Source organism: Coenobita brevimanus, chromosome 111 (genome assembly GCF_032717465.1).
Source record: "Coenobita brevimanus isolate Jiangsu-jjx chromosome 111, ASM3271746v2, whole genome shotgun sequence".
Taxonomy (NCBI): Eukaryota; Metazoa; Arthropoda; class Malacostraca; order Decapoda; family Coenobitidae; genus Coenobita; species Coenobita brevimanus.
In genome coordinates this window covers 1,696,068-1,801,067 of record NC_137064.1, presented here as the reverse complement: position 1 = coordinate 1,801,067, position 105,000 = coordinate 1,696,068, and the positions used below count along the sequence as shown (strand labels likewise).

Sequence of the window (105,000 nt, the reverse complement as noted above, 5' to 3'; positions counted from 1 at the left end):
AGAGATTAGAGAAACACTTCCCTCTCACTTGCCTTTTACAACAAGTAAGGATACTGGGGAAGTATACTGTACATTCCTCCTCTTCCCAGGGAAAGTCACTGGCAGAAGGAAACCATTATTTACAGTCACTAGTAAAAGTAAACACAGGAGAAGCAGCAGCAGAAGAAACCGCCACAGGCAGAAGGAGAAACTACCAGTCACATGCAGAAGGAGAAACTAATCAGTCACAGGCAGAAGGAGAAACTATCAGTCACAAGCAGGAGGAGGAACAGTCACAGGCATAAGTAAAAATAGGCAGGGATAAATTCAAACAGGTATTCTAATGCCTTAATTTTCCTAGCACCTCTTCCTTATTGATTTATATTTCGTTTTATTCTTACAACTACCAGACAAATTTACAACTCAGAGGACCTATGGTTCTGAGGGACTTGTATACTCTTGTGGAGGCTCCCCTTGTATCTCTTCCTTACTGAATTTTATTTGGCTTTCTTCTTGCTACCACCAAGCATTTTACAACTTAGGGATGGCCTATGGCTCTGATGCCTGGAGAATTTAAAGAAGCAGGGCAGTAAGGTTTGAAAAGCATAATAATTTGCTTGGGAAAAAGTGTTGTGTTAATGAAGGCTTTACCTTCCAGTTCAAAATATGATGAATATAATCTGAAAATTTTAAAGTACCAATGGAAATTATAAAACCATTAGTTTGCATAAAAGACAGGGATTTACTGTCAAAACTGCTGTCCCTAGAAAAAATAGCTAAGGAAGAGGTACGAGGGAGCTTCTTGCCATTTGTTATAATTCACTCCTGCCACCACCCTATGGTTTTATCCAGCTTTGGGGATCTCTTAGTGAAGGGGTAATAATGGCTATATCTGACTTCAGTTCCAAGTCTCCACAGCTAAAAACTACATGAAAAAGTAAAGAATGAAACCTGCAAAAGGAGGAAGGGGTGAAAATTTCCAGAGATACAGTTGCTATCCTTCTCATTTAGCTATTACAAACCAACTGTAGGTGTTCCCACTTAAGTTTGAGTTTATAACAAATTTAAGCAATACTTTTGCAAATATACCTTCCTAAGCTATTTACCTATATATATGCTTTACTGCATTCTAACTTCCCAACATTGAGCCAAATTTTGCAACCAACTGGCAATTAGCAAGAGTTAGTATCATGGCAAGATTTAAAGAAAATTAAAGCTGATGTATAGTAAAGTCCACTAGGTCCATCAATGGTTATTTCTACAGACTGGCATCTAAATGATTAAGTATAGCATTTTTAGAGGTACTTATCTTTTTAATATCCAACCGCATTGCTCCCCTATATCGAAGGAGGTGGTGGTGGTGGAGGTGGTAGCAGGGATGGCTTCCCCCTGCTAACACGCTGCCCCTCCCCTCCAACTGCCCTAAAGTACAAATATGCTTTAGAACTCATTAACCTTTTAACTACAATGGCAGTGCTACCTCAACACTAATTTTTATGGTGAAGGACATAACTGAAGGCTATATCTAACCCACCTATCTCAAGGTATACCACACTCTTCCTATCCCTCAAAAGGAGGATGGTGGACTGCAGAAGGGTAATTTAAGTCAGAAGCCTCCCAGATTCACATACAGATAAGCATGAACCCACAAGTGAGTTAAGGGCTCTAGTGAATAAGTTGCTCAGTGAAGTATGTTAACATACAAATCTAGCTGGTATCCAATGAATTTATTCCTTTAACAGTATAATGCTACTTCCCAAGTCAAGCTAATGCAAATAGTGAACTATCTACAAGCAATCTCAATTTTCCTTCATCCCAATCTTTCCCACCTAATGATGGGGTGGGGCAGGATGCAGAATCAAGGACAGGGAAGAAACTATAGAGGAAACAAATGGTTTATAACTTCACATCTTTACATACCTAAGGGTTCAGAAAAAGAGAACTAATCAACATTTCCTTCATTCATTCATTTATAAAAACTCCACCATGCTCACATACATCTGTTCTCATCACCTAACGTCCGTTCTCCACGCTGCTTGATCTCCAGCAGTTTCTCTATTCAGCCCCTTTTCCCTGAGGTCACAATGACCATCTCAGGTCTTTCTGTCTGCCTCTCAACTTTACCCTCAACATTCACACCTCTCACCCTCCAAACCCACCTGTCATCCCCATCTTCTCTACATTCCCAAACCATCTCATCTTACCCCTTTCTCTCAACCATTCAATGTTCACACACCTCACCCTCTGCACTCAGTTGTCATCCTCCATTTTCTCCACATGCTCATTGAAATGGACCTCAGTAAATTTCTGTGAATGCAACTACACAGATATCATACTTTATCTGTTTTCTCCCACACTGGATAAAACTGTCTCAAGGTTTCAAGCAACAATCCTCTAATATTTCTTGCATGGTCTACTGTGTACTCTGTTAACCTGCTCTACCATCAGTATCTAAATGACCAACTATTAGGCTATTCGAAGAAGCTATATGCAATGTCATTCTGGCACTAAGGTAAACTACAAAAGGACAAAAAGTAGACCAACTTAAGGTGAAAAAACTGTACCTCCATCTCATTTCAAATTCTTTACCATGAGAAAAATTATCTTACCACTTAGCTATACTGTAGTCTGTTCTTCATCTGATGGAACTGGCACATTCTCGCAACTTTAGTACGTAAGTGACTACATAAAACTTCATTAACTGCTATATTATGAAGGTAGGAGTGAGTGTCCTTGGTTACTGTGTCTTCACTGGACATAACACTATCAATATTGTATGGTTGCTTGAAATTCAGTTCTGTCTTATCTATCTCTTGCCAGATGCCTTAATCCTGTAAGATGTGGCCACAAACTGCCTCCACACTGCTCTGTCCTCTGATAGGCCTATTTGGCTGACCTCCCTCCAACTGACAACCCCCCTCTCTCGTATCTCCACTCCATTTCTCAAACTCGCATCTTTCTCCCAAACCTATCTACACTCCATCCATCCAACACACTCATATCCTGTCCAATCACTCCACTCCATCCCTCCATCTCATCTTTGGTTATATGTTGGACTGAGTGTCCTTGGTCAATTCAACCTACCATAATTATCTTACTACACTAACAGTGACTGTCACAGACAGCAGACAGGAGAGGCACAGTGACAGACAAAGATACGAAGACAAAGAAACAAAGACAGGAGAAAGCAGAGAGACAGGAGACACAGACAGTACTATACTTATCCGAATAGACCTGTACCACTCTTCCAAGCAATCAAGGCCCCTCACTACTTGAGTTCTCCAGAGTGTCTCCCATTGCTCCTCTTGAACCAGAAACAGGTTGCCCTCTCTCTGGAACCAACCTATCTTGATCTTGTACTTCATTCACACTCACAGGAAACCAAGGCCACCATGGAATCACCTCTGCAATGATTGTAGAAACACAATATAATACAAATTATTTACATTTAGGGTACACAGCTATACAGTACATCACACTACTACTACTACCACCACCTTCTAACTGCCCTAGATTCACGTTTCACAACGTACAGTGGCAGAACAAGATAATGCTATGGCTTGTTATCCTTTTCACAGAGCACTTCATGACTAGCACCATATTCTTTCATGTATTGTTACAACTCAAACTTCAAATGCTAAGATATTTTAAACCACAAAAAGAAGAGCACAGAATCATATTTTAATAAATTTTTGTTACAGTTAAGTATTCAAAGTTGAGAGTTGTTGCTTTTAGATCTATAGGCAGTTTTTCTGACAACTGGTCACTCCTACAAAAAAATACAAAATGCTGCATTTGAACCATAGTCATAAGTTAGGAGTGTCTCCTTGGTTACTGTTAAGACTAAAAATTACTAAAACTTCAAGGTAATCATGAAATGCTATGAATGAGTCTCCTTTAATATTACACTGCTTTTACTCTAACCTGGCCTAAAATTGCTATTTCCATCTTGAATGATGATTTGTACTACTTTATTAATACTAGAATATGAGGCCAGTCACGAAAAAGTGCTATGGTATGAATGTACAGGCATACCATTGTCTTCCTACCAATGACCTATGTGAAAATTTACAAAATGAAAATCTGAAACAAGTTACTATGAATGTTTCCCTGGTTACAAGTCAAAATTACCCTCCTTGTCTGACTACACTTTCCTATAAGTTAACTGAAAATGAGTCGGGGATCTTTACAAAGATTCTGGTCATCAGTAAGGAATGACTCTCCATGGTTACTAGTCAAAATTACCCTCCCAGTCTGACTACACTTGGCCAACTGAAAAGGGGTTAGGGATCTTTATATAGTTGTTGCATGGTATCTGAGCCTTAGTCAAACGAGTCTCCTTCGTTACTAGGCCTAGCCAAAAATCATCATCTCAATCTGACTACTCTTGGCCATCAAGCAACTGGAAAGGGGCCAGCGATCTTTATGAAGGGCCTTGGTTATGAGTAAGGAATGAATCCCCTTGGTTACTAGCCAAGATTAGCATCTCAGTGACTACAACCGGCCATTAACTTACTGAAAAGGGGTTAGGGATCTATACATAGTTGTTGCATGGAATTTGAGCCTTACTTAAGGAATGAGTCTCCTTGATTACTGGTCAAAATTACCCTCCCAATCTGAATACATTTGGCCATAATTTAAGTGAAGGCTAAGTATCTCATTAAAAACTCGCAATAAATGATTTTTAGAATTTAGCTGGGGAAAATGATATACGTAACCCATCCAGAAAAGCCAGACAGAAGCAGCAAGCATAAATAATAGCAATAATACTAATACTAATAATAAAATAATAAATCATAATAATAATGATAATATAATAAGTAATAAAATAAATAATAATAATAATAATAATAATAACAATAATAATAATCATTCATCATCTAATCCAGTGTTGCCCCATGAGGACCATAGGAGCCCAGGGCTAGGCAAGTTGATCCTGACATATAAGGTGAGAGCGACCAGACTCACTCGTCCACGAGTGGTTATTACATGAGCAATTAACCCCAACCATCCCTTGGATATAAACATTATCTATCTATCTTGCCAGACGCCTTAATCCTGTACGGGGTGGCCACAAACAAATCGCCTCCATGTTGCTCTGTCCCCCTCCATTTCACTGCCCTGCTCCCAACTCACACCCCGCTCTCATATACCTCTCCACTCCATCCCTCCATCTCATCCTTTGCCTCACCCTCCCTCTCGCCCCCCCTCCACCTCGCTCACATACACCTTCCTCGTCAGTCTCTCACTCTCCATCCTCTCCACATAGCCAAACATGCACCGGATTAATTACCCACTAAACCACCAGGCGCCATAATTTGGTTATATGGTTACCACTGAGCGTAGTAAATGGTTTCCTGGTGTAACCTACTGAAAACTATTTGGCTTGTCACTCATTGTAGTCACCCGTTGATAAAAGGAAGAGGAATGAATGAAGGAAAGAAAGAGGGGGAAAGAAGCACGAGAGGAATGGGCTGTCACCCAAGAACTGCACTTCATAGAGTGAGTGGATGGTGAGCGCTCCCACCTACCACAATTATAAAAATACCAAATGATAAGGCTTTCGCATGCTCACCAAATTTGTATCCAATTAAATGTCCCCTCCAAAGTGATGGTCGTTGCTGTGGTAGTTGTGGTAGTGGCCGGAAAATGTGCCCACAAATAACTTAGGCTATGTCCTTATCTTCGCTATCTGACTGCCCTTTCCCCAGCTCACAGCCCTGAAAGATAAAATCCTTATAAGCCATCACACAAAAAACTCCATAAAAAAAACAAAATATCCATAAATCGAAATCCAAAATTCCACACACACTCCATCCCAAAGTCCACACACAACTCTGTTATCCTTTTTTATTACGATTTCAATTATCTGAGTAAGCTTTAGAAATACTCAGCAGTGTTTACAATGCAAATTAATATAATCACAGAAGCAGTTAATGGAGAGATAAAGGAAAAATGTCTTACCAAAATCGTACACCATCACTCGTCACTGCTCCAGCCAGACTGACCACCAAAAGCCGGCGAAATCCACCACCGACCCCCACATACTTTCCCTCCCTCACCCCACTAGTTCACACCCCCCTCCACCACCTCCCTCTATTCACTGCCCATCTTTTCTCCACCTCTCTCTCTCTCCCTTCCTTTTCTTCCTTTCCCCTCTTTGTCTTTCTATTTCTTGTCATCCTTCTTCCTTCCATCTCTTCCTCTTCCCTGAAAAGCACGCTTCCTCCATCACCCCCCTCCCTCTTTACGTCTTCCCTTCCCTGCACCCCCACTAGTTCTCCCCTCCTTCCACCACCTCTGCATATAAAGGAAAAAATGTAAAAAAAAAGGTCATCAACTACTGATATCAAAATAATACTGTACCAACTTCAAACCCAGGCATTTATATATGGACTTGACACAGCAATACAGGTGTTGACGATGAGCCTACATGTGATGGCACTGTGTACCCAGGGTGGACTAAAGCAGTTGCAGCATCCACACAGAAACCAAACCTTCTCATATTTCCCTGCATCTCGCCATGGGGAAGGAACCTAGTTCAACCATGGTGAGGCACTGTTTACCATAACGGGGTGCCAGTTCCCTACACTTTGTATGTACTGTACTATACTTGTAGAACTGCCCCACAGAAGCAGCTGCTTAGGGTACCTATGGTTGATGAGTCTGCTCAGCCAGACAGACTGAGATTAAGTAACAACTGCAGCAGCAATATAAATATAAACCAGAAAGCACTCGGCTGCAAACCTCTGCCGAACCCAGTGAAATTTATTAATTATTCCTGCATCCAAATCCACTTCAAAACCTAATCAACTTTTCTTTGACTCATCACTCGCCTATGCACCATATTTCATTGAAATCTAATAATTTTTTGAGATCTTGCACACAGTGAGACAGACACATAACCTCCTCCAACTTTGCTGGCAGAGGTAACCAGTTAACTTGGAAGATCTTTATCAACAGACACTATAATCCAGTAAGGGGACGCCAAAACTGAATAATTTCAGTGACATCTTCCTTCAACTTGAACCCTTCCTCCCTCATTCACCTCTGCCCCATCCCTCCATGTCATTTTCATTTTAATCCTCCTACCATCACCTCAGACACACCGAAGTAATTCTCGGTATCCAAACAAATTTAAAACTTAGAACACTAATTAAAACAAAACTAATGATTTCAGAGAGGTTCTGAATACTAAGAAAGCAGCCAAGAATACATTAATTTCACTTACGAAGGTGAGTTGTAGAATGGAATAGTGGACGTCGAGTTCCTTTTCTCCCAGGCAGTCTCTTCAGCATTGCCATCCCATTTCCCAGTTAAGCCACATTGTCCTGTATTTTCGATTATGAAGAAGATGTGGAGAATGGGATGATGGATGTAGAGTCCCCTCTCTTCAGGGCAGTCTCATCAGCATCAACATCAGGTCTTCCACCTCAACAACAATGTCCTTTGACCAAGTACAAGTCTTCCACAGCTGTCGACTCTCCCTGAAAAGAACCCTCATGCTCCACTCCCCCTAAGCCTCTAACTATGTCCCTCCACCTCTCCGCAGTGCCTCTCACCTCATTCTCCACTGTCCCTCCATCCTTCACTCTTCACAGTACCTCCACCTCTCCACCATCCCTCCGCCCCTCGTTCTCCTTCCCTCCACCCCTCGCTCTCCACCGTCCCTCCATCCCCTCACTCTCTAGTCTTTCTGCTCCTCGCTCTCCGTCATCCTTGCGCCACTTGCTCTCCATCGTCCCTTCGCTCCTCACTTTCCACTTTCCCTCCGTTCCTTGCTCTTCACCACTCCTCCACTCCCCTCCTTACCAAAGCCTCTCCATTCCCTTCCTTACCAAAGCCTCTCCACTCCCCTCCTTACCAAAGCCTCTCCACTCCCCTCCTTACCAAAGCCTCTCCATTCCCTTCCTTACCAAAGCCTCTCCACTCCCCTCCTTACCAAAGCCTCTCCATTCCCTTCCTTACCAAAGCCTCTCCATTCCCTTCCTCACCAAAGCCTTTCCATTCCACTCCTCACCACTGCCCCTCCACTCCACTCATGACCACTGCCCTTCCACTCCAATCCTCATCACTGCCCTTCCATTCCCCTCCTCACCACTGCCCTTCCATTCCCCTCCTCACCACTGCCCTTCCATTCCCCTCCTCACCACTGCCCTTCCATTCCCCTCCTCACCACTGCCCTTCCATTCCCCTCCTCACCACTGCCCTTCCATTCCCCTCCTCACCACTGCCCCTCCACTCCACTCCTCACCACTGCCCCTCCACTCCACCCCTCACCACAGCCCCTCCACTCCATTCCTCACCAAGGCCTCTCCACTCCACTCCTCACCACTGCCCTTCCACTCCACTTTTCACCACCGCCCCTCCACTCCACTCCTCATCACTGCCTCTCCACTCTACTCCTCACCACTGCCCCTCCACTCCACTCCCCACCACCGCCTCTCCACTCCACTCCTCACCAATGCCCTTCCATTCCACTTCTTACCACTGCCCTTCCACTCCACTCCTCACCACTGTCCCTCCACCCCACTCTCACCATCACCACTACACAACTTCAATTTCATCACCGCCACTATATTCAACTCCTCTCCTGATTTATATGAACAGATGGCATTATCTCCGCCTCCCAAGCCCACTCAAACACCATCCCTCCACTGTTTTGTCTTGTCATGAGCACCCACATCCCATCCCTGCAGAGTCCCAGCTAGCCATGTGCACCTTGCCCACACCTGTGCTTGCACTATCTCCTTTTGTCTTCAGCACACAAAATTAACTCTTGCACATCTCAGTTTGCCATGTGCACCAGCACCACCCCCGTCATACTATCCAAGCTTGCCATGAACACCCAGATTCCAGCCCACTATCTGGCCTGTATGCCCTGACGTAACCCGTGCACAGCCTCTTTCTGCCGAGCCAATGTTCTTCATTAAAATTTCCCGAGTTATTTACTGTGCTAAATTCACACAGAAAAGTACATGGCTTGCATTTAAGGAACTGTACACCATGTACAGGGTCGTTCACACCCTCAAAACAGCTTCCTAAGTGCACATCATTCTCCCTACCTCCATTCCACTCCCCTGTCCTATCTCTTGTGTTCCCGGATCCCTTTACTATGCACAGGGCTCCCATATCAATCAGCTACATGGCAAGCAACATAAACATTAGTCCTAACCCCATGACAAGTTGTGGAATTCCTCATCTCAGTCCCTAAACTGTTTCACAGAAGAGCAGATTGGCTTTGCCATTCTGCAGAATGAACTGGTTAAACCAATCAGTACAGGAGCACACTAACGTAGCTAGTTTTATGTTAAGTACTCACATTTACCCCCTCCTTTGTGGGTCTGTGCCTTGCCTGCTACCATGAGTCACCACATCTGGACCATGCTTCTGTCCTGTGGGAGAGAAGCTACAAAAAACATGTTATTTATGTTCATATAAATGCCTTCATAACCCAGCATGCCCTAACACCCTAGCCAAATAAACAAATTCCAACACTCACCACCGGCGAGCTTGACTTAAGAGATGCTCCAGCGGAGGGAGGTGGAGGGGAGCTCCCGGGGAGATTTTTTATTTTTACCTGAAAATAAAGAAAATATATAAATATTAGTAATCACAAAGACAAGTGCTGGATGCAAGAATGTGGAGAGGGTGGGGGAATGGAGTCTCGGACCATCACTTAGTGATGGCCAAGGTAGAGCTGCAAAGAAAGTGGTTGAGGAGACGAAGGGGAAGACAGGAGGAAGCAGCTCCTGTGAGAAGAGTGTAGAAACTGCAAGATAGTGAGAAAATGACAGAGTACTCGTATAAGAGCATAGTGGAAGAAAGATTGGGAAGGTATGAGCTAGAGCAGATGGAAGGGGTGAAAGACGTATGTAAGATATTCATGGAAGAGATAGGCGCAGCGTGTGAGGCGGTTTGTGGAGTGAGGAGGAGATGCAAGGGTGTGCAAGGGACAGCATGGTGGAATGATGAGGTGAAACAAGCTGTGGAACAAAAGAAGAAGGCATATAGTGAATGGTTAGCGAGTAGAGGTAGGGGAGAAGATGAGAGAGAGAAGAGAGAGGTATATGTGAGCAGGAGAAGGGAGGTTAAGAGACTGGTGAAAGAGAGTAAGAAGAAAGTGGATGAAGAGTTTGGGAGGAATCTGAGTGTGAAATGAAGGGAGAGTAAGAAATTGTTTTGGAAGGACGTAAAGAAAGTAAGGTAGTGTAAAAGGGAAAATAGTAGGGGAGTGAAAGATAGGAATAATAGATTGTTGGTGGAGAAGAGAGAGAAATTGAGGAGATGGAAGGAGCACTTTGAGGATTTGTTGAATGTAGAGAGTGAGAGCAGTTCGAGTATAAGTGGTTGGGGAATGGCTGGGAGAAGAAGAGATGAGAGGAGGGAGGACGATATCAGTAGGACGGAAGTAGTGGAAGCGATGAAGAAGATTAAGTTGGGAAAGGCCCCAGGAATTGATGGAGTGTTTGGTGAAATGCTTAGGTATGGGGGTGAGATTGTTGTGGAGTGGATATGGAAGTTGTGTAGATTGGCTTGGGAAGAGGGAAGGGTTCCAGAGGACTGGAAATCAGGAATAACTGTTCCTTTATACAAAGGAAAAGGGGAGAGAGAAGTATGTGGTAACCATAGGGGTATTTGCCTTCTTAGTGTGACTGGTAAAATATATGGTAGAATACTCATTGATAGGGTTAGGCATATGACAGAGGAGCTAGTTGGAGAAGAACAAGGGGGATTTAGGAAGGGAAAAGGGTGTGTAGATCAGATATTTGTTCTAAGATGTTTAGTGGAGAAGTATCTAGAGAAGGGAAGGAAAGTGTATGCTGCCTTCATGGACTTGGAGAAAGCTTATGACAGAATAGATAGGCAAGGTATGTGGAAGGTACTAAGAATATATGGAGTGGAAGGGAAATTACTGAGTGCTGTGAAGAGTATGTAAGAGGGAGCTAGGGCTACGGTGCGAGTGGATGGTGAGCTGAGTGAGTTCTTCGATCTCAATGTGGAACTGAAACAGGGTTGTGTCATGTCTCCATGGCTGTTTAATATATATATGGATGAGGTTGTAAAGGAGGTGCAGGGTAGGGCGGTGGATGTGGGGGTGGCTCTAATGAATGAGGGTGAGATTTGGAAGCTTCCAGTGTTGCTGTTTGCTGATGATACAGTACTGTTGAGTGAAGATGAATGGGAGTTGCAAGGTTTGGTGAATGAATTTGGGACAGTGTGTACAAGGAGGAATCTGAAAGTTAATGTAAACAAAAGTAAAGTTATGGTGTTTGAGAGGAATGAAGTCACAGAGTGTGCAGTGAGGTTAGATGGTGAGGATATGGAGAATGTGAGTGCATTCAAGTACTTGGGTAGTGTGATGAGTAAGGATGGAACTTTGGGGGATGAAGTGCGTGAAAGGGTACAGCAGGGAAGGAAGGTTGTTGGTACACTGAAAGCAGTGATGAGAAACAGGGAGGTGAGTATGGAAGTTAAGAAGATACTGCATGACAGTATTGTGATCCCTGCCCTGACGTATGGAAGTGAGGCATGGACCTTGCAATAGGGGAACAAGTCAAGAGTGAGAGCAGTGGAAATGAGTTACTTGAGAGGAGCATGTGGAGTGACGTGGAGGGACCAGTTGACGATTGAAGAAGTGAAGGAACGCTGTGGGGTGGATGTGGATGTGGTTGAGAAGATTAGGAGAAATACACTGAGGTGGTTTGGACATGTGAAGAGAATGGAGAATGAAAGACTGACTAAGAGGGTGTATGTAGGTGAGGTGGAGGGAGGGAGAAGGAGAGGTAGACCAAGGATGAGGTGGAGGGATGGAGTTGAGAGGTATATGAGGGAGGGGGGGTGAGTTGGGGGGAGGGTAGTTAAATGGTGGGTGACAGAGCAACTTGGAGGCGATTTGTCTGCAGCCACCCTTTGCGGGATTAGGGCGTCGGGCTATAGATAGATAGATAGATAGACAAAGTATAAACAAAACTCTGGATAAATTAACTAACAACAATGGAAGAGCTCTCATCAGGCAATTTTATGCATGTTATGGTCTTTATGCAGCTGAACAAATGTTCCTACAAGAAGACATAACCAACCAGAGAAAGATACTGAACAGCTGGTGCCTTAACAAGCAATTTTCCCCCCATTTTTTGTCCTTGTACAGCACACTGGTGTGACTACAGTACAGTGTGTTCTAGAATTGCTTGCACCATATGAATGAATGAATGAATGCATAACCAAGATAAGTTAATCACAACAAAGATACTTATTAAAAGCCTAGAAGTACTATACACAGCCAAGAAATGTTATGCAAAGATGTTCACTTGCAGCCTAAAAATCCAAGAAAAGAAATGTTATACAACACAAAGATGCTCACAAGCAGCCTATAATTACACAGCCAAGGGATTGTATAAGAAACAGATGTTCATCTGCAACCTACATATAAGCTTCTGATATCTATCAGAAGCAGCCACTACTGAAAATATAGATCTGAGGCAAGCACCAACACAAGGACCTAATGTATTCCTTCTTCCTATCTTCATGTTCATAACTGAAATCACAAAGACTTTAAAAACCATTTCTGGGATCTGAAAACAGCATATCACAAATATATACTGAAGTACTGTATAAAAATTGTAAAAACAAATAAGTTTTTAATGGGTATGGTTATAAGAAGTTAGGGTAAAGTATGCAGCTGGTGACTCCCAGAAAAATTCAAAAATATGCGAACATCGATCCCCGTGAATATGGGGGGAGACCTGTTTATATACAGTATATATATATATATATGTATTCCCTCAACTATTCGACGTAACAAAACCAAAGGCATGTCTGGGTAGTGACAAAAGTCCGGATAATGAACAGTATACCCCCTGCTAAACTCAGACCCTACCTATACCCAGCCTCCAACCTATACCTGAACCTGTTTGTATAGTAATAACTCCGCTTACTTTGGCAGTGTTTTCTGGTCATTCAAGCATATAGTAAAAGCTCGATTAACTGGAATGCATGGGGATTCTTCCATTCCGGATATGGAATTTTCAGGAAAACCGAATGTTACTCTTAGAAATTTTCTGGGGGGTCAAACAAATGAAACAGGATCAAACCTGGGTCTTTATTTCACCAAGTACCTTATTCAGTAGTAGATACATTACAGGTATGATACTGTACAGGTACAATACAATACACAAAAAAAGACAGCAAGAGAAACTGTAAGGGACCGAATAAAAACCAGCAAACATTACCAAAAATTATTTAAAGAAAAATTTAGCATATGTTACAGGTCAAAATAATTTTGAAAACATTGCTGCATACACTACTTTATCCTGTACTGCACAGAACTAATCAAGAACTATAGGGGGATCATCAGGATCATGAGATGAGGATTCAGACAGTGGAGAAGGAGAAGTGGAAGGAACAGGATCAGGAGCTGCAAAAGTGGAAGGAACTGGGTCAGGAGCTGAAGAAGTGGAAGGGACTGGGTCAGGAGCTGAAGAAGTGGAAGGAACAGGATCAGGAGATGAAGAAGTAGAAGGAACAGGGTCAGAAGCTGAAGCAGAGGGATTAATTTTCTGTCCTTGCTTTACCATAATTTTTTTTAAACAAATCTTTTTCCGACTCCATGCTGGATCGAATTTGCGTTCTGGTTACACAGATGTGCTGATGCATCCGATGCCGGTTAATCGAGTTTTTACTGTATTCAGACATCAAAACACACACAGAATATTGAAAACAATTTTTAACACCAAGAAAACCATGAAAAAAAAAGAAAAACAAAGGAAAACAAAAAACACCCTACCTACAGTACACACTACTGCACGTACGGTACCATTTTGGCAGTGTTTTCTCGTCATTCTGCCATATTTAGACATCAAAACACACATAGGAATATCCAAAATAATTTTAAACATCAAGCAAACCATGCAAAGAAAACACTGAAAACCAAAACACACCCTACCTATACACTACTGTATGTACAAAATCCGTCCTAATTTTGGCACTGTTTTCAGGTCAATCTGCCGTATTTAGACATCAAAACACACATGGAAATATCAAAAGTAATGCTAAACACCAAGAAAACCATACCAAAAAAATAAAATAAATAAAATATATATATATATATATATATATATATATATACAGTATATATATATATATATATCCATCATCCAATTCTACGTTGCCCCACGAGAAGCATAGAAACCCGGGGCTAGGCAATTTGGACCTGACATTAAAGATGAGAGTGACCAGCCTCACTCATCCCTGAGTGGCAATACATGAGCATGTATATATACTGTATATATATATGTACAGTACCCCTCCAAATTTTGGCAGTGTTTTCCGGTCATTATGCCATATTGAGACATCAAAACACACATAGGAATATCCTTATTAATGCTGAACACCAAGAAAACAATGTATAACAACAAATATCCACAATAAACCTGAAGACTGTTGGAAAATAAGTTATCAGTGGTAGCTGCTGTAGGGGCACAAAAAAAAGAAAAAAAAAAAAAAAAAATCCACAATCAAATTTGCCACCGGAAATTGGTTATATTGGTATAAATGGCATACCAGCACACCATTATCTTCGCTGGTGTTTATACTATAAGCTAATAACAACACAGAAAACTAATGAGTAAAATAACACAACTGCAGTGAGGATAAAAGGTGTTCAAGAATAAAACTTATCTTCATATAACTTCCCACCATCCTAGTGTAAACTTCTGCCTGCACCTTGCAGAGTTAAGCATATGTCTACGTGCAGAATTTCATGAGCTGCTACTGTATATTATATACATATCTTTAAGCACTATGATACACCTTCCCAAGAACTGTCTGCCTAATAAACAATAAAAATCCCTCAGATTCCTACACTCTTCTCAACTACCTTTCCCTAGTGCTGTACAAAGAACTAACTGCCTTCTGGGACTTTCCTCGTTTTCCTGTATCCCATGTCAGTATGTAGTCTTCACACACTGCATTATGCCAAATGTTTTATGACCATCAAACCTCAGCACCATTCTACTGTCATTCTCTCCTGCTTTCTGCAACTTCATTTTATTTACTGCTCTAAGTATATCCCCTCCCACCTGTGTATTTGGGTACTTTATGGGAATAGTCTTTTGCATGCATGGAGATCAAGGGTGGGCTTCAAGTTGGTCTCTGTTTTAATGCACACCACTGCCCTTCTACACTTCTGTAAATCCCTGGTGGTCTGGCCAGTTAAGGTTTTCCAAATATATGCAACTCATGTGTCTGCTTCTGAGGAGTGACTGGGGTTTACTGCTTAAAATTTACTTAGAGATGAATGACCAGTCCCTCTCAAATGCCTGGACTGGATAGCCATGCCCTGAGCACCAGTGCTCCTGATGGGAAAATACTGTGCTGGATAATGTTTGGGTGGCTTGTCCCACCTACAAATCCTTCTTATACCACTGATCTACCTCCACCATTATGCCCCTACAAGTAACAATTGTATTCCTCTTCTTTACTTCTGCCTGTTCTCTCCAACTGCCAACTACACATCTTCACCCTTTATCACACTACCAACCAAACCTCAAACTTTACTCCCCATCATTTCCTTCGCATTCATCCTCTGGCATCCTTCACTTTCTTGTACAATCTATTTCTGTCATTCCTATATTATTCATTATTTACCATTTTTCCAAATTCCTCATCCATCCTCTTTCTGGATTTTAATTATTCGTTTTCCTGTTTCGTGTTCTGTGTTGCAGTTTATCTCCCTCCTTTTTCTAAATGCATCATTTTAAGCATTTTTCATGCCTCCTTTTTTTCCCTTCAGAGCAACACAGGTAACTATTAACCTATGCATTATCTCTCTTACCTCTTCATTAAATTCTCATAACATACTACTTATTTGCTTCTATTACAAGGGGAAAAAAAATCTAAAATGATGGTTAAGATGTAGGGATGGAAAAAAAAAAAAAAAGTGCAGAGACATGAGATGAATAAAGCACAAAAAGAAGAGAGCTCTATACCCAATGCTAAATTCCACACTACTAACAAATGTTTGTAAGTTGCAGAATGTAGTAATGGGCATACAACTCTGAATCTCCTCCCACCTAAAATTATCTCTTTCTCTGCTTTATTTAACCCTTGAATCTGCGTATTTTCTATCCTTACATTTTGACAATCATTTTAAGAGTAAAATTTGCTTTCCAGTTTATGATCTTTCTATAGAAGCTAGCTACCAAATACATGTTAGCGATACCACAAATCTACTTAACTGTATGATGCTTGCTACTGTGACACATACAATACAGTATATAAAATGTTTATATGGATTGGGGCAACACGAATCAATGAGCTTTTTATAATCTGAGAATAGGTCTTGAGTGCTAGAGAATGTTTTTTGGCTGAAGCTCACATACTGAAGTCTGAATGTTGCTCTCAGAATGAAAAACACCCCAGTTGTTAAGAAGCAATTTGGTGCATAACATGCTCATGTATGCCTTTTTCTTTTGGAATTATGGCTCATGATGAAACAAAACTGATATTTTTGAGAACTGATTTCACTGCTCCTTGATGCATTGGCAGGGCATTGCAATTAGCTTTGCATATAAACAGCAAGGTCTTTTAATCCATATGCTTAAACCTGGGCTTCGCGAGTGTTTTGGTGTGTGCCCCTGTACTGTACCTTGTGTATGGGATGCCATTTAGAACCTGTGCCACCCCTACACGGTACTGTAACTAACTGCTACCGCAGTTATACTGATTTTTTTTTTTTTTTTTACATCACCATATTTTCTCTACAGTACATCCTAGTCATTTACTTTCACACATATTTTATTCACCTCAACTTCAACCTATAACTTTCAATAGTTATATTCTTCCTAAAATTCTCTAACTTGTATTTTTCATTCTGGCTACTCATTTTGAACCTTATTTCATACTGGCAAATTATTTTTAAATTATTATTATTTTTTAATTCAATTCTTTGTTAATATTGTATAATGCAGTACAGTACTGTACTACAATATTATCAGGATCTGTTACTCTGTAACTGTACATTTATAGCAGTTCAAACTCTTCACCCATTACATAATCTAAAATTGCCTTCTCTTCATTATCATCATCTCATCTCTGCCAAGTTTACTTATGAATTATGATCAAAAAATTTTATACTATGAATACTTCCTGCTTCGCAAAATCAATTTAGTACCTTCTATTCCTGTTCCTTCTACACTCCACATTCCCACATTATTCTGTCACCATTCCCCAATCTGCATTTCATAACTCTCAGCAAAACCACCTTCTTTATTCATGTCTTTTAAAACATTCAACAGTTTCCCAGAACAGAACCGTGCTACTGTATTTTTTACATTCCTTGTCCTGCTTCCCTAATCAATGATGTATATACACAAAAAGGTATACCTTGGCCTAATTAAGACAATTTGTACACCAACCCAACAATTTACATCACTAGAACTTAGTAGATCTACCCTGTAAGGCCAAATCCAACAAACTTACCCTACTGTACACTAAATAAATGTGCAACCTAACCAAACCTTACTTCAAAGATTAAATCTACCTGTACTCTCACAAGTTAACTGCCAAGAAAAATAAGAAGACAAATAGGGAAAAGCTTTAAAAGTACAAAGTATGTAGATGGTGGCTCTCATTCATTCAGTTCCTTAAACCTGAGGTCATTATTTTGTAGAACCTCACTGTGTGTTCTTGGGTCAACTTTTGCACTATCCCTCCCCTCTACATTCACACTCCTACATCATTTAGCCCAAATTTTCATTGTCCAATGTCTCCACATGTCAAAATCACTTCAATCATTCCCTATGTATTACATCATAAATGCCTTCAATTCCCATCCAGCCTCTCACCTACTCATTTGCAGCTGTCATTGCAAGAAGCAGTAAACATCTCTCTGGCCATCCACATTTCTGCAAGCCAAATTTATACACATCCTCCTCTTTTACTACCAAAGTTTCACTACCATAAACACAACATCACTTTTCAAATGCAACACTCAATTTTCTCTAAGTTTTCTCCATGTCAAGAGAGGTGACAGTTCTCTAAGTTCTTTTGTCTACTCCCAACCCTCACAATGAAGTTAGCTTCAATTATCTCTTTTATCCAAAAACATTTCCTAGAATCGCCTAACATTAAAAAGCTGGTGCATCAAGTGGTACCTAACATTAAAAAAACTGCATCAAGTACTGTAGTACCTAATATTAAAAAGGTACAGTACTGCATCAATTGGTACCTAACATTAAAAAGCTACTGCATCAAGTACTGTAGTATCATCATCATCATCTAATCCTACATTGCCCCATGAGAAGCACAAGAGCCCTGGGCTAGGCAGGTGGTCCCGACATTTAAGATGAGAGTGACAAGTACTGTAGTACCTAACAATAAAAAGGAGCTGCATCAAGTGGTGCCTAACATTAATAACAATACCCTCCTCTGATTTCATCAGGTGGAAGGTAAAAAGCTACTGCATCAAGTGGAAGGTGTGTAGATTGGCTTGGGAAGAGGGAAGGGTTCCAGAGGACTGGAAATCAGGAATAACTGTTCCTTTATACCAAGGAAGAGGGGAGAGAGAAATATGTGGTAACCATAAGAGTATTTGCCTTCTTAGTGTGACTGGAAACATATATGGAAGAATACTTATTGATAGGGTTAGGCATATAACAGAGGAGCTAGCTGGAGAAGAACAAGGGGGATTTAGGAAGGGAAAAGGGTGTGTAGATCATATATCTGTTCTAAGATGTTTAGTGGAGAAGTATCTAGACAATGGAAAAAAAAGTGTATGCTGCCTTCATAGACTTGGAGCATGCATATGACAGAGTAGGTGGGCAATGTATGTGGAAGGTTTTAAGAATATATGGAGTTGATGGGAAATTGCTGAGTGCTGTGAAGAGTATGTACGAGGGAGTTAGGGCTACAGCATGAGTGGATGGTGAGCTGAGTGAGTTCTTTGATCTAAATGTGGGACTGAAACAGGGATGTGTGATGTCTCCATGGCTGTTTAATATATTCATGGATGAGGTTGTAAAGGAGATGCAAGGTAGGGCAGTGGAGGTAGGGGTGGCTCTAATGAATGAGGGTGAGGCGTGGAAGATTCCGGTGTTGCTGTTTGCTGATGATACAGTATTGTTGAGTGAAGAAAAATGGGAGTTGCAAGGTTTGGTGAATGAATTTGGGACAGTGTGTAAGAAGAGGAATCTGAAAGTTAATGTAAAAAAGAGTAAAGTTATGGTGTTTGAGAGGAATGAAGTCATAGAATGCACAGTGAGGTTGGATGGTGAGGATATGGAGAATGTGAGTGAATTCAAGTACTTAGGTAATGTGATGAGTAAGGATGGAAGTTTTGGGGATGAAGTACTTGAAAGAGTACAGCAGGGAAGGAAGGTTGTTGGTTCACTGAAAGCGGTGATGAGAAATATGGAGGTGAGTATGGAAGCCAAGAAGTCACTGCATGACAGTATTGTGATCCCTACCCTGATGTATGGAAGTGAGGTGTGGACCTTGTTGGAGGGGAGTAAGTCAAGAGTGAGAGCAGTGGAAATGAGTTACCTGACAGGAGCATGTGGAGTGACATGGAGGGACAGGTTGACAAATGAAGAAGTGAAAGAATGTTGTGGGGTAGATGTGGATGTGATTGGGAGAATTGGGAGAAATAAACCGAGGTGGTTTGGACATGTGGAGAGAATGGAGAGTGAAACACTGACTAAGAGGGTGTATGCAGGTGAAGTGGATGGAGGGAGAGGGAGGGGGAGACCAAGGATGAGGTGAAGGGATGGAGTTGAGAAGTATATGAAGGAGGGGGGGAGTGAGTTGGGGGGAGGGGAGTCAAATGGTGGGTGACAGAATGACTTGGAGGCGTTTTGTCAGACTTTCATGCATTCCAATGCAGATCTAGGTTAAAATGCTTGATACCGTATGAATATACATGGTATGATGTATGATGTGCTGGTAGTGCAGTGTCAGGACTTTAAGTGGGTTGCATCCAAGCGCCTTCATACATAACAATTAACTGGAAATATTCTTTTAGAAGGAGGGAAAGGGCACCGGACGTTATTTGAAAAAAAAAAAAAAAAAAAAATGCAGTGTAGAACTACTCGTTTTTGAAGGGCACTAATACTGTACACAGAGTACTCCCTGATGTGTCATGACATACAATGAATCCTAAATGAAAATTCCAGATAACTGAAGTCTACCTTCATCCACCTCCCACGACAGCATATGCAAGGCAAATTTTAACTATAATGTTTGCTTTTAACTGGCCGTGAAATTCCCATCATCCCAGCTTTAATACTGAGCTACAATATTAAGTATAGTACCAGCCAAGAAGTGCATAGGCAAGGAAGTAGAGCCGTAGCTTTGTTCTCCCACCGAGCTCAGTAAAATAACCTGCAAACTGGAAATAACTTCCAAGTCAAAGTTAACCCCTTCAGTCCGATGTCGTACTTTCATATTACTCCTGCTACCTTCGGACTATTTATTCCATGGAAGATCTGTAACTAAACGGTTGCTGAAGCCTGTGAGTAACCCTCCAATTCGTAAAAAAAAAAAAAAAAGTTTGATTACACGACCATAACGCAAAATACTGTATGTCATCGGACTGAAGTAAATTGCTAAACCATAAGCCAGCATCACGTGACGTCGACGCACTGGATGCATTGATTACTATTTTACTGAAAAAATAGCATATAAAAAAACAGATCGTCCTGTACAGATGAAATTATCAGCAGGGTATGATGATATACCTTGTACGATGCGATGACCAGCGAGGTGTTGAATCGATGGACGGTGATCTCGTTGATCCCGTCAACGGCAGCAACACCAGTAACTCTTGACACTGGTCCGTGCCGGTTAGGACAGCTGCAACAAACCATTTAGCATTCAGACCAAAATAAAACGCCTTCATACCTAGCTATGCATACATCTACAAACTGAAGACAATAATCTAACCAATTAAGCTAAAAATAAAGAACTTACCAGGCAAACGCGCGGAAGAGTGGACGCATCCTACTCGTGCGGAAGCTGCGGGAGGTGTGAACAGGTGGTCACGTGCCCCTCTGCAGGCCTGGGGTAGAGGAGTCGTGTAAGAGATGGGAGAAAGTTCAATCGAGCATATGCAGAGGAAACAACAGACTCTAACACACTTTTTAGAAAACCCATATACATGGAAGTGTTTGTAGATGATACCGTGTTCATAAGTTTATTAACCAAACATATTTTGCCAACAAAACTAAAATTATTTAATCACACACATGTTCGGACGCAGACCTGGCTGGGTGAGGGGGGGGGAAATAGGTAGTAAGGAGAGATGGGGAGGGGGAAGGAAGGGATGTCGGGGGAGGCGGCAGGGGAAGGGGGGATAGCCAAAGGCGTGAGAACCCCGTAGGAACAGACATGTCGTGGTCGGTTCTTACGACTGTTCTTGAAGCTACAATACAAGGCTTTTTCCATTGATATTTTCTTCTTTGATTAATCCTTTGACTGCCAGAATTTCTTTCGTTTAAGAAAAATCGTTTGGTACAAACGTAAATAAAGTCGCGCATCTGAGTTACCCTCATCTGACAAACTGCTCTCTCCATACCGTGCGCTGAAGTTGAACTGTTACAGATGGGTGGTAAAATATCATGTTTAGGAAATGATCTAGAGATGCTGTATTATCGTATTCCGCCATGAGGCAGTAGGTAATCGGCTAAAATGGGACGCAAACTTGCCAAGCGCGACTGACTACAAAGGCGGCATCTTTTCTCCACTAAAGTGTTTGCAATTTTGTTTTCTCGTCGGTTATGGATGCTCCCTGACATTTTCCTAATCGTTTTTTTTTTTTTTTCATTTATTACACCTTACACCTTCTGTTACGTAAATCCTTCCAAAATCGTCATACTCTGCATAAATAACGTACAAAACAATAATAACCAGCCATATCCAAAAATAAATACCTAAGAATGAGGTGTTAGGGAGCTCCCTTAACGTACGAGAATATGATCCCTGGGCCAGAATTTTCTGACTTAATTACAAGTGATTCCCTGTTATAACTTACACTCTTAAAGGAAGATTTACATACACGGGTGTTAAGAAATCTGCATACCACCTAAAAAAAAAACGACCCACGGGAATATTCTTAACTCTCTTAAATCAGTCCTTCCTTCTACTTTTCTACAGCACACAAAGGTCTAAATACAAACCCGCGATAATCTTCCCCTCACCAAGAATAGGTGGATACTGAAGATCTGCTTAAACTTAAAGGAATGCCATGAGCAAGATACTGGGGGTAATGAATATGGGCGGCAGGAAAATGAAAGAAGGGCGCGGTGGGGGAGCAGGCAACTAAAACCTATGGGAGAAATCTAATAATCTTTCCCACTATAATTATCTTCCTCTAATCATCTTTCCCACTAAATTATCTTCCTCTAATCATCTTTCCCACTATAATTATCCTCCTCTAATCATCTTTCCCACTATAAATATCTTCCTCTGCTCATCTTTCCCACTAAATTATCTTCCTCTGCTCATCTTTCCCACTAAATTATCTTCCTCTGCTCATCTTTCCCACTATAATTATCTTTGTTCATCTTTCCCACTATAATTATCTTTGCTCATCTTTCCCACTATAATTATCTTCCTCTAATCATCTTTCCCACTATAATTATCTTCCTCTATTCATCTTTCCCACTATAATTATCTTCCTCTAATCATCTTTCCCACTAAATTATCTTCCTCTAATCATCTTTCCCACTATAATTATCTTCCTCTGATCATCTTTCCCACTATAATTTTCCTCTAATCATCTTTCCCACTATAATTATCTTCCTCTGATCATCTTTCCCACTATAATTTTCCTCTAATCATCTTTCCCACTATAATTTTCCTCTAATCATCTTTCCCATTATAATCATCTTCCCCTAATCATCTTTCCCACTATAATTATCTTCCCCTAATCATCTTTCCCACTATAATTATCATCTTTCCTACTATAAATGAAGGTAAGCCCACTCACTCTTCCTGCTAAAAGAAACATAACTACGCAAATCTTCCTCTCGTAACTTCTTTTTTCTTTTTTTGCAATAGAAACAGGGGATAGGTGAAGACTTTACCATTTTCTTGTCTTATTGCTCATAGGAAAACAAATAACGGCGACTCCCAGCTCCACCTTTGTAGCCAGGACATGTAATGCTCTAGCTTGGCCTAAAACTGCCATCTCTCCATCCTGTATGCTGAGTCCTAACAATAAATCAGCACGAGAGTATGATGCTGGTCACGAAGAAGTGCCACAGAAATTACGTAAACCAAAGCACTATCTTTTGCCTAAAACCGTCATTTCTTCATCTTGAATGCTGGGATGTAACAATAAATTAGCACGAGAATATGAGGCTAGTCACGAAGAAATGCTATGAAAATGATGTAAGAGTTATAGCACTGACTTTCGGCCAATGAGTTACGTGAAAGATGCCACAAAAGGATGGAAATCTGGGTCAAGTTAAGATTAATGAAATGCAGTGTACTTGGCTGAAAGAGGACGTTTCTCGTGGCCCCTATACTGAAGAGCCTATAGTCGTCGAAAGAGAGAGAGAGAGAGAGAGAGAGAGAGAGAGAGAGAGAGAGAGAGAGAGAACCTTGTAGTGCACCGAATTGAAGGGAGTTTCTAATACCTTCACAATTTCCCAGCTGAATATAATCGCCTAGTGGTGGTATGAATGAAAGAAAAATGAGCATGTAAACCTGCATTAACGTTATGTATGATGGCATCGATAAATATACTGTTATCCACATCCAGGGAGAGGCCCTATTTACGGGACGCCCTGTATTAACCCCTTCACTCTGATGACGTACTTTCTCTCTCTCCCTCTCTCTCTCTCCGGTCTGTTGGTAAGGCCACTAATTAACTCCTTCAAGATAATAAATTTACCGATAAGCTGAATAAAATCGTAGGGAAGCAGCAAAAATAAATCAGTAAATCAATAAATCACACCATCGTACTGAAGGGATGAACCTATGAACGAAATCAAATGCATTCTAGCAGCCTCGACACGCCGCTCAGTAACCACATCACCGGGCCAGGCACAGCACTGAAAGGATGTGTCATAATAAAGGCAAGAAGGTGAAATACTGCAGGCAACACGTGCTGACTCCATCGCTGACTTCACCACACGGTTATAGTCTGGGAAATTACCCTCACACTCTACCCCTCCACGTCCCACCCTCCCTATACCTTCTCCCTCCCTTCCTCCCTCCTTCCCTCCCCCCCTCCCTATCCCCGCTACCTCTTTCCCTCCCTATTCCCTACCCTTCCCGAGAGAAAGAGAGAGAGAGAGAGAGAGAGAGAGAGAGAGTTTAAATATCTCAGTCAGGGATAAAATGACATGCTTACCTACATTTCAGACGTCTGGCATCACGAGAGAGAGAGAGAGAGAGAGAGAGAGAGAGAGAGAGAGAGAGAGAGAGTTTAAATAGCTGTCAGAGATAAAATGACAAGCTTACCTACATTTCAGACGTCTGGCATCACGAGAGAGAGAGACTGTATGCAAATAAATCGCTTAGGAAGAGGTGTTACTTCTCCAAAACCACAAAGAAAACGAGCCCAACACCTAACAGTAAAGGGATGCAAGGGGGGACTCGCCACAAACTATATAAATCAACACCATGGCAACACCTAGATTTCAGCCTCACCTCGATGACACCACACCTCCGCCTACTACCTCTCGTGCGGTGTGGTGTGGGTGTGGTATGGGTGTGGTGTGTGGTATGGGTGTTGTGTGGTATGGGTGTGAGGTGGGGTATGAGCTTGGGGTGTGGTATGGGTGCAGGGTGTAGTATGAATGTGGTGTGTGGTATGGGTGAGGAGTGTGGTATAGGTGTGGTGTGTGGTGTGGTGTGTGGAATGGGTGAGGAGTGTGGTATAGGTGTGGTGTGTGGTGTGGGTGTGGTATGGGTGAACCGTGCGGCATGGGTGTGGCATATCTATGGCGCAGGTGTGGAATGGGTGTGGTATACGTGAGGGGAGAAGAACACTATCAAAACACACACACACACACACACACACACACACACACACACACACACACAGCTCCCCCGAGTTCTGGCTAGCAGTTCTCAACCCTCTCTCACTCCAGTCGCTTCCCCTCTCCTCAGCACAAGATTTCCTGTGTTTTTCTAGCTACATGTGATTATTCCCTGTTGTGTACGATCAGAAGCTGTTAAAATGTGTTGTTTTCTCGTTATAAGTGACTGGTAAATGGTGTTTTTTTGCTTGGAAGTGACAATTAAGTGATTTTTTCTGGTTTTAATGATTGTAAGTGACGTTTCTTGGTCGTAAATGAATAATGAGTAGCGTATTTCGTTATAAATGATAAATAAGTCGTATTCTCTGATTATAAGTTGTCAGTAAGTAAGGTTTTGTGACTTTGTGGTTTGTAGGTGTGTTTTCTGGTCTTACGTGGTTTAAAAAAAAGTACCAAATCGTTGCCATGTGTTTTTCCTCATATACTCCGTCTCACTAACTCAGGCATAATAAGCTGTGCAAACTTGAGCCCGTATTCTCGTCGGTTAAGGAAGCTTCCTAACACTTTTTCTTAAACGACTTATTTTGCTGATTACACTTACTGTCCTACTGTGTTGCATGAATCCTTCCAATATCGCCATATTTTGCATGAATAACGTACAAAAGGATATTAGTCAGTCATATCCAAAAATAAATCGCTAAGGAAGAGGTGTTAGGGAGCCTCCTTATCGGACCAGAATATGGGCCACACTCTAAAGAGAATGCGAAAGTTTTAAATATAACAGCATCAAGGAAATCAGCAAAAAAAAAAAAGTTTAAAAAAAAAATAATAACATTACAATTTCTCTTGAAAAGGAGGTAGTGATGTAAGCTCTTATGGAATGAACTGACAGTGGAATGAGTTGTTAAGGACGCAGATTAAAGAGTCACTTATGAGGGCAAGATCAGAAACCAAAGTAATATATTAGGTTAGAAAAGAAGGAGAAAATACTGGAGGTGCGAAGGCAGCAGCAAAAACAGAATATATACTTCTGAAAGCAGGACCTATAAAGATTAATGCCGGTAACAGATATATAAACAGAAGGCAACAGGTGAGAGTGGAGTGGGTGATGAACGTAACAACAGATATAAATAAAAGATATCTGGAAGTGTCAGCAGAAAGAGGGCGTGAATCCTGAAAGTAGGAGTAGACAATGTAAAAAAAAAAAAAAAAAAAAGAAAGTGGAATGACCACTAAGATCACGAGCTTAAATAAGAAAAGAAAAAAGTCTGAATGCAACAGTAGTAAAATGAACTCCATCCTGAGACATTAAGACAGAAAAAAAAAAAGCTCTGAAGCAGCAATAGAAAGAATAACATCAGAAGTAAACACACACAAAAAAAGTAGTTCTCGCAGCAAGTGTACAGCAAGCGAGTGACGCAAGAAAAGAAAGAAAATCAAAAAGAATAACTCAATATCGAAAAACGGAAACACGAAAAAAGGGTCTGAAAGCATTAATAGGAAGTGCAATGAACAGCAAAATTAGCAACAGAAACAGGAAAAGCTCTGAAACCAGCAACAGAAAATAACGTGAATATTAACATCAGCAACAGATACAGGAAAAGAAGCCCTGAAATCAGCAATAAAGTTAGGGTGAATAATAGAATCAGCAAAAGAAAAGTGAAAGAAGGTTCTGAAGTCAGTAATACAAAGTGGAATTAGTAACAAGATCGGGAGGAAACAGAAGAGGAGGAGGAGGAAGCAGAGAAGGACGAGGAAGAAGAGGAGGAGGAGGAGGAAGTAGAAGAGGAGAAGGAGGAGGAAGAGGTAATTTGAGTGAGGAGGATGGTGAGGCCACGGCTGAGGGTGGGAGGCAGCGAATCACCCAGTCATGATATTACAGGTAGGGCACGCTAGGCCAGGCAAGGTTAACTGCATTCTCTCTATCTATCTATGTCTATCTATCCATCCATCTGTCTATCTATCTATTTTTCTTCCTTTCTGTTTGTTTACCTGTCTGTCAATCTATCATCTGTCTGTCTGTCTGTTTATCTATTAATCTGATTCCCTGCTTATCTATTTGTCGATGTCAGAGATCACAGGTCCGACTGGGACTCTAGGTAGTGCAGAGTTATTAGCATCACCCCCCCTCTCTCTCTCTCGTGTGTGTGTGTGTGTGAAATACCCACTGCCTCAGATAAACACGAACAAAACTCATTAATTCCCACCTCATACCTGCCTGTGAGCCCTAATTGCTTCTTCCATCTTCACCTGAGACGCCTAAATAACCTCAAAATAGACTGTCTTGCAGGTAAACACTTCCCAAGACATAAACACACCACTTCACACATTCCCATGTTCTGTGGGTGGAGCGAGAATAGGGCAGTAATGTTTATTGATGTAAGTATATTTATTGAGTCACAGGTAGAAATGTCTTCACACACACACACACACACACACACACACACAGGGAAAATCTCTCTCTCTCTCTCTCTCTCTCTCACACACACACACACACACACACACACACACACACAGAGGGAAAATCTCTCTCTCTCTCTCTCTCTCTCTCACACACACACACACACACACACACACACACACACACACACACAGGGAAAATCTCTCTCTCTCTCTCTCTCTCTCTCTCTCTCTCTCACACCACACACACACACACACACACACACACACACACACACACACACACACACACACAGAGCGGATGTTGTGATAACCCAATGAGTGTGTTCCCTGGGAGGCCACATGATGACACACAGGATGGGCGGGGATTTTAGCGGATATGCTCTAACTCTATAACGTTTAATCTGACCCAGCCCAACTATCAACAACTGCTTCTGTCTCTAATTCAAATTACATCAACTTAATTGGGTCTCTGATCTACCCTAGTTTAGCTTAACTTGGCCCAACCTAACCTAACTTGGCCTGTCTCTAACGCACCCTAACATAATCTAATCTACCTACATATAAAGTACTCCTCACTCATCTGTCCCTGCCTCTAACTTAACCTAACCATAACTACCATAAAATAACCTAACCTAACCTACCCTGACCTAACCTAACGCAACCTAAGCTGACCTAACCCAACTTACCCTGACCTAACAACCTAACTCTAATCTAAGTTAACCTAACGCATCCAAACTTAACCTAACCTGGTCTAATCTTTGGGAAACCCTCTTGTCGTGGTGGTGTTATTAAAGACTATATTCGACAAGTTTTCCCTAAGCTGAATAAAATCGTCTATGTCGTCCTACTTAAATAAGAGGCAAGCTGGTATGTCGTGGAGGAAGGGTTCGTTGCTGAGTAGGGATAGAAACTCCTGCAGTATCTACCCCTCACAGGTTACGGTGTTAGGCAATAAATATATAGAATAGGGCTGAGTTCTAAATAATGGACGCTTAGGATCAATGCCTGTTGAATACGCGAGAGTTATAAAGACAATCAGTTTTTGCTAAGTCATAATCTTCTCCTAGAATACAACCCGGAACGATCGATGTTACAGCCCGGTCCCTAATTGTACGGGTGGGTGTATAGAGGTAAGAAGAAAAGGGCGGTAGGTTGTGGGTGGGACGTGGTAGGGGGTGGGAACGAGAATTTAGGGTGGATGGAGGGGTGATGGGTGAAGTATGTTAGGTCACTAGGTTATAATTATGATGATGATGAGGTAGTGTTGATCTTCATGTGAGAGAGAGAGAGAGAGAGAGAGAGAGAGAGAGAGAGAGAGAGAGAGAGAGAGCACCTTTGTTTGTATGTACAGGCAATGCGTGTGTGCCTGTGCGTGTGTTTGGGTTAGTGATGGAGTGTAGAGAGTGAAAGAATCTGGTTCACTGCCCTCTGATGGTAACATACTGAATGGAATGTGCGATTATTACCAAACCATAAATATCCTACTTTATTCAGCACTACCCTACCTTGCACACCCCTACCTTGTTTTACCCTACCCTACCCTACCCTACCCTATCCTACCCAGCCCTACATAACCCTATCCTATATCTTGCTTTATCCTCCCATGGTGTTGGAGAGGGGCGCCTTCGTGAGGTGGCACTGACGTAGCTGCATGACTCCTCTACCTGACTATGCGAACACCCCTAAACTTCCTCCCTATCCGTGAAAAAGGGACAGACTGTAGGAAGTGGAAATTTAAGCCTGCAGTCTGCTGAGTTCACATTCAGATGAGCCTGGGGTTACAACTCTTACAACTACCCTACCTTACCTAATACTTACCCTACCTCACCTTACCTCCTTTCTCTACCTTATGCTACCCAACCCTTCCCTACCTTACCATACCGTACCCTAGCGCACCCTACCGAACCCTACCGTACAGTACCCTACCCTTGCATATCACGCCCGACTCAGACTTACTCTCTCCTTGCCCACTCTACCCTATCGTTTCATCGATATCATACACGATGCTACCTCGTGCACTGAACCCATTTGTGGAAGGCGGAATCTGTCTGTGCATATTCTATTCTGGCTACAACTGAACGATATTTTTTTTTTTTTTTTTTTTTTTTTACTGAAGTAAACCCAACCTCCCTAAAATATTGAACTACCTTAAAATACTCTTAGTCTACGTACCCTAATATACACAGAAGTATCTTACTCTAGCCCTCCCTATATCACAAACTGCCTTAATCAAACTGTCCGCAACTAACTTCATCAATCTTAAACCAACAACATTAGATAAATAAAAAATACAAAAATTATTCTGAACTAGATTCGGTGTCTTTTCCCACTGTCAAATGCCCTTGTGTTCCTTGGTGGTAATTTTACTGCATAAAGTATCATACTGAAATGTGAATAGGTTAGCAAGGTCTTTACCATAGGGATATAGTGTATATGAAGTTGCACAACCAAAGAAGGCCCGGTTACTGACATTATAGGCTCGTACTCTTAGTGACTATGGAAATTTCGTAACACCGCTTCCTTGGTGATTTATTTTCCACATAACACCTCAATATCTTCTTATAAGTTATTAATGTACAATGTGCAAAATAAACCGCTAAGGAAGTGATGCAACGAATTACCCTATGTCACCCAGAATACGGCCCATAGCTTCCAAAAGCTATGATGCGTATGTGGGGGAGGGGGAGTGCTGTGGAAGAATGGGACTTGCAGAACCTTATAAATTACTAAGCTTAGCAGTTATCCATTAACCTACTCTGGTAGGATGGTGCATGTGGTGAGAGTATTGTGTTATGAGGAGGATGTGCATTTCTGAGTTGTATTTTGTACTGGTATAGCAACAACGAAGGGTGCGTGCCACATCACAGTCTGACTAGGTGCATTTGTGTCACTCTGGGTAATATAGTTTTTGTGGGGTTGATGTCTGGTGGATGTTCGTGAAGAAGTCTCTTTGGTTGGTTCTGGATGGTTCTGGTAGCTATGTTTATGTCTGCGTTTGTGGTGTGTGGTGTTGGGTTGAGGAGGAGGGCTGTTGCTGAGATAACTTAATGTGATGTTGGTAGCTTCGTCTTTTTCTTTGAGGGGAGTGATGCAACATGAAGTTACACAGGTGGGGTGGGTCTTTAGGTGAAGCGATAAATTGTGTGCCTCTCTCGTTCATACCATCCTTCAATGAAACTATTTTTGTTTCTTGAAGGTGATCTGTATTTGTGGTCTTAGTGCATCCGCTGTCTTTCTTTCGTTTATTTTAAGTTTATCCATGTCTGCACTCGTTAAGGCTGAGATTGTGGGCTTCAGCGTATGTACAAAGACGCCCCTGGAGATTAGCTCATGGCGAAGGGGATAAAGAAGGCGTTAGCTGTAAAATGCAGGCTAACGAGTGTGGGGTAACGGAGACCATGTTAGCTTCTTCCTGTTTACTCCACTATCAACACCACCTCGCTACCTGCCCTCACCTCCACACACCCAACTCCACCTATCCACATCCACACCCACCCAGCTCCCTCTCTCCCTTCCACATAAATTCTTTCTTAACAAAATACTTCCCCACATTCCATTTTCCCAGATTTCCTTTGATCTCCTTCAGCCTCGCCATCACATCTCTCTGCACATCTTTCTCTCAAATACACTATCCTTTCACACAGCCTCCCTACACACACACACACACACACACACACACACACACGCACACACACACACACACACACACACACACACACACACACACACACACACACACACACACACACATTTCACATACTTTCATTCACTTTCTATCCACGCTCTTTCTTTACTCTCCGCACAGTCTTATTCCCCACACTCCCTTTTCACTCGCCCTCTCCTTCTCTTCGCCTCCTCCCTCCACACTCTCCCTCCACACACTTTCATCCATTTACACACTCTCACCGCCTCCTCCCTCCATATGCTATCCTTCCATAGGCTATCCCTCCATTACACACACACACACACACACACACACACACACACACACACACACTATTTCTCAGCTCAAATCCCTCCCTCGTCGAGATTTGCGCAGTTTCCGGGCGATGATAGGCACAGCGACGGGCGTTTCCTGGCTAGCAGAAGACGACAGAGAAGCGAATAGGAGAGCATGTCTATTTTAACCGCCAAGTTTGTTTACCCTGGATACCTTCTTGGTCGTCGAGATTCTGAGAAAGACCGGGTAGTGTATCTTGGAGGAAAGTAGGTAAAATGGGCCTATAATGGTCTTAGTAAGTGGGTTAGAGTGACCAGGCTGTGTGTATATTCGAAGTGTAAGCAGATTTAGTACCGCCTGACAGATTCTCTTCCCAGGATCAACGAGTTTACGTTTGTTTAATCCAACCTCACCTAACACTAGCGTGCTAAATAAACCTAACCAAACCTAACCCAACTCAACTCAACCCAACCCAACCCAGCCTAGCCTAGCCTACAGGGCCCATTTTGTAGTAGAGTTGGGAGAGCAGCATTCAGGCTTCAGATACTTTACCTAACCCTTTCAGGCCGATGACGTCTTAAATGGTTTAGTCTTGCCACCTCCAGACGACTGTATTAATTCTATGGAAGACCTCTTTTAGTATGTTAACGAAGGCGACAGTCAGACCTCTCCAGTTAGAAAAAGCATCTTCTAAGCTGAGTAAAATCGTCTGGAGGCAGCAAGAATAAAATTAATACGTCCTGGTACTGAAAGGCTTAATGGTAGAAATAATTGAATCAGTAGGCCAGTTTGACCCCTTCAGCACGAGAAATCTCCCAGAAGCTTAAAAAGAAAAAAAAAAAACTTACGACGCCAAAAATATACATAAAAACCGTCATCTTCATAGAACTTATTGGATCTCTCTCTCTCTCTCTCTCTCTCTCTCTCTCTCTCTTTCTGATCCATTTAGTACGAGGGGTGTTTCCTTTGACGGATTAAATTCCTCTGGCAATAACAAGGATGCAACACAGATAAAGGTAGTCGTACGGAATGGGTCAGAGTGGGTCAGCTGGCGTAGATTAGTTTGATATCAGATAACAGGACAGGATAGGGTTCACCATCATCATCATCATCATCATCATCATCATCATCACCATCATTACCACCACCACTGCTACCACCACCATCATCACTACTACCATCACCAGCATCATCACCACCACCACCACCAATCAACCACCACCGCTACCACTACCACCATCATCATCATCATCACTATCACCATCAACATCTTCATCACCACCACCACCATTATCATCATCATCATCATCACTATCACCATCAACATCTTCATCACCACCACCACCATTATCATCATCATCATCATCACTACCACCACTACTATCATCCTGTCAGTCAAACACCAGACCAACCTTAACCCTTTCAATACGAGAATTTGTTCTAAACTGAAAAGAAAAAAAAAATCGTGTGAACGTACTGCAGCAAGAAAAAATCACTAGACGTGAGAGAGAGAGAGAGAGAGAGAGAGAGAGAGAGAGAGAGAGAGAGAGAGGGTAAAAACACTAAGCGGAAAAAAAGGACATCATGACGAAAGCTTGATGGGAAAGCCACTGAATCCACACGTGTCACAAGCTACGTAGGGAAGCTTCGTAACACCCATTCCTTAGCGATTTATTCTTCACATAACACCTCAATATCCTCCTCTGTTAGTGATGCAAACTAGACCAAGTATTTCTCCCAAAAATGAATCAGTTCCCTATTCTTAAAATTTTCCATTAACATCCTTATCCTAAGAACGTACATTTCACTACATTCCCTAAGAACGTACGTACATTCCCTAAAAAACATACATTCCCTAACAACGTACATTTCAGTTCATTCCCTAAGAACGTACGTACATTCCCTGAAAACGTACATTACATTCCCTAAAAAAAATCGTCCCCTAAGAACGTACATTTTAGTTCATTCCCTAAAACGGTGAGTACATTCCCTAAGAACGTACATTACATTCCTTAAAAACGTACAATTCAGTTCATTCCCTAAGAACGTACATTACATTCCATAAAAACGTACAATTCAGTTCATTCCCTAAGAACGTACATTTCATTTTATTCCCGCTGACTGCAAGACGATTTTATTAAGCTGAGGGGAAAAAACTCAAGTTCAAGAGTCAGAGGTTCCACACCAAGATCTACAGAGGCTAATAAATCTAACCTTGGAACCCAAAAGGTGATGATATGGGACGGTCCTGCACCTGTTACCGTGTGGGTTACCAAGTCCGATTTGGTCTGATTAGGATAAGTTAGGAGGGTTTGGTATGACTGGGTAAGTTAGGAGGGTATGTGTGGCGCCCTCAGAACCACATCCCTTGCCAAGACGCCGCGCTGCCTGAGCCTGAGGGGTATCATGGGGAAGCAACACGACCACTTCCACAAACTGTTTACCTTCTCCCACCCCACCAGCCTTAACACAGCCCCCTCCCGCCTCTTCTGCCCCCTTCTCGGCCCCCCACTGCCCCCCTCCCTTCATCCCTTTTTCTTTTTTATTATAGTTTTCTTATGCTGGCGTGTCATCCTAGTTGCCATAGTTTGTGATGAGAAATGACTAACACACTTTCCTATGTTTACACGGGTGATGGGCTGGAGAGGATTCTGCGTTGTTCAAAAGTGTGTTACATGATTCGATGTTTTCGCTGGAGACTTCGTAATGCCTGTTCCTCAGCGATTTGTTCAGTCTATTACATCAAATATGTCAATATTAGAGAGATACAGACAGAAAGAAAAAGAGGAGGATATTAAGGTGCAATTATTATACCGTAACAAATAGCAGAGGAACAAATGCTACGAAATCTCCAGAGTTAACAAGTATGGCCCACTGTTGGCACACGTGTCATCCAGGAATCAATCCACCTTATCGTTTATCTGTTATCCACTCTTATCTACCTCAGTATCTCCCTCCGTCTTCATTGACTCCTGTTTACACTGGCTTCGTTACTCCTCCTCCTAATTGATTCATTTTGCGTCGTACACTTTAAGAATTATTTAGTAACCTATGGTATTATTGCAAGCTATGTCGAAATTAAAAATACAAGTAACATACCTACGAGAGATTTTGAAGGTATAATATTATGCAAAATAAATCGCTCAAGAGGAAGTGTTAAGACGTCATCTATGCCAAAGAATATCCACTACTTACCCCCTGAGATCCTTAACCCCTTCAGTACCACGACGTCCTCTTCGTTTCTTTCTTGTAACTGCCAGACGATTTTACTCAGGAAGACCCCCTGTAGGAGCAAGAAACAATCGCCATTAACCCTTTTGTTTTTTTGGTTCATTCTAGCTACTACCAGACGATTTGATTCAGCTTAGGAAAGTCCACTCATTTTTTTTTTTTTTAGGGATACGTCTAACACCTTCCCCCCAGTTTGAAAAATCTAACCCCCAAAATGAATGAAGTAGTTCTGAGGATGACAGATACTCTTTGGTGGTAGTAGTAGTAGTAGTAGCAGTAGTAGTAGTAGTAGTAGTAGTAGTAGTAGTAGTAGTAGTAGTAGCAGTAGTAGTAGTAGTAGTAGCAGTAGTAGAAGTAGTAGTAGTAGTAGTAGTAGTAGTAGTAGTAGCAGTAGTAGAGGTAGTAGTAGTAGTAGTAGTAGTAGTAGTAGCAGTAGTAGAGGTAGTAGTAGTAGTAGTAGTAGTAGTAGTAGTAGCCCTAGGTTCATCTGTATCCCTGTTCACTGCAGGATGAAGCTGCTTTTCTCCGGCACTCCACCATCCTCCTCCCGGGGGATAGGGAGGGTGATGAGGGACGTTTGTGAATCCTCTCAGGTTGTATCGGTGCCACCACGGGAAGGCGTCCCTTTCCTGCGCCTGGTTCAGTGGGTTGATCTCTTCAGTACGAGAACATTTATTTTTACTTTATTCTTGCTGCCGGCCAGTGATTATAGTCAGCTCAGTGATCTCCTTAGCCAACGAAAATCTAAGTGTCTTGGAAGATTCCGTAACACCACTTTCTTATAGTCGTTCTATTTTATCAAGGCAGTTTGGGTCGGGCTCTCTGGGACCTCACTCTGTTAGCTCTGGTGCCACATCGTCGCCACACACGTGCTCTCTCTCTCTCTCTCTCTCTCTCTCTCTCATATTATATATTAACTACTACTAATTGTATTTTCTTAATTTTTTCTCTTGTTTACGACTTTTTTTCCACACCACCCTTGAGGTAAAAGTCTATAGGTGCGGTTTTTTGTGTGTGTGTGTGTTTTTTTAAATAGCTTCCTTGGCGGGAGACTGACCGAGTATGACCCACTCACGCAGGGCTGTCCCTCTTGTCACCACCTGACAACGTCTCAAAGGCAACACTGACAAGTCTTATGAGATTTATACTATACTACAGCTTTTTTATTGAATTACATCTATACAGAGTGTTTAAAATTCATTTATAAGTAGTTACTAGCTTAAAATAGGAGAGTGAGAGAGAGAGAGAGAGGTGAACACAAATAATTACACGTGTGTCGGCGGCGATGTGACAACAGAGCTAACAGTGTGAGGTCCCAGTGCATCCCACCCAAACTGCCTTCATAAAATAGAACGACTGTAGCGATTTATTCAGTACATTGCACGTCAGTATGGTCTTCTATGTATAAAATGCACAACCCATGACCGGCTTTATATTCTAGGCTTGCCACCAACAGACGATTTTACATAGCTTAAGAAAGACCTCTGTGGTGGTGAATGGGTCAGACAATCAACATCAACCCCCTCAATGCTATGGCGTCTTTTGTAACATGTACCGCTACACGATTTTATACAGCTTAGGATAGAGAATGGGTTAGAATACATCCCAACATGCAAACATTCTGGAGCCTTTATAAACGAAACGACATGAATCAAAAGTCCCCACCCCTCCCCTACACTACTGTGCCCTCCCTCATCATCCCCCCATGCCTCCTTCAGTCTCCACACCTCTCCTACATTTCTGTACCCCGTCGTCCTCTCTTTACCTCACTGTTATCCCAGATCACCTCTCACTTTCTCATTCAGTCCCCACCCCGTCACTACAATGCGATGCCTTTACACCCACCCCATTGCCCAGCTAAGGTCCGGAGTCTTGACAGCTTAGGAGGATTTCTTGGTTCTTTCCTGTGAATGTTATGTGGAGGGTAATGCCAACAGAACTGATAACAAAAATGTGAGGCGGATGTCTTTCCTGATTAACGACGTTTCGCGTAACTCGAGAAAGTTCAACAGAGTGAGACGTTGTTCTTCATTAAGACCTCTACCTCAAAATTTGCGATTTTGATTACCAGTTTTTGCTTACCAGTTTATTTACGAATATTGCAGGTTAATAGGCTTTTGCTTGTTATTTATGCTGTCTGTATATCGACTAAGATGGTAGAAGTAGTATATGAAAATACTAAGGTAAATGGGGAGTGTGTCGTCCTGTCTCGGCTACCTCCCTTTCCTTGGGGGAAGCAGCCTAGGTATATAGATATAGATAGACAGAAATTATATACAACAAATCGGTAAGGAGGAGCTGCTAGAAAGCGTCCAGAGGTCACGAGAATACGACCCTAATTGTGTCTGTATCTCAGCAGATGACAGCACAGCGGGGGGTCAGGTGCGTGGTGGCGGTGGGGTGCGTCACTCCCACTCCTGCATCGATCTCTCAGACCGTCCCCTTACCTACCCCGGCCCCGCCCCTGCCACCGCACCCGTCCCCACCACAGACACCTCCTTCGGGGAGAGCTACGGCACGCATCTCACCGCACCTCCGGTCAACCTAGGCTACGATGGGGCACCACAGAGACGACCCATATCGATGCCCAAGTACAGTGTGCACAAAAAGTCTTAACCTAGTTTCTATACAATAAATAAATCTCCACAGCAGTTACCATGTGAAAAAATATGGTTTTATTTTTTTAACCTAATATTCACTCTGGTTCGATTGTAAAATGTTTGGTAGCTGTATGAGTGAAGATAAGTTATAAACAATCTTACACACATATTGGACTTGACAAAGTTTATACACATACTGGACTCGACAAAATTTATTATTACGTCCCTCAGGTCATTGTCACGACCCGCCCCACCACAAACAAAGGTTCGAAGCTCCGCCAACCCATTCAGCAGCAGCGGGGCGGGTCAGGGTGCCTCCCGGGTGCAGAACGGCGGCGTGGCGCTGCGTGGGCATCCTAAAGTGGGCGCCAGAACGTCTTGGTCACCCATGAGTCAGACGCGGCCCCTCCCGCCAATACGACAGCGGGTGATGAGTGACAGTTACAACCGCCCTGGGCCACTCACCCGGAGCTTCCGCATCAAACAGTGGATCCAGGCCAGGCAACGCAGGTCGGTAACGAGGGGAAGGGGGAAGGGTGGCAATGGGGTAAAGCAAGGTCCATTGTATTCCCTGGGCTGGGGTAAAGATCTGTTTTAGGTAATCCGTTTTTTTTTTTTTTTTTAACTTTCCCTTGCGTACTTTGTGGTATTTTCTTTTATCCAACCTTCACTCCCTTGTAAAACAGGCCATTTTTGTTTTTTTCAGATCTAACATTCTATTTTTTTTTTTTAATCGGAAAATGACATCCCTCGGACATACCGTGGAGATCTTTTGGACTTAAAATTTTGCGTCCTATCGAACTAACTCTGGCAGCTTGTGGACATCCTTCTGAAAAAGCTTGACTTTCCAGGAATACTAGCGGCTGGCAGAATGCAGATCAACAGTTAAAACTGCAGAAATTTTACTTTAAGAAAAAATGTTTGTTGAAACCAGTCTCAACTGGGGTGGGTGTTAGAAGTGACGCAGGGAGAGACAGAGAGGAGACAGGGTGAAAGGAAGAGAGGCGAGGCAGGGAATCAAGAGGTTAGACAAGAAGTAAGAGAGATGGGGTAAGGAGGGAGAGGTAAGGGAGGAAGGTAAAGTGAAGCAGGAAGGCAGAGAGATGAGGCTGTGAGGCAGAGAAGTATATATGGTAGAGGTACAGTGAGGTGTTTGGTGCACTTGAGACGACAAAATGATATATGGTGTGGTGACGAAGGAATGTCATGGACTGACAGGTGAAGTGAGGAGAGAGAAGAGTAAATGTGAGCTCTTGGCATAGTATAAGACCAATGTGCTACGTTATAGACCAGCGTGTAGTGTAAAGAAAAATGTGTTGAGTAAAAGACCAATGTGTTGAGCATAAGACCAATGTGTTGAGTAAATGACCAGTGTGTTCAGCTTAAGACTAGTGTGTTGAGTGTAGGACCAATGTGTTAAGAAAAGCAGTGTGTTGAGTGTAGGACCAATGTGTTAAGAAGAGCAGTGTGTTGAGTGTAGGACCCCTGTGTTGCAGCTCGTCACAGGACACCACCCAGCAATCCTACGTGACAGTGGAAGAGGGGGACGAGGAGGGCAGACCCAAGCGATATCTGGAAAACATATGCGAGGAAAGCGAGCAAGACATACATAAGGCACAGTGAGTATCCCCCCCCCCCTCTCTCTCTCTCTTCTCTCTCGGTTCGATTTTTGAACTTTTGAATGACTATAGACAGGATGAAGACATGAAGTAGTTCTGATTCAAACAGAATGCGAGAGCCTGGCAATCATGTAACTTTGTTTTGTTGCAGAACGTTTTCTTTTTTATTTTTACGTCATCCTACACTTTTATAAAATGTAAATGAATATTTTAATTACAAGTTTTTTAGTTATAGTGATATGATAATCATGGTCACAACACTCTTCAGTCAGGTGAAATCATGCCTTGTTTTCGCTCTGCTTTCTGCAACTCTCTCGCATCTTCCTTACCAGTTTGAAAAAATCTCGGCGACGACTGGGTGCATTGACCACCCGGCGACGGCAACGTTGGCAGTCAGTGCGAGGTATCAGCCCGGCCTCGGAGACCAGCGAGGAGGAGATAGAAGACTCTAAGCTGGAAGAGCGGCTGGTGGAAGCAAGCTCAGGCTGGAATGCTGGAGCCGTCCGTGAACACCGCATCAATGCCCTGCGGTCCTGCCTCACCAGCAAGAGTCAACCACTGACAGTGCTCAACCAGTTGGAGGCCAGCAAGGTGACGGAGGCTGTGGAGACTGCGCGGGCCAGCAGGACACGGGTGCAGCTGGACGTGTGCCTGCTGTGGGCCTGCCTACATGGGGCTGCAGAACTGGTGGAGACAATGGTGGAAGCCGGGGCCAATGTTGATGCACGCGATAATGCAGGATTCAGTGCACTTCATCTTGCAGCTGAGAGTGGCTCTGAGGTTGTTATAAAAGTGCTTCTAAAATATGGAGCCAAAGTTGGTGGAGCATGGGAATGGGATGGAAACGAGGAAGTGACGCCTCTCATGCTGGCTGCTCGCACTGGATGTGCAGGTGGGGTGGCAGCGCTAGTGGAGGCAGGGGCAGCAGTGGATGCTGGTCTGAATGCCAGTGGAGAGACGGCGCTGCATCAGGCTGTGCGGGGAGGCAACCCAGAGTGTGTCCAACTGCTCATATCATTAGGTGCCACTGTCAACCCAACGGTGCTGTACAGTGAGACACCCCTTCATATTGCCGTGTGTGAGGGCATGGATGATATTGTAAATATCTTGCTTAATGCCGGTGCTGATGTTAGGGCATCAAGAGGAAGCTCCAAGATGGCGTCCTTACATTTTGCAGCTCAGGAGGGCTACTGCAGCGTGGCACATCAGATCCTAAAAGCTGGTGCTAATCCCAACCAGGAAGACATCAGAGGTCAGACTCCACTCCACATGGCAGCCAAAGCTCAGAGTTCAGACACGGTGCAGCTGTTGCTAAGTTTTGGCGCTGACCCCAATGCATGTGATCGTGATCGCAAGACACCACTGCACAGTGGCATCTTCAAGGGGTCTCGATCACATGAGTGTCTGCGGCTGCTGCTGGAAGCTGGTGCTGACGCTAATGCCGCAGACGAGTCAGGGTACACACCACTCCACATGGCAGCACTGCATGACTCCTCATACTGTGTACTGATGTTCCTGGACCACGGTGGGGATGTGACTGCTTGCACTACAGGTGGTGTGTCCGCTCTCAACCTCATCCTGCGTCGCACACCCGCCGTGCTCGCCCACATCCAGGAGAACCTTGATGCCGCCATATCTTTCACTGACCACGACCATCATGAGCGAGATTCAAAGGTCTGCAGTCACCATTACTTTGCCTGATTAATTCTTTTATACACAATTCTATTATTAATTGCTTGGTAATGCATACATTACTGTTATAGTATACTGTATATGATGTAGTATACCTTTATCTCACATTGTAGACAATTTATATTTCTTAATGAAAAAAATCATTAAATCTGTACTTGCAGGTACAGATGGACTTTCGTGTGCTGGTGCCAGGCGATGGGTATGGGCTGGAGTGTCGCATGCTGTCTTGTTTTATTCGTGAGGGCCAGAAGCCGCTGCTGAAACATCCATTATGTGAAACTCTTCTCTTCTTGAAGTGGCTGCGAGTGCGTTCCTTCTTCGTGTTCAACCTGATATTCTATGCCTTGCTGGTGGTCTCACTTACGTGCTACATCCTGGTGGTCTTCCCTGCCTTTTCCTGCCTCCACCTCAACTCCACCACACAAGAGACTATCCTCGCACCCTTCCAATTCACCGTCCCTACCACCCCACTCACTGTCTGGCCAGTGAATGCTACGCGAGGTGCAAATGCAGCTGTGTTGTCCATGGATGATGAAATGAAACTGAAGAGGGAGCAATGTGGGTTGATATATGAGGGTCTGCTCGTCTATCTCCTTTACTTTATCTGGGTGGGGGTTTCCATGCTGGCGGTGAAGGAATTATTTCAGGTTCTCGATGCTCCGAGGATTTACCTCTCCTCGTGGGATAATGTGCTGGTGTGGCCCATCATCATCTTCACAATGATTATCACCATCCACTCATATGTGCAATATGACACAGAGGACTGGGAGCACCATCTCGCTGCTGCCGTTGTACTACTTAGCTGGGTTGAACTGCTGCTCCTTATTGGTAGATTTCCAGTATTTGGCCTGTATGTTCAGATGTTTACCCATGTAACCAAAAATTTTGGAAAATTCTTAATTGCTTACATATCCCTCATTAACGCATTTTCCCTAAGTTTTGGTGTATTGTTCCCTAACCACCCACCTTTCCAGATTTACGCTCTCAGGCTGTTAAAAACGATGGTCATGATGACGGGTGAGATAGAATATGATGATTGGTTCTTCGATGACGGCAAGACCATTATGTACCCTGGTACCTCTCATGCCATCTTTGGCATATTTCTAATTTTCGTAACAATCATACTAATGAACCTGCTGGTGGGGCTGGCTGTATCTGACATCCAGGGACTACAAAAATCTGCTGCATTGGACCGCCTGGTGCGCCAGACACAACTTGTGGCGCATTTTGAGTCCTTCATGTTCAGTGCGTGGCTGAAGTGGGTGATGCCGATACGTATCCTCAACTTACTGCACCGCATGATCCTGCTCTCTCCTTCTCTATACGGGTGGATTCTGGTGCTGACCCCTAAGACACTGCGGGACACTGGTCTTCCACCAGAGTTGGTGCACATCATACTACGCAATGCTCGGGCCAGGGACCAAGCTACACGGCGTAGGAATGCCTTTGCAAATTTTCGCACCCTAAGCAAAACGGCACAGTATACCAGTGACGGAGATGGGGATGTTCAACGCAGTATAGATGCCTTACGCTTTGGCTTAGATCTACTGGTGTGGGATATGGACGAGAGACGAGAAGACAGTAACCATTTTAAGGAGGTCCTTGACTCCCTCGCCCAGGATGTATGTCGCCTGGGCCAGTGCGTCAACACCTTGACCACCAGCAACACCTGTACCCGCTGCCAGGAACAGCTACAGACTCGAGAGGAACGAGGCAGCGTGTACACCTCATGCAGCTCAAAATCACCACAGTGTGTGCCTCACTCAAGTGGCTCCCCTCATCACAGTTCTACTTCACAGTACACCACAAAGTCGTCTCTGCACAACAGCCCTAAACCCTCCCATCGCAGCCCTAGACTGTCCCCTTACCGCAGTCCTGACACCTCCCCACATCACAGTCCCAGGTGCTCCCCACATCATAGTCCTAGGCATTCTCCACATCATAGCCCCAGGCCCTCCCCACACCGAAGTCCTAGACCCTCCCCACACCGAAGTCCTAGACCCTCCCCACACCACAGTCCTAGGCTCTCCCAAAGGATCAGGCACAGGACTTCTCCTCGCATCAGTCCCAGACCCATCCCTTGTCTCAGCCACTTTCAGTACCCCATTCCCATTCCCCCTAAAAGCCCTCGGTCCTCGCCCCGCTCCAGCCCCGCCCCTGCCCCTCGCCGCAGCACCTCCCCCTACCCCATGCAAAGACTCACCCCTCGTCACAGTCCCTCAACCATCGTTTGAGGTACTGGTGGTACTCATCCCCTTCATTATGGTGACTTCTTTTATAAGCTTACTCTTGCTGCCACCAGACGATTTTACTCAGCTTAGGAGAGTTAGCAATAAAGGGTTGATAATAGTTTTTTTGTCGTATCCTCGCTGGCACTGGAGCCCTCGTAGTATCTGTTCAATGGCGATTTGTTTTGCACATGACACATTGATTTTCTGTTTCATGCTCTCTATATCTCCTTAATATCTACGTGGTTTGCACTGATAATACATTACAGGCTATTAATATGTAATGTGGGAATAATTGCTAAACAAAGGGTATTACAGAACTCTCCAACTCCAACAAGAATACAGCCCCATAACTAACCCCTATACTTCGTATTTCGAAAACACGAAGTCTCTCCTAAGCTGGACCAAATCACAAACAGAGGACGTTATCGTAGTGAAGATAATAACCAAATAATTTATGCTGTGCTTTTCTTGTCCGTGATAGACTCTGTTCCCTACAATTCACACACCCGGCTCTAAAATCAGGACGTGTTCAAGATGGATATTAGAATGAGTTTGTAGCACCATTTCCTTTTCGTCTTCTTCCTCTTCCTTCTCCTCCTCTTCTTTTTCTTCCTCCTCTTCTTCCTCTTCTTTCTCTATCGTTAGTGTGGCAAGTAATGTAGATACCAGATAAAACACAAGGTGGTGTATACGCCGCGCACCCCCACTGACTGTATAGCTTACTAGTCATTTCACGAAGCATCCAAAATATCCGTGTCCCCACACCAGCAGACTGAGCCATCCCTCTTACACAGAATATAGGAGAGCGCAATATAAAGACCACCCTGTATTCAGATAACTTTTAGGCGTAAAAAGCATAAGTCGCTAAGGAAAAGGTGTTACGAAATTTCTGTGCCACCTAGAATACGAAGAATAATCAACAGGTAAAATAAATATACCTCATAGATGCTCTAAATACAAACTGAAGTCTGTTAACACGACGCCTGGTGGTCTAGTGGTCTTAGCGCGCCACTCGAGCTGAAATGTAAGTCAGGTGGTCTGCGTATCGATCTGAACCCCTTAACAGATGCCTGGAGGGGTTTTAATCATGTAATACCAGGAATTTAGTCAGTCTTTAAATGTTCTGATTCCTTTAGCCTACTCTTGGCCCCCTACGCCTGGCAAATGGCGGTATGGGCTTGGATGTCATTGTTTTTACCTTTTAATCTGCAGTGGTTGTATATCTAACGCTAAAGATACAAGTCAGTGTAAATGTAAGTATTATTCTCGATGATCAGCATAACCAAGAAGTAATCAATAAAATCAGTAAAAAGTAATTTAGGATTTGATTTTCCCGCTTTGAAGGTACATTTCTAATAACTAACCTCTTGTACTGCCACTATTTTTTTACAGATGAACATAAGAAGGAAAAACAAAATTAAATGAAAAAAACAAAAAATCCCAACACCACATAACCTGCACACCACTCAGAGATTCCTAAGTGGCACCTGTGTCTGTACCACACCCACTACTATATACACTAACTGAATAAATAATAGGCGTCACTGGGCAATTTCTTACCGGTACCTTAATAATACCTGGCGTGAATCAGTAACTTCATATCTGGCACAACGAAAGGAATAAGGATAACGTCTTAGTAGGACAAAATGGAGATACTCTGTTTTTGTGCATGCAGTCTCCATGAAAGTGTTATACATGCATTCATACATACTGTACATACATTACCTTCTTACCTACCTACTACCTACCCTCCTACCTACATTAATACATACATACACAAATATATTCTTTCCATCACACAGTATAATTCAACTTTGTACAGACTCTCTGAACAGGGGAAATAAGACAAGGTTATAATTTTACCCTTCAATACGAAACGTCCCTCCTAAGCTGTATGGAGCTGTGTGTAGAAAGCAATAACAAAACAACAGACATCACCGTACTACAAGGGTTAATCACTGCTAGGGTTAGGTAAGACAAAACTGCATGTTGTGTTAGTAGTTTGTTAGTATTTATTTCACTCTTCTAAGGTACGTGAAAAGCACTGGAAGAACTACTGCAACGTTACATTACTGGCTACCTTGAATGTTGTCGTATTGTTTCCTCTTCCTTTCTTATTCTTTTTCCCTCTCGTGGCCTGTGTTTGAGCTGAAGAACATTTGTACTCGGCCACATCCCCTTCACTAAAACACCGAGAAACAAACACGAATTAACCTCGGATATAAGGCTGTAGTCTGGGTAGCATATTAGACATCGTGGCACCTCCTCCTTAGCGTTTTATTCTACACCATACTTTCTCTTCTATGCTTTTTACACGTCTTACTACCAGCATAAAAAAAGTGGACATCAAGGCGTAAAATGTATAATTCACTAACAGGAAGATGCTACGAATCCTAAAATGCCACCCGGAATACGGTTCATACTCGCATCTTACCTGCTTTATCAAAAAAAAAAAAAAAGTGTTTCTAAATTAATACTGCAAAATACTTCTCGTTTCTTAACTCCTTCAGGACGTAAGGAATCTTAACTTTTAATGCAGTCAGTCAGACTTTTTTTTTTTTTTTCAATTTAGGAGTCACATTCCGTCCTCCAGGTGTTAAAAACAAAACAAGATAAAGTCTCCAGTAACCCTTTCAAGACGTGGGAAATCTTAATCCTGGGCTATCTTAACTGCATCTCTGGTTACCGCCAACTTAAGAGCAGATAGAATATATGAGCGTACACTCGTGAGCCACTGTTTTGGTCACCCTCCACCCTCATTATTACCTGCATGGAAGACGCAGCCAAGGTTTAACACAATACAAAGACTTATATCCCAGTGTTAAGGTAGTCTTCGTAGCTTTACTGCACTATATGAGTACCAGAATTATCACAACCCGCTGACTAAATGGTCTGACGAAAATCTCAATTACCCACCACCTTAACAGTGTTCGTTATCTCTCTTTTCAGTGTGATGTTCTGGATATGACTTTCTTCAGTCAGTGGTAGCTTTTTTTTTTCTCTCTTTTTTTTTTTTTTTTTTACGTGACAAAGATCCCTAACTCCTTCAGCTCAGCTGGTGGCCAGGTGTAGTCAGATCGGAGGGATGAGTTAACTGGCAACCATGGAGACTCATTCCCCTTTTCAGATCAGTTGACGACTAAGTGTAATCAGATCGTTGGGATGAGTTAGCTGACTCGTTACCGGGGAGACTCATTTTTGCATCATAACCAAAACTTAATTTCATGACTATATTGTAAGAGTAGCCCGATCCCGTCAGATGAATGCAAACTTACTATAGACGGTAACTAAACACTGTGGCCGACGAGTGCACGTATACTTCCCTCCCTCTTAGTTAAAAAATCTAAACAAGTGTGGAAATATCACCCTTTACAGAGAATCAGCAAAGAAATATATGAGGAGTTAGGCACACAGCCTCACAAAGCTTAGGAACTTCACTTGGGGCCAGAAATTCGGACCTGTAATGATGACAGCCGACGTATGAGTGTTGAAATACTCCGGACGACCGATGTTTAAGTGTTGCTATACTCCGGTTATATTTGCCTGCCCCTGACACAGCAGACCAGCAACACCTCCATGACAAAGGAGAGACAAGCAGCGGCCAGACCCAACAGGAGCACCATCAGTGGGCCCTGCATGTGGGCCAGGGTAAGAGTTACGGTCGGCGGTCCCTCCTCCGATTTGGTCTCCTGGGGAAGCAGGCAGAGTGGAATTTAGCGTAGTATTCTCTCTGGAGATTTCGTAAGACAACTTCCTTACTAATTTATTCTGCGCAATATTCTTTCATACATTTCTGTAGGTTATTGATGCAGAGTGTGTCGATATTAAAACGATATATAATAACATACACGAGAATACTATGGTTTAATATGCAATATAAATCGCTGAGAAAGTGCTACAAAGCCTCCTATGCAGTGGCGTAGCCACGGGGTGACCTGGGGGGCCAGCCCCCCCCCCAGATCAGATACTTGGCCCACCACTGGCCTCTCTATTTTAAATTTTGGGCTATTTAATTTATGGACAATGTGTAGCACTGGCCCCCCAAAAAAACAGTGCTTGACCCCACCTCGGCTCCCCTATCCGTCACAAGCTGGCTGTGACATTGCTCCTATGCCACTAATAACACGGCCTTTAATCCCTTCGGACGGAATACGTCTTTTCCTTATTATTCTTGCTATCTCCAGACGAATTTATAACGTTCTGGAACGTTATATGTTAGTAAAGGGATTCAGTAAGAGTATATCTAACACCTCCATTGAAAGTTCCCCTAAAGCTGAATAAAATTGCTTACAGGAAGCAATAATGAAATACAACGCAAGTCATCACAGTATGATGGTTATCCATTTATTGCTAAAAACAAGTCTCCAGAGCAGGGGATTACCATTATCAGAAATATTTAGCTTGGTCCCATATTCTTCCCTTGATATCCATTACATTTTCGTTCTTAAGTGCTGGGTAGCAGTATGAATGAAGATAACAGTCCAGGCAAGCAATCTTATACACAGCTTAGTCTTTCAGCACCTGGACCTTGTTTTTAGTTTGATTCTTCCCGCCTCCTGACGATTTTATTCACCTTCAGGAAAAAACTTTACGAAGTATTGGGACTACATACGGATTTCATTAACCCACTCAAAACCAATGGGCATTCAGCACTACAAAAAACTGTCTGGCAGTAGCAAATATATAATCCAAAAGACATCCTCCATCCTAAGGGGTTAAGTTGAATAAGCTCAAGGAAGTTTGTGACTTATGGTACACTAAGAGATAAAAGTTCACCTAGAATTCCACTGCATCTACCTCGCACTTAGTTCATGTCTGTCACTTTCCTCCCTGACGTACCACATCAACGCTAATCACCTACGGGCAGAGAAACACACCAAGCCTCTCTCAGCTTAGTAATGTTTGCCTGCAGAAGATAATGAGAAGCAGAAGAGGAAGGGAAATATTAGCCATATTTTTTTTCCCCCAAGATTATACCTTCTCATCCTCATCCACATCGATCTCGTCCTCGGTCTCCACTTCAATCTCGACCTTGGTCTGCCCCTTCTGCTGATGCCTCCTCCGCCCCTCCTTCCGGGCCTTCCTCATCACGCCCTGGCTCCATTTCTCATACAGTCCCGCCTGAAAGTCAAAGGTCCATATTGTCGTAAGGTTCGTAACACCTTTTCCTTAGCTACTTATCCTCCATCAGTTAATATACTCTCGTGTATTATTTATGCACTCTGAGGCCCGTATTCTCGTCGGATAAGGAAGCTCCCTAACACCTTACCCTGAGCGATTTATTTTGCTTTATTACACCTTACCATCCTCTTGTACGTTAAGTCATTCTAACATCGCCACGCTCTACGTAACGTGCAAAATTATATTAACCAGCCGTATTCCAAATAAATCGGGAAGGAAAAGATCCCAGGGAGCCTCCTTTGCCGATGGGAAAATGGGCGTAAGTCGATATAAGAAGGATGTGAATAGCAAACAAGAGAATAAGAGTGAAATAAAACTGACGAAAATGCACCCACAAATAGTTAAAACTTTCAATAATACTGGCTTCTCTCTCTCTCTCTCTCAGCTGGTGGCATTTTCTCTCTCTTTACTGGTGGTACTTTAGGCCTTTTTATTCAGCTACGGACAGACCACCTTGGGCTGAAGAGGCTGACGAATACCCTATAATCTCTCCAGTTCGTAAAGTTTCCCCTAAGCTGAATATCCTCTGAAGACAGAAGGAAAATTAAAACATGCAAAGTACGTCATCGCAGTGAAGTCGGCCTAAAATTGCCATCTCTCAGTTTTGAATGCTGGGTTGTAATAACAGATTAACGGAGGAAGAATGAGGCTAGTCACGAAGAAGTGCTAACTGAAGGATTTATGACTGCAGCGTTGTCCTGTTCTACCACTGAGCAACGTGAAGTACGCAGAATGAGGGTAAAAATCTGGGCCAAGTTAGACTAAAACGAATATAGTTAACCTCTTTATTACTACAACTCCTCAGGTTGAATCACAACGTAGCTGCGGTCGAGGTGGGTCTCATATGGTGCCTGGTGATCATGAATCCACCAGACACTATTTCTGATTATGATAATGATGATGATGATAATGATGATGATGATAAATCCACTAGGCGCCATTGCTGATGATGCTGATGATGATGTTAATGACGCTGCTGCTGCTGATGAGCTAATAATTCTTCCAAACTCGATAACTAACCTCGAGGACGGCCCTAACGCATTTGTTGAGGTGGTTCTTGTAGGGCGCCTGGTGCGGGATGGGCCATGCTGAGAGGCCTGGGAACACATTCTCCCGGCCCAGGTATAGTTTCGTGCTGCCGTCCGCCTCCGTGAACTGATCGGCTATCACCAGCCTAAGGAGTCGTCGCACCTGGATGTGGGCCTGTCTGTACCGAAAGCAGTGACAGATGCATCAGTCTACAGCATAAACAGTCATGGCAATCAGCAGAATAAACAGTCTCGCAGCTAAGTACTAAGTCACTACAATGTTCATTTCATGACAAAGCATGCATGCATAAGTGTGAATGTGTATGTATGTATGTAAGCATGTATATATGTGAGTATCTTGGGTGAATGTGTGTTTTTTTATGTGTCTGACTCTGGGCAAAGGTTTCACAGCCTGTTCTCAATCTGTCTCCTACAGGATTGGGGTATTGGTATTTGAGGGAGTATTTGTAGGTGTCAGCGGGTCCTCTGGTAAATCAGTAAAGTCTTCTCTATGAAATCCACATCCTTAAACTGTTCCCTGCTGTATGTATATGTATACTCACTTGTTACTAACTTGAGCGAGGCCTTCCACAGCCGTCTTAACAAAATCCATCTTGTGCGCCAGAGCCTTGAACACCACTGAATCCGACTTACTGTAGAACTCCTTGAACTGCTTTCCGTATTGCGGCATCGTCACCCTGGCCACAGAACAGACACACATTCACATTACATAGGCGTCGATGCTGGACATGGAATCCTTCACGCGGTGGCAATGCTCGGTTTTACAAGTGACCCTCATCTCCCTCCCTACCCCCCAAATGGAGCATAGTGAACTGCAAAAGGCATATTTCAACCTGCACTCAACAAAGTTCACGTTCATATGAATTTGGGACGACCTCAATAGCACCATAATCGTCCATAACAAAGGGCTGTACTCTCGTTCAGTTAAGAACTTTCATGACACCTCTTCCAATGAAACTTAGTTTGCCTATTACACTTTATCACCTTCAGTTCAATGATGTACTTCACAGTTTATTCTTGGCTTTAGACTTTTTTTTTTTTGAAGACTTTTCACACTGGTGGTATTAGGTACGGCCATCGTCAACCCCTTCCGTACTCGGGTACACTCATAAGCTCAATGAAGTCGTCTAGAGAAAATATGAATTAATTTAGAAACAAGCTCTAACACAGAGTCAAAATTCTCATTTATGTTACTGATGCAGTCTATATCAATATTAGAAAGATATAAACGGCATCCAAGAGGATATCAAGGTGTAACAGGCAAAATAAATCCCTAAGAAAGAAACATCGTACAGGCGGTCTCTTATGTCCTTCACATCAAATTACCACCCAATAAACACTTCCATAAACTGGCGATGGCAACCAGCATTTTATAGACCAAATCTTACTTCTATCTCACCTCTATCTTGCTTCACCACGCCTCACCTCTCCAACATACCTCTATTTCATCCCTTCAACACAGCTCACCTCTCCATCATGTTTCTTCACCAGACCTCACCTCCTTATCAAACTTGTCTCACCTCTCCAACAAACCTGTCCTAACACATCTCATCGTCAGAAGACCTTTACAGTATCTCACCTCTCCACACTTCACCTTTCTCTCACCTCTCTACCACCCCTCACCTCTGTATTACACTTCTCTCTCACACCTCCACCACAACCGTTATCTCTCCACCACACCTCACCTTTCTATCTCACCTCTCCACCACACCACACATCTCCATGACTATCTCACCTGTTCACGACGCCCACCAGCTGCTCCAGGGTCTCGGGTCGGGACGGGGACTTGGGTATAGTGAGGGCGGCAGTAAGGTTACCCCTGTAGGCGGACCCCAACACCATGGCGTACACCAGCCACGCCCCCACCAGCACCCGCAGCCACCACCCGCTCAGCCACCCACGCCCGTATCCCCTGCTTAGGTTCTGGCCCAGTAGCGTCTTCACTAACTCCACCACCATCATACCCATGTGCTTATCGCCAGCATCACCAGCACCACGCACCCACACTCGCTGCAGCTGAGGAGGGACGGAGGGCATTGAAGGAAAACACTAAAATTTGAAATGCACGACGAAATGAGCACCGGGAAGCAAAATGAAGACTAATGAGTTGAACACGGAGTATATGATGAACACTGATTAATGAATGAACACTGGGTATTAAACGGAACACCGTGTATTATAACAAACACAACTGGGTATTAAATGAAACACTGGTATAAAAATAAACACTGGCTCTGAGAGGAGAGTGAGAAATAGAATGAACTCTGAGCGGTATTTGAGAGAGAGAGAGAGAGAGAAAGAGAGAGAGAGAGAGAGAGAGAGAAGCAGCAGTAGTAGTAGTTGGTGGAGGAGGAGGAGGAGCAGGAGGAGGAGAAACTAAACTAACACCAAAAAATACAATCCGCTCACCAAATTCCAAGCAACAGGCACCAGCAGAAGAGCCGCCAGCACGCAGCCCCAGACCTGGTGAGAGAGGGGGTAGTAGAGGCTGAGGTACTGAGGCATGATCACGGGCTTGAGGAGGCAGAAGGCGGGGGAGGCGTACTCGTAGGGGTAAGAGAACTCGTACTCGTTCAGGCGGTCAGGCAGCACGGCGTGGATGATGGGCGCCATGTAGCTGATGCGCTGCTGGACCAGTTCTGTGACCTGGGTGCGATGGGTGGTATTATTATTATTACTATTATTATTATTATTATCATTATCATCATCATCATCAGAACCCTATTACAAGAAGAATTAGGAATATATATAAAAACAAATAACCATCTGAAGGCAGTTTAGAAATAAATATATATACTACGACGGCAGAGCTGATCACGAGCGTCGGAAATTTAATAAACACACGCCCATGGGGCACTCAAAAATCCACTGAACAAAGAAACAATCCACATACTGCTCAGGGAAGCGACAGAAACGTTGCCAACTTTTTAACCTTATTTCGGTGCATAGAGCAAAGGTTCACATTTTCTGACACTTTATTATTTTCTTAAGAGTTAAACTGAGTGTACCTGAGGCCAGTCGGTGGTGGGGAGGACCCTAATGGTGAAATTGAGGGCCTGAGCCACGGCCGCCAAGAGCAGGTAGTCGGTGCCGTCATAGCCGCTCACCCTCTCAATCCAGTATGGTGGGAAGGGCTGTGCCGTCACGTTCACCTCACCGCCGTAGAAGCTGACAACACCACCACCGTCACAAGAGGAGTAAGGATGAGAGAGCAGAATTACACACAAATGGAAATGCTGTTTACTAAGAGGATACAGTACAAAAGAAGTTAAGCTCGAGATCGTTTAAAAATATGACTTTGATGTTACGCTGTGGGCCAAGATGATAAGGCAAAGTGATGAGTTCCCAGGGTTAGGAGACTGAACATCATCAAAATCACTATTATCAACTACTGTTTCCCATTTTACACATCAGGTTGGGGAGACAGAGAGTAGAGGCCTTAAATTCCCCTCAAAACAAGAAGCAGATATGAAGGAAGTCAAAGTTCCATCATCCCTCTGACTCAAACGTCGTCATAGGAGTAACGTGGATGTCTGTATAGTACTAGAAGCGAAGGGTAGTTGGGTGACCACACCCTTACACCAGTACAGTACAAGGATGGGGGCTGATCCTCCCCGACACTATCCATTTTAGAAGCTTTTTACGACACGCAGGGATTACATGTTTTATTAGTTCTCCTCTTTCCCAGAGATAATATTCCTTAAATTCCTTTTTGCTTAGAAATACAAGCTTGTGATACTGGGAGATTTTTGTAACAATTTTCTCTCTAAAGTTTTACATTTACTGCACAATGTCTAATATCCATACACTTAAAACTCAAATAGCAAACAAGGCAAGACCCTCACTTTTTGACGAATAGTTGTGGAAAATTTTTGATTATACAGATCTAATCAGCCCGCATCCCAGCGATATCGGTCAGACCTGTCAACACCAAAGGCCACTCTTGTTTTATCTGCATTACGTGCTGCAGAATTAAGCAACTAAAAATTTTTGGGCATGCCTTCTTGATTTGAGTTTTAAGTATAAGACCGTAAACATCAATTACATATTGTCTCCTCGACCCACCTCTACTTCCTCCCCCAATTCCTTCTCGACCCACCTGTATTTCCTCCCCTATTCCTTCTCAACCCCCCTCTGTTTCTTCCGTTCTTCCTTCCCGACCCATCTCTATTTCCTCCTATTCCTTTCCAACCAATCCCCATTTCCTCCTCTTATTCCCTCTCAGTCCACCTTTACCTCCTCCCAATATGCTTACTTTGAGAACTTATCCAGCAGTAGTGTGGTGTAGGGTGGAGTTAGGTCGACGCCTGTAGGAGACCAGGAGGCTAACCGCACCAACTCCGGGCCATTTGCGCCGTACGGCAGGTAAGTGTACACACCTCCACTGCACACGTGTACAGATCAAGGCCAGTACGCACAGGGGGAAAACAGACTATGCATTATACAGATACGGAAAAAATGTAAAGTAGCATAAAGATCAGGATGACATCAAGAAGGCAGTAAAAAGATAAAGAAGAAGTAAAGACACAGTAAGAAGGCGGTACAATTACAGAAAGTACCACAATAATAAACGAAACAGTACAGAGGATAGTGACACCATACTGAAAGATATAAAGTCGTTAGAACAAAAACAAATAAGGTCGCAAGAAAAGACACTGATGTTAAACAAGGCAAAGGTATAAGTATATAAAGTAACAATGATATGGAAAAGTAAATAAGGCAGCACAGAAATAAGAAAAAGTAAATAAGAAAATGTAATAAAAATAAGCGAAAGAATAAAGTCACAAAAAGACAGGGAGAGTACAAAACAGGCATAAATTTAGTGGAGAATTGCCTAGATCGGAAAAGTACGAGGGAACATAAATACAGGAGACAATGTACAGAAAGTAGCGACACTGGAGAAAAAATGTATAAAGAGTAACACACATAAGGGAAAGGTGTAGAAACATAAGGAAAGTAAGGCTATCATCATCATTATCGTATCATCATCGCTATCACATCATTATACTGACAATAATAATAATAGTAATCATCACCATCATCATTATCATAAAATAACCCAATTTTATACACACACACACACACACACACACACACACACACACACACACACACACACACACACACACACACACACACACACACACACAAGTAAAATCCAGGAACAGCAAAAAAATGCAAACACGCTACCAGAAATACTACCCGAGTGCTGGGCAAATGCAGTGCACACCCCCACTCACTTTCAGTCTCGGTTCATGGATTAAAATACAGGCAAAATCTTAACCTCTTAAATCTGGTGACTTATATTTAATGCTGTTTTTCAACCAACTCACTGTTATAAAAAATTAAGGAACAACCTCCACTTGTTGTTGCTGTTGTTGTCAAGTAACCCCAGTCTGCCAGGCCAAACAGACCTATCAACCGCAAGGAAGAAATCGTCCCTGTAGAACCGTCCCATGCATGGAACTGATGTTCCGTTGCAGGAGACAGCACCTACCCACAGTGAGGCCCAGGGAAGCATGTGATTTGATTCCTTAATGGACGCCGCAATTGCGTCTGTCAACCCAGTTAACATGGGCACCATAGTAGGTTCCACATCACCGCATAATTTGGTTATACGGTTACCACCCAGCGTTGTCAATGGTTTCCTGGGTTACAGGTAATAATGGTTACTGACGACTGCATCCAATTCAAGTCTCTTTAATCTAAATAAACTAATCTGGAGGTGGAAAAATAAACTAAAAATAAACAGTGACCTGAATGATGGGTGGTTAATTATATCGACTCAAAAGGTGCCTCGTAAGCTGAACAAAATCGTCCGGCAGATGGGAGAATAGAGTTAAATAAAGCTCGTGGATTTAAAGAATGACGAACAGGTGGTAATGTAAATGTTTAGAGAGGCGGTTGTAGTTTACGAGGAAGTTAATAATCTCTCTCTCTCTCTCTCTCTCTCTCTCTCTCTCTCTCTCTCTCTCTCTCTCTCTCTCTCTCTCATCTCTATGCATCCTCCTCGATTTCCACAGACAGACAGACAGACACTCTCTTTTATATATACAAGGTAACTGCTGAGTGAGTGTGTTAGTACTGCCCCTAACACTGCTCCTAATACCGTCCCCAATGCCCTACTTCCAGCCATGTCTACTCTGTTAATCATGTCCCCAATAACACTCAGTCACATTTTGTCTAGTGATGATTCCAGGTAATGGCACTAGATATTATTCAAGTGAGAGTGAGTTATGGGAGCCTGAGAGAGAGAGAGAGAGAGAGAGAGAGAGAGAGAGAGAAGAAAAAAAGCTTCCTTGAACACTACCCATGACCTACGAAAAAATATTACGCCAGTTTGCATTGGGAAGCAGCCCATTCCTCAGTGTAAGAAAAAAAAAAAGAAAAAAGAAAAGAAAAAAGGATACGGCAAGGAGACAGACTGATGTTTTTTTAACCTCGAAATTTTGCTTGAACTTTTTGAGGTGTTCCAAAAAGGCATAATACTTGTTGAATGTTATATCCCTTGTGTGTGTGTGTGTGTGTGTGTGTGTGTGTGTGTGTGTGTGTGTGTGTGTGTGTGTGTGTTTTGGGAAGGCAAGTCGAGAATGAACATCAAATAACCAAATGGATTCACAGTACTACCTTGAATATTCTCTCTCTCTCTCTCTCTCTCTCTCTCTCTCTCTCTCTCTCTCTCTCTCATACACACACACACAAAAGGATCTGGCACTAATCCCTTCAATACGATGACGCATTTCTTTAAGGCCACCAGACGATTTTATTCAGCTCAATCATAAACCGTCATGGCACGGGCGGAGGTATGCGTTCTCTGAGTGCTTTCTAGTTTATGGAAGAGATCACGAGAGTCACAAAGCTCAGAGAATGTAAAGTGACTATTGATCGCGATTTTACCTAAGAAGAGGCATGGGTTACGTGTCTGAATATTCTCTCCTACCAAGCAGTAATGAAAGACACGGAATTATGATTGTTGTGTTCTTGTCTGTGTTTTATCCTCTCTCTCTCTCTGTGTTTTCGTGTCCTTCCCTTCCCTTCCCATCCCCCGTTCACCCTCCCTCCCCCATTAGCTTTCCCCTCTCTTCTTCCACTTATTCTTTCATCCTCTCCCCCACTCCGCATTATCATTCTCGACTTGCACTTAACTCTCCTCCTCCTTCTGCCCCTTCCCCCACCCTCACGCTCTCCTCTCCTTCCCCCACTATCATTCTCCCCTCTCCTTTCCCACTCCTCCTTCCCCTCCGTCTCTAGTTTTCCCTTCTCATCCCTAACTGTCTCTCCCTCTCCCTCCTTACTATGACTCCCTGACTCCTCTTTCCCACTTCCCTCTCCCCCTTTTCTCTCCTCACTCTTCCCTCCCCGACAGTATCTCACTTTTCCTTACTATGACTCCCTTTCCCCACTTCCCCGCCTCACTCTCCCCTCCCCCTCTTCCCTCCTCACTCCCTCCGTCCCCTCTCACTCTTCCCTCCCTTTCTCCACTACCTCACACTCACCCATCGACTACTCTTCTCATTACGCCGGACAATGTACACAATAACAGTTTGGAGACGTGAAGATCTATACTGTGGAGCCGTAAGTGCCTGGTTCCTTAGTTACAAAGGCTTCTCGAGCTAAAACTGCGAGTGTGAGTGGCTGTTTATGGCTGTATGTTTACTTATACAGCTAACTCCATATTTATAAACATTCCTGATCCTGATTTGTGTATGAGTGATTGTACTCATGTTTAGCTTCACTGATACAATATTTACAAACATTCTTGGGCTTGAGTTAGGAATGAGTGAATGTTTATAGCTTTAACTTAATTCATACAGCTAAGTTTATAATTATTTACACGCATTCTTGAGCCTGAGTTAAGAATGAGTGAATGGTTTAAGGTTTATCTTCATTCATACAGCTTACTCCATAATTACCTTCTTGAGCTTGAGTTAAGAATGAGAGTTAATGTTCATTGTTTTATCTTCATTCATACAGCTAACTCCATATTTATAAACATTCCTGAGCCACAGCTGTGTATAAGGGAGCTTATCTAAACTTTTCTCTTACACCTACGACTACTTCGATATTTATAAATATTCCTAAGCTTAGAGTGTTTATGAATGCCTGCTTATACTACTATCTTTACTCATATATCTCACCAAACCCTTCGCAACAAAACTAGGGTGATTTTTAATATAGAAAAAAAATAAAAAATAAAAAATGGGTGCTTCTGTCATCAATTTTTGACTTTACATATAATAGCTACCAAATATTTCGAAACCAAACCAAAGTAAAAAGAGAAAAAATAAATAAACAGGCAATTGAAAACGAATTCTGACACCATTTAACCGTCTTAGAGTCATTCTGGAAATTATTTAAGATCCTTGTTAAATACTGACCCGAGTGATGTCAGCTTGGGAGAGAGAGAGAGAGAGAGAGAGAGAGAGAGAGAGAAACATAAGGCCGTATTCTTAGAGACAGAATTCTTAACACCCCTCACTCGGCGATTTCTTTTGCATATTACACCTTGTTCTGCGTTTCTGTGTTATACGTTTCTTTTGAACATCGTCACAGATTGCATAAACAGCACACTGGAGGCTCTTAAGGTGAAATGTGGATAATAAATCTGTAAGGAAGTGGTGTTAAGTGTCCCATGCCAAAGAGCAGACGACTCAACACAAAATCACTGGACCCCACTTTACTTCGCATTCTTGTTTGCTGAGGTGAGGATACATAGAGAGAGAGAGAGAGAGAGAGAGAGGGGGGGGGGGAGGGGGAGGATAAGAAAGAAATAAGGAAACTTAGTAAGAAAGTAATACACGAGAGAAAGATGGTTAAAGAAATAACAGAGAGAGATTAACAAAAAAAAAAAAAAAAAGATGGAGGAACAGAGAGGATGAGAATGAAAGGAACGACAAAATAAACACCAGTAAATAAATAAAGTAAATGAATAAATAAATATGAAATAGGATAACCAACCTCTCCGGAGCCTCATCTTCCTGGTTGAGCGCTATGGCTGTCATCATGGCCAAGGACCAGTGGGCGGACATGAGGGCGGCCAGGGCGGTGGGCGGGAGCTGCGTCACTACCACCACCACCCTCACCCCGCCCCCGCCACGTCCCTCCGCCCACAGCTCGGCGAAGGCGGAGAGGAAAGATGGGCGGAGACTGACCACTATCACCGCCAGGCACCATGCAAACGCGCCCACCTGGGGAGGATGTGAGAGGGAGAGAGAACTGCGTCATTGGAGTGATGTGGTAGAGAGAGAGAGAGAGAGAGAGAGAGAGAGAGAGACGGTATGTGTGTGTGTGTGTGTGTGTGTGTGTGTGTGTGTTTCTGGCCAGAACTTAACGTTTTATTCATGACAAAGAAACTCTTCGCAGAGAAAGAGTTAATGGTGTGTGTGTGTGTGTGTGTGTGTGTGTGTGTGTGTGTGTGTGTGTGTGTGTGTGTGTGTGTGTGTGTGTGAATAAAACCATCAGTCGTCCCACATTAAATACCAAAGACCTACCAACCCTATGAACAGATTATAGAAAAGGTACAGTTCTTTGCCTATCACCTACACGTGAATCATTAAAGGAAACCCATTAAGTCTTCTAAGCCTCAATGTTGCCTAAGAACACGATCCACAGTTTACATCCAAGTTCTCAGTTATTATACCAGTGGGTGATTAGGGCCAATGATTTCCGTTCTATTATTATTTTTTTTTTCTTTTCTTGTTTTGCACTGCTTCTCATCCAGGAGAGTGTAGGTTAGGTTAGGTGTGTTTTCTTTGTGTTAGGTTAGTCTGTTAGCTGGGTCATGCGTTAGGTTAGGTTAGGTTTAGACGGTTAAAGTAAAAAAAAATCATCATCATCACCATCATCATCATCCGGACCTCCTTTCCCACACTAGGGCAGGGTGAGGAAAAATTAAAGCAAATTATGTGAAAGGGTGATCATCCAGACAAAATCAAACTTAGCATTTAGTGCAAAAATCTTATACTAAAGGGAAACTTGCATCAGGGACAAGGGGGAATTTTGGGAAAACAGAGCGTGTCTACGAGTCTGACCGGCGGGAGAATCGAATTAATTTCCCCAGTCGCGAGCTGAGCGTGTTAGCCCGTGAACTACCGACTCCTGCACTATCAATAATAATAATAATGATAATAATAATAATAATAATAATATCAGGCATAACCCAGATTACACTAGCAAAAGTCTACCAGTAACGTGAGAAAACTGTAGAGAAGGAAGATGTGAGGGAAGAAGTGGAAAGGGCAGCGGCCACCGGGGAACGTGAGGACCCGCAAACCTTCCATTATGTGAACAAATTTGGCAGGATGGTAAACATTGGGCTCCGTATTCCCATCGGTTAGGGAAGCTCCCTAGCGCCTCTTCCTTTGTGATTTATTGTTAGATATGACTGTTAATTATCCTTTTGCACGTTATCTATGCAGAGTATGGAGATAATGGAGTGATTATGTAATACAGAAATGGACAGTAAGGTGTATTAGCTAAAATAAGTCGCTTAGGAAAAGGTGTTAGGGAGCTTCACTAATGATAATACGGAACTGGGTCTGAATGGAGTCAGATCACAGAGAAGTATTCTAAGTGGCATACATTGGAGGCTTCGTAGCATGTCTCACTTAGCGATTTATTTTGCATGGTACAACTTAACACTCGAGTATCATACACATCATTTTACTATCGATACAGTGTGCATCTACAACACGCACGAAAATATTAAGGTGTAATGTGCAAAATTTATGGTAGGTGGGGACGCTCACCATCCACTCACTCGATGTAGTGCTGCTCTCGGGTGTCTGCCCTTTCCTCTCCATCCTTCTTTCCTTCCATTCTCTTCTGTCTTTCTTTCCTTCATTCTTTCCTTGTCCTTCTGCCTACGGGTGACTTTACACTCCCTCTTCTGTCTTTCTTTCCTTCATTCTTTGCACTTCCTTCAGCCTGTGGGTGACTCTGCACTGAGTGACAAGCCAAATGGTTTCCTGTGCACCAGGAAACCATTTAGTACGCTGGGTGGTAACCATATAACCAAATTTTGGCGCCTGGTGGTTTAGTGGGTAATTATTGCGTTCCAATCGGATTGAGCCGGTGAAGGTTTATATCCAAGGGATGGTTGGGCTTGATTGCTCATGTAATGCCACTCAGGGATGAGTGAGGCTGGTCACTCTCATCTTAAACGTCGGGACCAACTGCATAGCCCCGGACTCCTACGCTCCTCATGGGGCAATGTAGGATTGGATGATGGATGGATGGAATGTGCAAAATAAATCGCTAAGGAAAAGGTGCAGCGAAATGTCCGAAACAACTCAAAATAGAACCCACAGTTACAGAGATATGCCACTCAGACTCATCCGAACGTAGCTCTGATGACATAAGTTCGTTTCCATATTCAAAAATTAGAGTAACATGGGTTGCCTGTGTATGAAGAAGGGATATACGAGATTATTAACGGAGGCTTTCTGTTATAAGTCTTTCACTGCGTACGTGGCTCATCTTCTTAGCTCAATCGTAAAGCAATGCAGCTGATATCGAACTCCATTGCAACCCGGAATTAACTCTTCTACTACTTTCTCGCATAACAGGTCTACGTGTCATCCATCTTCATTTGCGGAGAGGTGGGGGAGCTGTTCATCATATCGCTTATTTCCTCGCGTCATGGAAGGTCTGCAGAGTCCTCATGTCATGGAAGGTCTGCAGAGTCCTCACGTCATGGAAGGTCCGCAGAGAGATGACGGCCATAACCTTCGACACAAGAGACTCACCCTCCTAATGCGTGGTATGGCGGATCTCAGACCCAGTGTCAGGTTCAGGTCCAGCCCCACCTCGAACACCGCCACACCGCCGTCAGCCATTTTGTCGTCTGTGGCCCATCTCGCCTTGTCCTCCGTCCCTCCATCTCCCTCGCCACTCACCTGTCGAAACCATACAACTGTACCGAGATTCACAAAATAACTAAATGATAACTTTTCCTTCTGTTCGTAGCCACTCCTCTCTGGGAATAAGGCGTCTGTTTGGATGACATGTTCCTTTGGTAATTGATATTTGTTTTTGCGGGAAGGATAAAGAGATATGGTAAGATTCTGCACTCTCCTCCCCATTTTCTTCCTGCAATAACACAGATATTAGCTATGACATGAACTAATTGCGACACTGTTCCCGTTCTGGTCCTTGGCTCGACACATGGAGGCATATTTAGATTTTTCAATCGTTTCCCTTTCATGCAGTATATGTTGAAATAAAAATATATATTATGAATTACTTCAAATGTTAAAGCAAGAGTACTGGGTTTAATCTCTCCAACCTCATGGCTCTGTCTTCAGTTGAATAAAATCGTCTGGCACCACCCAAAATTTCACAGACGCGACGTTCTCGAGGTAATAGGATCAGAGGAGAGTCGCTTTAAAAACCTCTCCATTTCTTAATTTGCCTGGTGATACCAGAACAACACAGAAAAGACATCCACGTGCTGAAGATGCTAATGTTCTTGGCCTCCATAAAGCTGGTCGTCAACATCCAACCACCAACGTTCATCATCTGGATATGTCTACAGATCTTTCCAAAAGCTTCTCTTGCAAGGGATTTTTTTTTTCCCCCCTTACAAAAGACAAACCACTCATTATTTTCTTGCACGCCCATTCCTTCATTACCACCCTCATATACACACTGATCAGTGGAGTGAGTAGGATTTAGAGACAGGACTAGAAAAACATAGGAGTAAGAGTAAAATTAATAGTGCCCAGTAAAATTAGTTAAAAGCCCACTCACAAGATTCAATTCCTTAAAATTCCCGACTCCACCTCACACAGTCATCCACAGTAAGCACTACAGCTGACTGAACACTTCCGTATCATTGTGGAGACGCCGCAGAATCACACCATCAATTGCCAGACGGAAACAATAGTGCAACCTTTGTCGTGTGTATCTTCATCAAGCTAATAATAATAATAATAATAATATACGATAACAATAATAAAAAATGAATCCAAATTACCTTTGTCCCCTCACGATCAAGTAACTTAAATATCAAAATTATTCCTTTGCCAACCAGCAATTTTCTTTTTTTTCTTTCTTGTTTCAGCACGTAAAACGAACTACAAAATATCAGACAAATCATTTATAAATACAAAACAGAGCTCCAACTACACAACGCATTTTTTTTCTCCAGCAATAAGGACAACAAAGAGCAAATAAAACTAATTGTCCTCCCATTACGCATTATTAGTCCCACACAAATCATCCCATATCCAGACGGCCGTGTAATTTACCTGTCCTTGTTTCTCACAGCAGATACATAAAGATGAAGGGAATTACTGACTCATACATGCCAAACAACGTAAACACATAGGGGAAAACTATCACACACACACACACACACACACACACACACACACACACACACACACCATTTAATCTATACTGGTGCCTTGAAGAGAATATCTGTGTGATGAGAGGTGTGAAAAAAAAATCCTCGGAGTGAATGATTTAAAACTACACTGGCATAATGGAGTGATGAGAACCTGTGAAGTGATGAGCACCTGCAAAGTGATGAGTACCTGTGAAGTGATGAGTACCTGTGAAGTGATGCGTACCTCTGAAGTGATGAGTACCTGTAAAGTGATGAGATACCTGTGAAGTGATGAGTACCAATGAGGTGATGAGTACCTGTGAAGTGATGAGTACCTGTGAAGTGACAAGTACCTGTGTGATGAGAGAGAGTGGGATGGGTCCGTCGGATAGAAGGGCCAGTACACAGCCCCGATCCGTCACTACACCCCTCACACCCGACCCGACACCCGGCCTCATCCACCCGACACCATCAGCACCTGGACACAAATATTACGATTAGACAGGTGGGTTTCACTCTCTCCCTCTTCATATATATACAGTTTCACTCAATACAACTTCAGTACATTTATTTTTTGTGTACATCGCCATGGTGATCAATGAACATGCAAAAACACAAAATCTTAAAAATTATGTTTGTATAGTTTGACCTAAAAATAAAAGTAAAACTTTAAAAGATCTATATCCAAGAAATGAAAAATCCATCTGAGTATTACTTCGCCCTGAACAATTGTACCGTTCAAAATGAAGTTTATAAAGAAATGAAAGCAAGGCATCAAATTGAAAAATGCTTGGATGAAAAAAGAAAGAAAGACAGAAGAAGACAGGAACTGAACAAATACTAAGCGTCTTCGTCACCACGTGCAAATCTATGGAAAACGCAAAGAGCAAACAAAGTAGGAATTCATAAATACAGTGGCCAGCAAAAAGTCAGAAATCCACACATCCATCAATCCTAATAAATAAAACGAGAGAGTGGGAATTACTGAGTGAAATGACCAGCTTTGTAAGTCACACACCCATGCAGTCATCATTCTTATTATATATATACAAGAAAGTAGAAATTCAGGAAGGCAGTGGCCAGCGAAATGAGTCATACATCTTCACACATTACCCCAACTCCGCCTTGACGACTAACACCTGTATTCTCGTCTGTTAAGGATGCACCCTAATTTCTTTTCCTTGGCGATTTATTTCCCATACTACGTCTTATTGCTATCCTGTATGTTGATGGAAGGCAAAAATAACACTCAAGAAATTATCAATGAGTTGTATGCAAAAATAAACAGGTAAAGAAAAGGTATTAGGGAGCTTCCTTACCTGGCGAGAATGTGGGCGTGAGGAACCATTGCGTGGACATATTTTCCAACGCTAACTCAAGAATTAATGTAGCATTACTGAGTTTTATAAAAGTTTCCTCTCTCTCTCTCTCTCTCTCTCTCTCTCTCTCTCTCTCTCTCACACACACACACACACACACATACACACACACGTTCTATAACACCTGCTTTCAATGTCACGCACACCTTCCTACGCTTCGTCGCCCCACCACAGCAATTACCTGGACTCCGGCATGTGGTAATAATCGTGCCACGCTATCATAACGACAAGCATTATTTAAGAAGCCAAAAGGAGTATGCGTGCCGGACAAATCAAACGGGAAGTCATCGTCACACGCTCATTGCAACTCATAAATTCCTCATGCAACAAAACTACAAAGAGTGCAAAACTGCACACTAAACTAAATTTCCTCTTATAACTACGCTACAGACAAAACTACATATAATATTACAGACAAAACTACAGAATATATTACAGAAAAAACTAATCACAACCTCCTATTACAACTACAGATAAAACTAGAGAACACTCAGAGAGCCACACCTCCGCCAATGCGACTGCCATTAAAAAGGATCTGGATCCGGATCCGTGGAAATATTGTGTGGAATACATAGGATCCGGATCCACCCCCAAATTTAATCAATTCTTCCTTGGCCCATACCCCACCATTCCACATAATATCACTGAAATTCATTAAGAACTTTTGGAGATATTGTTCGGGATACTCCTGACCCGGACCCGAATCCGCCCCAAAATTTAATCAACTCTTTCTCGTCTCATGGCCCACCCTTCCACAAAATTTCATAGGAATTCATTGAGACCTTTTGGAGATAACGTGTGGACAAACAAACAGACAAACATAGGTGAATACACAACCTCCTCTAACTTTGCTGGCGGAGGTAACTACAAATACTGAAAAAGAAAAAAAATCCTCCAATTCCCCCTATTCAATCAATACAACCCACAGCTCCTCACACACACTAACAAGGTGTCGTTTTTTCATGTATCCACTTCGTATCATTTGCATACTAGAGGGCAATGAAATGCAAGACGCAAAATAACTCGCTAAGGAGGAGGTGTTACGATACATTTTAAGTCAAAGAAAATGGGATCCAGGATACAAGACGCCTTAGCAATACCACACTTTGTATGTGAATAATCAGTGATACACCTTTAAGGTTTTACACAATTATAATTCTATAACACTTATACTGAATTAGCTTTCTCTGTGATGAATAAAATTGTCAGAAGCCAACCCGAATAAATTACCCATGTTCTGCCATCACAGTGAACGCGTTACTGAAGTTGCTTTTAACTTTCCTTAATTTTCAACTGTAAGGGGCTTCGTTCGTAAATATAATTGTCTGTAGTTAGTGAATGTGAAGTACTGTTATTGTTGGTTTTGCTGTGGTTTCAGGTTTATATGAACGTGTGCCTGATGGACTGTAGGCTCAAAGTTGCCCTTCTGCATTCCACGATCTTCCTTTTGAAGGCTAGGGAGAGCTGAAGGGCGCTGTGTGTGTGTGTGTGTGTGTGTGTGTGTGTGTGTGTGTGTGTGTGTGTGTGTGTGTGTGTGTGTGTGTGTGTGTGTGTGTGTGTGTGTGTGTGTGTGTGTGTGTGTGTGTGTGTGTGTGTAAAGATTTTCATAAAGGCAACGTACATCAGAAGAACAACAGACTTTCCGTAACATCGCCTGATTTTTCTTTAAAGAGAAGGACACACTTTTTATAACTGAGCATCAAACCCAACAGAAAAGCATGTATAGCAAAAGAAACAATACTCCTTCCCAACTCCCTCTGATGAATATTTACAAGTGGCGATACACGGCGAGAATCCACTCTCTCCCAATAGGTATCCGAGACATTTTGACTTTTCCTCTGTTGATTCGTCAAAGCCAGCATAGATAACTTATTTCCTTGTACTGATCTGAAACCGCGCCAATAAATGCAGTGCAACATGACACTGAAAGCGATTCCTACCAAATATTCTCAGTCCCCTATAACACACTACAACCTAATATTGATACTGATTCCTAATATTCCCGGACTCATATAACACATTTCCAGTTGGATAAAATCGTCTGGGGTTAGCTTAGACCGCTAGAGCTTTCCTTATCATGGGAGGGTTAATGATACCAGTCTTAATTCTCCCAGGCTCCTATGACCCACTCTCAGCTGAATAAAATCGCCTGACGTCAACAGGAATGGAGTACTAAAGTTGTCCTACCCATGAAAGTGTTAACATTCTCTCTCTCTCTCTCTCTCTCTCTCTCTCATAACGCAACTGCAGCCAAAACGACCCAACGACACGCATAAATAAATAAATAAATATATAAATAATGAAGACATACCTCGTTGCTACACAGTGTTTCAGTACTGGGCTGTGAGTTACGATTCTCAAGGAAATTACTACAGACTTTACGACTACACTCAGCCTGGGAAAGGGGGGAGAGATTCTAATACGTATTTACCGGCCGTAACTTGATTTTTTTTTTTCTTTTTTGCAAGAATAACTAGACATGGGTAAATTCTGCCTCTCATTTCGTTGTCCTTCCTGATAATAATAATAATAATAATAATAATAATAATAGTAACAATAATAATAATAGTAACAATAATAATAATAATAATAATAATAATAATAATAATAATAATAATAATAATAATAATGAATAAATAAATAAGAACACTTTTTACTCAAATCTGACCTAACATTTCCACCACTTCATCTTGAATACTCAGTTGTGGCAATAGATTAATGTTAGAATATGGTGCTTGTCACGAAGAAGTGCTATGGTAAGGATATAGCAAAGCCGCAGCATTGTCTTTCTCTACGACTTACCTATGTGAAAACAGCTGCTACAGGCCGAAATTCTGGGGCATGTTTAGATGAAAGAACTATAACTGATAATTATCCTCTCGTAATTAGATGTGTGTGTGTGTGTGTGTGTGTGTGTGTGTGTGTGTGTGTGTGTGTGTGCGTGTCTCGCCCTAATCAGTATGAACGATGACATGCCTGGGTGGAGGTGGAGGCTTGGAGAGGCGGAGGTGAGGCGGGCACACAGCAACACAGCATTGGCAACACTCAGCACCACCACCTTCACTGCTGCTGTACCTGCCTCCATGGTCCCTAATGACATACAGTACACATCACTACACACCTCTAATTACTACACACAGCACATTAGTACACACGTTTAATCAGTACACACATCAGTACACACATCTATTTGGTACACACATCACATCAGTACACACGTCTGATCAGTACACACACATCACATCAGTACACACGTCTGATCAGTACACACACATCACATCAGTACACACGTCTGATCAGTACACACACATCACATCAGTACACACCTTTAGTACACACATCACGTAAGTACACAATCAAAAACCTACATCACTTAAGGCCCCAGCACCTCTTATGGACGCACTTACGCAATATCAGTACAACGGTAGATCGAAACATTATATAAAATTCTCGTGGTTCTGAAGGCTCCCTAACGCCTATTTCTTGCCGATTGGTTTCTGCATATGGCATGTTAAATCTTCTTGTATGCAATGTAAGCAAACTATAGCCAGAAAACAGACGTACACTTAAAATACAAGAGAATATCAACTTTCTGAGGGACAAGAACTCAAGGAAGTATATTAAACGGGTGGCTGCCACACCTTTCTTTATATCTACTAGTGGGAAGCCCGTATCATCAAGACGGAAAGGATAAATTGCTGAGGGAAAAGCGTTAGGGAGCTTCTTCAGACAGCGAGAATATGGACTCATGACGTTATGAAAAATCAACGAAATCTTTCATAATCTTAAAAAAAAAAAAAAATGATGTACTGATTACTACTGAAGAAAATTAAAGTACGATCAAGATTAAATATGAAACAGGTGAGTATAAAATGAGTGTGTATTACCCATATATGTGATGGAGCGACGTGGAGAGAGAGGCAGTGTGTACTCGCTGGGATGTGTGAGGAGAGTGTGACTACAGCCCGCCACCTCACACCCTAACTGACCCAACACAACACACACCACTTCCACTACCTGCCTCCTCTCCACTCATATACAGTATCTCCCCTCCTCTCCCCTCCCCACTTTGCACTTCTCCTCTTCCCCCTGCCCCCTCTCAGTTCCCCTCCTCACCCCGAAACTCCTCTTCCCCTATCCCTCTTCCACTCCCATGCTTCCATTCCTCTCCCCACTGCACACCTCCTCTCCTCTTCCACTCGGCTCTCCTTTCTTATATTTCTTGTCCTCTATTCCTAGGCTCCACTTCACTGACTCTTGTATCACTTCAGTCTTGCTTCTATCATTCACTCCCTAATCAAAACCCACCCTCCTAGGTAAACTCAGCTCTACTCCTATCTCTAGTTACCTGCCTCCTCTTCTCTTCCCATCAGTCTCCTACTCTCATACCCTCGCCCGCTTTCCATTCCCCCAGTCAACTCTCCCTTCCCTCTCCCATCCAGTCCCATCCCTCTTCTGTCATCAACTCTATCAGTAATACTCATTTTTATACGTGCCTTTAACAACTCTCCTTCACTCCGTTCCATTCTATCATCCAATTCCCTTCCTACCATATTTCCACCCTCCCCTGCCATCCAGTCTTACAGCAGCACTTACTGTCATACTCCCTCGCCACTATTATACTTTCAGCAGTTCAAGCCTCACTCCACTCTCCCTTCAATCATACACTCCTTAACATCCATGCATCTCTTTACCCTAACTCCGCTTTCATCCTTCCATTTCATTCCCCTAGTTACTTCCTCACCTTTTCCACACCACTTCCCATTCTCCTACCTCCTCCACATTCCTATATTACGTCCCATTTCAATCACTCCACTCTCTTTCATCACCCACTCCTAAACAACATTCATTCTTCTAAGCAACCCCACTTCCATCTACCATCTATTTCCCCAACGTCCTCTCCTCGTCCACACTGCTTCCCATCCTCCTACCTTCTCTCCACTCTCATACTGTCACTCACTCTTCTCTACATGCCTCAGTCCGCCTCCTGTCACACACTTCCACTACACATCCCCTTGCTAATACTAATTTCTCAATTCTTTTCCTCTTTTCTGTATCGACACTTGTTCTGTTCCTCCTCCTAATTCCACTTCTACCAATTTCTCCACTTTTGTTTTCAACCAATCCTCTACCAATCTCCTGTCACTTACGCCTCTGTTTACCCAGTCCTTTATCAGTCTCCAGTCACCTAATTTCACTTCCCCTCCCGGCATGCAACCCCCTGTCTGTCCCGTCACATCCTTTCTTGTCACCTAGTCCTCTACCAGTCATTTCACTGCCACTACTTTCACTCACTCCCCTATCAGTCTCCAGCCACTTCTATCTTCCATTCCTTTCATTTCCCTCGTCACCCAGTCCTCTACCAGTTCTGTCATTTCCCCTCCTGTCATCCAACCCCCAACCACTTCACTCCCCCGTCCTGTCTCCCAGTCCTTTATCAGTTCCATCACTTCTCCTCCTGCTAACCAATCCTCTGACATTTTCTCCACTGCAACCCAATCCTCAATCCCCACCAACCCTCCCATCACTTCCACGTCAATCACCACCATCCTCGATACATAGGAGTAATTAGCCTCTTGAATGAGAAACACAAACTGCATTTTTACCTCTAACATCAGACGATTTTATTCAGCCCAGAGCAATACATCGCAGACGAAGGTTAAAAACTTTCTCGACTAACGTTCTTGCAGAGATTAAAACGTTTGTGCTTTATTCCACCAAACGTCACACTTTATCCATCTCGGTGAAACAAACAAGCGATTCTCACATTTAAATACACTACTTTCTACCCTCACTCAAAAGACGCCACACACACACACACACACACACACACACACACACACACACACACACACACACACACACACACACACACACACACACACACAACTGAAACAAACAATTCTCACCATAAACTTCATTCTAGCCTCACTAAAGACTCTACAGTCTACACCCACACCCTCCGAACCATCCACACACACACACACATACACGCACACACACGCACGCACGTGCACGCGCGCTGAAGGGATTAATCCCCCGAGCTAGACCTAGTTAGATCATATAGCCCTCCTAGGATGGCGGGAGAACGCTACCTCTTCCACCAAGGCAGTTACCAGTGAGGGGCGCGAACTCTCGACCTCGCGGTTTCGAGTCGCGCTCCACCACTGAGCCACCCTGCTCCCCGCGCGCGCTGAAGACACAGACTCTCTCCCGCCCACCACTGCATTAACATTTTATCATCGGGAGACACCAGCTATTACTTCACGGTATATCGACATCAGGAAGTACGAACTAGGAAGTACTGGGAAGAAATACAACAGTGTGCGTGTGGTTAACGGGAAGGAGTCACGTGTCCCATGAATACCCGAGATATCTATTCGTAAATCCAATGGCAGTACCATTTAACTACCTGCAATAAATAGGTAACGATGAGACATAAGTGAGCGGTGTAAGTTATTTCACTACACCAAGGTGGTGTTTGTACCCTCGTCCTTTACATAACTAAAACACACACACACACACACACACACACACACACACACACACACACACACACACACACACACACACACACACACACACACACACACACACACACACACACACACACACACACGCACACAAACACACACTATATTTCCTTTCTCTTTCTCCAATAAATTTCGTGCTAACCAAACACCAGCAACAAACATCATTACAAACGACTTACAAGATGTATATGCTTTACCCCCTTCAGTGCGGTAAAATATCCATACAAACATACAGACAGACATACATAGCCTACATACAGACAGACAGACAGATAGAACCACAGACTGATACAGACAGACAGATAGATACACAGACACAGATGGACAGATAGACAGACAGACAGTTCTAATCAGCTCGAGAGACTTTTCTAACTACATCTATGTATCCTTCATCTAGTTATTTCCAAAGAGATCTCTCCATTGTGAATAAAAATAAATAACAGAAGAATACACTTAGAGGTTCGTCGTCGGATTGAAGGAGAAAACCCTGTCGATACGAGGAAATCATAACACCTTTTATTATTACCCTACATTTTTTTTTTTTAAATCTCATGACGATTTTACTCAGCTTAGGAGTGCCCTTCAGTAGTCATGGGGTTAGTGGAGGCCTATACCAAACCCCTCCAGTTCGAAAAGTCCCACCTAAGATGAATAAAATCGTCTGGGGGTAAGAATAAGAAGAAAAAAGAACTTAACTCTCAGTATGACGGCGTTTTTTATACCACTTTTGAATTTATTCTATCTTCAGACGATTTTGTTCAGTCTCAGAATTTTTAAACACACTGGAGGGGTTAGATACAGCCTTCAATAACCCCTTCATTATAAGAGTGCTTATCTAAACTAAAAATCGTCTGGCTGAAAGAAGATACTAAATACTAAAAAGCGTCCTCTACCTGAAAGCCTTAAGTTCACGAGAAAACCGCCATCGACAGAACTGCAAACCGTTCGTCTGTTGTTGTTGAAAAGGTTAGGTCACTCACTGTCCGCCTGAGGTCAAGCCACGCCATACGACTGGACGGGACAAATTCTTTCACACACACACACACACACGGTTACAACGGGCAATCGATCGTGTGTTCATGAATCCGGGCACAGGACTAGCGGATGGATAGGGGTTAGAAAAGGTTAGAAAGTCAGAGGCATGGACCACAAGCCACAGAAGGGCATCTAACCCTCTCATGGTAGGAACAACTCTAGTATTCTATTCCACCTAACGCCAGATGATTTTATTTAGCTGAGAGACGACTTTATTTAGTTGAGTCTAAACTGCATGGCTTCTAAGTTATATATATTAATGGAAGAGCAAGCGAAAGCATCATAATCTCCTCTACACCACTACAGAGTGATGGACACGCCCACAACTTGCGAAAATACGAAAACTCTAGTCAGAAAATTCAGAAATATTTACCTTTACTGTCTGATGCTTTACGAGACTACTGTATTATGTACGGTACTAGCCGAGAAAGTCCACCTTTCGGCTAGCTCCTGCGAAGGACTGTTTGGGCCTTCGGTCAATACACCTGATGCAGTTATGTATCATACAATTAATCCTAATAAATTATATACCAAAACACTCCCTGGATCATACTGCTTCAGAATATGTATCATATGTGGGGGTAGACCCAAGGGAGCCGAGTTTTTAGGTACGGTAAGAAACATACAAACACTCGCCTTTATTATTATAGATGTTATCTTTACATGAAATGTATTTGCGATTTGATATTAGCAGTGAAATCTATGTTAGTGATAGTAAATAAAAAAAATCTAGAATGTTACATCACTGTCGTGTATTGTTACTCTGGAAGAATCATTCAAGCGGGTTCGAATCTTAATATTACCAGTACAAATTAATTCTTTAAATATAAACATTACTATCTTAAATTCTGGATCCGGCTCCTGGATCGGTAGTGTGTACAGTACATCAATCCCTGTGACTTGGACTCAATCCCATCAAGGCATGGACATTTAAAGGAATGCATTGGTATGTCATTTAATGTGTTCTCGCATGCTCGCAACGTATTCAGGGACCCTCGAATACACACACACACACACACACACACACACACACATATATATATATATATATATATATATATATATATATATATATATATATATATACTCCTCAATCAACACAGCAACTTCAGCACAGTGACCACTTCCACACCTATGCTGTACTACCTGTGCGTGAGGCACTGGGTGAGAGCCAGTCACAACCCAGTGTTTCTTATCCCATAATCTAGGATAAGTCAATCGTCGCAAAACACGGCCTGAGCGTGTATAGGAATGCAATCCGTATTTCAGGCGTATGCAAGAAGCCCGCTAAATTACTTGCATATAGTAAGTTATCTTAAACTAACCTGAACGCTCTGTTCAGTAAAATGCATATAAACTTCAAGCGGTGTTCGCATCACCGCAAGTAAATACAACTACAAGTATCATTACTAAACCACGTACTGGCAGCCATGGCATCAAGTAGTGAGTACTCGGGTTTTCCCACCTACCGCTAACCTCTCAATCCTAGCGACTAAAGGTCGTATACTTAGACAAAAATGTGGATACTTCGAGCTGCACTCAACACTAATCAATATGCTTAAACAAAATGTAGAATCTACATTTGTGGGATGTCACATTTGCTATCTTTGCCAAAATTATTAGAAAATATGTGAAGCTCCAGAAAGTGTCTTCACTATCGTTCTCAAATGCAAATACAGTATATCAGACAATGATATACTATACAGTATAGCAACTCTTTTTGTACCATCACAGTTTCCAGTATCGCCCCATGCCACAACTGTGACTAAGCATACGGACAAACTGTGGACTCCACTTGTGGAGTGCGCCGATGGCACAAATGGGGAATGCCACAATTACTGTTTAAGCATACCACCATGTTACTGCACTCTGGGCGACCGTGCTGAGAGAGTTCCAAGCAACTCCTTACCATTTCTTTCTTTCTATTTTTTTTTTTTTTTACATGATAATTGGTTTGCTTAAGCAAACTGTCTAAAACTAATAATAATAATAATAATAATAATAATAATAATAATAATAATAATAATAATAATGGAGTATTATTCAAATCACATAATGTGGGTTATTCAACTTGGCAAACTCTGACGAGCATTACATGCTATCAAAATTTTTCCTGGCTCTCCAAACCCTACCATCCCCCGTCCTATGGTGTAGAAAAGACGTCTGGATGATGCTGGTGGTGATGATGATATATGCTAAGAGTTCTCTAGTAGTGTGCCAGTGGGTTCAGAGGGTATTTGGATGGACAGTGAAAAATTTATATAGAATATACTAATTCTTTTAATATGAAAATGAATTGATACTGAAAAACGATGAACTAGTGTCTACGAAACAAGCATTTTAAACATACATGCTTGATAATGTAACTGATATTTCAATAACTTACAATAGCTAGTGTGTTACCCCTCTGTTCTGGATAGCTAATGAATGATTCAATATCTTAGTCATGAGGGTACGGGTAGATGATCGGATAACACGAGGGTAAGTGGAAAGGAAAAGTTGTTGAGAACCTTCGTGCTAAGAAGTCGGGGAACACGACCTCTTAGTGCAATGCCTTCTCTAAACTTCCTCCACTGAATCCTGTAATGAGACTCCAGCTGCAAACCCAGTATGATTTGGGCCCTCAGGTGGCAAAACAATACACGGAACTGGATTATACAAGTACTCAGCGCTGGCGGGGGTGTCCACAGCGGAGTAATATCAAACGGCTCTCTTGTGCGTGAACAGTTTTATGCTGTGTGGCAGTGAGGACTTGGCCAATGAAAGGATACAACGGAGACTGGAACGCAGCGAAATGGAAATGTTGAGATAGAAAGTAGGGTATCAAGGAAGGCCAGAACTGAGAATAATGTACTACGAGAGAGTTGCCATGATGCGAACGGCCAGTTTAAGATGGTTTGTACAGGCTGAAAGACCGGAGACGACTTGGAATGAAGTCCCGCACTGAGGCCTTTGGGATATGGGTTTGAGAAGGGAAATACCTCAAGATCGTAACGCATGGAGACCCGATATCAAGGTAAAGACCTACACATGGAGACAATATTAAGATGCACTGTTATTCATATACGTAAAATAAACAGCTGAGAGTGTTCGGGGGCCTCCTATGTCAACAAGAAGACGAACCAAAGACGCCATAAATCTATGCACTATTTGAAGTAAACAAGACGGATGATGGAGTGCACAGGTTAAGTTTGTTTACGAGCGACAAATCTCCGGAGACTTTCAATATACTGGCCCGTCTCAAACTGCGGCTGACAATACCCGTATGATAATTTTATAGTGTTGTATAAAGAATGCTGCTCTGATTTCTTTAGTCTTCCAACACTGTAACCATTTCATATATATATATATATATATATATATATATATATATATATATATATATATATATATATATATATATATATATACACGTAAATCCCAGACGATTATATTCAGCTCCGAGGAATGAGTGAATGAAGGAATGAAGGAAGGGAATGTGCCTGCGTGCGTAGGCTCGTTAGTGCCGCTACAAAGACCTTGCCAAACTTGACAGAGAACGTGTATAAAGAAAATATGACTTATATACTACCTTCCATCCCCAAACACTCTAGAGGGCATTTTAGGATAATACTTGGGTTGAGAAGAAACGGAAGTCCCAGAGGCAGCGATTCTCAGTGACATAATTTACTGGGTTAATTGTTATTCGGAGTAGCTGAAAATTTCGTAACACATCTTTCTTAGCTATTTATTCTGCGCATTACACTCCAGTATCCTCTCGATGTTACTGATGCAAACTACATCGACATTAATACAATGAAAATAATATACAAGAGAGTATTAAGGTGCAATATACAGAACAAACCGCCCAGTAAGAAGTGCATGAAAGCGTCGTAAGCCACGAAATATAATTGACTGACCCTTCCGCTGCTATGGATAGGCTACCGCTCACCATTCAGGCTAAAACCATATCATGACAAATTTCCCATAACCCCATAAATAACCCGTACTGGAATAAAATTGACAAATCATAGATAACTAGCAATTGAACGGAAAATTCCTGTGACATCACTCCCTCCCCACCTCTCAAAAAAATCTTTAAAAGGTTGAAATTACGGTGGTGGTCAAATGTCCTCCGGCCAAACTATGAATCAACACAAGGAGCCTGTCAACCTCAGTGAAGGATGTACTATAACAAGGATCAGCCAAAACTCCACACAAAGCTATGGAGCCGAGGAAGATGAAAATGAGGAAAGAAAGAAAGCTGAAAACGAAAGGAGAGAAAAGGAGCGTCACGTACCCCCTCCCCCCCTAAAAAACAAAAAAAGGCACACAACTAAAACACTCACCTTAAAACTGTCCAAAATAATCCACAAGAACCACGGCACGGGAATCTATGGCATCAGAGAACCTGGGTTGCTATCAAAGAGTACACACCGCACAAAAAAATGAAATTACCAGTCGACGACGACGAAGCGTCCCTTTCAGCCCGGGCCGTGAAGAATAACAAAGTAGAGACGCATTGCGCAACAAGACTTTAAGCCAAACTCAGTTTTTACGTTTTCGAGTTTAGGAGGCTGTCACCAAGGCAAGATTTCAAGTGATCGCGTGATCACATGTTTCACCTTAATATTTCATCTTATATTAATTCTATCATCCAAACAACTCATATTACTGTAGATCGACGCCCAGTGAACTATTTCACATGAAGGTTCACCTGGGAACCCACTTGGAAGCTGACACGTAGTGCGTGTTCAGCTGTTTAACTAACATCATGGTAAAGTTAAAATCACACCAGATCAGTCAGTAATCTTGACTGATCTTGATCACGAATGAATTACTGTATTTCACGAGTTGTGGTGTTCACGATAAGCGACAACCGTTCGACAGCCTAGGCAAGATTTGATGTGTCGTATCTTTATTCTTTTCCCTCGCGATAACACATCTGTCTTATAACGCAAGAACGTATGAGATTACCTGCAGCTGCCCCCACTGTTTATAATTCACCTCAGTCCACCTTGTTAGAAGGTAGGCTAGTGAATGCCGAGTATGGAATTCAATTAGTCCGGCGGCTGCAGCGGCAATGGGCTTAAAATCCTTCCCAACATACGTCATGCCAGCGACATTATATATGGATATACATACACACACATACACATTGTATATATATATATATATATATATATATATATATATATATATATATATATATATATATATATATATATATATATATATATATATATATATATATAATATAAAGGCTATACAAAAGTCTAACCATTAAAAAATTTGTCCATCATCATCCAATCCTACGTTGCCCCATGAGCAACGTAGGAGCCCGGGGCTAGGCAGTTGGTCCTGACATTTAAGATGAGAGTGACCAGCCTCACTCATCCCTGAGTGGCATTACGTGAGCAATAAACCCCAACCACCCTTTGGATATAAACCTTCACCGGCTCAATCCGATTGGGGCACAATATTTACCCACTAAACCACCAGGCGCCAAAATTTGGTTATATGGTTACCATCCAGCATAGTAAATGGTTTCCTGGTGTACAGGAAACCATTTGGCTTGTCACTCAGTGTAGAGTCACCCACGGGCAGAAGGAAAAGGAAAGAATGAAGGAATGAAAGACAGAGGGAGTGTAAAGTCACCCACGGGCAGAAAGACGAGGAAAGAATGAATGAAAGAAAGAAGAAGATGGAAGGAAAGAAGGATGGAGGAGAGGACAGGGCAGACACCTGAGAGCAGCACTACATTGAGTGAGTGGATGGTGAGGGCCCCCACCAACCAAAAAATTTGTCATACTGAGAAATACTTCATACTGGTCATGAAACATAGTAGCTTATTCTATAAATGTATCGTATAACGACCTCATCACAGTTTTTTCCCAACCCAAAGTGTTGAGGTAAGGCAAAACTATATATATATATATATATAGTGTGGTAGGTGGGGGCACTACTAGCCATCCACTCACCTGATGTAGTGCTGCTCCCGGTTGATTGTCCTTTCCTCTCTTCCTTCCTTCCTTGTCTGTCTCTTTCCTTCATTTTTTCCTCTTCCTTCTGTCTACAGGTGACTCTACACAGAGTGACAAGCCAAATGGTTTCCTGTACATCAGTATACCATTTACTGTACCATGCTGGGTAGTAACCATAACCAAATTATGGCATCTGGTGGTTTACAGTAGTGGGTAATGAAGGTGCTCCAATTGGATTGAACCTGTGTAGGTTTATTTCCAAGGGGTGGTTGGGGTTTATTGCTCACGTAATGCCACTCAGAGACGGGTGAGACTGGTCACTCTCAACTTCAATGTCAGGACCATCTTGCCTAGCCCTGGGCTCTCACACTCCTCATGGGGCATCATAGGATTGGATGATGGATGGATGGATATACTGTGTGTGTGTGTGTGTGTGTGTGTGTGTGTAAGGGGACTAAGAAGGAAATTAATAAGAAAAAAAAGAGATATTCTCATCCTTCTCCTCCTCATCTCAAAACTCTTTTTTTTCCCCCCCGAGGACAGGGTGAAGTGGGGAAATTATCACCAGCAAGCTCAATTAAATGGGCCACACTCACCATTCATTCATCTGGAATCCTAACTCCATCCCACAAGGAGACACAAAAAGAAAAACAGAATAAAAAAAGAGACAAGGGCTTACAGTACATGGGAGGAAGAAAGATAACCAAAGCGAGAGTACAATTAAAATGCCAATACTGCTCACGGCTTCTTTTATAGTAATATGGTCCTGTCCCACACTTGGTTCTCTTTGCACAACCGTGTCAAATTTGCAAGGCACTGCTTGTATGCTTATATTTCTGGTACTATCTGTAGGTAGAGTCTATACTAGTCCTGGAAATGTGTGTGCTTATCCTATAGAGCTAGAGTTTTACTGTGGTGTACAATGCATCATGTCCTGAGATCACTTTATGCCTCCCAGGTCACTGAAGCAGGGAGACTGCTGAAGAACTTCAGCCTCTATTTAAGAAATGTGCGAACACCTGTAAGTGAATATACACTGTACTAGTCTGCAGGGTCTGCTCAGACATAACGGTTTTAAGCAACAACAAAAGGCATGTTGTACAGTAAAAAGATCAGATCAAGGTTCTTGGCTATGTGAAGTAAAAACATAAAAAACATTCAAATCATCTCTAGGATGCAGCAAGCTGGGGACACTTCAAGACCCTATCTTTGTTTATGACACCCGAAATACCATCATGAATACATGCCTTGCCCAACATTAGCTAACAGATTCATAGTAACTAACTGTCATTACCTACTGCATTTTTCCTTCTAAATCATAGGTGATCGCTGTTTGTCACTGAGTTACTGGTTTTACAGGGAGGGTCACTAACCCTCTGTCAACCCACTTGTTGACACGTAGGGAACACAAATGAATTGGTTATATGGTCACCACCTAGTGTATGGTTTCCAAGCTTAAAGGAAACCGTTAGACTTGTCACTCAATGCAAAACCACCTGAAATAGAAAGAAGAGTAATAAAAAGTGACGGGAGAAATAGGAAGAGAGGAGGACTGACAGAAAAAGAATGATGAAGGTGAAGGAAGAGGCAGGCAGCACTACATCAAGTGAGTGGATGATGGTCGCCATCTTCTACTACCAGTGTTATTTAGACTGCAGCAATAATGGTTACACAATTGATACATATTGTATGCATACTTTATTTACATATTTTACACTCATTAAAACTAATGCCAATTCTCAGTATTAAAAAAATGGAATCTAACAGTGATAAAACAAATTTTTGATGAAAATACGACACGAGTACAGACTAGTCCTCACAAAACTGGTCACCTCATTAACTTCCTTTACCAGGTCTATGACACAAAGTCTATCACAACTGAGTATTAAATACTGAAATTTGAAACTGGAGGGATAAATTATTTCTATTTAACCATAACAATAATTTACACATAGATGGGTTAATGATTATCATGCAAAAAATGTTTTATCTATAATCATAAAATATATAAAAATATCTTTAAAATGTACACTTCAACCCTACTTCCTACACAGACTGACTACTGTCAACTCCTGTACATGACAGCACAGCACTATGCAGTCAACATTTGGTTTCACTGGCTGCTGTCTTTATTGTAACACTAAAATGATAAACTGATAAACCTTAGAAGAAAAAGCAGTGTAGGTATAACAAGATATTTCAAAACTGTTATTAAATGAAGGTAACTCTTGAGTACAAAGATCTTTATTCTTTACAATAAATTTCACTTGTTACACATTAGTAGTTGTTAATTTTAATGTTTCTTAATAAACTAGAAAAGATATTTGGAACAGTCTAGTGTTAAAGTAATTGTTAAGGACATTTGGAGGAGTCTAGTATTACACTAACTGTTATGTACTAGTCAATAATCACAGAATCTCTTACTTCTTGCATGTCAAGAAATGGCTGCTCCTTGGCTGCTGAGACTAACTGCAAGAATTTATCTTGTTTGTACAATCAATGACATATAGCTACCTAGACTTGTCACTGATGATATAATCATCAAATGAGATTGCCACAGTGTTCTTAATGAAGTTGTTCATATTCCATATAAATGTTCATAATAGCAAGTATTGTTTTGTAAATAAAAGAGACCACATTTGCACATGTTCATACATCAGAAGTTTAAACATACACACTATGGTACAATCTTAGCTTTTCAACAGCTTGTTGTTTCCTAAGCAACTTATGCAAAAAGTCAAACTGCACCAAACTTGCAAAAGTTGCAATGTTGTCAGTGGAAATGAAGTCTGCAGGGATGTGCAGAACTTGCCCACTATGCACCAACTGTCTAATAAGTTAAAAAGTTCATTCAGTCTCCCACAGTACTATCAGTCAATCACCTACAGTACAGTTTTTTTAAAGAGAAGGAATAGGTCCACATGGAGAAGTAAAAAAGAGGCAGCACACATGAAGGATAAGTGGCTACACAGCACACCACCAGCAAGAGCAGACACTGGAGAGATGAGTCACAATGGGAGACAGCAACACAAGCAGCTGGCTATGGTGTGTGTCAGGAGGGGGACTGTGAGAAGATCTGAAGTGTGCCAGGCTTGACCCAGGAAAGGCCATTACTGCTATCTTCCTCCTTCAGGTTGGTCTCTGTCTCAGGCTGGCGGGCAGAGGCACAACATCAGGTCAGGCAACAGGCTCCTGCTGGGCACCACCACATACACACAAACTACACTAGGTGCTCATGCAGATAGGGGGAAAGTGCAACAATGGTCAACTTTGTATGTACAGTCCCAGTTGATAATTCCTCAACACTTCTGGGGTTCTAAACTAATAAAGCAAGCTTCCAGCTTATCTGATTATTGTTAATTACAATTGAAAGATCTCATTAGGTTTTAACTCCTTAAACCCAATGATGTATATATTATGCACTTTACTTTTGCTACCATCAGACAATTTTATTCAAGAAATTTTCTTCAACTCTAATATGGATGGTCTAATATGGAAGGAGCTGATTACGACCACAGCATTGGTGCAGTGCCTAAGGTTACTTTCTACTAATCCACAGAACCTGAGTTCGAATCTCGGTGCTAGTGGAGATTTTTCTCAACATCAGGTATACACTTGGATTACCTGGTATGCTTGATGGGTATCTGCCAACCTGTCAGCATGTTCAGTGGGTTGGGGGGGAGAGCATTTCACTAATGCCTTTTGTCATAGGTTCCGTCTGTAATGCCATTGCTAATTGAAGCTTGCCACTGTGACTATTGGGAGTGCACAGAGCACTCATTCATACATGTCTATAGTAGCCAACATCTGTCTTCTTCTTGCATGATGCCATGAGGTTCACAGTTTTAAAACTTTAAAACATTAAGCTTCCAGTTCAAAAAAGTCTCAATTGAATAAAATCACCTGGTAGCAGCAAGAATAAACTAAAGGACACATCACTAGATTCAAGATTTTAATATGGTTTCAGGCTGGTGTAAAGAAACCACCATGCTAGCCATGACTGTACCACTGAATCTCACAACAAATTAAATACAGGCACTTCTCACTCACGATTAGAATGTCTTGAAATACTACTTAAAGTTAACCAAATTTATGTGATGCACATGCTTTTGGTTTGTGACTGTGGGGTTTAGAACAAAAAGCTGTAATTTTGAATTTCAAAGTAACTAGGCCTACTGTAGTGTAATAAAATATGTGCAACATTAAAAAAAAAAGTAAAGGTAAATTTACCAGCAAATTATCACCAGACCTTTTAAACAAACTGTTAACCTGTACTAAAATATCAAAATTTTCATGCAATAAAATACTAAGCAGAAAAAAAAGGTATCACAGACGCCACTGCAATTTTATAGACTTCCTAAACTTCAGTTTATATATATTTACCTATTACAACTGTTGACCTGCAATCAAAGTATTATTTGGTAGTTACAATACTGTACCTATTTTTAAAGTACTGGTTACATAGTATTAAACCAATGCAAAAAAAGGCAATATTAATGGTGCCAAACTCTAATACAGTAATCTAAAGACCAATGAAGCATCAACAATAACTTAGCATAATGAAGTAAAATGATTGGGAGTCAAGTTATCAAGGTAATTTTCCAAAGAATGCGACTGGGATAGAAGAACATAAAATAATAGCGAAAAGCTGAATTGCAAAAGCTGTTAGAGGCATGGTTTTATTCCACACATGTAAAAAATAAATAAATAAATAAATAAATGCTGTGCAGATGGATTTGCTTGGGAGAAGGATCTAAGGATTCCAAAAGCTTGAATGACAGTGAATGGATTATATATATATATACTGTATAATATAGGTGGTAGGTGGGGGCACTCACCATCTTGAATTTGGCTCTCTATTGTATTTTGTTTTTCTCTTGGAGGGAACTGTTACTGCGGGCTCATGGCCTTTGGTTCCTTCTTCCTCGCATAAAAAAAAAAAAAAAAAAAAAAAAAAAAAAAAAAAAAAAAAAAAACTCAATGTAGTGTTATTCTGGGGCGTCTGCCCTTTTCTCTCGTCCCATCCTTCTTTCCTTCCATCTTCTTCTGTATTTTGTTCCTTCATTCTTTCCTCATCCCTCTACCTATGGGTGACTTTACACTCCCACTTCTGTCTTTCTTTCCTTCATTCTTTCCTCATCCTTCTGCCTGTTGGTGACTCTACACTGAGTGACAAGCAAAATGGTTTCCTGTACACCAAGAAACCATTTACTATACTGGGTGGTAACCACATAACCAAGTTTTGACACCTGGTGGTTTAGTGGGTATTTACCCACTCACAGCAGCACAACTCAGAAAAAGAAAGGAAAACCTAGAAACAACTTCATCTACTTCTGAGATGAAGAAATTACCATGATGTGTGTCAAATCAGCATCACAGGCTGGGATCAATATACCCCTAAACCAATGCAATGGGGTGAGGAGCTTCCAGTTCATCATTCCTGGGACAACAGATTTTATTCTACAACATGCACAGAGTAAGAAGGGTACAGCAAACTGCTTGATACAAATGGAACCAAAATGTATCAAGGAGGAGCTAGACATTAAAAAAACTAAAACTTAAAAGATGGGGCACTGCACTACAAGTAACAATACCCCAAATAAACACATCACCATGATCATCATCCTAGTCCCTTCACCCATCTAAGTATGGGGTGAGGTTGGGTCCAGACAGCTGTTTTCCCCTTTTAAAGATGGGGTGCAGCATGGTCCAAAGAGCAAGGAAAGAGAAAACACAAGGAGGGAAACAATCAACTGTATGCCTGATGAAACGGGCCACACACTCATTCACTCACTATCCAAGCCCCCTGCACACATTTCCATACAAAGCACAAACAAAGTACAGTACCCACATAAAAACGTATTTCAATAAAAAGCACAAATGATGTAAAATGCACCAACTTTGGGTTGCTTGAGATAGGAGAGGACTGGGTCGTGGATGGCCGGCTGGTACATAGAGAAAACGAGGGCGTGTGGGTCATTTGTGGGTGGGGCCTCCATGATCAGTGCTTTGCTTTTCTCGACACACTCTCGTACCCGAACAACAAACATTTCATTGTCACTGTCATACCTGCACCAAGAACAGCAAAATATTAGACATCCATATTAAAGTTGTATTACTGGGCAGACCATACATAATGCAGGTGGGTTCATAGCACCTCCTCCTCAGTGATTTCTTAGGCACATTACACCTGAACATTCTTTTGTACATTACTTACACAAACTAAGTCAATATCAAAACTAAGTAATACAGAGAATATTAAGGTGCAATAATCAAAATAAATACCTTAGGATATAATGTTATGAAGTCTCCTAAGCCACCTACAGTAGAATACAGTCCTTAATCTGCACATGCTCTCACACTCCAAAAAAAACAAATACTTCACCATTGCTGCTGTATCTGCACTAAGAACAGCAAGATATAACACATTCATCTTATTTTAAAAGCTACACACTGAATGACAACATTTCTATGGCAGGGTTAGGAAAGTACTTGTGGGAAAATTTCAACCCAAATGTTGAATGCCATCATCACAATTTATTACTCCCATTACAGTATTATTTTTGCTACTAGTCATAACAGAGTAATATGAGGTATACAACCTTTGTTTTGTAGCATTCATTCTGTCCTAAAATAAATAAGGTCATTAAATAATTTAGCATCATAGACAGTCACTTAACCAATCTCTGGACACAGCTAAAGTTGGCAATTTTCATAGTGATCTGGTGCATAAACTAAATCTATTGTACTCTTAGAATCTGTTGCCTTCAGCATTAGGGCTGCTTTGCAGAGTATAAAAAAAAATAAATTAAAAATAATAATAATAACAACAATAATAATCATAATAATAATAATAATAATAAATAATAATAATAATAATCATAATAATAATAATGCAGGTTTATATCCAAGGGATGGTTGGGGTTTATTGCTCATGTAATACCACTCAGGGATGAATGAGGCTGCTCATTCTCATCTTCAATGTCAAGACCAGCTTGCCTAGCCCCAGGCTCCTATGCTCCTCATGGGGCAACACTGGATTAGATGATAAATGAATGAATGAATGAATAATAATAATAATAATAATAATAATATTATTATTATTATTATTGTTATCATTATTATTTTATTATTATCCATCTATCCATCATCCAATCCTACATTGCCCCATGAGGAGTGTAGGAGCCCCGGGCTAGGCAGTTGGTCCTGACATTTAAGATGAGAAAGACCAGCCTCACTCATCCCGGAGTGGCATTACATGAGCAATCAACCCCAACCATCCCTTGGATATAAACCTTCACCGGCTCAATCCAACTGGAGCGCAATAATTACCTACTAAACCACCAGGCGCCAAAATTTGGTTATATGGTTACCACCCAACATAGTAAATGACTTCCTGGTGTACAGGAAACCATTTGGCTTGTCACTCAGTGTAGAGTCACCCACATCCAGAAGGAAGAGGAAAGAATGAAGAAAGGAAAGACAGAAGAGGAAGTGTAAAGTCACCCGTAGACAGAAGGACAAGGAAAGAATGAAGGAAAGAAAGACAGAAGAGAATGAAAGAAAGAAGGATGGAGGAAAGGAAAGGGCAGACACCTGACAGCAGCACTACATCGAGTGAGTGGAGGGTGAGCGCCCCCACCAACCACAAATTATTATTATTATTATAATTACAGGTATTATTATCATTATTATTATTATTACTATTATTCACTCTCATCTTAAATGTCGGGACCAACTGCCCAGCCCCAGGCTCCTACGCTCCTCATGGGGCAATGTAGGATTGGATGATGGATGGATGGATTACTATTATTACCCTGTAATAATAATAACTGAATGAAGTACTGCCATGTAATACAAAGTCCCCTACCAGATGATAACCATACATGTGTACTGTGTATACAATAAGGCTATGATAGCATTACGTATGTATGGCTATTAAGTATGACAGCACCCGACCTTGTTTGTGCCCCAAGTGTGACGACACCGTCATGGTATGGGGAACAATTGTGTGAAGTTATATCAATATCTGTCCATGCATGTGGAAGTTACAGAGTTGACATGAAATTGCGGATGGACTGATGGACATACTGAAGTACTGACGAAACCGCACAAACCTGAGTCCCCGACCGGTATGACAGGCAGAGGTCTAATACTAATCTGGTCTATTCTTTCCCAAAAGCATGATTACTTCTAATGGAGTTCACTAGCACCTGAAACATGTTTGCTCCTTTATACTTATAAGAACTAGTGACATTATTCATGTGGAATACAAAGTTTATCAACAAAAGTAGCAAGAACTGAAGCTTCTTTCAATATCTTTTTTATGAATCTGTATGGTCAAATCCCATCAACTGTTTTATCACTACACTCAATAACAAATATATATACTGCTCCATATACAACACAGACCAACATGAAAAAATAAAATTATCAACATCTGCAAATCTTTCAATGAAAACAGTTATTATCTATTTATTTATTTCGTTAGTTAGTTTTACATGACAGGGCACTAAGATTATTCGGCAAAATAAACATCTAATAACCTGATTTTACATGAAAAATAAAGTTGAGTTTAGCATCATTAAACATTACCATATTACTAATATGACTACTGTATTTTCATATTTCAAAGTTTTCTTTGCACATCACAACAATTCTCTGTAGTACAATGGTAATATCCTGTTCTTAGGTCAAGGCAGAATGGCAAGAACCAGCTGCACATTACTCCTTGTTGTATGTATGGGCCTGATACTTGGCTAATGCAAGCCAGAATATTTAAGCATAGGTAACTGGCCTATACTCCTGGCAGCATTACATGACTGAAGAACCACTAACTGCTTCATGACGATGTTGTAGTCGCTCATGATTACTGCCCTGACTGCACCAAAGATTACTAGGCTATTAGGTATCCGAAGAAGGTAACCATATGTCAAATGTCAACATATCCACAATGAGGGCCACCATCCCTAGTGCAGTGTCCTTAAAGGTGGACACTTTCATGTGGTGGCACTGATATGGCATGGTGGCTTCACTGCCTGGTTATACGAACATTCCTCAATTCCTCTCTGTCCCCCAAATAAAAAAGGTGGAATGCAGGAGGACAACTTCAGACTGCATGCCACTGGACTTTCATTCAGATGAGCCTCAAACATAAACAACAAGAACAACAATTACAACAACAATAACTCACAAGACAGCTGCCTCAGGGTTAAGTGGATGGCTGGTTTCAATCTTATAGAAACAGCGTCGGACATACAGGAGGACATGCCATAAGTGATTGACATTGCGACGCCACTTGTTGGAGAACCCACGCTTGATGTCCAACTCTCTTGTGTCAGGGTCAACAAGTGGATGGAAAACTGGGGTATCAAACATCACCGTCTGCAACATCACAACGTTCTTAACACAAATTCACAACCAGTACTATTTACAGTATTATCAGCATTCTGGTCCCTTTTGCCACCTAAAGATGGGGTGAGGTTTATCAATTATCAAAATTACTAAATACCTAACTAATTAGTTACAATGTGCGGTAGATAAGCTAGCACTTACTGGAACATCACCATCTGGATAGTTCTCTGGGATGTGCAGGTTGAAGCGGAAAATCCCCTCTTGGTATACTCCTTGTCGGATGAAGATCACACCAAACCAAACTGAAACAAAACTGACACTGTAAACAATCACTCCACACATCACATGTACCAGTACTGAAATACAGCATAAGTTACTGTCAGCTGCATCAGCAGGTAACTACTGCATACCACTTTTGACAGTAATACATGTATAACGTAAGGAAGATTAAAGATGCCGGCATACTTGGCAGTCTCTTACTGCAATATGAACTCATCTTCTTTACACAAAAAATATGTAATTAGACAACTCTACCAATGTTCTCTTCTATACACAGTATGAGCTCAAATGCTTCTCATAACTAAATATATGTTAATCAATCCACACTATCCTTAATAAGCACTATATCCTTCAACCCGTGGATTTGTTTTGGGTTCCTAACAAAAGACATTACACTATTGATATTGCTCCTATTGTTACTTTCTCTCAACCTTGGCTCTCCATGACTGCACATATGTGGATTTTGTAATTGGTATACAGTGGCTGGTGGGGGCACTCACCATCCACTCACTCAATGTAGTGCTGCTCTCGGGTGTCTGCCCTTTCCTCTTCTCTATCCTTCTTCCTTCCATCCTCATCTGTCTTCTTTCCTTCATTCTTTCCTCGTCCTTCTGCCTACGGGTGACTTTACACTCCCTCTTCTGTCTTTCCTTCCTTCATTCTTTCCTTTTCCTTCTGCCTGTAGGTGACTCTGCACTAAGTGACAAGCCAAATGGTTTCCTGTACACCAGGAAGTCATTTACTACACTGGGTGGTAACCACATAACCAAATTTTGGCACCTGGTGGTTTAGTGGGTAATTATTTCACTCCAATTGGATTGAGCCGGTGAAGGTTTTATATCCAAGGGGTGGTCGGGGCTTATTGCTCATGTAATGCCACGCAGGGATGAGTGAGGCTGGTCACTCTCATCTTAAACGTCAGGACCAACTGCCTAGCCCCGGGCTCCTACGCTCCTCATGGGGCAACGTAGGATTGGATGATGGATGAATGGATATACTGTGGAAGTTAGTGTTCTTGACTACAAAGTCCAAGTGCTTTGATGGTATCAATTAGATGTTACTGATTATGCTAATTCTACTCTATTCACCATTATATATGACCAAATGCTGATCACAGTTACTTGACTGTCAATTCTAAATGAAAGAAAAATGAAAAATTTCCCAAGCCTAGCTGTACGTATTTTTGTGCTCACAGTCAATATGCAAAGGCAGCCTCTCAGAAAAATAAATATTACAGTTCTATCCTTCAACTTCAAACTCTAACATCACGATTTAGTGTCGGCCATATTCATGTGAAGGCAAAAATTTATCTAGGCAAAAGAGCTCTCCCCAAGAGGGGAATGGTGAACTGCAAGTGAAGGACAACTTCAGGCTGCAGTCCATTGCATTTATATCCAAGTAAGCCTCATGCCACAACATTTACAATGCTGGGTGGTAACCATATAACCAAATTAAAGGGTGAAGTGAAGCCTGCTACAATGCCCCTGTTAACCTGGTGAAGAGAAGCAAATGTAACATCCATCCAGAAACCAAACTCCACACTGTTCCCTGTGTCTCACTGCGGTGAGGTGCTGTCAGCTGCAAGGGAACATCAGCTCATTGCACAGGTTGACCTTGCAGGGGCAGTGCTTACATGCAACTGATGAGTCTGCTCAGCCAGACAGACTGGGGCTGATCAACAACAACAAGAACAATAAGAACCTGTTTTGCTAAACTAAAGGCTAACATTACATGTATATCAAAGTCTTCTTACTCATTCCAGTAATCCCCACTATCTTTCTCACACTGTTATGACTGACTTCTGTCAGCAGGCTTTTCAGGTGGATTCTCAAAATTACTAATATATTTCTATAACACACATTTTTGCCACATAAACTCCCAAAATTAACATTATCTGCAACTTGGTGCTACGAGATGAAACATACTGAAGTCCCCTCCCCCCCCTTTTTTTTATAAGGGCTAAGGCATTGCCCCTGCATAGAGGACTTAAGTTTTGGAGCGTGTAGCACTTTATGACTGGAAGCTTAAGCAGGGCTCTCGCTAACTGCCGATGGATGCGAGCCATTTGGCTCCTAAGGTTTCAGATTTACAAGCCAAATAAATTTTTAGTAGCCAAACTGACTACGAGCCGAAATATTTAATGAACAATAAATTTATTTATTTATTTACATATTGTGACGATTAGAATATAATGTTTAAACATTCACAATGGTGACAAGGAAAGACAGTTGATCACAAAGTGCTTTTTTGTTCATTTAAGTGAGATTTACTTATTTTGTATTTTACTGGGTTTTGAAGTGGATGTATATTCTCCTTGCCAAAAGGCGACTTGCATGTAAAATTTGTTCGCCGAAGGGAAAAGATACTCACATTTGCGAGCTGTGGCTTGCCAAACAAGAGCCCTGTTAAGCATTATTAATCATACTGCAGTATTATTACAAAGTACATATTAAGTAATTCATTTGGTAAGAAAACAAAGTAAATTACAAAAACTTAAAAGTAAGGTAGTATATAAAAGCCAACAATTCTTCTACTTACTAAGAGGAGACTTTCCTGATGGCACCACATAAACACCGGAGACTCTCTGCTTCTGCAGGAGGTTACTGTAAAGAACACAATACTGTAATACCATACAACATATTTCTTACACACAGCTACAGTTTGGTTTTCCTTAATGACATGAGACACAAAGCCATCCCTAAGCTGAATAAAATAACCTGACAACAGCAAAAATCAAGCTAGGATTTATCACATCCTTAAATGGTTCCCTGAATGGGCTTATAACCTCCTGAATTAAGGAGACACACTTATGAAGAACAAAAATTATCTGGTGGTAACAAGACCGACATGGTCAGTATTTCTCCATCCTGAAAAGTTAATGGGACTACTATATATCACAATGTTTTCAGGATGTGAAGCCACTCCAAAGCTCAATTAAACAAAGTGGGGGAAGCAGGAATGAAGTAAATGTATTAAACATCTCCTGCAAGGGTATGGTTATGACACAAAATGCTGGTGTGTTGGCAGTCTGACAGCAATACTCTAAATAGGACAATATTTTTTGGTGGTAGGTGGGGGCACTCACCATCCACTCACTTGATGTAGTGCTGCTCTCGGGAGACTGCCCTTTACTCTCTTCTTTCCTTCCTTCCTCTTCTGTCTTTCTTTCCTCTTCCTTCTATCTATGGGTTACTCTACTGTACACAAAGTGACATGCCAAATGGTTTCCTGTATGCCAGGAAACCATTTACTATGCTGGGAGGCAACCATATAACCAAAACTATGGCACCTGTTGGTTTAGTGGGTAATTCAGGCCCTAAAGCCGGACTGAGCCTGTGTAGATTATATCCATGGGGTGGTTGGGGTTTATTGCTCACATAATGCAACTCAGGGATGAGTGAGCTGGTCACTTTCATCTTTTATGTCAGGACCACTTGCCTTGCCCCAGGCTCCTACGTTCCTCATGGGGCAACATAGGATTGGATGATGATTATGATTTTACTGTAATATATTTCTCCCCTTGCCTTTAACCCCTAGATGACAGCTGATAACTTAAGTATTTTATTCCCAGCTTAAGTCAAACAATTTTATTTGCCAAACAAGACACTCCCATCATCCAAGGGTTACTAACTATCCACACCCTAGACAACAGCTGGTGACTTTTATACTTTACTGGGTGGACCTTATATTGCACCTTTCTACCTTGTAAGCTGCAGAGATGGCTCATTTTGCTGATGAGATGATTGTAAACATTTTGGCAGCTTTTTGAAATCATGAATCAACTGTACAATTCATGAATATAAATGAAAACACTACATAACATGAAAAGGATTATGACAAGTAGAAAGTGATGCAAGGTAGACACTAGTGATTGTTGTATTTTGTATCTGGTATGAGAATCATGTGGCATATGTCTCAAGGCACTGTAATAACAAAGAAAATGTAAATTCTTAAATATAAACCATCTTGATATCTCTATGTTCATCATCAACATGTCAGAGGGTGTAATATGGCTCTCTGTCCTGTATGGAGAAGGATTATTAGGAGATAAAACTGTGTACATCACCACTGTCTATATTACAAATCAATCTGCCATGGTGACATACCATTATTCTCCACACCAGCAACTTTGGTAATATAGCCAAATCCTCTCAGCCATAATCCAAAACTCATGGAAGGCCAATGAAATTTTTAAATAAATATGAGCATATTGTGTGACAAAGATCACCATTTTATCAATACAAAGAAAATTACCTAAGCCAATTAGAGGTGACTATTAGGAGTACTGTATGGGTGAAAATATGAATCAGGTGGCTGGCACAGAGCATAGTGCTGTTCAGTAGCCGCAAACAGTACAGTGCCCATGATGTACTCACTACTCTGCCAGGAGGGTGTACTCGAGGAAGTATGGACTGTAGGAATGATTGCCCTTCGGGGTGGAGGTGCGGCGGTCAATCATCTTGGCCGCCATCGACAGCTGCTGGTCCATGTCCGGCACTGAGGGCAGCACCTGACCGGGAAGGTACCTTTATTTATATCTCATTCAGCCCAAGAACTTCGTCATTTTGTTCTTACCATCTCCTGATGATAAAATTCAGCTTAGGGTTCTTTAACTGGAACTGCCATTTCCTTTAACTGGAACTGTCAGAAATGGCCATTCTAAACATTTTCAATATCAGGCCTTTCCTAAGCTGTCCTAAGCTGAATGACACTGTCCAGCAGCAGGGAAAAAAAAAAAAAAAAAAAAAAAAAAAGAGGACATCACTTCACGTCAAAGAGATAAACTGTACACATAACTTTTAACTGATATAACATCTCTTATTTTGGTCAGCAAAGATGCATGACTCTGGCATTCACACTAGGCCCCAGCTTTTCTCAGGACATTAAACTACATCATCTATGATAAGGCAGTGAAAGTGTGGATGTGCCCCAAGTCTTTTACAATAATTTCTGAGGCACGTGATGCCAACAGAACAACTCAGAACCTTTCAGTACTGTTGCTGACTACACTTTGTAATGTGAGAACCAAACTGAACAAAGCTGACAACCGCTGGCATTCCATAAAAGTTCGTAAAAACTTAGGGACACTCTTAGTTTTATTAAAATTGCCATAAATATTCTCAGGCACAGTAAATCTAGCATATCAAGATCATCAGCACAACTAGTTTCCACTAATAAATAAGCAGAATCAAGAAACAGGAAAAAGCTAGAAATGTATAACTAATTAACTATCAACAGAGTACCGGTACCCAGTGAACAGTTATACATCCATTCATTCAACATTCATGCCTTGAAGTGAATGCATGATCCATTTCAATGAGCACTGCTTTCTCCTAATACTCCTGCTTTCTTTTTCCAATTACTGGTTCTTATTTTCCCATTAGTAAAGAATACTGTTAGGATGATGATGATGATAGAAAAAAAAAAAAAAAAAAAAAAAAAAAAAAAAAAGGGGGGGGGGTTAAGGGGGGGAAGCCCGGAGTTTATTCCTGCATGACAACCAGGAAGCATATTACAGGTCTCCTGTTCAGCCAGCCATGAAGTGTGTGGAAAATTTATTTTTTAAATGGTATGCTCCACTTGCTTCACCTGTCCCACATACAACATGGCTACTACCATTTATATCACTGTTCAGGTTACTGGTAACTGTTTATAACACATCTCAACACTGCTGTACAATGAATACTGCTGACACTGTAATATTATATATACAGCAAACCCCTGACATAAAGGGCACTGGACATTCTGGACCCCATCCTTAACAAACACTTTCAAAGTTTCAGTATTTCAAAAAGGTGTCTAATATAAGTATCTTAGAATAAATGCTGTTTGGCATTTAACTGCATTTACAGTATATAAAAGCACATTCCCTCAATGTGGAAACAATGTAGACTTGGCATGCTAACATTTTTGCAGCCTTAACCCATAATCATTAACGAACTTTTCAATGACCAGTTTGTACATCAATTCTTACTTTTATTAGTTATTTTTCTCATATTACACTGTACAGCTGCCATCTTTGGGTTCTTCCTCAGCACTCAAGACAAACAGGAAGAAAATAACAATAAGCGTAAAAGTTGAAGGTGACAGTAAAATATGTACCACATAGTTTGTTGCTGTTCTGCTACCCTAACTGCTGTTGTTGTTCTGGTACCCTAACTGCTGTTGTTGTTCTGGTACCCTAACTGCTGCTGCTGTTCTGTTACCCTAATTTGCCTAATTGAGCAGACCCATGAACCACAGGCATGCACGGCAAGCAGCCAACCTTGCAGGGCCATCCCGTGCAGTAAATCGATGTTCCAATGCAGCTGACAGTGCCTTGCCACAGCATGGAAGGGGATTAATGTGAAGGTTTACTTCCTGGGTGGATGCTGTATTTGCATCTCTCCACCCAGTCAACAGGATCACCATAGTACACACCACCCTGTTATTTGGTTGTATGGTTACCACCCAGCACTGTAAATGGTTTCCTGAGTTACCATTTGGCTTGTCACTCAATGAAGGGCCACCTGAGGTGGAAAGAAGAAGAATAAATAGTGACAGGAAAGCTGGGAGAAACAGGAAAAGAGCAGGACAGGCACAAGAAAGTAATGATGGACATGAAGAAAGAAGTAGGCATCACTACATCAAGTAAGTGGATGATGGGCATACACACCTACCACCACCCACAGAAGTACAGTACAATATGGTTATATCGGACTTTGACAATAACATGCTTGATTTCCATCCAATTAATCCATTATAATGGGGGAGGGGGGGTTCACTGAACACTCTGTGTGTGTGTGTGTGTGTGTGTGTGTGGGTGTGGGTGTGTGTGTGTGTGTAATCTGAACTGTAACATGTATAAAGGTGTTGTTTATATTTTACAAACCATTTAGTGAGCAATACAGAATTGTAGCTTTGTCAGGGACTGTTTAATGGAAGGTTACTGATGATGATGATGATGTACTATTAAGTATTGTTCATATTATTTACAACATAGCTAACAATACATGAAGCAAAAATCTCAAGAACATGGTAACTAATACTGTCTGGGCTGCAGATATCCCTTCACCCTCGAACAACCCTCTAAACCTGTTTTCAAGAACCTGCTGGCCTCTCCCCCTTCATTAGACCAGGGCCCGGGAGTGGGAGGTGTGAATGGTACCAAAACACTAGGGCCTGGGCCTGAGGGGGGCCTGAAAAGCAAGTCAGAAGTTTACTAAAAAGTAGTACATAAAATACACAGGAGTAGAGACGAAGTGCAGGAGCCATTTTGGACCATGGTGAGGTTATTTGCTGGAATTAAGGCTAATTTTACTAAGATGTACCCAATGTCTAAGAGAAACGGTCAGAAAAGAGGATGCAACTAGACCTACTAAATACTGAATAGAGAATATCATACAGCATAAAATGATAAAATCAGGACTACTGTGTGTGTGTGTGTGTGTGTGTGTGTGTGTAACCTTCATACCCTAAAGGCCGCTGCAACTACTCCCTCCAATGTCTGTGATTAAGTATGCTACTGAGTACTGCCCTCCTCTTCCTTTTTTAGCATGTCTGGCATACAACCTCACTGTCGCGGAGCAGGCATGATTTTGTTATATCAACCTCTCTCTCTCAACACACCTTGCGTAGGCTGCCCCTAGTGGAGCCGCTGCGGGTGAGACTGCTGCCGTTTTGGTCTGGCACACCACCCCCGCCGCCGCCGCCACCCACCCCGCCGCCCCCGCCATCCACCGGGCCCCCGCTGTCACTCAGCTGAAAGGCAATTACAGTGTTTTAATACCATGGACTAATTACCTTATGTACACTAATAAAATTTTTGCACACACACACACACACACACACACACACAAATAAAAATTATACATATCACACAAAAGGTAAACTGCACAATAAATAAAATAAACAAAATTTATATATACACACAAACCCACCTACACTAATTTATGTACTCAGACAATATTATAAAACACACACACACACGAGAAATACACAAAACGAAGCCTCTCCCACAGCAGCCGTGGGCAATAATGGGGTGCTCATGTGCCACTTTTCCTAAATTCATCGTTCAATACCAATTACACTGATAAAATTCGCAATATTCTGGCGTCTTACCAAAAGTTCCATTAATGTTCTTATCCATAAAGCTAATTGGCCAGTTCATATAATACACACTTAAATATATGGGAAATTCTGTAATATTTTGGAAAGCCTGCCTGGCCTTCAAAGAGACTGTTTGTAAAGGTATATGTGTCAGTGGTGTTCATCACGTAACCTTGCGCCTGAGTCATGCTGAGGTGATGATGTCTGTGTTTACGAGATGGGGAGTGTGTGTGTGTGTGTGTACGTGCGGGTGAGTGCGTGCTAGAAAGCTTCCTAACTCTATCAAATGCCACTCCTATGTCACCTCTCTCACAAGAGCTGTCATAACATAAAAGGCCATTCAGGTGTTCCTCTCAGAAATGTAACTCTAATCACGAAATGACTCACCTTACTTTCACTTATGCTGTAAAAGCCTTTCGTGTCATACTACTTTTCAATGTTTATATAATTTGTTATTTGTAATTTTGCTGTTACTGTATTATTATTATTATTATTATTATTAGTAGTAGTAGTAGTAGTAGTAGTAGTAGTAGTACTACTACTACTGTCTCTGCATCCCTTCCACCCCATGTATTAGTGGGTAATGGGACTATGAGGATGATGATGGTGATGATGATGATAGTGATGATGATGACTTTATTCCTAACTATCGACTACTTCAAGTGCCACTCCAGCCGACAGCCACTTAGGGTTCAAGAATTTAGGACAAGGGCTAACTTCGATTTTCTCATCTCTTGGGGCCCTAGACGTGACAGCCCGTTCCTTGAGGTCCTGCAGTCCTCCTACGTGCCGCACACCTTCGCATGTCACCGCTCTGGCACTGATACCCACCGTCCATACTGATGCTCGGGCTGTCTCAATTCAGGCGGTGTGTGTGTGTGTGTGTGTGTGTGTGTGTGTGTGTGTGTTAATGACGTCCGATGTGAAATATAAGTAAAATAAATTTTAACGAAATTCAAATAATCAAACCCCTTCATATATCTCTTCCTTAGCGATTTTTTTTTTTCATATTACTCTCTTACCCTTCACTATGATGACGCATTTCTTTCATTTTCAGGCAACTACCACAGTTTTGTTTATTTATTTATTTCACTTATTTATTTATTTGTGGGGATTTCTCACGGCAAAATGGAGTCATGAATCTTATCTCTAATTCCTTCATGATCAGAGTTCTCATAATCTCAATTTCTGTGACCTCAGGTACATCTAGACCTGAACTCTGTGGACTGCAGGCCGAAGTTGCCCTTTTCCTGCAGTCCACCATCCTCTTTTGTTCTATCCATCCATCTATCTATCTTTCTATCTATAGCCCGACGCCCTAATCCCGAAAAGGGTGGCCGCAGACAAAACGCCTCCAAGTCGCTGTCGCCCACCATTTGACTGCCCCCCCCAACTCACTCCCCTCTCTCTCATATACTTGCTCTGTCACTTAGCGTAAACCTGAAAGTGAGTGGCAAGTGGATGTCTTCTAATATCAATAAACAACGCACGAGATGATATTAACTTGCGATATAAAAAGAAAAACACACTGCCAACCCCAAACAGGACGTGAGATAACTATACATTTCCCACCAACAAACATCTATTGTATTCGGCACAGGTGAGGGTTCTCGTCTTCTAAGGGTAAAGGGGTTTGTATGTGGAATTTGGGTGGGGTTAGGTGGTGGTGTGGGGGAGGGGTGAGGTGGTGGTGTGGGGGTGGGGTGGGCAGGTGTAGTGATGACGTAACACAACCGGTAGCTGCGGCACAACACACACCTACCATAACATTTTATATCTCTACGTACAGCACACACCTGCCACACGTCTTCTGCGGCACCGTAACACACCTGCTCACCTCTTTGCACACATCCCCATACCACTACACACGTCACATCTCTACACACCTGCCCACATCATGGCATACAACTGCCAACACTCCCAAACACCTCCCATACCTCTACACACCTGCTTACATCTCTTCTGCATCATTTCTACACTCCTATCCATTCCTCCAAACACCTGCCCACATCTCAACACACCTGTCCACATCACCCCATCCCACCTCAAACAGACCTAACCTTGTACCGCCCCGCTAAGACCTAATCTCCTAAGAGCCTCCCATTCTTTATTATTTCTTTCACCACCCCTGTTATATTTCAAAAGTAACACTGACCCCTTCACTACGAGGACAAAAGTTCAGTGTGACTCTGGCTACCATCAGATTTATTTAATTCAGTTCAGGAAGCCCAATCAGACTACGGGGGTTAAAATATTTCTCCATTTACACTTCTTCCTAGAACGATAATCTTTTTGCCTTATTCAGCCTACTGTACAGTCAAACAATTTCATGTACTTCAGCATGGGCCATTTACCTTCAAGATGGTTAATTTGTGTACGTAACAGGACAATCTAGAGTTTACGAGGACCATAATTCACAGTCTACGAAGAACATAAAGCTTAATTTTAAAAGGCAAATGCGTTGAAAATGAAACTGGTTACACATGAACTAGTTTAAAAGATTGCAAGTTACTCTCACGTTACAAGCAACTGCTATAAACGGTCCCCATGCACCCACAATCAATATTATCCAGACTAAATTTTACGTGGCATCATGGGAAAGCCCCGCGATGTGGCGGGGAAAGCGAGGATATTTACGAGAAGAATGAACATACACGAGAATAGTATGACCTATTAAAAAAAAAAAATCCTACGTAAACTTAGCAGCGTTCATGGACGGATGAAAAGGATTGGGTTAGTCAAACAAATCCGAACAAAACTGGGTAAGGAAATCTAGTACAGCTATCACCTTACATACTCAACATACCTACACACCCATCTTACCTACACCTTATCCTACCGACACCCTGTCCTACTTACATCCTATCCTACCTACACCTTTACTGTTTTGATTTCACACTGCCGCAACTTGTTCAAATCGACGGAATACACCCACACATTGCAACGGTGCTAATTGTGAACTATTATATCTTCAAATAACCACAGTCTCACTAGTATAATTCTTCCACCTTTGCTTAACAACACCTTTATCCTTCTCACGGTGGAAGAGAGGGAAGCCTTCGTGTGGTGGCACCGATACAACCAGGTGGCTTGACTACCTGGTTATACAAACGTCCCTCCACTACTACTCTGTCCCTCAAAAGAAGGATGGTGGACCGCAGAAGAAAATTTAAACCTGCAGTCCACTGGGTTCACACTTCTGAGGAACTTGGGGCTACAACAACAACAACAACAACAACTACTACTACTACTACTACTACCATGCTTCTCACAACCTCCCCCTGCCTTCGCCAAGCCACTGAACTTTAATCTCCCAGGTTACGTGAAGAAACGCTTTGGTGCTTTTGAAACCTGACCTGCTCACACTGACGCCCATAAAAACATAATACCAAGTGTTAATAGGTTATGGCGGGTGACTGGAAGACCGGCCAGGCATTAGGCAACCACCTTATACCCTCACTGACTTACTATCACCTATTTAACCACTTCAGTACGATGAAGTGGCTTTGTAGATTATTTCTGCTAGCTTCTGGCCTTAAGTGGTAAAAGAATTACCAGGTTATGACGGAAGACTTGAACACTGGGAGGGCACTGGGCACTCACCACCCACCCTGCCTGCTACCCTCGCTTACTGCAGTGCGATACAGTAGTTCACCACCTCCGTCAATGACGTTCCACGGAGGTTACGTATTCACCCGCGTCTGCTTGACTGTCTGTGAACAAGATCTCAAAAAGTTGTTGTTGGATTTCTATGCAATCTGGTGGATACGTCGGCACTGGGTCACGGATGAGCTGCTTAGATTTTGAGGTGGATCAGACTCCGAATGCAGGAATAAATAATATATTTTTAATGGCTTCGGCGGAGGTATGCCTTCTATGACACTGTGTAACAAAGACCGCAGAATTAATTAACTGTGCTTTCTATATCATTATTGTTACCATCACATGATTTTATTCAGCTTAGGAGAGACATCTCGCGGTGAAGACATTAAAGGATTATATCACGTGGAACACAAGACATTACCTCATTCATCACACTCTCAGAATCGTGTCCCTTATCACATTATGATTACTTTTTTTTTTTTAATTCTTGCAATCAAAAGTCTACTTAATGAAAGGTTTTCTTGTACTGAAGGAGGTAAAAAAAAAAAAAAATTATCCTACGCTGAAGAAAATCGCCTGAAGAAAACAAGAATGATAAACTACGTCATCGGGGTGAAATGATTAACCTTTCCTCACGATTACGTCTGATCTATTTAATTCCGGCCACCGCCTGAGGACTGATGAGTTCCGAGGGACGTAAAGACGGGCAATCCCTTACGCAATCACCAGCCTGACACAACCGTACCCTCTCCCACCCACTCACAGGACACACCCTCCAGACTTAGGGTCAAGGAGGTACTTAGAGATTCAAGTTTCAAGTTTATTCTTTCATTAAAACTGTTATATTCTCTCTCTCTCTCTCTCTCTCTCCACACACACACACACAATTTAAATGGACCTATAACCTGCAGACCTATACTAATCTTACAGGTGAATAACATCGTGTAAGAGGTGGCAAAAAAAAAAAAAAAAAGATTATGCAACGGTCTTCCTAAGATATGGATACACACATCAGCTGACACAAACCTGAACAGCGATTTAAGATCCCTCCATAAATCCCGTGGAGTATATTTAGCATGGCAATATAAACTGTACCCTGCAAGAGGCCACCAGGTAGACTGAACACCTCTACAGGGAGACCTCAAAACCTACCTCACCAGAGCATGTCTAAAAGATACGAGGGTAGAGTATTATGCCTTTTTTTCAGTTCTCCACATCCCTCCCTACTGCAATGGACGTGGCAGTGAGATTACGCAATGGAAGACAGGTTTCAAGGCCTCCCTATATAGACAGGTGTTTAATCAACCAGGTGGCATCTTGTAACTTGTCACTCTGCATATATAAAGTGAACCTTGTCACTATCCAGCTGCCCTTCACAAAAACGGGTTGGTGATGCCTTTTTTATACAGTTTAATATTCATAGTAAGTTCGTATGACATAACCCGTTTCCCAACCACAGTGAAAGAAATACTCCCTAAGTTATTATTTCCTGGGAGTTTAAGGAGTACAGTATAAGTATATAACAGTGTACAAGGAGGGCAAAGTCAGGATACATCTGAGGAATACAAGACATTTTAAGTATCTGGTGTATCTAGAGTTTTGGACGACGAGTATACTGGAATGGAGATTAATTGTATGTGTTTACCATGAGGATTCAAAAATTCCAAGTCGAACAGAAGGTGTAGTAGGCACAGAATAAGCAGTTTCAACATGTAGGTATAATTCACATGAAAAATCCAGGGAACTGTGAGAAAAGATATGCACTGAACTTGTAAATACTTAGAGATACAATTAAACATGTTAAAAATACTAAACTCCGGGACGCAAGAATACAAGGTGAGAGGTCAGGTGAAGCTTGGACTGACCTGATCCTTGGTCTTGGGGGGCGCCCAGCAGCAGCACATGGTCTTCATGGGGACACACCCGGCACCCACACCCCACCACCACACCCCCAACCATCACCCCACTACCACCACCACCTCACCTAGCTCGGTGGAGGGTGGGGGGTGAAGGGGGGTGGCCAGAGAGAAAGGGGGTGGGGGGTGCCTGAGCTGGTCTGACACGCGGATGAGTCACCTGAGTCAGCGGAGTCACCCTAATCGTACGCCTCCTCACCCACACTCACCCATCCCACCACACCACCCACACTAATACAGTCAGTCTGCCATCCCGCCACACCACACCTCACACCTCTAATTAACACTCGTCTCTGCTGGTGTGAGGTCGGTGTTAGAGTGCTACCTTTACGTCCGCCAGTTCCTCACTACCATATGCTATTTCAAAGACCCAAGTACAGTTAATCTCCTCCACGTATTCTGCAAATATTTGACTTAATATTAACACCACATATAAAAGCAATGATCACTATTACTTATTAGAGAGAGGCATCAGAATGGTCACTTTTTTTTCATTTATTCTTCGTCACTATGTTATCATTAGGTTACAGATTCAGTTATTCTCTCCCATATACACCTTAAAATGTCTCACAGATTTAGTTACTCGCAACCACATACTCTGTTGGATTTCTGGTTTATTTTCGTCACCTCACACTCAAAACACTACTCACTCTTCCCAGGCCAGTATCAGGTATCAGAGTGACACCTAAACGTCCACATGCTCCTTGTCACCATTTTTCTTTTCTTTTTTTGAGGCTCTATTTTCTTGCCACTGTAAGCTGTTTTTCACGATGTTTTTTCATGCTTTTTTCACGCTGTCTTTCACGCAAATGCTTTTTTGAGGCTCTAATTTTTCGTCACTAAAATCTGTTTATCATACTGTTTTCCACGCTGTCATCACGGTTTTTCAGGCTGTTTTCCATGTCGTATTTAACGATGTTTTTCACGCTTCTGATATAACCTTTCGCCACACACCTCATAGCTTTCATCATAGGACTCTTACGTCGGCATTCTCGTCGGTTAAGAAAGCTCCCTAACACCTTTTCCTACGCGATTTGGTTGTGAAGCTCAGTAGCACCTTTTCTTAAGCGATTTATTTTGTTTATGGTACCTTACTTACCTTTTCCGTGTTATATTAATCTTTCCATTATCGCCATACTCTTCATAAACGACGTACACATAGGTATCAACCAACCATATCCAAGAATAAATCGCTAAGAAAGAGGTGTTAGGGAGCTTCCTTAACTGACATACACTTTAATTTTTCTGTATATTTTTAAACACTAGAATGCCGATATCTTTTTTTTTTTTTTTTTTTTATGCGCATAACTGACAAGGAAAACACCCACCAAACACTTCCCCAAACCATGTAACCCAACCATCACAGTACAACCCAGGTCCCTATTCCCGTTTTAGGTGTGGAGAGAGAGAGAGAGAGAGACACACACACACACACACACACACACACACACCTCTAAGGTAAAATACACAGGAGAGAGACCAGATACACAACTCATAGTAAAACACACAGGAGAGAGAGAGAGAGAGAGAGAGAGAGAGAGAGAGAGAGAGAGAGACAAGGTACACAACTCATGGTAAAATACACAGGAGAGAGAGAGAGAGAGAGAGAGAGAGAGAGAGAGAGAGAGAGAGAGAGAGAGAGAGAGAGAGAGACAAGACACACAACTCAGGGTAAAACACACAGGAGAGAGACAAGATAAACAGGCTTCATGGTAACGACGGTCAGTATTTTCCATGACTCACGATTTGTGTACTAGATATTGCACGAAAAAAAAATAAAAATAAAAATAAATCCTCCATTATTCACTGAGGCTGACAAAATAAAAAATGTACATATATATAATCACAAAGTCTCTCTCTCTCTCTCTCTCTCTCTCTCTCACACACACACACACACACACACATATCTCGCCTAACCATATTTTTGGCCCGCCTCTCCTTACTCATCACGCTCTCCCTCTCTCTCCTCTCATCACCAAGCCACATGATATAAAAAAACAATTAACTGCATTATATTTCTGTCTATATCCATCCACCTGTCCTTAATTACCTATTTACCGTACAGATTAACAAAAACTAAACCACAATTACCTCAACAATTCTTCTATCTGTCTACCTACTTATATACACCTATCTACCTGCCTACCTGTCTATTTATCTATTTGTATTTATCTATCCTTATACTTTCCCAAACTGCATCTATCACTATGTATGTATGTATCTATCTATCAAGCTATCAGTATTCGTCTATTACTGTCCAACGCTGCATCCTGTCAGGGGTGGCCTCGAGACGGGGGGCCGTATTCTTGAGGGTAAGGACGTTCCCTAACACCTTTCTCTAAGTGATTTATTCTGTTCATTACACCTCACTGTCCTTATCCTTCTCTGTGTTTAATCCTTCTATTATCGCCATACTCAGCACTAATAACGTACCAAAGGATTGAAACCTGGCATATCCAAAAATAAATCGCTAAGGAAGAGGTGTTAGGGAGTATCTTGAAGCAACTAGAATACGGATCAGGGACATCCAGTCATTTTCTCTCCCTATATTAGGATAAAATAAGTCACCAGTAGACAGGAAATGAGACTAGCGAGACAAATCTAGTGTGAAATGAGAAGACAAAATCCAAAGAGAAATTGAGATTAGAGAAATCTGGAGAGACAAGATGAGAAAAGCCCAGACAGAGAAAAGAGAGAAAGCCTGTGAGGAAATGAGAAAAATGAGACAAATCCTGAGAGAAAATGAGAATAGTGAGATCAATCGTGAGAAAATAAGTGAGATAAAGAAGGTGAGAAAATGTGACTATTCTTGTGGGGAAATGAGACTAATAAGACAGAGACAGGAAGAGACGGAATGTTGGTCAGTGATAAGTGAGAAAGATGACTCTCTCTCTCTCTTTCTCTCTCTCTCTACTTGGTATGATCTGCACACACCACCTCTGCCTTGTATTCCAGCTGCATCACCGCTACACCACGCCACACTACACCTACACACCATCTACACACCACACTGCACAATGACGCAAACACACCAGCATCCCACACCACACCACACCTCACATACCACATTACCAAGAAATACCACACCACACCATCTGCGCAACACCACCTCTCTCTTCAGTGTATCCTATGCACCACCATAACACCACACCACACCACATCACAACCTGCACTACACAAATCAGACTACACCACACCACACCACACTCGCACCACACCACAATAACTACATACCTGCTCATCAAACTGCACATTACCATAACACACAATACCATATCAAGACTACACCACACCACACCACACCACACTACACCACAATACATACCTGGCTACTTCCCCATAAGTTTATTCTGCTTTTGTATGATATTATGCGCTGAAATCTAAGTGCTATATTCGTTGCACCTCTTCTTTAGCGATTAATTTTGCATATCTTAACATTCTCATTATTTATACTGTTTCAACACTGACACAACTGGCATCGGTAATACAAGAGAGGATACTGGGGTGCAATGTGCAGGGTGAATCGCACAGGAAATGGTGTTAAGAAAGCTTCAAAGCCACTTAGAATATGACCTCATAACACCAAGAGTAAAATTACCAAGTCTAACACCGCCACGCTCATTATCACGTCACTTTCACAGCACCTGATTATTCTCTCTCTCTCTCTCTCTCTCGGGGTTCTGAAAAAGGCCCACTGAAAAAAACAAACATAAAAGAAAAAAACTCTCATGGATGTGATTGAGTGCTTGGTGACCCTCAGGCCTCAAGCGATTACTTCTTTATAAGGTGCACTCCACTCACCCAGCATCACCTCATCAAACCCCCCCTCCCCATTCCCCCTCCCTCATCTCCCTGTTACCCATCCCTCTCCCTCTCCTCCCCAACTCAGCCCCATCCCCACCTCTCTCTCTTTTCCCCTCCTCCTCTCCCCCTTCTCCCCTCCCCTCACCCTCTCCTCCCCAACTCAGACCCATCCCCTTCTCTCTCTTTCCCTCCTCCTCTCCCCCATCTCCCCTCCCCTCTCCCTCTCCCCCACCTCAACCCCCATGTCCATTTCTCTCCCTCTCCCACTTCAACCTCCCATCTCTCCCTCCCCCCTTCTTCACCTCAACCCCCTCCCATCGCCCCCTCCCCCTTCCCCCTCCCTCTTTAACAATATTTTCTATAATTTTCGCTGTCACCCTTAAGCATCTTCACCACAATTACCACCACTACCACAACCACAATCGCTACCACAATCACCACCACCATCACAATTGCTACCACAATCACAATCACCACCACAATTACTATCACAGTCACCATCGTCACTGCAATCGCTATCACAATCACCACCATCACTGCAATCGCTACCACAATCACCACCACCATCACCACAATCGCTACCACAATCACCACCATCACAATCGCTACCATAATCACCATAACCATCAACACAATCACAAGCACTATCACCACCACCATCACCACAGTCACTACCACAATCACCACCATCATCACAACCACTATCACCACCAACATCACCACAATCGCTACCACCACGCAGACAACCACCACACCTTCCAGCGTTGCCATATACAGGAGCAGGAGTGGCTGGTGAGGGGTGGGT

General features: G+C 42.2%; 3 protein-coding genes across 3 annotated transcripts; 1 reads left to right on the top strand and 2 right to left on the bottom strand.

Annotated features, from left to right (window-relative positions):
- The first annotated feature begins 24,778 nt into the window (after positions 1 to 24,778).
- On the top strand, positions 24,779 to 42,684 carry LOC145417747 (transient receptor potential channel pyrexia-like). Its single transcript, XM_080286355.1, has 6 exons — positions 24,779 to 24,935; positions 36,899 to 37,130; positions 37,371 to 37,649; positions 38,636 to 38,758; positions 39,091 to 40,432; positions 40,612 to 42,684. The coding sequence occupies exons 1-6, from the start codon at positions 24,779 to 24,781 to the stop codon at positions 42,682 to 42,684; spliced, it is 4,206 nt and encodes a 1,401-aa protein (XP_080142481.1).
- A 3,530-nt stretch (positions 42,685 to 46,214) lies between these two features.
- LOC145417746 (ionotropic receptor 93a-like) lies at positions 46,215 to 66,705 on the bottom strand. The gene is made up of 13 exons (XM_080286354.1): positions 66,597 to 66,705; positions 62,595 to 62,719; positions 62,450 to 62,503; positions 60,659 to 60,808; positions 57,870 to 58,099; positions 53,167 to 53,295; positions 51,920 to 52,079; positions 51,336 to 51,557; positions 50,647 to 50,927; positions 49,454 to 49,588; positions 48,883 to 49,069; positions 47,701 to 47,802; positions 46,215 to 46,367 (listed from the first exon to the last, which is right to left on the bottom strand). Exons 1-13 carry the CDS (start codon positions 66,703 to 66,705, stop codon positions 46,215 to 46,217), a joined length of 2,037 nt encoding a protein of 678 aa, XP_080142480.1.
- Positions 66,706 to 78,850: 12,145 nt separating this feature from the next.
- Positions 78,851 to 100,489, bottom strand: LOC145417715 (AKT-interacting protein-like). Its single transcript, XM_080286317.1, has 8 exons — positions 100,341 to 100,489; positions 94,393 to 94,524; positions 91,161 to 91,294; positions 89,323 to 89,387; positions 86,707 to 86,807; positions 86,345 to 86,535; positions 83,052 to 83,220; positions 78,851 to 80,302 (listed from the first exon to the last, which is right to left on the bottom strand). Exons 1-8 carry the CDS (start codon positions 100,386 to 100,388, stop codon positions 80,204 to 80,206), a joined length of 939 nt encoding a protein of 312 aa, XP_080142443.1. The 5' UTR covers positions 100,389 to 100,489; the 3' UTR covers positions 78,851 to 80,203.
- Positions 100,490 to 105,000: the final 4,511 nt, after the last annotated feature.

Coding starts and splice junctions, on each gene's coding strand:
- LOC145417715 (XM_080286317.1), bottom strand. CDS start 100,388: ATGAAGACCATGTGCTGCTGCTGGGCGCCCCCCAAGACCAAGGATCAG. Junction 86,808..89,322: donor ATCAGGAAAGTCTCCTCTTA/GTAAGTAGAAGA, acceptor GTTTTGTTTCAG/TTTGGTTTGGTGTGATCTTC. Junction 83,221..86,344: donor AACCCTGAGGCAGCTGTCTT/GTGAGTTATTGT, acceptor TTCTTGGTGCAG/GTATGACAGTGACAATGAAA.
- LOC145417746 (XM_080286354.1), bottom strand. CDS start 66,705: ATGGAGGCAGGTACAGCAGCAGTGAAGGTGGTGGTGCTGAGTGTTGCC. Junction 62,504..62,594: donor CACTCTCTCTCATCACACAG/GTACTTGTCACT, acceptor ATCACTTTACAG/GTACTCATCACTTCAGAGGT. Junction 60,809..62,449: donor AGGTACTCATCACTTCACAG/GTACTCATCACT, acceptor TGGTTTCGACAG/GTGAGTGGCGAGGGAGATGG.
- LOC145417747 (XM_080286355.1), top strand. CDS start 24,779: ATGAATGTGGTGTGTGGTATGGGTGAGGAGTGTGGTATAGGTGTGGTG. Junction 37,650..38,635: donor ATCCAGGCCAGGCAACGCAG/GTCGGTAACGAG, acceptor CCTGTGTTGCAG/CTCGTCACAGGACACCACCC. Junction 40,433..40,611: donor ATCATGAGCGAGATTCAAAG/GTCTGCAGTCAC, acceptor CTGTACTTGCAG/GTACAGATGGACTTTCGTGT.